The following is a 128,521-nucleotide window of genomic DNA, read 5'->3' on the forward strand; positions in this document are numbered from 1 at the left end:
GATATGACTCCGACATGATATCCAATCATGATTCGAGTTTATATTTTTATAAAATCAAGTAGAGTCTGACACAGTCATTTATTTATTTGGTGGGATGCATTTAATAGGTTTTCTCATGTGATATGACTCCGACATGATATCTCATCATGATTCGAGTTTATTTTTTTTATTTGTTTGTTACACAATGATATACTCACATCCTCGTGTAAGGAATCTTGGCAGCCCACGAAAGAGATGGGAACTCGCTATTAATAATATGAATTGAATCCTAAAAATTTCAAACTTATAAGTAAAGTATAATATTATTAAATTATAATACTATACGGCGAACCATAGTTATACTTTAAAATGTACACAAGTGATGCTATTTATTAGTCACACAAGCGTGCTAATAGGTTCTAAATTTTATAATTTTTCTTTTGTATCAAAGTAACATTATTTTGCTATACGAACATTACAATAGAAACCATTCATTCCTTTTAATTATCTATATGAATTTGACAATTGATAATTTATCCTATGTTACTTGTTATCATAACTGTCAATTTGTTCAACAATCAATATATATAGATGACTTAACGATCTTCAAATTAAATAAAACAATTTCGATTGTGACTTTTGTACTGTAAAATTATGGATGTAAATCGGCTCAAAATAAATCGAGCTCACATCGGGTTTGGTCCGTGTTTGGCTCATCGAAACTTGTCTTGTGAAACAATCAAGCCAAACCTAGTTTGGCTTGATCAAGAAACAAAGCAAGCTTAAACTTTAGCATGTGCGGCTTGTAAAACTCGATAGCACCTCAAATGCTTTTACGAATCAGTTCAAGATAATAAACTTGATTGCTTGAGCTCGACTCGATCATTCAAGCTCGACACTTAATAATATTTTATATATTAAAACAATACATGTACTCAACTCTTGTCCAATATATATTTGGAGGCTTAAGTTCAACTAATTTAATTAACAATATAAAAAAAAAAACTAAAAAGGATATTTTTATTCTTTCTTTAACCATATAAAAAGATTAGTTCGAAGGGTTTTTCTATTGATAGAAATAGTGTAAAAAGGAGTTCAAGTTGCTAAATAAAAACGCATACTGTCAAAGTCTTATTTGCCAAATTATTGATTTCTCTTCATGCTTGTATCTATTTCAAAACTTCTTAAGTTTGATTGACAAATTTAGTTAGATTGTTTTCAAGACATTATGTGTTACGTATTCTTTCGGTTTCGAAAGACCCCTACAGATGTGATAGTTTAGCCTCCCACTGAGTTTCAGCTATCAAAAGGGTAAACCAAAAAGGCTTTTTTTTTTTTTTTTTTTTCCCATAAAGCAATGCGTTTGAAAGTTTTGTGTTGCATTGTTTATCTCTTATATGTTATTTTTCACATGCATGGCTAAGTGCAATTCTTTTCTTTTTTATTTTTTTTTATTTTAATTTTTATTTTAATTTTAATTTTTTACAATCGAACCAACTTGCTATAAGAAATAGCTCGAAACAGTCTGAGCTCTATATCTGGCTCCAAAATTTAAGCTCGCTTAAGCTCGGTTCATTTAAGAAGCAAGCCAAGCTTAGCTCGAGTTTGAAAATATAAAAACAAACAAAGCTTAAGCACAATGATACTTGGTTTGACTCGACTTTACAACCCCGACTCGACTTTACAACCTGTTGGGTCCAAAATATTATTTTGGGCCGAGCTTAGAGTCATGCTTGACCCAGTAGCATTCGTCTAGAATCTTGTTATGGGCCATCCAGTCAAGGTTAGCCGAATCCTGTTGTAAGAAGGATTGGTTTAGATAAAGGTAAGAGATGGCAATTCTAACCGTTAAACCTGATAACCGTGGATAACCGTCCGAATGGATTGGATTTGGATATGAAAATTCGGATATGCTATGGATATGGGGAAAAACTGTGAACTATATTCGGTTATGGTTTTGGATATGGTTATAGGGGTCCCCAATCCGTGTTCGTCCCCGAATCCGACCCGAATATACATATATATATATTTGATATATAATATAATTTAATTCAATTTACCGAACTCTCTCTATACTAATTCATTATGCATGCATCAAACCCTATACTATCTTTATTATGCACCAAACATCATGCATGGGGCATACCAACAACCTCATCAATTCAATACTCTTATTGTTACACTCAACCAAATTAATTCATTGAATCCTTTTATATATCAATTATCAAATATTACAAGTTTATCAGATTCATCTCTCTTCAAGAGTCTCACTGTCAAGAACTTGGTGCATGTTATCATGAACAACTTCAAATATATTGTTAGTTTTTTGTAATTGGATGTTGCTATTTAATGACGGAATTAGTATCTACGAAAATTTATAATGCGTCAATTGGATAATTTTTTTTTTTTTAAGATGGATATAACCGATAACCGATTAAAAATCCGTTACCCGGTGGATATGGTTATGGATAATCCCTTATGGTTAATTTGCGGTTATGGATATGGTTAATTTTCATGATTATGGGGATGAAAATAGTATTTCCGTCCCCAAACCGAACCGTTGACTGTCGAACCCTAGTGCAACAAGGAGTCTTAAAGCTGAAGATGCTTAGAATTAGGGGATGAATCTGGTTCGTTATGGAGGTTTGTTCAAAATCCTATTGGAGCTAGGATTGGCCAAAACCTGATTAGATTGGGTTGAGGAATTCTAATCCGAATACATTTCTAGTTCGACCATGTACACTATAAATAGAGAAGAGACTGCATCATTTAAAGCCCTTTCAAATCAAAACACAAATTGCCCTGCGCAAAGCTTCTCAACAACCTTGAGATTTTATCTTTTTTCCCTTTTTCTTCTTGTCAACACATCTTCATTTTGGATAAACAGCACTATGAAGGCTACTGGCGACATCTTCAGTTTAGATAGATAGCACTGGAGCTGTACAATCAGCTGATCGAGAAGCACCTTCAGTTTGGATAGACAGACTGCTTCAAGGCTGACTGGTTATTATCCAAGTTGTCGACGTACAAAGTCGTTGGTACGAGACAAGATCCAAATGCCCGAACCTGATAATGGGAATTTCTAAGGAGCTATAGGGAACGCAGAAATGTAACAAACACCATGCATTGAGTGGTTCACTCAATCATAGGCTACATCCATTATCGAATGCTATTCTAATAAATGGAAGTGTCACAATTGATTGAATATATAATATTCTAAAAAGACCAAGTATTCTGAGCTGAATGTGAATATTCATGATGCCCGAAATTACTCCTTGATTAGATAGGATCCTGTCCAAGACCATACCTTCCATCCCTTACTTCCGCAAGCCAAGTCAGCGTAAAGAACCCCCGCTCGGCTCAGGTGCATGAGACCAATCAGCGTAACATTCAGAGGCTACAAAAAAGTCAAAGTGTTCAGAATCATCGGCTCAGCCAGCGAGTGTGACTATATTCTTAAATTTTCAAAGACAAAGTTTTTAACTTAAGTTTGTAAAATTTAAGTACTTTTGGAGACGGGCACAATTTCACTGGGAAATTAATCAGAAAATTATTTCCCATGAATTCTTTTGATGACTCCATGCCACGCCCAATATTAGGAGAGTGTTCTCCAAATATTTATTTCAGCTAAATCTCAATTAGATTAGGTTAACTTACTATATTACACAAGGTTACTAATATTTCCTATTGGTTCCAAATCTCACCACTCGGTGCAAGAATTCTAATACTTGTTACAAGAATATTTTTGTAGATAAAAATATAAAAATACATTTCAAATTATGAGTTTCACATTCTGCTACATTATTCTTCTTTGAATAATCATATTGTTCGAATGAAATTCTTTCACGTTGGCTGTCTTATCATGGTCTACCCGAGTTGAGATCTCTTATCCAAACTTCAAGGTTGAAGACAAACTTGTGTGCATATCTTGGCCAAAGGAAAGAATAAAAATTGGTTTGCATATCTTGATCAAATCATCAAATTTTGGAAGTTTCTATGATAGAGATCTGCTTTTCTATCAAGCAAGTCCCACACATATTTTTCACGCATGATATATTTAAGCCCCTTATAATGTTCTTAATGGCAATAATCCAAAAACATCCACGTCGTTCTTTACAGCAACTATCCAAAACAAGGGATTTGCTTTTGTAAATACATTTTTACTTTTCAATAAGCCAATGGCCATTCTATATGGTGAGAATTAACTTTGCTTGAAAATGAACACTATCACGTTGTATTATAAACTATTACCTACAATATAACAATTACATTGCCAGAATATTGTATCACTAAATCATGAGACGTCACATTGAACAAACCTTATACATGTGCCATAAAATTTGCCATCATAAAGAGGGAAAATGATAAGCCTTGATGTTGAGATCAAGATTCTAAAAGACGTTAAGAGCTAGTCGGGCGGTGAAAAGAGGCCTAGCGCCTAGGCGGCTAGGCGGATTTAAGTTAATTTAATATAAAATTTAAATTTATTATATAAATAATATGTTTCTTTTTAAATAATATATATGTAATGTTAGGGTTTTAAATATAAATGGTCTTAAAAGGAAAAGGAATTATAAAACAATACAAAAATATGTAAAAAATAAAAAATGATGATTGATTTGGATGAGAAAAGAAACAAAAGAATTTGATCCAAAAAAATAAAAAGAAATAAAAGAACATAAAATAGTGAGATCAGGAAACGTGGAACCAAACAGAGATGGTGGGACCATAAAGACCTAATTCATCCCTTTAAATTGAAAAAAAAAAAATGGTGGTACCCACCAATCATCTTCTTCCTCGTGACTCTGCAACATAACTTTTCCAGATTCGAAATTTTTCCTGGTTCCGGCGTCTGTAAATATGGCCGACTAGACTCCACCCAACTCTGTCCAACCTCGTGCAGACCTGCATAGCTTCGTCTAGACCCGTCTAATATCGCCCAACATCTATCTAATACTTTCTCCGATTTTGCAACCGATTACGAGTTAATGGCGGCAGTTGGTCTTCGCCCAACGCCTATGCGCCTCTTAAGCCGATTTTTAGAACCCTGGTTGAGATTATGAATCCCATTATATTAAAGAAATAAGGGATCTTGCGTGTGCTTATAATTAATTAGGGCTACTTCTTATTTTGCTAATTAGTTTTATGGTGGAACCTCAACTTTCTTCATGGTATCAGAGCATATTGTCCCATGTGTGAAGCCTAACAGCTATATGTGCAACACGTCACCTGATTTGTCTTGTTCACGTGTTAGATTGGAAAATTCGTCACATGTGAGCAGGTGTATTAAGATTATAAATCTTACATCGAAGAAAAAAGAGATCTTATATGTGCTTATAAGAAATTGGGCTGCTCATCAATTTTCTTCACATGAACATCAACAATCTAGCAAATAATTATATGATTACATCAGCTCAAGATTCTTAGTAAAGCATTTGTAATCATCTTGAAAGTATCATGTCTCCCACAACGAGAAATGGAAGTCATGGATATATATTCAGTGGCGGAGTCAAGATTTTCAAATAATAGGATCATAATATTAACCAAAAGAGCTTGATTGGGCCCTTTCGTCTAGCACTTAGTAGGCACCTACCAATTCCTGCAAACATATGTTGAAGGCTTATGCCAACATATGTTGACAACCATTGTTATTTATAGTGGCTTGTCGAGGATGGATGCACGATACTGTGGAGTAAAGTTAAGGACTGTCAAGGCTTGTCAAGTAACGTATTTCATCGAACACATGATGCGCACAATAGAGTCACACACAAGAAGAAGGAAAAAGAAAACAAATATGATAGAAGAAAAAAGAATAAGTAAGAGGATGAAGTGGTAAGTCTTAGCTCTTTATAGGAGTCAAATACAAAACACAACAAATATACATGGGTTTTTTTTAAGTTGGGTCAAGGGCAAACAATAACCCTATGTTGTCTCTGTTGGAGAGTTGACTTTTTGTAATTAGTTTAGTTACCTTTTTTTGAGTCCTTATAATCAGATTGTAATTAGGTTATTTGATGTTTATTTTTTTCCTTGTAAATCACTCTTGTACATTATATATTTTCCTCCTTGGTGAGAAGAATGATGTCAGAAAATTAAGCCCCAAAGATAAGCTCTCATTAGCATGGTATTAGAGCAGAGATCCTAGGATTTCTGCCCTGCCCGTTCCCTCAAGCAAACTCGACCCTCCCATGAAGAACCTACCACCACTCTACGGTGGAAACAATTTCATCCTAACCAATCCTACCCCTATACTAAACACTACAACCCTAACTGACCCTACCATGAACCCTCATGTTTTGAGTTCTTCCGACATGCCTTCAGAGTCCTCAGGTAACTATGGTTATGCTTTTAATATGAATAATTGTGATACTCAGTCCGATTGGATTATTGACTCCAGTGCCATAGATCATATGACCTATGACCCCACTGATTTATCTTGTAATACTGTTCCACTTCGATGAAACATTACTAATGCTAATGGTGTCACCTCACCGGTAACTAGTGCTTTCACTGTACACCTCACGCCTACCCTTTCTTTGCTGCATACACTACTTGTACCTTCACTAAAGCATAAATTAATGTCTCCTGGCGAAGCTACTCAGCAATTGAATTGTTGTGTACTATTAACATCCACTAATGCATATATATATATATATATATTTATATTTATCCTTATGTGTGACAATCTATTATTCATTACAGCTGCTATCAGCAGAGACCTTTACGGCGAACATAACTAGCAAAGCCCTTGAGCACCATATTACATGAACCTGGTTGCCAAATACACGAAAAAACTCTGAAATGTTGAGGAAGAAACTTCACCTTCATCTACCTCCTCAAATATCCCCACCTCCAACATTACATAAAGAAAGTTCTCTCTTGAAATTTTCTTCCAACGCCATCTCAGGCAATAGCTTCAATGCACCAGTCGCATCACGGGCAACAATTGTATAGTTTTCAGCATTTACCTTCTTGGAATGAACAACGAAGGCCTTAGAGATCTAAATGTCATCAACGATGTTGAAGAGCCTGCTTGAGTTTTGACGAGGTTTATGGCTCGAGTTTTGACGGAGTCGAGGTTCAGCTGTTGCTGCACGACATCTTTGAGTCTCTTCATTGAAGAACACCTTCCATGGCTGCCATTTTTATTACTTGAGAACTAGATTAGTGTGAGGGATTTTTGAGTATATTTTTCTTTGATTACAAAAAACATACACGCTTATGTGGTAGTTTATGATTGATTGAGACAACCAATAGGAACGAAGGACATATGTGCTCTTAAATCTTTAACAGAGATTTAATAAAGAACAAAGAAAATTACATATTGGATTGGTATTGCTAACAGACTTGATTACGAGGTCATGAATGACAGCTTTTTCTACCATAGGAGCCATATTAAAACAAAGGTGTGGTGTCTCACCATATGGGCCAAAAAAAAGAAAAAAGAAAAAAGAAAAAAGAAAAAAGCTATATGCTAAACTTATTACAAGAATGTTTATATTGCAACCCCAAGTCTTGTGAATTCTATTCCCCCCACTAGTCCAATCACTCGTATAACATTTTATTTTGGGACTTTTCTTCGTTGGATTTTTTGGGAGAACAACTACTATGATACAAGTAAACTGCAACTTTTAATGTTTTATGTTGTTATCTTATGTAAATAAAAATTCACATTTTTTTATTTATTATTTACATGAAACGCAATTATTGCGATGCTTCATGTAAGTGAAAGAAGAGGCTCCAAGAAGCAAAAGGGCTCACAATCACATGGAATGCATGGATATCAAGAAAACAAGAAAACAAAACGCATGTGTCTATTGTTTAGTGGATAAGAACAACAATAATTATAACAAGACAAATTAAAGAGACAATAAGTGGATGGCCAACCGGCCAGCACTTGCAAGTCAATAATGCATTTGCCACAATTAAAAGGTGAAACTTAAAACTGTACATTTTTTTCCCGCTAATTATTGAGTATTTAGACTATGATATAATGTTATGAAAGTTATCTATTTAAGCTATATTTTATGAACTATATGATGTGATGATTAATAATTTAATTATTATTTAAGTATAAGTATAAAGTAACGTATTTATTTTCTATTAGTGATACATAACATGATATACAAATGTGATCTAAAAAGTTGATCTACACGGTGTGCCAGCTGCTGCGGAAAACCTATAGATTTTGTTCTCTTTCAGCACTTGTGTTGTGCTCTATCAAAATTAGTGGAAGAAATTAATGGTAAGCACTAGTAAGTTCAAAGGAAGGAACATGGAGACAGGACTTGTGCTCTTGATCCCCATACTGCATCTCCTACTGCTTGTCATGGTAACACTTCATTTCTCTCTCTACTAATTCTTATACTTTAAATTAGAAAAATCTCATGATACTGCAACAATGGCAATCTTACCAATTTGTTATATATTATGCAGTGTCCTCAGGGAATCGAAGGAAGAGACTTTATGGATCGAAGAATTCGTGCTAAGACAGATGGTGATAATGGCCATGAAACTACACATCATGACCATGCTCATCATGCTCATCCATCATCCCACATGCATCACATGGACCATTCCCTCATGATTTTCTTCACCTTGAAGGACCTAAAGCTGGGGAAAACAATGGCCATCTATTTTCCCAAAAGAAACCCTTCAAAATCTCCCCACTTGTTGCCAAGAGTAGAAGCTGAATTATTTCCCTTCTCCTCAAAACAACTCCACCACCTTCTTCAAGTTTTTTCCTTCTCTCAAGACTCTCCCCAAGCCAAAGCCATGGAAGATACTCTTAGACAATGTGAGACTGAACCCATCAAGGGAGAGATCAAGTCATGTGCTACTTCTTTAGAATCCATGCTTGACTTTGCACGCAGCATCTTCGGATTGGATAATACTTTCAGTGTTGTGTCCACTACCCATCTCACAAACTCATCCACCCATTTCCAGAACTACACTATTTTGGAAGAGCCTAAAGAGGTTTTAGCTCCCAAGATGGTGGCATGTCACACCATGCCTTACCCTTATGCGGTTTTCTACTGTCACAGCCAAGAAAGCATGAACAAGGTTTACAAGGTTTCATTAGGTGGTGAGGATGGAGATAGAGTGGATGCTGTTGCTGTTTGCCACTTGGACACCTCTCAGTGGAGCCCTAATCATGCTTCATTTCAAGTCCTTAGGATTAAGCCAGGGTCTTCTCCTGTGTGCCATTTCTTTCCTGCTGATAATCTTGTATGGGTTCCAACCTCCACTTCTGTGTAACATTTAATGCAGCACAGTGTTTGACTATAAAAATAAAGGTCAATGTTCTTCGGAACTTGTTGATTTTTCTAGCTCCCTAAACTACGTACGAACATATTCTCTTACGTTTTATTCCGCTCGTCTGTGTCTGGGCAGTGAAGACTCTCATCCGTGTGGATAGTTCAACAAGTTGATTAATTCACGTCAAGAAAAACCGCAAGATAAATCTTGCAATTACAATTGCAAGATAAGCATGCGAAAAAACAATTGCTTCTCTTATCCTCTCTTTGAAGCTAGTCAAATGGTTCAGTGCCTATGGAAGTATGCATTTTTTTTTTAAAATTGAAAACTGAAGATGGGCAGAGCACTAAAATTCCAGCAGTTCCTGAAGGAATAAAATGATCTATGAGACCTTTCACATGGGAAGATACGTCTACTGTCCACAGTTTTCATAATCACATATGTAAGCATGGTTAATCACATGAAACACCAATAATTGAGAAGATTTAAATATAAATATTAAACTTGATGTAATATATTGATATTTTAATTTCTAAGGTCTTCTTTGATCAGACCATGTAAGTCTGCCTAATGCTTCAAAGGAATGAGAATGATGACTGAAACCTTATGTCCAAAACCCAGTCGGTGCTAGCATGACGACTGCTGTAACTGTACTAGAACAACTTAGTTTTCTACCTTTAATGAAAACAATATTTGAAAACATTCTTCATATTTTCTTGTAAATGTTAAAAGTACAACACCAGCCCAAAGATTAAGGTCCAGCCCATTATGAAAGTCTTGGTGTTCTAGAAGAATCATGCATGGGATTTTACTAGAGAATTCTAGCAAGCAATGTAGGTGGGATGCGTGCACATTAGTAGGCTAGAAAATTCTAGCTATAATATCATATAGGTTTGTTTGCTAGAAAAATATAGAAGAAGTGGGCAGTTGTAGAAAGAAAGATTAGGTTCCATGTAAAGCCCATGTTGGTGGGCAAGGGGAAAGTCAGCAAGCCCACCTATAAATATGGGGGTGGTGTTGTAAACTTGTAATCAAGAAGAAATAAGAGAGCAAACCAAGAGAGAGTTAAGTAAGAGACTGAGAAGCCTTGTAAATGAGTAGTCTTGCGAAGAGTGTGAGTGGTTTAGAGTGTGTATCTAGAAGTGATAGAGTGTCATAACTTCTAAAGTGTGTCATTGAGAGTGTGTGTTGTAATATTTTGTGTGTGTAATTGTTTACTTGTTTTGTCTCTCCAGTTAAAGTTGTGTGCTCTAATTTTTCCTTAACAATTGGTATCAGAGCTACGATCAGAGACCGTCTCTAGTGAAGCTTCCAAGAATCGTGAGTAGTACTTTGCAAGATTGTTAGCTAATCTTGTTTGGCGTATCTACGTTCTGCCAACACGATGAGTGACTTTCAAGTCGTTGGAGGAATTAAGAAGTTGAACAACAAAAATTACAACACGTGGGCGATGTGTATGGAGTCTTACCTACAAGGCTAAGATTTTTGGGAGATTGTCGACGGTAATGAAGTTACGCAGCCGGAAGAAGATGCCAACGGCGCTCTGTGGAAGCGGAAGATCAAGGCAGGGAAGGCCATGTTCGCCCTAAAAACCACAATTGAAGAGGACATGTTAGAGTACATAAGGAAAGCCAAAACACCGAAAGAAGCGTGGGGCACCTTTGCCATACTCTTTTCAAAGAGGAACGATACAAAACTACAGTTTCTCGATAATAAGCTATTATTAGTGGCCCAAAGGGACATGACGATTGCCCAATATTTCCACAAGGTAAAGTATTAGCTGTGAAATTTCTAAATTAGATCCTAGTGCTGACATTGTAGAATGTAGGATAAAAAGAATAATTATCCATAGGTTGAGACCCAAATATTGAGGCTTCGTTGCCATTGTACAAGGATGGCTGACCCAACCATCATTTATTGAGTTTGAGAATTTGCTTGCCAATCAAGAAGCTTTGGAAAAGCAAATGGGAGAGGTCTCGTCAAGAGGTAAGGAGGAAGCACTCTACACCAACAAAAGTAAAGGTAGCTTCAAGCAGCATGCTGGTAATGAATCTAAAAGAATGGTGACAAGGTGAAAGGTCATCAAGGAGGTGGGAGTTCTCGGCCAGAAGGAGCTCCAACGTATCACGACAACCGTGGTCAGTCCCAGAATAATAAAAGGTTTGAGGGTAAATGTTACAATTGTGGAAAGAAGGCCACATGGCAAAGGACCCTCATCTAAAAACGGTTTGACGGATATTAAGATATGTAAAAAGTACAATTGACTATGGTTTGTTGTACAATAAAGGTGAAGACCATAAGTTGGTTGGCTATTGTGACATAGATTTTGCAGGGGATCATGACACCAGGAGATTGACCATTGGGTATGTCTTTAGAATTGGGTATGAAGTAGATTCGTGGTGCAGCAAGAGACAACCAACAGTGTCTTTGTCAACCACAGAAGCAGATTATAAAGCAGCAGCAATGGCAGCATCAAAAGAATGCATGGTTAGTATAGTTGATGAGTGATCTATATCAACCAGTAGATTATGCAGTACCATTGTACTGTGATAACCAATTGGCAATTAGCTTGGCAGAAACTCCAGTCATTCATGTGAGAACTAAGCATGTGGAGGTACACTATCATTTCATTAGAGAGAAGGTCTTGCTAAGATAAGACAGATCAATACAGATGATCAAATTATGGACTTGTTCACAAAAGGTTTGAGTACCGACAAGTTCGAAAAGTTTCGTTGTCAATTCAACGTGGAGAAAAAAATGAGCTGGTGTTGAGGGGGAGTGTTAAAAGTACAACACCAGCCCAAAGATTAAGGTCCAACCCATTATGAAAATCCTGGTGTTTTAGAAGAATCATGCATGGGATTTTGCTAAAGAATTCTAGCAAGCAATGTCACTAGGATGCATGCATATTAGCAAGCTAGAGAATTCTAACTATAATATCATATAGGTTTGTTTGCTAGAAAAATCTAGAAGCTTGTAACAAATGTGTCATAAGTAAAAACCCATGTCGGTGAGCTGTTGTAGAAAGAACTAGAAGATTAATTTCCATGTAAAGCCCATGTCGGTAGGCAAGGGGAAAGTCGGCAAGCCCACCTATAAATATGGGTGTGGTGTTGTAAGCTTGTAATCAAGAAGAAGTAAGAGAGCAAACCAAGAGAGAGCTAAGTAAGAGAGTGAGAAGCCTTGTAAGTGAGTAGTCTTGTTTTAAGTGTGAGTGGTTCTACGTGTGTTTCTAGAAGTGAGATAGTGTCATAGCTTCTAAAGTGTGTCCTTGAGATTGTGTGTTGTAATATTTTGTGTGTGTAATACAAGTAATTTGTTTACTTGTTTTGTCTCTCCAACACTTGTGTTAGAGTTGTGTGCTTTAATTTTTCCTCAACAGTAAATACTTATGACTTTAAAGATATAAATTTACTTTTCACTTCTGCATTCAAGCAGTCACATATATATAACATATATTCAACAAGATTATAATAAATAACTGAAAATGATTCAAACTTATAATACAAAACTCACGAACCAGCCGAAAACAATATAATAGTCTTAGTGACTTAACTCCAAAATGAATGCAAAAGAGAACTAACTAAATTAGAAAACATGAATCTCCCACTAATCCAATGCATCAAAATTGAAAACTAAGCCAACGTTCTTCGCATGCATATGGAATGCTACATTAGGAATAGTTTTATTGAGTGGATCCGCCAACATTGATTTAGTATCAATGTAATCTATTTTGACTTGCTGCTTCTTGACTTCCTTGCGAATCATCTTATACTTAAGATTCAGATGTCTAGTTCTATTAGACATTTTCTTATTCCGAGCATGGAAAATAAACGGCTTTGTTATCGCACCATAAGTGTATAGGCCTAACAATCGATTCGATAACATTCACGCTAGATATGAAGTTCTTCAACCACACATCTTGCTAAGTGGCTTCATACCAAACTACATACTCAGCCTGCATAGTAGATGTATCAACTTCCTGTCTTTTATACTTTTTCAAGACACAACTCCTCCGGCGAGCATGAAAACATAGCTGGAAGTAGACTTGAGAGAATCTGCACACCTCGTAAAATCCGAATCCAAGTAGTCAATCAACTCAAGATTGTTGGTCTTTTTATAACAGAGCTTATAAGTCTTAGGCCCTTTCAGATATCTCATACTTTATTTGCAGCCATCCAATGAGTGAAACCTTAGATTAATATCTAGACAAAACATCAATTGCTTGAGCAATATCAGGTCTAGTGCACACTTGTGTGTACATGAGGCTGCCTATAAGAGAAGCATAATGTCTTCTAGCCATCTCTGCCCTTTCAATTTTAGTTTGGGGGCATTAGAATTTACTTAGCTTGTTTGCCTTTTCCATGGGAATGTCACAACCATTGCAATCCTGCATGTCAAACCTTTTAAGAATTTGTTCAGGTAAGCTTTTTGAGATAAGCCAAGTATTTTATTCTTCCTATCTCTAGTGATTTCTATCCCTAAAACGTAAGATGCCTCCCTTTTGTCTTTCATCTCAAATTTATTAGACAAGAAAAGATTTGTCTCATAGAGTAGGGTAAGATTGGTGCTAACTAGCAATATGTCATCTACATAGAGGACCAAAATTAGAAAATTCCTAACATTGAGTTTTAGATATATGCACTTTTCAAAAGGATTTTCAATGAAACTACAATCTTGGATAACTCAATCAAATTTCAAGTACCATTATCTTGAGGCTTGTTTCAAATCATAAACGGATTTGTTGAGCTTACATGTCAAATTCTCTCTTCTTTCTTGAATGAACCTTTTAGGTTGCTTCATGAAAATCTCTTCATCTAAATCTCCATTCAAGAATACGGTTTTTACATCCATTTGGTGTAGAAACAAGTCAAAGTGAGCTACGAGTGCCATTATGACTCTAAATGAATCTTTGGTACAAGTTGGAGAGAATATCTCATTGTAGTCAATTCCTTCCTTTTGTATAAAACCCTTGACTACTAATCTAGCCTAAGATCACTCTACGTCTCCCTTAGAATCTCTTTTGGTTTAGAATACCCACTTACATACTATAGCCTTGCACCCTTTTGGTAATTGGACCAACTCCTAAACTCCATTTTTACTCATTGATTCGACTTCATGGTTTTCAACCACTCTTCATTTTGTAAACTAGTCATGGCTTCTTTGAATGTAATTGGAACAACCCCTCCCAGTTTAAATTCAGATTCTTGAAGATAACAAGAAAATCATCCGGTATTGCAGGCTTTCTAGTTCTTTAGGATTTTCTTAAATTGGTTTTGGTTGTCGACATTGTTAGTAGGGGCTATAGGCTCATTCGCTTGAATTGATATGTCATGATCATCACGTGTTATTTCTTACTACTCATTTTCTACGTGAGCATTAGTGGGACTTCCTCACTTGCTATCATGGTGGGGACAACAACAATATCCTCTTCTAGAACAACCTTTTGTTGATTAACTTCCTTTTATTCTTCAAAGCTTAAGCTTTCAACCTCTAAATCACCAATAGACTCTTCTGTAAACTTAGCTGTCCTAGATTCAATAATTCTTGTGGTGTGATTTGGATAATAAAACCGATAGCCTTTACTTCTTTTCGAGTATCCAATGAAGAAACAACTAATGGTTCTTGGGTCCAACTTTTTCTCCAATAGATTATAAGCTCTTGCTTCTGTCTTGTAAACCCCAAACTTTTAGATGAAATACACTTGGTTTCTTCTTGTACCACGATTCATATGGAGTGCTTGGAATAGATTTGCTGAGGACTCTATTTAAGATGTAGTTCACTGTCCTTGTAGCCTCACTCCACAAAACATTGGCAACCTTGTGCAGCATATCATACTCCTCACAATATCTTTATGAGATCTATTTCGTCTTTCTAAAACTCCATACTGTTCAGGTGTTCCACGATTAGTATACTGTGCTACAGTGCCATTCTTATCCAAAAATGGTGCAAAAGGTCCAGGACGATGGCCAACTTCATCATACTTGCCATAGTATTCCCCACCTCTATCGGATCTATCAACTTTGATCTTTAAGTCCAATTTGTTTCCACTTCAGCTTTATATATTTTAGGGTGAAGTGCTGATTTAATCCCTAAACTATCACCTCAGTGAAAGTTAAGTCCTTAAATTATTTTTTCGGTAAAATAAGTCCTTAAATTCATTAAAAATTGCTAATTTCATCCCTACTATTATATTCAAAGCTATTTTATCCAATTTTTCATCAACTTAAGTCACTTCACACACTTTAGAGTGTAATACCGTCATTTTCTCGCCTATAAGCCCTTAACATTTCATATAGATTGTGAATCTAATGTCTAATTTACCCTCTGAAGTTAATTTACACTATTTCTTTATGAAAAACTACCAATTCACCCTCCAAAGTTAACTCCATACATTGTTTCTTTATGAAAAAAATATCAATCTACCCTTCAATGTATATCACATACAAGTAACGTAGCTTAAATTGACGGAAAATTGAATATAGTAGCTTTGAATATAATATTAGGGATGTAATTGGTAGATTTTTATAATGCAATGATTGATTTTTCTGAAAAAATAGTTTAGCGATCTAATTTTCACTAAGGTAATAATTCAAAGACTAAATTGGCAGTTCATCCTATATTTTAAAAGCTTCAAACGCAGCAGATTTTTCAGCCAAAAAATACACAAGTGACCATACCTAGAATAATCATCTATGAAGGTGATGAAATACTTAAAACCATCATGTGTTAGTGTAGGAACAGATAACATATGTCAGTGTGAATAAGTTCCAGCAGATTTTGGCTTCTAATTGCATCCTTTTTCTTGGTGTTAACCATTTTTCCCATTATACATTCAACACAAACATCCATGTCTTGATAATCAAGTGGTGGCAAAATTTTAGTTTTTTTAAAGTTGCATTTGTTCCTTTGATATATGTCCTAAACGCTTGCCATAACTTGGATAAAGTTTCATTGGTTGAATCATTCTCTTAATTCTTACGTGTTCATGGAGACAAAAGGAACCTTGCAATTTAGCTTAAACAAACCACTTCCAATAGAATACAACTTATGACTAATATCAAAACCATTTTCATTAAAATTCGGAAAAAGACTTATTCTTAATGAGTTTGCTAATAGAAACCAAATTTCTTCTCATGGAAGGTGTGGAGCCTAAAATAATTCAAAAAATTCTAGAGGTAACATGTGGGCTTTTATTCAAGGAAGACAAGATTGCCCTCAATAAATGGGTAGGCTTCTTAGATGCTCCCACGCGCATCTCACATTCCTGAAGGTCTCAGCAGCTGAATACGACTGCCCACAACTCACTTGCCCTTGGCAATGAATTAAAGATAAGGATTAATTGCCCAAATCCTATCTTTAATACATTCCCATTTGAAGATTGACTCCAATCAAGTAAGTAATCCTAATTTAAATAAAGTAGGGATAATTACACCATTATCTCAAAATATAATTTCCTATTAAATATCTTGGGAATATTTAGAGAATATCTCTCCATTAAACACTATGGCCGGCCCTATCCCTATAAATACCCCATATTCTACCAAATTTTCAGAGCTTTTGCAACCTTAAAAAAGCCTTAAACACTTTACTCTCTCAGAGAAACTAACTTAGGCATCAGAGATCTGTTGACCTAACCCTCCCACCTCGTGGAAGCGTGAGGCTTAGGTCTTTGATCAAAGGTGTTGATTGTTTTGCAGGTGCATTTTCGTCAAGATTGAAGATGGCAGAAATTTGCATCGACAAATTGGTGCTTTCATTGAGAGCTGATTCAAAATACTCGAAAAAAGCTCTCGCATTAGTTTTTTGAATTTTCTATTACGTTGAATTTCTCACACGTCTTATCAATTAATTTTTCCTAGAAAACTTTCTCGATCAATCCTGGAGAAAGGATACAATGGTAGGAAATTCAGAAACTATGACGAATGGAACCCTGTACATGCAAGGATTTGGACCAGAGAATGGAGACGAGGACATAGCCCCACGATGGAGGTCCTCAAGGCTCAATGCGACGGCATAAAGAGCCCCACCACCGTGGAGTCGCGCCACTATCATCACTACCGTGACCTAGTAGCCACGGTAAGGCCATCAAGCCACAGCACCACGAATACCGTTGCTGCCCTTGTAGCGTCGCACCCAACCAAGCCTTAGGTAAGAGGCCCAGGTCTATTTCCAAGCCCATAGGCATGAAGCCCAAAACTTGGCAGCTGCCATAACAGGCCCAGGGTAGGAGGCCCAGCCCATTATGACAGTAAGTTCAAACCCGAGCCCATGATGCAGCAATTGTTACCTAGCTCAATGGGCCCAAGCCTAAGCTACCTAGCCAGTAAGTCATGATGTGGCAGCCTAACGGCCAGAAAGGCTCACGGCCATGCAGGTCTAAGGCGAGCAGACGCCGACCCAACGAATTGGCCCGTGGCCTAATCCATTATGAGGCCACCTCCAGTGATCCAAATTCAAACCACAGGTTCCGCGATCGATTCAAGGTTACTTTCACCCTATTTTTCTGCAAAAATGCTCACTTTGGGCTCAAGTTTTGTACCTGTAGTCCATTATACTTCTACCACACATGGAGGCGCCCATTATCTAGACTCTTCTAATCCAAATAGCAAGCACCATCTACCCCAGCATGTCGCCAATTTGACAAACGCCCTTGTCTAGCAGACCACTTTAGCGAACTAGCTCCTCGAGCGTATCGAGATGAAGGACACCCTAGACGATGTGTCCCGAAGCAGGACAAGGGCAGAAAAACGTGACTCATTCTAACGACATTTCGGTAAAAAATCGCTTAGCCCGTCACTAACTGTGTGTTCAGGTAGTGTGCACTCTCGTTTGGGCCATTGGGCAAACTTCTTCTCTTGCCTAGATGCACAGTGAAGCGTTTATTCCCTACTCCGACGAGCACTCATGATATTCCAGGAGAAGCGTCCATACAAGGCTAGGCCCATAAGTAAATCTTCCTATGAGGTAATGGAATGGGCAGCCGCTTGATGCCCAAAGAAGAGCATGTGAGCAGTCCAGCTCAAGTTCCACTGGCAGCGTCCGCCCAAAGTGACGGTGGGCAACATAAAGCGAACCACGTTTATCGCGACAGTGACACAAATGAGCAAGACATGCCGAAAAGCAACTTGGACCAACAGGTCAACACCAGGGGCAGCAGAAGGCTTCGTTGCCCCCCCAAGTGCAAATCTAGGAGGAAGTACAAAGGCTGGTAGCAGAACAGCAGCGTGGATTCCAACGCATTGACACTGTCGATGATGCCCTCCGTAGAGACGTGGCCAACCTGAGTAGGTCAGCATTTAAAGACGATATTGAGCAAATGGAGTCACCGCGGAAGTTGAACCCGTCACATTTCACTTTGTTTAAAGCAGATGAAGATCTGGACAGATACTTGATGCACTATAGAAGTGCTATGACCCTCTACGCTAACAATGACGCTTTCATGTACAAAATCTTTGCCACTATGCTCCAAGGGAAAGACTGGTTCCACACTCTGCTACCAAGTTTAATCCGGAAGTTCGACGAACTTTCCTTGGTTTTCATAAAGGTTGTCCTGCCACTCAATCAAAAAAAAGTCTGACCACCTTTTCAACATGAAGAATGACCTGAATGAGTCACTCCGCATTTACATCAAGAGATTCAAGGCAGAGAAGGCGAAGATTGTCAGAATCGACGACAACATTGCATACTCAGCTTTCTGAAAGGGGCTCCTAGTAGATCACCTGCTTTTCGGAGAATTGATTATGGGCGAAAACCTGTCCCTGTTAAACTCTTATGCTTTGGCAGAAAAGCACTCACTCTAGGATGAGAAAAAAACCTCCTAGAAGCTGCTTAAGCAGCCGTGCAAAGACGAAGAACTGGCTCAGAAGAAGGCGAGCGATAAACCACTCAATAACAAAAACAAGCTAGGAGACAAGCGTATGGACTAGTCCCCAGCAAAGGGAGGCACAGTGCCCAAGACGTACACCAAGTTCTCAGTCCCAATCAACCAGATCCTTCGCGACCTCAAGGACAAGCCATGGTTATAGCCATCGCCACCCTTAAGGGGTGATACCTCTAAAATGGACCAGACCAAGTACTGTGCATTCCACAGAGGCCTTAGGCACACAACCAATTACTGCACCACATGCAAAATGTACCTTAAGCATCTCATGAAGGAAGGCAAATGTGACCAGTATATCAACGGACCAGTTGCTTGGCCAAGGTGAGAAGCAGATGCCAATGCCAAACCCCCAACCAAGATAATCTGAATCAAAGAAATATTTGTTGACTATGAGAATCTAGGTGCCACCAACAACTCCAAAAAGAGGAAGATCTAGCAAACGAGATTAGTCTATCAAGTTCAAGCCATATATGTTGTACCTGGACCAATTACCAGTTTCACCGAGCAAGACGTTGAGGGAGTAGACTTTCCCCACGACGACAATGCCTTGGTGATTTCTGTATAACTGGCCCACGCCATCGTTGACAGAATTATGGTGCATAACGGCGGCTCAGTCAATATCCTATAACTATCAGTCATCCAAAGGATGGGCCTAGAAAACACCATCCAACACAAAGCAGAGGTTTTGATCAAAGTCAACGGACTCACCTCAACTGCCATTGACACTATCACACTCGATGTAACCAGTCCACCGATGGTCTCATCGCAGACCTTCATGATCGTCAGCGACCATGCTATGTCCAGAAAATTCGATTTCGTATCTCGGGAGAAGCCGTCGAAGAGATCAAAGGCGACCAGGCTATGTTCAGGAGATGCACTGTACAAATTCTGAAGGAATCAAAGAAGAAGTCTTTCGCCTCAGTAGTAACAGTTGAAGTGGAGAAAGATGACTCCACATCCGCCAAATAGCAATTATAGTAGACAGGTTAAGAAGATGGCGTCAAGGTCGACAATGCCTTAGAAGATGAATCAAGATGAAAACCCAAAGAGTATGCCGATGACATCATTGTTGACCTCTACTAGCCGAAAAAGATGGTTAGAATTGGCTCACATCTGAGCCTGGCGGAGAAGGAAGAACTCATGGCTTTCCTTAGGAAAAATCATGACATCTTCGCATGGTCACCCTCTGACATGCCCGGTATTGATCTAACGATAACTTGTCACAAGCTGCAAGTCGATCCCGTTGCCAAACCTGTGATCCAGAAAAGGCGACATTTCGTACCTAAGCGAGTAGTGATTATTGAAGCGGAGATCAACAAGTTACTGGAAGCCGGATTCATTAAGGAAGTGGCGCACTCAGCATGGCTGGCCAACGTCGTGCTAGTAATGAAAAAAAAAAAAGTGCAAATGGAGAGTATGTGTGGATTACACCGACCTCAACAAGGCATGCCTAAAAGATAACTACCCGGTTCCCTGAATCGACCTGCTCGTTGACTCAACATCCGAAAACCAGTTGCTCAGCTTCTTAGACGCGTACTCAAGCTACAATCAGATTGCCATGCACAAGCTTGACAAAGAGAAGACCACATTCATGATCAAGTAAGGCATATACTGTTACAAGGTCATGCTTTTTAGCCTCAAAAATGCATGAGCAGCCTACCAACGACTCGTAAACACGATGTTCAAGAAGCAAATCAGAGTCACCGTGGAAGTTTACGTCGACGAGCTTATGGTGAAGGGCAAATAGCGGTCAGACCACATTTAACTTGGTAAAGACTTTTGCTATCCAACGAGGAATCGAGGCTCATCCAAGGCAGATCAGAGCGATCCTGGACATGAAATCACCCATGGCTCTTAAGGAGATCCAAAGTCTGACCGGACGAGCAGCCGCACTTAATTGGTTCCTTTCGCGATTCATCAACCGATGCAAGCCATTCTTCAAGGCAATAAAAAAGACGTAGAAGGACAAATGTGACGATGAGTGCGAGAAAGCATTTCAGGACCTGAAGCAGTACCTGATATCACCTCCACTATTATCCAAGCTAGAAGCAGCAGAAAACCTGTACATCTATCTAGCAATATCAGAAGTAGCAGTAAGCTCTGCCTTCGTACGAGAAGAGCTGGAGGCCCAGCTACCTATATTCTATACATCCAAAGCTCTCATTGATGCGGAAACTAGATAGCCGAAGATTGAAAAATTAATTTTGGCGCTAGTTGTTGCAGCTTGGAAGCTCAGATCCTACTTTCAAGGGAATCCAACCATCGTCATGACCCAACACCCATTGCAATCAATTTTGCACAGTCCAAACGCTTTTCAATGAGTGATGAAGTGGGCATTGGAACTTGGCCAATACGGCTTAGCATACTAACCCCGCACAGCGACAAAAGCCCAGATGTTGGCGGACTTCATAGCAGAATTCACCCAAGCTTGAAGGATGCAGTAACATAACCTAAAAATGCCTCGGAGGTAACCGAGCACGCCATAGCCGTACTAGCCCCACCTGATGGAGATTGTTGGCGTTTGCAAGTCGATGGATCATTCAACCACCAAAGATCGAGGGTAAGCCTAGTTCTTACTACCTCGGACGGTTCAATGCTTGAGTAGATGATTATTCTAAGCTTCAAGGCATTAAACAACAAAGTAGAGTATGAAACCCTACTAGCATGTATTCGATTGGCAAAAGACCTAGCGGTGAAAAAGCTTGTAATCTATTCCGATTCCCAGCTGATCACCAACTAAACTTCTGGGGAGTACGCAACAAAGCATCCAAGGATGGCCCGATACCTCGAGAAGGTACGAGAACAGCGAGCGACGTTCCAGGTGTACATACTCACTCAGGTTTCGCAAGTAGAAAATGCCAACGTAAACGCACGAGCAAGCCTAGGCTCTGCACTAGACCATCAGTTGAGGCGCTCCATCCCAGTCGAGTACTTGGAAAAGCCAAGCATAGATAAGGAACCAACACTCGAGATGGCGCAGATCTGCACGACACCAGATTGGCAAGATCCTATCATCGACTACATAATCAACGGACCACTCCCTGCAGAACAACTGTAGTCCAGGAAGCTCCAAATGAAGGCAAAAAACTACTATATGTGGAATGGCATGCTCGTTCGAATATCCTTTTTAGGACCACATCTTCCCTGCCTATCGCCTCTCGACGACCTGAAGATTCTTAGCTCAATCCACGAAAGAGTATATGGAAACCACTTTAGAGGCTGTTCGCTGGCACAAAAAGTTTTTAATGCTGGCTATTACTAGCCAACTATGCATCAAGACGCTAAGGAATATGTACAAAGGTGCGACAATTGCCAGCACTTCAAGCCCGTGCCTGCACTACCTGTCAACGAACTCCACCGTAGTCAAACCCTTGGCCATTCATGCAATGGAGGATTGACCTGGTAAGACCAATGCCACCTGCTACAAGGGCAGATGCATGATGATTGTGGCGACTGACTATTTCACAAAATGGGTCGAAGCCGAACCCATGACTACAACCGCCCAGACGGATATAGAGTGCTTCATATGGAAGAACATCATCTACTACTTCGACATCCCACACTTCATTGTCACTGACAATGGTCCCCAGTTTATGGGCAAAGACTTGGCGAAGGTCTTTGAAAAATATGGCATCAAGTAGCACATGTCCACACCTCGATATCTGTAAGGCAACAGGCAGGCCGAGATGTCCAACAAGACTATCCTCAATTGCCTTAAGAAAACCCTTTCAGACAAGAAAGACAAGTGGCCAGATGAGCTCCCCAGTGTTCTATGGACATATTGTACCACCAAGAGACGAGCAACCGGTGAAACTTCATTCTCCCCAGCGTATGGCTCTGAGGCTATCATTCCTCCCAATATCACGATGCCAAGCACCAACACTGTACTACCAAATTTAGAGCAGTACGAAAAGGAGATGACCATAAACTTAGACCTGGTAGAGGAAGAGCACGAGAAGGTTATCACCCGCATTGCGGCTTATTCTTTTCCAGCTACAACAAGAAGGCAAAAATTCGACAGTTCCAGCCAGGAGATTTAGTCCTAAAAAAAGCCTTCATCATCGTCCGACGGGAAGGCTCCAAAAAGATGACTCCTATCTAGGAAGGTCCGTACAAAATTAGCCAAGTAGGCGGCAAGGGCAGTGACACCCTCACCATTATGAGCGACAAAGAAATCAACAAGCAGTGGAATGCCTACAACCTAACAAAGTACTACGTGTGACCTTCCACCATTCCTTAGACCCTGTTCAGGACAAAAAAAGTTCGAAGACTCAAGCAACTTGATGAACAATACCTCACATGCCGAGGATTATCAGTTGTTATGCCGTTACTGCCTATGAGCAAAGTTAATAAAATCCTCTATTTTCAATGAAGATTGAAGTAATTATTCACAAGCCTGGGTTAAATGCATAAACAAACTGACTAACCTTGTGACAAGCAAAAGACGCATGCTGCCTTACAGACATGGCGTAAGCGATCCAGCGTAAAAGGTTAAACTAATCCCTCAACCACCCTTGTGACAAGCAAAAGACGCCCTTTGCCCGTTCAGACATGGCGTGTACTCTCCAATACGAGAGGGTAAACTAATCCGGAATATCCAGACGTGGATGGGTGGTACGATTGCTCAGTTTCTCCTGAATACAATGTCTACCTACGCCAGACGACTCCTAGAAGTGGCCACGATAATCCTTCCCCTGGATTCAATTCCGCGGGATCTCGAGTCTCTAACCGGAAGAGATGCTAAGTGTAGGACCCTGCCCATGAAATAATTCGTGTGACAAGATGGTCCGTCCTCAATGTGCAAATCTTCATGAAATGACTAGGTTTTAAAATGTTGCAAAACTAGTTAAGCAACATGTGTAATCAAAGTTACGACTCGAAAGGATATGGCCTCACGCCTAAAACGCCTCCAAGAGCCAAGAACGATGCTTGAGGTGGTTACGCGAGTTGTTTGCTTCTGTAAGTAAAACGCTAGTCGACGACCCAACAACTGGCAGCCCAAGGCAATCCGTAAGCCAAGATTTACGCCCGCTATAACTATGTGGACTCGCCTACTTACTTAAAAGCAGCGCTTCTGGCCGACTGTTTACGGTTAAGTTTTGCTAAGATAAAGCCGAGGTACAACTATAGCAGCTACACGGACCTCATCTGCTTCCTATGAGAAGCATGAGTCCGGCCAATAGCTCTATAAGTTAAAAACCTCACAACATGCCCCCGGAAGGCCAAGGCTCAAGAAGCCACTTGAAAGCTGGAATACAACCATAATAGCCCCACGAACTTCTTTGCTTTCTAAGCAAAGTACGTGCTCGACCGTTGGCCCTGGGAGGGCTAATGCTCATGAAGCCAACCAAAGCTGAAACTCATAACTATAGTAGCCACATGATATAACTTGCTTCCTATGGAGGCAACGAGTTCGGCCGCCAGCTCTATAAGTTAGAAATCTCACACTTTTTCTTCTTACAGGTAAAGCTCTAGAAGCCCCGAAGCCAAAGGTAAAACCTAAGTGATGACATGGGATCATCTGCTTCATTGAGGCAGCTCACCCCGCCGACCATTATAGGATAGAGTTTTGCAAAAACATAGCGAAATAGAAGGATTGAAGCAAAACAAGGAAAGCTGTTTATTAAATTTTTAGCAAATTGATAAACTGGCTCAAAGGCCAGCAAAGCTCAAATAAAGCAAAACAAAAAGGAAAAGAAGAAAATTCCTAAGTCTAAGCAAAAAGACTACTCATTGGCAGCCTACGCAACCACTTGTTCCTCCATTGCCACGCCTTCAGCAGCCGCACCACTCCCAGCAGCCAAAGCTTCCATCTGCTCATCATCACCCGTCCCTGCCTGGACTGCCTGACCCTCAGCTGCTTCACCAGAGGTAGCCTCAAATGAGAAATCAAGCAGATCAACTGGAGAAATGGAAAAAGTCTCGAAGTCCTTCTTGGAAAACTCATAATCTGATGGTCTCCCTGAAGGTGGCCTACATAGCCAAGCTTGTAGAAATCAACTTGACAAGAAGCAAGCGCCACTTCGTGACCAGCTTTCTCATTCTTCAGCTGCACATTCTCTTTAACAAGCCTAGTGTGAACGCCCTGTAGCTCATCTAGTTTCTTTTTTAGGTTCTCGTTAGCAGACAGCGCACCTTGTAGATCCACTTCCTTGGACTCAAGCTTACTGGCAACCTCCTTGAGATGAGACACTTCAACATGCATGAAGATAAGCTCCTCGTCCTTGGTAAAGCAAGCAGATTGTAGCTCCGAATTGACACACTCAAGGTTCTCGACCATCGGAGAAACACGACTGATTTCCTTCTCTGCAGCTTCCAACATCGCTTGAGTCATACTAAGCCTAGCATTTAAATGGGCGACCTCCTGATAAGCAATCTCCAGATGCAAAGAAGTGGGGGCAAAGACATTAGACCCTTTCAAAACGGCGAGTTCAGATTTGAGATTCTCGATATTTTCAGCAGCCGAGTGAAGCTGAGCCACGAATGCCACTTCGGCCTCCTTAGCACACTTGACAGCATCTTGATGAACTTGTATAGACTCAACTACCAAGATCAAGGTCTTATGCATGGTAGCAATCAGGGAGGACCTTCTTGAATAGGCAGGACATTTCGCAAAAGAGTTTAAGTGGATGACAACTTTCCCAACACTGTCAACAAACTTGGCGCATGCATCGACGTCCTCAAGTAGGTCAACCTTTAGCAGCACACAAACCTCGGGAAACTCTCTAGTGATAGTGTAACCTGCAACGTTAGTACTTATTTAACTTGGTCTCCATTTTCTGAATTGATAGTGGGCAAAGGAGTTTTAGGAAAACAAAAATGAACTGAACTCGAATCGAGCTGACAAAATCGGACAGTAGTCAAACAAAACAAAAAAAAAAAAAAGAAAAAAAAAAAAAAGAAGAAAAAATTGAACCGGACGGAACCGAACCCACTCCTACAGATCATAGTATAGAGAAGAATCAAGATAAGGATTCCAAATTTTTGGAAGGCTTCCAAACTAGATTTGCTTTCTATATTAAGTAAAGATGAGAACCAAAAATTAGATAAAATATGTTCTTTGTTTTACGATTGGGTTTTACTGATGAATGGTTGGATTGTGTATACATCTTCGTCTTCTTCCTAAATTCTTCATCCTTTCGTTCCAGATGGTTTTGGAAACATGACCACAACAACGAAATTTACAGTTCTTTATTAATTCAGAAATTCTTCTGGTCATACAATTTTGGCAAATGTTTTTCATTTAGGAATAGTTTCTGTTTTACAAGCGGAATCTGCAATATTTAAGATAAATTGGTTTGATTAGGTGAAATACACGAATGTAAAAGAGCTCTTAGTCTATACATGTATACATGTATCATAAATTTAGCTGTATACTTAATAAAGCATAAACAGATCAACTCTTTCCGGAGATTTGGGCTTTGGGCTTAGGGCTTTGGTATGTTTAATAATTAGACACCATGTTCTAGGTGATATACGGAGTAAAAGATAGAAGGGTATGTGTCTACAAATATTAGTGAAAATATCGATATGTAAATGTGTAAAAATATTGTTTGATATATTAATATCGGTTGCATTCGATAGAAGTTAATGATGAAATTTGCTAAAAAACATGAACATTTAAAATGAAACTGAAGAGAATGTCACATGTTAGTTTGTTGATATATATTTAACCAATATGTCAATAGTATCGTCGAAATTTGTTGATTTTCATCAAAATTTGACTTCGAATCTTGTGCAGTTTAAACGTCATTCCCTTTTCATATTTTTATCTGATTTTATTGATATTTTCACGGAATATAGACCATAATGAAAATTTCGAGTGGCTAAATATAATGACGAGAATATAAAGAGACAATAACAAGTGGGTAGCCATTGGGCCCAACACCTAAAGTCAATGATGCATTTCCCACAATAAATTAAACATGCTCACCTTTCACCCATTAAATGAGTAAAGACTTTCCAAGTCAATCTTTGTGATCCTTCAGAATTAGCAGATGAAAAGAACGGAAAGGAGTTTTAGTGAGGGAAGAAACATGGGTTCTGGACTTGCTTTCTGGACCGCCTTACTTCTGCTGCTACTGCTTGTTATGGTAATATTTACTTCATTCCCTTAGTCTTTTTTCTCTCTTTAATTTAGTATTGTTGAATTACAAAAGAATTATTAGAAATTAGTTGCAGTTTTCAAATTTTCATGTCTTATTTTCTCTTCCATTTATTTATGCAGTGTGCTCAGGGAATTGAGGGCAGGAAGATGAGTGAAAAACAGTGGGAAACAACACATACGGAGCATGTTCATGCTCATCCATCATCTCACATGGATCACATGGACCCTTCACATATGATTTTCTTCACCTTGAAGGACCTAAAGCTGGGGAAAACGATGGCCATCTATTTTCCAAAAAGAAACCTTTCAAAATCTCCCCCCTTATTGCCAAGAGAAGAAGTCGATTCAATTCCCTTCTCATCAAAACAGCTCCACCACCTTCTTCAATTCTTCTCCTTCTCTCAAGACTCTCCCCAAGCCAAAGCCATGGAAGATACTCTTAGACATTGTGAAACTGCACCCATCAAAGGAGAGATCAAGTCCTGTGCTACTTCCTTAGAATCCATGCTTGATTTCGCACGCGGCGTCTTCGGATTCGACAACCGTTTCAGTGTTGTAGCCACAACCCATCTCACCAATTCAACTACTCTCTTCCAAAACTACACGATTTTGGAAGAGCCTAAAGAGATTTTCGCCACAAAGATGGTAGCTTGTCACACCTTGCCTTACCCTTACGCAGTTTTCTACTGTCACAGCCAAGAAAGCAAGAACAAGGTTTACAAAGTTTTATTGGGTGGTGAGGATGGAGATCGAGTAGATGCTGTTGCTGTTTGCCACATGGACACCTCTCAGTGGAGCCCTAATCATGCTTCATTTCATGTGCTTAAGATTAATCCAGGGTCTTCGCCTGTGTGCCATTTTTTTCCTGCTGATAATCTTGTGTGGGTTCCAACATCCACTCCAATGTAATATTTTAATTTTAATGCAGGAGTCTGTTGGTTTTTTCTCACTAAGTTTATGCTAAAATGTTATGTAATTTGAATAAAGTTAAAAGGTTAAACTTCTTTGGAGTTTGTTGAATTTCCACCAAGTGACATTATTTGTTCATGGATAATGCTAGGAAGATCAAATTTTTTAAATTAAATTTACAAATTTAGTGATGTTGTTGATGATTGGATTATTACATAATCGTTGATTAAGGTGCTTATTTTCTATTGGTAACATATCATTTTGTTTGCAAATTTGAATTAAAATTTTGGTTTCCTATGCATTACTCTTTGTTGATTTCATTCTTCCTGAAAATTCACCAATGTTAGTGAAAACAATCAAAATATATACAGAGAAGAAAAAAAACCATTAATTTACAGTAAATAAGCAATGTTTTAAGAGTTTTTTTTTTTTTTTTACTGTAAAAGGGAATTTTGAACGACTTATTTGTCAACAGTCCAATTTTGTGACACAATGAAATTTCAATAGAAAAAGATCCTAACTGAAAAATGAAACGAAGTAGGGTAGATATGCAAGAGGCTGAAAATTAGTTGTCAAATTAAATAGAGTTTAAATTCCTAACAGGAAAATGAAACGATCTAAGGTAGAAATGCAAGAGGCTGGCTGTCTAATTAATTAGAGTTTAAATACATTTATAAGGAAAATAGAGAAATTCCTGACAGAAAAAATGAAACGAATTAGGGTAGAAATGCAAGAGGCTGAGAATTAGCTGTCTAATTAATTGGCGTTTAAATTCTTAACTGGAAAATGAAACGAATTAAGTTAGAAATGCAAGAGACTGGCTGTCTAATTGGGTTTAAATGCATATGTATCAAGGACACAGTAAACTACTGAAAATAGAAAAATTCCTAACTGGAAAATGAAACGAATTAGGGGTCTTCAATTCTAATTGTGACATCCCACATCGCCCAGGGGAGTGATACTTATATGTATATTCTCATCCCTACCTAGCACGAGGCCTTTTGGGAGCTCACTGGCTTCGGGTTCCGTAGGAACTCCGAAGTTAAGCGAGAAGGGGGCTTGAGCAATCCCATGATGGGTGACCCACTGAGAAGTTGCTCGTGAGTTCCCAAAAACAAAACCGTGAGGGAATGGTAAGCCCAAAGCGGACAATATCGTGCTACGGTGGTGGAGTCGGGCCCGGGAAGTGATCCGCCCCGGGCCGGGATGTGACAAATTGGTATCAGAGCCTAACCCTGGTCGTGGTGTGCCGACGAGGACGTCGGGCCCCTAAGGGGGGTGGATTGTGACATCCCACATCGCCCAGGGGAGTGATACTTATATGTATATTCCCATCCCTACCTAGCACGAGGCCTTTTGGGAGCTCACTGGCTTCGGGTTCCGTAGGAACTCTGAAGTTAAGCGAGAAGGGGGCTTGAGCAATCCCATGATGGGTGACCCACTGGGAAGTTGCTCGTGAGTTCCCAAAAACAAAACCGTGAGGGAATGGTAAGCCCAAAGCGGACAATATCGTGCTACGGTGGTGGAGTCGGGCCCGGGAAGTGATCCGCCCCGGGCCGGGATGTGACACTAGGTCTCTTGTTTTCACTCAGTATTACGGTCTGATGATATTTCTTTTTATTTGTAAGTAAGAGGTCTTAGATTTAAATGTCGTAAATGACGAATTTGATATCAAATTAGATTACCCTTTGTGTGGCTTATCGAACTCTTTCATTTTCTTAATGTAAAATATAGCGTTGTACTAAAAAAAAAAAAAAAAAATTCTAGGTCTCTTGTTGATTTCCTTTTCCACGTAAAGATAAGTACTCTTGGCACAAACAACAATGCGTCTCCTGCAGTTTCAGTCAACAACAATTTGTTATGAAATGTAGTAAAAAACTGAAATATGGCAACCATGCAGAAAATTTTCAATGTTTGAGGCAGTCGCATGGTGAGCAAATGGAAAACATGCATAAGTTTTTCAGCATTTGAGGCTGTGTTCTCGTTAGCAAATGGCAAACATGCAAGAAGTAATTATTTTCCTTCGTCCACTTATATTATACTAAGTATTATATACCCAGTTCTCATACATTCTCATCATTTCCTATTTTGCGCGATCACAGTTAAGCCACGTCAACATTTTATATTGATTTTTTTTATAGAGATAATAAGATAAAAAAAAATAGTAATATAAAATGTAAACATGACTTAACCGTGACCGCACAAATAAAAAAAGATGAAAATTTATGTGGGAACTGGAAGAGCAGAGAAGCCAGTTCCCATAAAAATTTCTCCTTCTAGTGAACTCAGTCAGTCAGTCAGTGCCTTTGGAAGCATGCATTTGAATTAATTTTTTTGGTCTAATTACGAATAATTGAGCACTGACAATGGAGAACATTCAGTCTCAAAGAGCCTCAAATTTTTTATCGAGCGTCCCAACACTACAAAGTTCCAATTGATCCCACCTCTAGTTTCTCTCAAACCCTTCAACTCATCCTTGATTTTATTTTTGAACGGCTCATAATTAAGAGTTAATTTTTGTCTTAAATCACTTTTTAAGGATTTTTCACGTTAAAAATGTTACTTTTACTATCTATGTGTACCATAATTTGTATTATCTCTTCATGTGTTAATGGACTCTACTTTTATTAGAGAGATATTACAAATAGTTGACTAGTTTCACATATAAATTAAAGTTCTCTTGAGAACATTAGTTTCTATTTTTTTTTTTTAACATACGATATTATCTATATTAACGAGAAAGGGAAGGTTAGACTCACAATGGACTAGCAATAATATGGTTCAATTCGTCTTTACTTTCCATTTTAAATTAGAGATATTTGCTAATCACGTCTCCCTTTTGAAGTGAAACTTATCATCAAATTTTTAGGGCATATCACATGTAAAATTTAGAACAAAAAACCTAGTATCAAATAGTTTATAGTTTAGAAGAAAGAAGACCAAATAATTTGATAACGGCGAAAAGATTTTACGATACTAATAATCAAATTAAAACATGACAAATTGATCATATAAAATGTTCTTTCTTTCTTCTCCAGTTGAGCTCTTGAAGTGTTTTGTATAAAAATTACAATCTTGAGGTGCTTTTTCAAATTTTTTTATTCTTCGCCATATCTCCAAAGGGTACTATGAGCTGAATATATATTGTTGAATCATTTTTCGAAAGTTTATAATTTGGAGTACAGTGATTATCTAACATGGTGTCGGTGATACTTATATAGTCTATTATCTGTCATTCATAGGTTCTATATGAGTGATTGGAATTTGTGATAATAATTAAAAAATGTAGAGAAGACATGCCTCTTTTGTTCATGATTCTTTCTACCGTACTTGCTATTTAAACATACATGAATGAACAATATTTCAACAGGGGAGCACAAACGGCTAGCCTTTTTGATAATCTGCCACAAACGGCTAGCCTTTTTGATAAAAAATGGGCAAGTAGGAATGATTACTCTTTGATATTTAATTACAGAAATATCATCTTTTGTGATCGTCGTCGATATTAGAAAATATCATTTAAAGTAATCATTTAGTACTATGATATAGTGATATTCATCTTATCAAAGATAATTTTGAATTATATTATTATTAGCCCATTGTGAAACTTAATCCATCATCTTTTCTTAGTATACATAATATCGTTTGTCAAAAAAAATAAATAAATAAATAAAGGTATATAATAAATAGATCCTTGAAATCTCAGCCCTCTTGATCTGATATTTGGAAAAGCCAAAATTTCCATTAGATGTGACTTCTTCAACCCATGATACTAACAAGCAATAGTTTCTACTGTTAATTATGCATCTTTCACACAGTTACTAGATGCCTTTGGCAAGATGGCTAAAAGCACACAAAATAATTTCAATAATTGTAACCTGAGACATTCAGCACAAATCAAAGGTGATGGAAATTCAACACTACTATGAATATATAGTACAAATGAGAGAGAGAGAGAGAGAGAGAGAGAGAGAGATCTATTTTTATTTCAAACTTGGTCTAATATATAGATCATAGCACAGGAAAACATGTTCCCCATCATCATCCTAAATCTGATTTAGCCATGGTTGACTGTTTGAATGTATGATGCTTTGTTGAAAAAGGGCTTATTTTCTGCAGGTTGATCCTGATGATGATGATGATGAGCACCATGGTATATAATAGCATTAGGCCTCATGTCAAAGTCCCTAACAAAATGTCTGTTTTCTGTCGACGGCACTTGATGATGATGAGCACCATGGTATATAATAGCATTAGGCCTCATGTCAAAGTCCCTAACAAAATGTCTGTTTTCTGTCGACGGCACTTGATGATGATGAGCACCATGGTATATTATAGCATTCGGCCTCATGTCAAAGTCCTTAACAAAATGGCTCTTTTCTTTTGACGGCACTTGATGTTCATGTTCTTGATGGACAAACAGGTCTTTAATGGCTTCTGGCATGGGCTGGTCATTCATCACACTCTTCCAGTAGTCTCCCGAGTCTTTTCTTGCATAGCTGTTCTGGGACATCTATATAAGTTCCATTAACAAAGGATTAATTAGTTGAGAATTAAATCAAAGTTTTATATTAAGTTTAAAATTGATGAACGAATTCGATCGATATGAAACTTGCTTACCAAGAGGATGGAGGACAGAATTAGCAGAAAACAACAGATGGAGAACTTCATCTTGGCCAACTGAAGAGAACACACGCTATATTTTAAAACCTCGGCTCTTACAACTCTGAAACTCTCTGGCCACTTGACCCGTTACCCTTTATAGGCAGCTTACATTAATAGTTTATATTTTGAGAGACAAATGCAATTTGGCCGAACTTGTGACCCTCCAATGAAAAGCAAAACCCTCTTAAGTACTTGTTTCCCTGGCTTTTGGTTTTTTTTTTATTTATTTTTTCTTCGTAAAATGGCTTTTGGGCTTTTCAATCGTGAGCTATGTAACTACGTTTGGTACGCGGAAAGACAGCTTGAGAACAAAAAAAAGTGTTGTATTCGATTAGGACTATAATCACATAAAGTATAAATAGAGATTTACCCGTAATTGTCGTTTACATTTACTCTCTATTCTTCTCACCAAATTTTGTTTTTTCACATTTTCTATTTTGAAAGCATGATCTCTTAGGGGATGCAGGAAGATGAATGATTTAGATCGTTGATATTATGTGCAAAGGTGTACCAATAATGAAGATATAGCTCGAAGTTTATAAAGTCTCTAGAAACTATATAATATCAACTCAAATTTTAGTTAATCGTAAATATCATAATGTCATATCACCGATTCGAACTGTTCATTTTTCTACATCCGTTAAACGATCACTTTTCAAAAATGAAATTCGGGGAGTAGAATAAAATGTAAATAACAACCGACGGTTAAATTTAAATATAAGGTTTATGGATTAGTGTCGGATTTCGGAGTTGACATTTTTACGAAAGTTGTAAAGCTTGTCATTACGAATAATTGTGTGTGTGTGTATATTACATTTTTCACACTTCTACAATAATTATTATTAATTTTATTAATTTTTCAATCTTATAAAAAAACACCATTCATGAGATTTTGATGGTTTTAAAAATCTAAACAACCAAGTAAACATCGTCTAAGCTTAGAGGATGCAATCACGAGTGTTTATATATGATTTCACATTTTTCGGACTTATACATTACTGATTATGAATTTTATTTATTTTGAACTCCCTTAAAAATACTATTCATCAGGGTTTGTATGGTTTTAAAAATTCAAATGACGATGTACTCATCCTCAAAATGTAGAGGAAGCGATCATGAGTGTTTGCATATTTTTTTACATTTTTCACATTTGTAAATTTAGTATTATAATTTTTTTAATGTGTTCGGTATTTTTAAATTACTTGATATTTTTATTTTTAATGTGTTTTATAATTTTTCTATCTCACTCTTTGCCTATAGTATATTATAAAAATAAATAAATAAATAAATTTTAAATTTTAAAATTTTATATAGAATAATAATACAATAATAAACAATATTGTTGTGGCTTATTTTCTTTGACAAGGAAGAGTTGAGGAAGTCGACTCGTCGGCACTGATTATAGGAACACGCTGGTCTCAAGTAAATAAGGAACTTGCATATGGAACTAAGTCTCAGAAAAAACCCAATGGCTATGGTAAAACCCAAGTAGGGACAAAACCTATAGTCTAAGTAAAAATGCATGAGAAAATGCAAAGTCAAATGAAACGTTTACAGAACGTCATCAGGGATATGATCAGCCCAAGGTACCTGCCTTGTCAAAACCTCATTAGGTAGCAAAAACCTAGTGGAAAAAATTCTCATAATCATAGGAAAACAAAGTATGTTAAGATTAAACAAGTATATTTTAAGATACTCCCTCAGAGTTTGACATAATTCCAAAGAGAACTAACAATGTTACAACTCAGAAAGTTTACGCATACCTATTCCTTGAACAAGCTTATTGATGTGAAAATTAACTTGACACACAAATTAAACCCTATTTGTGACAATTGTAGTATATATGCAAGTAGGGATCGTTCTAGACTGGGGATTAACTAGGGATGCTAATCAACGCAAATAAGACTTAAAAACACTAATTTAGACTCCATAGACTCAAAACTAACTTAAATCCCTCAAAACAGCAACAAACAATAAAAAAGACTCAATTCTAGACCAAACAAGTGATTTTGACGAAAATGAAACTTAACTTGACTCAAAAGACTAAAAGAAAACAGATTTTGACTCATATAACAAGACTAAATGAAAGGGGAATTGTTTTTAGAATTTAAAACTTAAAACAGAAACTTTGTATAAAACACTTTGTAAAAACGAATTTGGGTGGATTAAATGGGTGAAAGGTTAGTTAGAGGTCCTTATCCACACATGACATATGCATATAAACCAATTTCTAGTTATTATTCCTTTAGACTATGAATGACAACACCCCAAGTTAATTGCATTGCACAATCAACTATCAGATTTTCCTTATTTCATTGAATTAGATGGAATACGCATCGCAACCAAATTATCTTTCTCAAGCTCCCTATATGAAACGCATGATAGAGATACATATCAAAAGTCATTAAGTTCTATGAAAATTATAAGCATTGACAAGGCATTCATCACTATGAAAAGCATGAGACTTATACCAAGGATTCACGTAACACGATTGTGACTAGCAACCTCCACTACTTGTGAATATAAGTGAATAACTATTACGTGAAACTCCTTTATACTCTAGCATCAAATTCATGCATGCAAATTAAGTGTCGACTCTCAACCAACATAGATAAACAAGTTTTGATAACTTAGATAAACAAATCACATTCAAGACTCAAGAAACAATAACTGGATATAATCAATTCATATAAAACATATAATCATGGCTTCGAATTCACCTCCAACTAAAAAGAAATTAGTTCCACATGTTCATCATAATTGAAAACCAAATTAATATAAACATTGAACTAAAACTAAGGATAGAATACACCTAGAAACACTCCACACTCCAATGGCAGATTTCGAACCCTCCTTGGATGGCAGATTGCACAAGTCTTCTTCTTATTCCTTCCTTGCTTGCGGCACTAGGGCGATGTGGTGTGAATTATGGTGTTTGATGGCTGAATGTATGAATGAATGAATGAATGAATGAATGATATGAATGGTGCGGCATAAGCTTGTATTTATAGGCTAGGTTTTGCACAATTTCTGAAGGAAAAGGATTGCACAATCCTAAGGGAAAAAGGTTGGCAGAAACCAAAGGGGAAAGGGATAGGGAATTTTGCCAGAAATTAGGGCTTCTAGAAACTAGGTATTTTATGGCAGAAATTAAACTTCTAGAAGGGATAAAGGGCAGATTTCTAGAAGAACTTAGGCTAAGGGGTGAGGCACCTTTGTAGGAAAGGGATTTACAACTCCTAAACCTTCAAGGAATGACATATATGTGGCACAATAAAGGATTAGGCTTCTAGAATCTGAGTTATGTGTTTAAATGTATGTCTAATCCTTTCTAAATAGCTAGAATTAAGGCACAAACTGATTTGGATAAGATAAGATAGGATAGGATAAGGTTGGTTAGGATAGGATAAGATAACGTTGGATAATGTTCCTTATTTCTTACTCTTTCCTTATCTTCTTTGTATTTGAACTTCTTTCTCCAGATTTGTAGCCTTTCCTAGCCTCTCTTGACTTCAATTTCGTCCATCCACTTTGCTCCATAGTTAAGTTATCCAATTCATGCCCAAAACTGCTCCAAATGGCTCCAAAATGCACTTTCTTGCTCCTTTTGCCATTAGGACCTAAAAACATACGAAAATAGCTTAAAAGACTATAATAAGTAGTAATTAACTAACTAAATACAAGGAAACAACATAACTAAGTAGCATAAATATGCTCCTATCACTTATGAAACGTCGCCTTCGGTAGTGATTTGGTGAAGAGGTCCGCCAAGTTGTCTTCTGAACAGATTTGCATGACCTTCAATCTTCTGATGCTCTTGTTGCCAGTGTAAGAAGAAGAACTTCGGTACATTGTGCTTGGTGTTGTCTTCTTTGATGTGTCTCTTCTTGAGATGTTGGATGCAAGTTGCATTATCTTCAAAGATTGTCATGGGGACGTCAACGATGTGGTAAAGATATCAGGAGTTTCGAATATGGCCCACAACTGCTCTCAGCCAGAAGCATTCTCAAGTAGCTTCATGTAAGGCAAGTATTTCAGCATGGTTAGACGAAATGGAAAATAAGGTTAGTCTGGTTAACCTCCAAAATATTGCAGTGCCTTAAACAGTAAAGACGTAACCCGTTTGAGAGCGCACATTATGTGGGTCAAATAAGGAACTGGGGTTGACATAACCAACAAGATGAGAATCAACACGAGAACCGAATGGGTTACAACATCACTCGAGGATTTGTAGGGATATAACAAGCTCTAGATCCGTAGTACCTTTAAGGTAACGAAAGATATCTTTAACACTAGTCTAGTGTCTACGTGTTGGTGTATTACTGTATCTTGCCAAAAGATTAACATCGAAGGAGATGTCAAGTCTAGTGCATTGAGCTAAGTACAATAAAGCGCCTATGACATTTAGATAACGAACTTTGGTTTACAAAATCTCTTCTTCATCCTCATTTGGACAAAAGGGATCTTGTTTTGCATTAATGATCGAACGACCATAGAAGTACTCGAAGGCTTCGCTTTATCCTTGTTAAAGCGACACAACACCTTCTGGGTGTAATTCGATTGATGTACTAAGATTCCATCTGAACCATGCTCTATCTCCAGACCAAGACAATATCGAGTCTTTCCTAGATCTTTCATTTCAAATTCTGACTTCAGGTGTGCGACAGTTCTCTTGAGCTCTTCAGGAGTTCCGATGAGGTTTATGTTGTTGACATAAACTGCAACAATCACAAAATCAAAATGTGACTTCTTAATGAGCACACAAGGGCATAGTTTGTTGTTCGTATATCCCCGACTAGTCAAATACACACTCAAACGGTTATACCACATCCTTCCGAATTGCTTCAAATTATAGAGTGAACGTTTCAGCCTAATTGAGAGTGTGTTATGAGGTTTGGAACTATTTGATCCAGTCAACGTGAGTCATTCCGAAACTTTTGGGAAGTTTCATATAAATCCCCATATAGATACGCAGTTACTACGTCCATAGGATACATACTCAGTTTTTCGAAAACTACCAAACTGATAAAGTAGCAAAAAGTAATCACATCCATAACAGGTGAATAAGTTTCGTCATAATCAATCCCAAGGCATTGTGAAAAGCCTTGTGCAACAAGACGAGCTTTGTAACGCACAATTTCGTTCTTCTTATTACACTTCCGCACGAAAAACCCACTTGTAGCCAACGAACTTCACATGTGGAAGAGTCGGAGCTATAGGTCCAAACACCTTACGTTTCGCAAGCAGATCAAGTTTGACTTGGATTGTTTGTTTTTGGTTTGACCAATCAGTTCTACGTTGAAATTCACCAATGGAACAGGATTCAATGTCATTGTATAACATGATCTTAGTAGCTACTGCATATTCTAATGCATCGTCGATTATCATCTCTTTTCTACACCAAACATCATCCAATCTAGCATAATGGACTGAAATCTAGCAATTCTCGGGAGGTGGATTCGTCTCTTCAACGACACTTTCGTAATCTAGAATTTCCTCATGAGTTGGATAATATAAGTAGGCAATGGTTGGATTCACGGTAGGCTTAGTGGCCTGTGTCGTGGGTTTCTTCTTCCGAGGGTGTGAATCTTTTGAACCAAGAGGTTTGCCATGCTTTTGTGTAAGGGCAGAGGATTGGTTAGCTGTTAATGTACGTGGATCGGTCGAATTGGCATCCTGGGCCTCCATGAGGGAAGTCCGTCGTACATTTGGTAAATCCATCTTTGCAGGCACATTTGTAGCTAGAATATATGATCTTGTCACTCTTGCCAAGTCTATGAAAGCATCTGGCATGCTCTGAGATACGCTCTAAAGATCTAATATGCATTGCACTTCAGTTTTAGGCTAAGTGGGGCGGGGATCTAAATGAGACAAAGTGGGAGTCGATCACGATAATTCGCATTGTTCTGCAGGAATGAGGACGTTCTTATCTACCCTTAACGATGGGAATACTATCTCATAGAAGTGACAATTCGCGAAACGAGTGGTAAAATGATCGCTTGTCGAAGGTTCTAAATAATGAATAATTGAAGGAGAATTATATCCTCTATAAATTCCCATCATTCGTTGAGGCCCCATTTTTGTACGTAAGGGCGGCGAAATCAGCACATAGACTGCACAATAAAAAATATATAAATGCGATATCTTGGGTTTGTATCTAGTAACCAACTGAAGGGCACTATAAGATTGGGTCACAACAGGCCTTAGGGAGCTTGGTACGTATGACCAACGATTGAGTAATCATTTGTAAGCTTTTAATGAATGCCTTTGTCTTGTCGTTCTGGTGTGAACATGGGGTACAAGATGTTCAACTTCAACCCTGTTTGACATACAATAATCATCAAAAGTTATAGATGTGAATTCTCCAACATTATCTAATCGAATAAATTTGATCGGATAATTAGGGTGGTGAACCCTGAGCTTGATAACCTAAGCCAACAGTTTGGAGAAGGCATCATTCTTTGTGGACAACAAGTACACGTGTGACCAATTGTGGATGCGTCAACCAATACCATAAAGTACCTAAAAGGGTTCCCAGAGAGGATAAACGGTTCACAAATGTCCCCCTGAATTATAGAAAGTAGAAGAATTCGAGCGAATCTTGTTATAAGAAGGCTTAATGATAAGTTTTCCCATAAAGTAGGTTTGACATGTGATTCCTTGAATCGAACATAAACTTCAAGTTAGTGGATGCCCGTATGAAGATTTGAAGATACGATGCATCGCTGTTCGTCCAGGGTGTCCTAAACGATCATGCCAAAATGTAATTTTGTGTGCAGTCCCTGAGGTAGGGCCGGCCACATAGTGGCTTTCTATAGAGCGTATGGTTATTATATACAGACCACTTGGGACACATTCCATCTTCTCTAGAATAAGCATCTGGCCATATTCGTAGGAAGTGATGCATAGAAATTCAACTCCGTTTTCTACATAGGTTTCAGCTTGATAATTATTTGTCTCGAATGTTTTTGAAGCTCAATAACGTTCTTCTGGATCGTGAAAAATAAAGTGCCTCATCAATGGTTAAGATTGTACCATTAGACAACATTATACGTGTCTTACCGTATCCTTTGATCAGGTTGGATGAGCCTAAGAGGGTTGTCAGAGGTGCATTCTTAGGTACAAAGTTAGTGAAATAGATGCGTTCACGCAAAACAGTGTGCGTGGTTGCACTATTTGCCAGACAACTAACTTTCCCACTAGTCATACCTAGAAATAAAATTAATTTGACTTGGTCACATGCATAAAAGTTCTAAAAAAAATATCCATTCAAAGTTATTTAAGTATTCAAGGATGATAATTAATACACTTTATATCCAAAAATTAAGACAAATCACCAACAATTAATCCAAACATAAAGGAAAATTGTTCAAACTTAAACCAAAAAACAAGGGGGGTTCGCCCACTTTGTGGAATTCAGCCTCAGAGGTATAAAATTCAACTAAAAAAATGGTCTATATCTAAGATTCTAATCTTCCATAGTATAACAACCTCTTGAAAATCAAAAACCTCCATCTTCATACGCTCCAGTTCATCCACTTGCATAAAGTTTGATTCAAACTTCTTACAACGAGAATGATATTCAGCTAGAACCTTCGGGGGAGCACGACAAACACGAGACCGATAGTCTTTTGAACCACAACAGTAGCACATATCCGAATCTATGGTATCAAGTGTGTTGCCCTTATTCTTGAAGTTCAAGGCTTTGGGAGCAAGGTTAAAAAGCTTCTGGGCTCGGTTTTCTCCTTTAGGTGGGCCTTGGCTCTATTGACCTTGACAGGGTGACTTATGGCCGCCCCTACCACGCCTATGTTGGCGTTTTATTCATCAGTTCTCGCTTGATGATCGAATATGATAACTTAGTGAACTTCTGAGCCCTATATTGTTGCTACAGGACAATATTGGTAGCAGAGAATGTCGAATAAGTCTTCTCCAGGAGATCCTATTCGGTCAAGTCCTCGTTATAGAACTTGAGAAGTGATCAGATTCGACAAACTTCATAATTATATTCATTCACTAACTTAAAGTCTTGGAAGCGCAAATGCTACCAGTCATGTCTTACTTCAGGCAAGAATATGTCATTTTGGTGATCGAAATGATTGGCCAAAGAGACCTAAAGTGCTAATGGATCTTCCTCAGTAGGGTACTCGGCATGCAGTGCATCATTAATATGTCTTTGGATGAAGATCATAGAAGGAGCTTTCTCAACTTCGCCAATCGGGTTATCCATCTCCACTTTAATAGTTGTACGTAAATTCTTTACGGTGAGGTGGAGCTTCAAAAATTAGACCCACTTGAGGTAGTTTCTTCTAGAGATTTCTAAACCGGTGAAGTCGAGTTTATTCAAATTCAACATATCCCTATCACAAAATAAATGGACAAGAATGCGGTTAGTGTAATGGAGACAAATCAATCTATTCACATAGGAGTAGAACATTCAGGTTCTAATAGACATTTATTGGTTTAAAGTTACATGAAAAAACTTCAGGGGTTTCATAGGTGATGTTTTAAGAAAAACTTCAGGTTTTAAAACAAGTTATGTTTTGAAAAACTTCAGGCTTCGAAAGAATTATGAACTTCAGGTTCATATGTTCCTGTAGACAAACACAAATATATATACATAAATATGTAACAAAAATAAGCAAATAGGTCTTCAGGGCATATGATTATAATTGAATTAATTATTTGAACTTTGGGCCAAAATTAAAGGTTGGGAGAAAAATTATAAACCCAAAGTACCTAAAAAATATAGGCGATTAAAATTCGAAGCCCAAAATAGTGGGCCAAAGCCCACGGGTGGACTTAGTGAATTAGTGTCATGAGGTCCAAGCCCAAAAATGGGCTGGGATAGGCACGGGTAGCAGGCTAGGGGCTGCAGGCCTAAGGACAGAGGCCTAAAAAAAGGAGTTGATCTGGTGCTATGGGGACATGGATGCATTAGCACAAGGGCTAGGATCTGGTGCAACATAGGGCAGGATAGCGCCACAACCACAGGGGTTGGGATTCGCTGCAATGCGGTGCATGGAGACACCAAAGCCCTCATGGATTGGTGTCATTCGTGGGTTGGGGGTTCAGTTTAACACAATAGGTTGCTGAATTGGACCGAGGCAGCAAAGGCAACTAGCATTCCCAAAAAAGGTGTTGTTCATTGCAGACCAGAGGGTCCGAGGCCTATTAAAGCTTAGGTCGAGAACCCATAACACCTCAACGGCGTTGGGTAAAAACCAGGAAAATCTCCGGCGCCACCGCATACAGCTTCCCTCGGTCGGTTATGGCACGGCAATGCATGGGGGTTTAACTGGAACCCTAATTTTGGACGGAAAACAAAATTTTGACTTCAGGGGTCTAAGAAACCATAAGGATTTGAAGAATCCTTAAAAAATTCAACTATATTTATCGGATTTTTTGAGAAACCCATCGTCACCGACGATGGTTGGGTCCCAAAACATGATTGCAAGTCGTGGTTTCCCAAGAAAGATGACAGTGAGGCTGTGGCCAACTGCAGACGGTGCTGGGTTCTTAGGTTCGATGCCAAAAACGGCGTCGTATTCTCAGATAGAGCACAAGGGTTGGGCTTCAGTGCATCGTGGTTCAAAGGCTCGCATGTACGCTCGACTCTAGCGGCACATACTGCTAGCCTGGCAGGCTGGGCAAGGCAGCTTGATAGCCGCAGCTCGCTAGGGTTTCATAAAAAACAAAACCCTAATAATTTTTTTCAGTTTTAATTCAATTCAAGATTATAATTCAATATAATTCATGCATATTCAACATATAATTCAATGCATGAATATATATTTGATGCAATTCATGGCAATCTCAATTCACATAATTCAACAATTATTAATATAATGCATACACAATTTATGTGGAATCTAAAATTCGAAAAACGTAAAGTTGGATCATGCATTATGGTGAATGTTCATGCTATCAAGGCTACAAAAATATCAAGATAAAAACTGTTGTTTTAGAAGAACTTGATTGTGTGATGATATTGATGAATTGGTTTGATGCAGAAAACTTCTACGTTAGATTCCTAAGCGCAGCAGTAGGAGCGTGCTGTTAACGTGTTATGAGCAGAGAGAGAGAGGCGTGGCAGCAGAGAGAGATGTGTTTGTAGGGTTGTGTAAAAGATGTGTTATTCCCCCTACGCAATGCCTTTATTTATAGTAATAAGGGAGGGTAGAATCATTTTCTTCCAAGGAATACAAGTCCTAATAAGGAAGAATATTTAGTATCAAATCTAATCTAAGATTTACACAATCACACTTTAATACAATGTTTATAACAAATATACATATCCACTATAGCTATTGTATTTTATAGTAAGGTTTTTTTTAGTGGTTTAAAAAATTAAAATCATCAAAATAACTTTTTTCTTATCGTGTCGTAACAGGTTATCTGCGTGTCAGCCTTGTGTAAACCTTTTAAGTATCTGTTATTAACGGGTTTTTATCGTGTGACCTTATAACGACTCGATTAGTTATCGTGTTGACCCGAAACCCGCTATTTTCATGGTTTTTACGTGTCGTGTTAACAGGTCGTGTAAGAAATTGCCAAGTCTAGGTGGGGGAGTGAGCTAAGCCTCACAATGGGTCAGCAATAATGGCGTTCAAATTCTCCTTTGGCGAGAACCAGACCTATTACCTCTCACTTACAAGTGAAGAGGAATACCACTAGACCATAGTACTAAGTGACAAGGGAGAGTAGTGTATCATTTATTTGTACCACCATTTGTACCATCTCTCTAATAGAAGTAGGGTTCACCAACACATATAAGGCCCATCTCTATTAGACACATGGAGTTTTATAAAATACTTTGAAATCTAGAATGAATATACTCGGACTTCTATAGAATTTATAAACTCTTTTAAAATTATTAATTGAATACATTCATTTAAAATCTTGATTGAATACATTTGTAATGTAAACTCTTTTAAAACCATTTAAACCCCTAATTGAATACAACCCTTTAAAAACCTTCAAAAATTCAATTGAATTCTCACCCTAAGATTATTTATGAAAGGGAACTATTATTAACACTCCAAAAATCTCATTCTACACTCCTCACAAGTGTATTTTTCTTTCTAATTATAGAAAGTTTGGAGTGTCAAATGAGATTATTGAAGTGTTAATAACAATTCCCTTTATGAAATACAGTATTTTACATACATCAACAACTGAAAAGAACCTACATACATTCTTTTTTTGGCGAACAAAGAGAATTCATTCAAGGAAGTAAGAGATGCATCGTTACCAACACACAGGTAAGACATCAACCATGAGGGGTTTAAATTGGGCGGTAGGAATGTGTTTTGCAAACGTTAATATTGAAGGAGATTCAAAAGTTCTCTATCACATACCCTTATCGAGAAGCTAATATGGCGACAGATGTGTTTGCTTCTTTAGTTCATAACTACGATCACTTGTATATGGTTTAAAATTTTCCACATGTAATATTGTTACATAATGTGTGATTTGTACGGTTTTGAGGATCCGTTGAGGATCCTCTTAGTAATGCTATTTCAGTTAAGAAAAAGAAAACCCATACAACACAAGAATTTACATGCATTTGTTAGCAATCAACCACTTGATTATAGTTTCTAGGGACATACGAAATAGCAGTTTCACCAAATTGAAATAATCTTCTCCTAAAATCTTCGATATCCATGTGGAGCCAAGTTACATGCATTTGTTAGCTCAATTAATTTGTGAAGTTCAGAATATAAGCATGATATGCATTTTGGTCTATTTTTCATGGCACAAATGAAAACGGAATTCTATTAACCTACATTATTGTTTATTTACAATTGGTGATAGGATATTGTCGTTGTTTAATAGTAAAGACTAAACACTTTTGATCAATAAAAGTGACAACTTTTACCAAATCCTAAATCTACAAACCCCATACTCACCAGCCTCTTATTTCAGTTTGGGGCAGGTGGAAGCTTCTACCCATTTTTCCAGCCTTCCTCCTTCATCTTTCAATGAATTGTTGCATATCTAATTTTTGCCTTAATTTTTCCGTCAATAAGTGCCTCCTTGATGAGGTTATTTGTGAGTCTCTCTTATTGAGTATTTTAATTTTGGGTTGGTGCGTTATCAGCTTATTATGGATCTATTTTGTTGTAATCGGTATCTTCTTTGAAAATGTTGCATCTAATATTCATGTTGATATGGACATAAGTTGTTTCGTTGTCAGTTCCTCTTCAGATTGCGTTTCTCTCGTTGTCAAAAAGTGTTCTCCTATTCGTTATGTACTTTAGGTTTTGTGCCTACAAGTTCTCAGATGCCGAATCGGGAAGTTTTTTTTAACCTTTTCATTATGAAGTTTTTTTGCTTTAGAATGTCATATCAGTACTCTAAGATTAGGTGTGGATAATTTCAAAGACTAGGAAGCGTTCCCTTATTTAATCTCAAGCCTATCTCACCCTCAAATCAACCAGTACGGTGACGACTAATTTATCCAAATTAGTCTTTTACGTTTTTGTTAAAATTATAATAAAACTGATATCTTTTTGTCTTTAAAAACAGAAAGGCAACTTAGCATAGGTTGAGGACTTACCGACACGTATGACGTGGGAAACAAAATCCAGGTGGGTTGATATGTTATATTTGGAGGTGTATGTGATAATTAACAGTGAAAGCACTCATTTCGATTATCTTATTGAGTCATTATGTCAAATTACGTTCCATTCAAGATCAGAGCACGAAATACCTTCCAAGATTACTGCAAATATTATTTAAAATTGTGGGTTGTTAATTGGGTGACATAACAGGTTCTAGATTTTGTATGACAGGGTGTTGGCAGCTAAAAGTCTTATGTCAAATGTCCTCACATGTTGTATAAAATATGAAATAAAACACCATTAACTAGGGTTTGCACCATCCATTTGTTTATCTCCAGTGGCACCCTCGCGGGTAGCTTATAATCTATGTGGTCATGAATCCTAATTTGCTTTGCTATATATAAATATACAACACAACTGTTTTACACAAATGATACTCTGAAGGCTTTTTTTTTTTTTTTTTGTCAAATACTTGAAGGCTTATTAATTATAATTCTTTCGTAATTGGTATTGGCTAAAGTTGAGAGACTTATATTTATTTTTTGAATTTATTGTTACTAAGTGAGGGAAGTTTCGAAACTATAACAATGATTTAAGAGAGGGGAGTATTTCGAACCCAGAAAGCTTAAGATGGAAACCTGACATCTTATTTACTACGATATTAGACACATGCACATGATACTAATATTTGATGCACAAAAAAATATAATACGTTTAAAATTCGATTTCCACGTTTTTATCTTTTGAGAAATTAAAAGTTGTTTGAAAAATAGACTAAAACTTCTAGATGCAAAATTGCACATGCACAAATGATAAACAAAGATTAAAGATAAATTATCAGCACCGTTATTAATTCGTTAAAATATACTAACCAGGTGACTTGTTTATATTGCAATAGTGCATATAATATATTTTGTTAAACATGTTCTAGAAGAATTAAACCGAAAAACAAAAACTAAGCCTATAACACCTAAAATATTCCGAGTAACTTAAAAAGAAAACCCATATGGTAACGTTCCTATATCAGAGACCTTAAATTAATATTTAAAATGTGAACACACTAAGGAGTTACATAATAGGATATATATATATATATATATATATATATATATATATATATATATATATATATATATATGTCACATGCATTTTTCCATTATTATCACTCTTCCTTTGTGTTTTATGTGATGAATTGATCATGCAGGTGCAGCTAGGAGCGTCAAAACAAACAAGAATCTATTTGGCTAACTAGAAAGAAGATGCCATGTAAGCGATTAACTAAAGAAAATAACTAGTAGTCTACAGCCATATTGGTTAATATCCGTCTTAAATTTCAATTTGCTTATTCATTTGCCAAAAGAGTTTTCAACATTAACCTCTGTCACGATGTTTATTTGTTTTTTTATTTTTTTTAATATTTCTCTTGTGTTTTAAAGTACTAAACATTTTAGGCTCAGCTTGGTCTATTAATAACATCACCGTTATAATCTTAATTATTCTTATTATCAAGTGTTGAATTTTATCACAAAAAAGTTATGCGATATTAGTGGTGGATTTGAAAATTGATCCAGGATGAGGAAACTGACATCTCCACCAAAGAGACTCAAACATTCAACTTTCGAATAAGAAGTTGACCTTTAATCCGATATTATCTAAAAAATGATGTGTTTCTTTGAATATTTTTTGTATCATAATAACGAAATACATATATCTCCACTAACAATACATGTCAACTTATCTACGCGCACCATTTCGTTTATTAGATATATTTAGCACAGTCCTGATCAAGATTCTGCAAAATATTCGTAATCATCACAGATTGGATCTATTGTTGTATTCCATGCAGGATTCCCATGTTGATTATCAGCTGACTATTGGAAATTGAGAAAGAAAAAGACACCCCGAAGAGGAAGGGGACAAGCTCAAGGGCGGCTCGATTAGATTTTGAGTGCATGCCCACCAAAATCCAAGGTTGGCTGGCTTCTTTCTGTAAAGTCAACTTGTCATGTGCACCACAATATAAATTTGTACCTGTTCTCTCGATTACTTTTTGTTTCTTTTGGTCCATGGAATGGAGCACATAGTTCTTCTTCTTTTTCTTTGTTTCCTTTACAAAAAAGAAGAAGAATATATATCTGTGGGCTTTCATTTTGTATTCATCCGGAGTATACCATTCTATTTCAGTTACAATTATTTTTCTAGTATGGTAAACCATCAATATAAAAGTGAATTGAAAAGAAAATAGACGATTGTTCATTGTTGATTTATATTAATATGGATCTTTATATATACACATGCATGCATTTCATAGAAATAAACAGCGTTCATGGTCAAGAATTTATATAGGATGGTATGTCTTGTTAGTAGAATCGAGCTTGATCTCTTTAAGTAATCTGAATATCTGTGGTTTTAGAGTTATTGAGTTTAATTTGGGAGAGCTACAGTTTAGTTTGATAAGTAAAAATTTGGGCAACCTTTGTCGTTGTGTAAAAATATCCATGTATTAACAACTAACAACCGTCCATATATACATGAGAGACTACTAATAAAACCAAAAATTGGTGAATACTCTTTACATATTCAAATAATAAATCTCATAATCAATAATCCGAGTTAATAATGTAGTATAATGTACAATGTTAGTATACAAAAGTCAACTTTAGTTTTGTTTTATAAAGAAGTTTGTAGTAGTACTTCGTGGTTTTCTTCCTATATAATATAGGTTACTTTATTAAATTAGATATCACATTATATTTTGCTGAATACACGTTGCAAAAAGACGAACACATTATCGTTGAATTCAAATTCAACAACTGATTAATTAGACTTATTAAATGATTTGTCCTCTGAAACTATCATTTTGTCACTTTTTACTCCATAGAGTTGATTTTGTCTCGCTTTACCCCTAAAATTGCCACTTTTGTCTCATTTAGTCTTAGTTCATCCAATTTTGTAAAATAAACGTTAAATTAAAGAGTAGTGTGGATATTTTATTTTAACACCTCTTTGCCTCCAACTTACCTGATAAAAAATCTCAATTTCATTTTTGATAACTCTAATCCAGATCCCTGTCTGTCTATCTTGTGGATCGCGTGGAGTTGTAGCTGCAACTATTGGGAAAAGCAAGTAATGGGTTGTATTTCAAAATTTAATTCAAGCCACTGATTGAATCTAACGGCTGCAACTATAACTACGCATCAATCCGCAAGAGAGACAGACGGGGTTTGAATTAGAGTTGTGTCAATAATAAACTGTCTATTCTACCCTCTAATTAACGCTTATCCAACGGATGGACGAAAATATGGTGAATTGAGATTGAATGAGATGGAAAATGTCAGCTTTATGGGGACAAAGTGAGATAAAACTAATTTAAGAAGGTAAAAAAATGAGACAAAATGATAATTTCGAAAGGGAAATCAATTAAGGCTTTTTAGCCAAAATGGTCCCTGAGATTTGCATAACCCCTCACTTTGGTCCCTAAGATTTCAAATCAATAGAAGTGGTCCCTGAGATTATCCACCATCCATCATTTTGGTCCTTCCGTTAAAAACTCCGTTAAGTGTCCTGGAGCTCTTGGCCAAAAGTTTGGGCAATTTTCAAAGCTTTGTAACTCAATCGTTTCTTAACCAAATTCGACCCATAATATATCAAAATGAAGATAGGAAAGTGTAGAATAAGATTATACCTATTTGGAAGCCCAATGGTTGCCAGGGATGGTCGGAAAATAGCCTCAAAGTTGACTGGTCTGAGGGAAAACTGGAAAACTCACCGGAAACTGGGCAAACTTTAAACGTTCATAACTTCTTCAATACTCAATGAACTCAAGTGATTCAAAAACAAAAATCATACTTCTCAACGAGATGAAGAGAATGAAAATTTTCGTTTTTAAATCACTTGATTTCGTTGAGTATTGAAGAAGTTATGAACATTTAAAGTTTACCCAGCTTCCGGCGAGTTTTCCAATTTTCCCTCGGACCAGCCAACTTTGAGGCTATTTTCCGACAATCTCCGGCAACCATTGGGCTTCCAAATAGGTATAATCTTATTCTACACTTTCCTATCTTCATTTTAATATATTATGGGTCGAATTTGGTTAAGAAACGATTGAGTTATGAAGCTGTGAAAATTGCCCAAACTTCCGGCCAAGAGCTCTGGAACACTTAACGGAGTTTTTAACGGAATTATCAAAATGATGGATGGTGGACAATCTCAATGACCACTTTTATTGATTTGAAATCTCTGGAACCAAAGTGAGGAGTTATGCAAATTACAAAGATCATTTTGACTAAACAGCCATCAATTAATAAGACAATTAATTAAGTGGCACGCATCACAACAATGATATCAACTTGCATTATAACATTAAGTTATAAAACAAAAACAAAAATAAATTAGTAATGTGATCAATAAAGTAAAATGGGTCTTTTGGAAGGTCATTGCCTATTGGCTATGTTGTTTTCCACGTTCAACTTTTGGTAAAAGAGTGGCGTATTTAGTCAGAGAGCCACATATGAATGTAATCTTACAATTCGCCGGAATGGTCTGACCATATGATGCTAATGTTTATCACTTTCTCAGGAAAATTCTAAGCCATTGAATTTGAAAGGTTCATTTTTGCTATGATGACAAATTTGATGTGAATACTGTTGCTCTGTGGATAATGACTTTGTACAGTTGCGAGAGACTTTTAAAGCTTTTTAAAATAACTGAAAACACTTTTAACGAGAGTGTTTTTAGAATCAATTATCGGTAAAAATACAAGTGAATACTGAAAAACATACTAAGCACTTCAAATGTTTTTTTGGAACCTACAAGCACTTTTACCATAAACAGTTTTAATCATTTAAAAAAAATACTTCCAAATGAGCTTTCAATGAGTATTGGTGTATATTTCGTTGTTTATTAATGCGTAAAAGATTTGTTGAGTGAATTTTATTTTGGTCAAAGTTCAGTGTGAACTGAACCGCATAATTCTTTCATGCACTTTGGTGATTTCACGTTCTCATCTCTACAGTAGATTTAGAAAATAGTTGGTGTTTGAAACTGAGAGAAAGTAGCTATTTAATTATAGGTGAAGTTGTTGAGTGTTCGTACATTGAACTAGGACATGTAGGGTTTAACTTGATATTCTTTTTCTAAAGCAAAAATTACGTAACTGTTGAGATTTTATCTAGCAAAGTATTTTTAATTGAATAACGACAATCTCAAATGCATGCAACTTGACTTTAGAATTCTAACAAGGTGAAGACTAGCTACCATTAGACCAAATTATCAATAGGATTATCTAAAAATTCACACACATAAAACGCAAGAGAAATGAAAGAAAACGAAATGAAAATAGTCATAAAGCCTTATTATCCTATAATTTTAGTAAGTTTATTTTGTGTCAGATAGTAGTTATGAGCAAGCAACTGCCTATTTTATCTCATTTGTATTTGACTTGGAGAAAAACATTTTTAGTTTCATTCATACAAATATCTATTAAAAGCATATATGCTTCAAAGCGTCTGTCTGTAGAGATCGTAAGAATGATAGGAGAATATCGTTCCTTCTCTATCTACCTTCTAAAGAGCAAATTTGCAACGATTTTTCAGTGGACTAATTAAGTGGATGGAATCAATCGATCAAATGAGTGGATTTGTTATGGTACTGTGGAAAGCAATCTATGAACTAAAGTCTGAACATGTGATATGTGGAAAGCATTTTTCCACGTTTGGAATTCATCAAAGTACTAAAAGTAGACTCTATGATCAAAGAAAATCTTCCAGTTCCCTCCAGAAGCTGACTAAAGTTAGTGGGAGTGAAAAAGTATGAGATCATGGAAGAAATTTGTGAAGGACAGCCCCAAAACTGAGTTCTTTCACCACCAAGATAATGACAATTAGGGGCAGAAAAATAGAGACGCCTCTAATAATATATATTAGAGGCAGAATAATGATCGCCTGGCCTGTGAGGGCTCTCAGCCATTTGCCGCTAGTAATTTTATTAAAAGCAGAAACAGTCCCCCCTAATACATGGCAGTTGGAAGAAACAGTCCTTAGTAATTATTTTGGGAAACTAATTTTTTTCTTTTGATTTATATTTACATTCTCCCTTCTTCTCTAAGCTAGACGTGGTTTCGGATCGATAATCAAAACCGAAAAAGGGAGAAAACTGAAAACAAAACAATTATTTGAATTTATCGAATTTGATAAAACCAAAATATTTTTAAGATTTCAGATCGGTTAGGTAAAGACCCAATTTTTTTTAACTCAATTTTGTTGGGCTTCTGAATTTATGATCCTTTTTTAAAGCCCATTTTTTAATCTTTTCAATTTCTTTCGGCCAAGTCACATACAAAATTCAAGAACCTTAATTTTGGGCAATTTTTATGGACTTTTCTACTTTGCTTCAAAATATTAACACAGTTATAATTAGGGGTACTAACTTACTGTACTAGTTACTAGTAGTTAACATTTACCACCAACGTATCACTAGCAAACTACTTACATTACATGCAACTAAAACAAATCGGTCAAATTATTTTTAATTTTTGCTCCTTATTTGTACTACAATCTTCTCCCTCCCTATACGCCCTATACAAATCGGTCAAATTTTTTTTGATGTTTGCCTTCAAGTCAACTATTTTATAATGAATACTTGAGTTCCTCTAAGCTTGTCTCCAACATTTTAAATTAGATAAATTACACTTTACCACCGCAAATTTGAGTTCGATTTCAATTTCTTACAACATTTTTAAAACATTTTAATTTCATACCTCAAGTACTATTTTATTTCAATATAATACATCTGTTACATTTTTCATTCATTGATCCGTTAAGAACTGACGTGGTTGCAACATTTGTGCTACATAGCTAAAAAAAAATAAAAAAAAATAAAAAAAACTAGCTTTCCTTTCCCAACCGTCTTTTACCCCCTTTTTTTTTTTTTTTTTTTTTTTTCCTCCAATACCCAACAAAAAGCTCATATTTTTGGAAATTCTTAGGCATCTCTGATCTGTTGATTCTCTTCTCCCCGTGATACAGAAGCACAGAAGCTTCAGCTTGCTTGATTAGCGATAAAAGGATCCGGGGAAGCAAACAAATCTGGGAAAAGTTCCGATTTTGCCATCGGGTTTCTGGAAGCCCGATCGATCTGCCGTGTTCAGAACTCCGGTGGGTCGTGGAGGTATTGAAAGGGAGAAGATACAGAATGTGGTGGATGATGACTGAGGGAGGGGGCAATGTTTGCGGCTAGGTACTTAAATTTTCTTTTCATTTTTTTTTTTATCTTTTCGAATTAAAGTTTGGTGCTTTTTGTTATTCTTTGTGTATGGATTGGTGATTTGATGGTTTTTGTTTTCTGGGTTGGCATGTGTGGGTGGGGTTGCAGGTGAGAGAAGGGAGAAAGGGGGTAGGGGTGAAGAGGAGAAAGGGCTCAGGGAAGGTGGGGGTGGGGTGGGATGGGGTGGGTTTTTGGATGGGAGGAGAGGTGAAGAGGGTAGAGGAGAGGGAGGTGGTTGAGAGGGGTTGCGGGGGGAGGTCGGGGTGGGTTCTACATTTTTTTTATTTATTTTTTTATTTTTATTTTTTTTGAGAAGATTTAAAAAATAAAAAAAAACGTGGCACACATTTGACAGTCACGTCAGCTCTTAACGGATTAATGGATGAAAAACATAATGGATGTATTATATTGAAATAAAATAGTATTTGAGGTATGAAATTGAAATGTTTTAAAGATGTTGTAAGAAATTAAAATCGATCCCAAATTTGAGATGGTAAATTGTAATTTACCCTTTTAAATTTGTACTCGGGTCTAGTACTCGAGCTATAAAGATTATAGTAACCTTGTCAATGTCACGCCAATATGTTTCAAATTTGAGCTTCATGGAAGTAAGCACATTTCCAAAAGTTTTATTAGAGGAATTAAGAATTTTTCTTCTATCTCCACTTGCAATGCTATCACCGTGCTGAGTACTAAATTTGATGTTGTAGTTAGGGCTGTACTAAGTGTCATGGTGGCATCATAAAACCTTTTCTTCTATCTCGACTTGCAATTCAATCATCCGCCCTCAGAGCACCCACCCGCTTGGTTTTGGTCATCTCCTCATTAACCTCTCCAGAGACCTCTTCTTCAAAGTAAGAGACAAATGTGTCATACTCATAAGCCATCCTAGAAAACACTTCCTTAAATTTCAAAGCATTATTAAGCATTTCATAGGTGGCATTCCATTTTGTGGCAACATCAAAAGTGATATTTGACATCTTATCAACTCTCATCAAGACACAATACTCCCTAAAACCATCCAACCTCGCAGACGATGAGTGAATGAACTTGACACAATTTATTATCCCCTCAATCTCGTGATAAGGATCTGCCATTACATACTTAACTATCAAATTAAGAATGTGACAAGCACACCTCATGTGAAAGTGAGCCCCATCAAGTAAAAGAGTTTCATTCGACTATAGCCTTCTCTTTATATACGCAATGGGGGTGTTATTTGCACTAGCATTGTCAACAGTAATGTTAAATACCTTGTATGTGTCCCATTCATTTATGCACATATCCAGACACCATCCAGTGTCATCACCTTTGTGAGACGTAATTTGGACAAAGTTTAGGATCATCTTAGGCTATCTCTAACCCAAGGGCTAAAACCCCAAAATTTAGCCCTATATTTTCAACATTCACCTATACATATGAGGTAAGCAAATTTTTTCTCCAACGGCAAGGGACCTATATTTCTAATCCCCCCAATTTTATAATTTGTTAAATTTTTGTATTTCGTTGAGTTTTTGCTAATAATTTGAGATTAATTTTGGATAATCTACCTTGTTTTATTTTGACAGACATTTTGATGTAAAGGAATTCGAATTCCATAGAAACAAAACTGTTGAGAAAATTGATTTTTTATGGATTAGTGAACAAATTAGGTGCATTGATAGAGTTTTGAATGAGTTTTCGTGTCAGATCTGATTTTTATTAATAAATAATATTATTTTGGTTGTTGGATTTAAAATTGGGCCATTGGAATTTTTTTTTTTTATTATCGATAAAATTGATTAAATTGAATTTGAGTCATTGGATTTAAAAAGGATGTAGATGAGTGCGCCACACTAGATTAAAACTCAGTAGGCGCGACAACCATTGGATGCAATGGCATGCCAATCTAGGTCATAGAAAGCGTGTTATTGGTCTGCTTGTCCGCAACCAATCTCTCCCCCAAGCTGCTGACTCATGAGAAGCATGCGTGGGCTGGTCTTCACATGGGTTGGCCTCTGCTACTAGCCTCGCGTGGGTTCATATTCCACTTACATGCCTTATCCACGTGGGGTGGGAACATGTAACAATCCGTCCCCAATTATTATGATTTTTATAATTTTAAAAAGTGAATTTACGAAAATGCCCTTCAAGGTAAAGTGTTGACTTTTGTTGATTGCCGTGTCATGTCATGTAAGGTTCATTTTCTTGGCGTATCCTCGTAGTACTCGTCACTACGAACGTGTGGGCGCAAACGGATCGTGATTTGGAGTTATAACGAAGGAGATATTAATGTTTAAAGTCGGGGGCATTTTAGTAAATTGGTTATTTTCTAGAAAGCTCCAGATTTTTGGAGTAAAATCTGGTGGAGCCACGTGTGGCCCAGATTTAAAGAAGAAAAGATGGGCGGTGGAGATAGGCTATAAAGGAGAGAAAGGAGGGGGATGTGAAGCCAACCGGGAAAAGAGAGATGGTGAGTGACCAATGGAGAAAGAAGAAAGAAGGGGAAAGGAGAAGGGTGAGAAGCACAGGATCATGGATCCCTTACCAGTTTTCTATGACCCGACCCGCCGAAATTGTGAAACCCGATGGGTTTCTATGGTTTTCCAACCAATTTTTGACAATTTACGCCGAGTTATCACCTGGGAACTTCTCACCAGCCTTCCCTCTTCAATTTTCCACATAAATTAGACAAGATTTGGTCTTGGTTTCGTGAGAATGGCACCAACGGCACCGTGGTGTTCTTAGTGGCAATTTGCCAAATTTTTAAGCAAAGTCCTTCAATCTCTACCACCATTAAACTCTTCTTGAACCCAGAAACAAAGCCCAATCAACCTTGGAGGCGTCGGAGCTTGTTTAGAGTTGAATCAAGAACACCCATTTCAAGGGTTTCCGACAGATCGAGGTGAATTTCAAGTGTTTTCCAGCCAAATTTGCCTTAGTCACAGGTATGAAAGTTGCTCTATTCACTGAGATCTTCATTTCTGTGAAATTTGAGAATTTTTAGAAATAGTTAAATTTTTCGGCAAGTCGGGGCGGCCGACAGCCACCTGCGGCGGCGCGTGGCGGCGTGTGGGCCGAGACGTCCCCTAACCTTCCTATGCTAAATTTGAATACCCTAGTTCCATTGGTGAAGTCCGATTAACGAATTTTCGTCATTTGAACGTAGTTCCATTAAGGTCCACCGCTTGATTATTATAACAATTGACGATCCAACCGTTGGATCGTCACCAAACTTTGATACGTTATAATACGTAATATTTGAGGATATTAGAAATTTACGAATCGAGAATTCGACGTCCGGATCTTCTCGAATAGGATATGTAAGTTACATGTTCTATTAATAAGAATTCTAAGACATGATTTGATAATTGTTCTAGGTGCTGATCGTTCGTGACGCTTGATGTTTGTACTAGAGAGTTGTAGCGCGGACTCCAGATGAGTGGGCTTTTGGTTTTCTATAGATACATATATATATGTTTCCTAGAAATTGTTTTAAATGGATTTACGTTTTTAAATGCCATGTTAATTGCATTACATTTTAGTATATGCATTAGTATAGATATGCATTTTACTACATGATGTTGCGGACGTCCGGGTAAGCTTCAGGTGAATACATATTGATGTTAGTGATTGCAGTGTGTATGGTTATGTTTAGATGCATTTAGTGCTCGTTATCCCACACCGGGTGTTAGTGCTCCGCCTGAGGCCAAGGCCAGCCTTCACGTGATCATTCACCTCCCACACCGTATGCTCACCTTGGATCCAAGGCAGGTGCCAGCCTGTCGTACGGACCACATTAGGTGGTTCCGACTCGCAGGTGACTTACGATACTTCACACAGCCTTCACGTGATTGTATCACTTGAGCGTATTTATTTACACCCAGCCTGTCGTACAGACCACATTAAGTGGTTCCGACTCGTGTGCATGAATTGGTTAATGAGCTATAGGTTCAGCCGTACAGGTCACGTTAGGTGACTCCGGTTGGCATATCATTTTACATTGATTTATTTCACCTGGCTTACTTATTTTATTGCTGAGATACTTGACATAGCATATACTTGGTTTTCACCACTATCGAGCATGATTTCTATATACATATGTATTATTATTTTCTGGGAAATTATACGGATTTTACGACAAGGGGTTATAATGTTTTCAAAAGTTTTTATTAAAAACTTTATTTTCAGGCCCACTCACCCTTGTTTTTGCATCCTTCCAAGTTTTAGCTGCTGAAAGTCCATATCGACTAGGATTCTTGGCAAATCTCAGTATAGGTGGCTACCTCCGAGGGTATGATCCTTACCCACACTACTGTACTTTACTTATGCTCTGACGTCGCGTGTGAAATGGGTTCATCCTCACTCACAGCGCACTCTTGTCTTTAAGCACTTTTAGGTTTAAATTTATTCGCATTTTCCGCATCACTACACTTTATGGCTTCGTCACCCTCCGGGTGTCGGCCAGCACAGCTCGATTCGAAGTCCTAGTAGACATTCCGGATCGGCGTGTGTCAGAACAACCTTAAATTCCCTCTTAAACCGAAAATCCCAAAATTCCCATCCCTAAAATACACCTATTGGAGAGGTTATGGGCCCAAACTTTGGGCTCTTTTTTTTTTTTGGTTTCCCACCTCATTTGGAGATTGCCTTGTGGAATTATCAATGATTGTCCAAAAAAACCCGGTCATAATTAATATTTTAGATTGATGTCCAAGTATCGGTAATGATTCTCACTCTCAATCCACCAATCAGACTCATGATTTTACATTCTCCTTAAAAAATAGAAATAAAAATAAAAAACAAGTATGAATCGCCGCCGCCACCTTGTGCCTATTAGAAAATTTATACTCTGGATTCAAGTCATATGTCCAATCTATAAAGTCCACTTGATCAATTACCCTAGAAGGTAGATCCACCTTTATATTATAATTCACACACTTCAAATCAAGTCTTTGTTATTGAAAGTCTGGGGGTCTATTGAACTCCTCATCTTCGCTTATGTGAACAGTGGTTACTTCGATTTGGGAGCCTCCTAGATAATAGAACCTAGGCATTTCTTCCAGTGATTCATAATTCTTGTTGTCCCATGTTGCGAAATCCGTTGGTCCTCTCGCTTTGCAAATAGTGCATTCCGCTAACCATACTTTCACCCCACTACCATCAGTTACTTCCAGCTTAGTTGCATTTTGTCACACTAAACTTAGCCCCTTATCGCCATCCACACTAGGTATAGCCATCTTCATCAAAATCATCATGGAAATATTGTTCACTTGATTGGGAAAAGGTGTTTGAGGGAGTTTCTATTTGAGAGATTGTAGGTGGAATTTGGCTTTTATGTTTTCGGATACCGAAGACAGTAGGCGTACTAGATTACTACTAGGTCCTTCCATCCTAACAATGCGCAATAATATATCACAACGATCAATTCAGCATATCAATATCAAAGATTTCAACTGTCAATATATAAGACGTTAAAATAATTTATCACACCCAAAATAAATAGTAGCAAAAAAACCCTAAAATAAATAGGACGTTAAAACCCAAAATAAATAGCAGCAACCATTCCCATTTATATATCTCACACAACTTCAATTAGAGATTCAAATTATAAGCAAGTTAAAACCCTATTAATTCACAATCACAAATTCTAAAATTATGAAAAACATCACCAACCCCAATAATTCACAATTACAAATTAAAACCATAATTCATCTCATACTAGCATTCTAAAATGGGCGAAAATACCTCTATTGTGCGAGGAGGACTCAATGGATAAGGTTCGCCTCAACTGCTCCAAGAAAGCTTCTCCTTTAAAAATAATTAGCCTAGATGATTAAAGTTTTAGAATTAGTAAAACTATATCAGACCAGAATTTAATTTCAAAAATCCCCAAATTGAAAACTAATTTCAAAATTCCCAAATCGAAACACTAAATACAATTCAAAATCTACAAAGCAAAACCCTAATTCCATTTCAGAATCCCCAAATCAAAACCCTAATTCCATTTCAGAATCCCCAAATCAAAACCCTAATTCCTTTTCAAAATCCTTAACTCGAAACGCTAATTTCATTTCAATGCATCATCATCATTAGTTCAGTTAATTTCTTCTTAGGAGATGCATCTTGATCACATGTATCATCGTGATCAGTTTGGTTGGGGTTAAATTTCCAACGAACAAGTAACTATGTACACAAAATGGTTCATCCATCCAAATTGGGTTTCAAGTTTTTTTTTTAAATCTTGGTGTGCTCATATCAACTGCAATGTTGCAAATTGTCCTTTAATGAGACATTATACCCTCCGTTAGGGAGAGAAACAACATTTTTCAAGAAAGTTGTGAATTAGCATTGAACACCCGCTTTTGTCTCATAAGTGACGTATATTAATCTGTTACATGTTGAGATAGATGTATAGGTTCCAAACGTTAAACTCCTCAAAAGTGGAGATACATAAAGTTCAAGCCCAATTTAAATAACTCTTCAGAGGAGGTTACGATCAAATTCTCTAAGTATGTAATTCATCTTAGATATTGTTGACCTTAAAAATTGCAAAACCTAAGTGGCGTGCATACTGAGTAGCTAAAAGCTAACTAGGTTCCTGAGTGTCTTGAATGCTGATGCAGGCGTGCCAACTTGCCGCCGAGCTCTACCGGGCGAGCTATTCTTGATATGGTGATGTCGTAAATTGCATTGTTAACTCCTGAATCGAGCGACTTTGGCCGAGAAGAGAATACTCTTGGCCTTGGGTTCTAAAACATGAAGATAAGGTTATGCAAATCACTGTGAAGTTCTGAATCCTATTCACCAAGTTTAGCAGCCTCAACTATATTGGTAAAATAGGACGCAAAATCAGTCGAAACTGACTCTACAACTCTGGCCCGTCTATCTAGTCGATCACATTTCTAGTTGCTTCTGAAGAACCCTATCTATCTAGTCGATCGTCGGCTACCAACCCAAACTTGTCTATCCATTCAAATTTTATGTTGATGGTTAGTGAAGCAATTAGTTTTCACAAGATGGTGTGAAAGGGTTTCGTGTAGAGCGTGGATTTGTGTATTCAGTTGAAGGTCCCCAAAATTTGCAAGATCATTTGTTTATATAATGCACTCATAAATCATCCTTCCATCGAAACTCTATCACCACCCAGGCCCAGTGCTAGCAGGACGACCATCTGAGGTCTAAAATAATTGGGGGCACCAACATTATTAGGGTGGTATATTTATATATGTTTTCATGCGAATATAAATTTATAAATTTGGTTCAATGACAAAGAAATTTAACTATAATTGGTGGTTTTGTTGTTTGAAATTAATGAGGAGGTCTTGGGTTCAAAACATCATGTGTCCTTATTTACCTTTCTTTTTTTACAAATTTCTTTTCATAAGAGTATAAATATATAAAATTTGGCTAAATGATCAAGAAGTTTAATTAGAATCAATGGTTTTTGTTGTTTAAAATTAACTAGAGGTCCTAAGTTCGAAATGCTAAGTGCATGTTTATTCTTTTCAATTTTTATGAATTTTTGTTTGGTTGTTAATTTATTTTTAATTAGTAGCTAGTAGCTATGTAGGTTGTTATTTTTAAATATTTGTTCCAATTCAAGTCTAATCTTCAACAAAGATTAATGTGTTGACCAAATTTGCAAATCATATGATGTGTCATCAAAAAGTTTAATTTAGTACCCATTTATTACTTATACATATCAATTAAAGACTCAAAAACATCATTATTTTTTTAATCCCATATTTACAAGGTTAGTAAATACGAAAAAACACCTCACGATTTATACAAAAACACTTTAAAAGTTCAGATGAAAAACAAAACTCATATCTATCTACTTGTAACCTCGGAGTTTTTTTGTTTCCTTCTCACGATACAAAATAAATTAGTTTTTCTGTGTTTTTAAATTATTAAGTTTGAAATGTGACAGCCCGTTCCGAAAATTTTAAAACGTACGCGTGAAAAGACGATTTTGCCCCTAGTGTGATTTTTACGTTGTGTGGTTGTTTTGAGTTGGTGTGGCTGGTTGTGGACCACACACACACACTCTCCCATATTTTCCCTCACCCTTTCCCCTATCCCTGCACCTATCCCGTGCCATTTCCCTTCCCATTTTCATATCCCTTGTACGGACACACCCCCAAAACCCATGTAATCTTCACAGATCGAAGAAACAAAGTACATATCCATGCTCGTGAGGTCCGTAGGAGTTCAACCATACCCATTTCAGGTAAGGATACCTTCGTTTTCACGTCGAACTCGGGATACCCGATTTTTGGTACTATTCATGCACACGTAAATTCTTATGTTTTTGGGAATTTCAAGCTTGTAGGAAGCTTGGTGAGGTCCTTAGGAGGCTCGGGGTGGTTCGTTTGAAGGTTTTGGACGTCGGGATCGCGAGTTTCGAGGTTGGCCGGAGTTGGGGGTATTTTCCCGGCGAGATTTCGTGGATTTTAGCACTTGAAAATGGTATGATTTTGTTCCTCTCGTTGTAAGCTTCAATTTGGTACCAATTTTGTGAAATTTGGTTGAAAAATGAAGAAGATAGGACGATTTGAAGTTTTTCCTGATTTTCCGGCGCCGGCGACGATGTCGGAGAAGACGACGGAATATTCCTGACGGCGTTAACTGACGCCGTCAGCGTGCCTGCGCATGGCCGGCGCGTGGGGGCGCGTGCGGCGGTGAAATTTTTTTCTAAAAATATGGGAATGTTCCTGAGGTTGAGTAGATCACGTTGGTGTATTCATACACCCTATTTGAGCATTGTATGAGAAGTTATTTCTTAAGGTTGGTTAAGTGCTTTAAAATTAACGTTTTTATAGTTGTTTCGCATATAGGTAATACCTATCCCGAGGACAAGCGTGGTCACTCAAGGCAGGGGGGTTACGACCCTTCCACGTATCAGTGAGTAGGCTTTTGGTTTTCCGCATATACCTATATACTTATACTTTTCCCAGAAATTGATTTAGAACGTTTATTCGTTTGTATGCCATGCCTATAGTTGCCGTTGGTTTATACATTGTTAATTGTTTATATATATATGTATGTTTGGTGCTGCGGACGTACAGGTAAGTACCAGGTGAGTTGTGATTTATGTTTACATTCAGTAGTGATTTGAGATGCATAGAGAGCTCATAACCTGCACCCCCGGTGTCAGTGCTCCCACCCAGAGTTGGGCACAGTCCTTCACGTGATGTTCACCTCCCGCACCACACACTCAGTTTGGATCCAAGTTAGGTGCACAGTCCTGTCATACAGACCACTTTAGGTGGTTCCGACTCGTAGGTGACCCGCGATTATTCGCCCAGCCTTCACGTGATCGTAGCACTTGAGCGTGTATATATATATATATATATATATATATTACACCAAGGCTTGTCGTACAGACCACTTTAGGTGGTTTCGACTCGTGTGCAGGTCTAGTTAGCAAGATGGAGATTTGAGCTCTAGATTCAGCCGTACAAGTCACGTTAGGTGACTCCGGCTGACAGATTATATGATATTGATGCGTTATTACCTGAGCACTTGCATTTTACTTCGAGGTTTTGGCATAGCATATTCCTGAGCATGACTTATATATATATATATATATATATATATATTCTATTTTCTGGGAAGTATACAGGTTTTATGGCGAGGGGTTAGAACTTATTTATTAAATGGTTTTCGAAAAGCTTTGTTTTTGCCCACTCACACTTTTGTTTTGCACCCCTCCAGGTTCTAGTTGGCTAGCACGTTTGGTGGCTTCCCTGAGGATTTCCCCGGCATATCTGACAGACCACCACCAGTGTAGGACCACCTTCGGGTGTGCTTTTGTTGTGTCGCTTTCACTTGTTCGTTATTACTTTGTGTAAAGCTAGTTTTATTTATCCGTACTACTTATATTATTATTTTATTAGCTTCCGCACTGTGCACATGGTTACGTCATTTCCACGTGACGGCCAGCATGCCCTGATCTCGTTCGGGGTGTGTCATTTTGGTATCAGAGCTTAGGTTTGGCAGTCCCGTACTTTTGTGAGTATTCTAATGGTTTTGGTGTCTTCTGTCAGAATTATGCCGCCTCGTCGGGAACCACGTCGCTCTGCTGAGCCTAGTTTCCCCGATATTGCTCAGCTGGGGGAAGCTATTGCTATAGCTATTCATTCGGCGATCCGCCCTCCCCAGAGGAATCCTCTGGAGACTATGTATAACTTGAAGTTGGATAAGTTCGAAGGCAACAAGGGTGCGCAGCGATGGTTAGAGCATATTGAGAAGACTTTTCGTGTTTTGCATAGTCAGGGGAATCTCCCTGTCGAGAAGTGGGTTGAGACGACATCGTGGTTTTTGGGTAAGGATTCTGCATCCTGGTGGGAGCAGGAACTTCGTCGTTTGACTCCAGCTGAGAAGACTGATTGGGATGTATTTCGAGAGTTGTTCAGGAGAAGGTTTGTGCCTCCTGAGTATATTGACCGTAAGAAGCAGGAATTCACTGAGTTGAGATAGGGGAAGTTGACAGCGAATGAGTACCACCGGAGGTTCACTGATTTGTCTCGCTATCATCCTGAGGTTGCTGGCAATCCGGCGGAGATGCTTCGTCGTTTCCATTTAGACACTAAGAAGAAGTGGCGTTCGATGGCAACCACTACCCACTGTGATACCTACCAGGAGTTTTATGAGATTCTACTGAGAATTGAGGATTCAGAAAATATGCCGAATGAGAGTAAGGAAGAAAAGAAAGATGGTAATCAGAGGAAGGATGATAAGTAAAGGTCAGGCGTCGCTCGGACCTCGTAGGACACAGAACTTCAAGAGGGGTGGCACTAGTTCTAGCTCTTCTAGCGATGGTTTTAGCGCCACTGGTCAGGGACGTGGAGGTAGGTTTGTTGGTGGTGCTAGAGGCCAGAGACAGGGTGATGCCGGTAGAGGTAGGGCCTCAGTTTGCCGCAGGTGTAATAATCGGCATTTTGGTGAGTGTAGGCGAGGCAACAGTGGTTGCTTTACTTGTGGGCAGATGGGGCATCGGGCTGCAAATTGTCCCCAAAGTCAGCAGCAGAAGCCGTAATAGACTTTCTTGCCACCACCTGTACCGATTCAGCAGATTCCGGGTCCGGGTAATTATGGCCAGACAGGTCGAGGTGGTGCCTACTACTATTAGGGCGATGTTGTTCCTTATGCCCCGGGACAGTATCAGCATCCCCAGGACCCATATTCCCAGGGCGGTTATCCTCCGTATTCTGGCGGCTATACGCCGTATCCTCCAGTTCCAACAGGCGGGTCTCAGTGGTTTCAGGGAGGACAGATTCAGCAAGGGGAGATTGCTATGAGTAGTGCGGGGTCTTCGAGGCAGTTTGGTCAGCCCAGTCAGGGGCGTGGCACTTAGAGTCGTGATGGCCAGACGAGCAGAGGTCGAGGTGGACGACAGCAGACCCAGGGGCGTATTCATAATATTTCTCTGCAGGACGCTCAAAACAATCCAGATTTGATCATGGGTACGTTAAATATCCTTGGTTATTTTGCTAGAGTATTAATTAATTGTGGCGCTACACATTCCGTGATTTCTCATACATTTGCTCAAGTGACGCAACCTCGCCCCACACCTCTAGGGTATGATTTAGAGTTCGCTATGCCTAGAGGGGAGAGATGTATTGTAGATCGTGTATACCCAGGATGTCCAGTGATAGTGGAGGATGTTGTTATGCCAGCTGATCTTATCCCGTTAGATATTGTTGACTTTGATGTGATTCTGGGCACGGATTGGTTGCATTTCAATCGTGCCAATATTGATTGTTACGGGAAAATAGTTATGTTCCATCGTCCTGGACTACCTGTGGTTACTTTTGTGGGCAAGCAGAGTGGGGTGAGACATGGCATTATTTCGGCCTTGTGAGCGAAAAGGTTGTTATCTAAAGGTTGCCAGGGGTACTTAGCTCATGTGGTGTTGGATGAGGCTGCTACTAACAGAGTAGAGGATGTGAGGGTAGTCAGACATTTTCCCGATGTTTTCCCTGAGGATTTACCTGGTTTACCGCCAGACCGAAACATAGAGTTCACTATTGAGTTGCTTCCAGGTACTAATCCTATTTCCTTGACTCCTTATTGTATGGCTCCCGCTGAGTTAAGGGAATTGAAAGTTCAGTTGCAAGAATTAGTGGATAAGGGTTTCATTCAGCCTAGTACTTCACCTTGGGGAGCTCCAGTGTTGTTTGTGAGGAAGAAAGACGGAACTTTGAGGCTATGTATTGATTACCGGCAATTGAATCGGGTGACGATTAAAAACCGTTATCCTTTGCCGCGTATTGATGATTTGTTTGATCAGCTTCGAGGTGCTTGTGTATTTTCCAAGATCGACTTGAGGTCTGGATATTATCAGTTGAAGGGCCCCTAAGGATGATGTTCCTAAGACGGCGTTCAGGACTCGTTATGGTCATTACGAGTTTCTGGTTATGCCATTTGGGTTGACGAATGCACCAGCTGCTTTTATGGATTTGATGAACCGGGTGTTCCAGCCATATTTGGATAGGTTTGTTATTGTTTTCATCGACGACATTCTGGTGTATTCTAAATCGAAAGCGGAGCATGTTCGACATCTTACTTTGGTGTTGAAAAGGTTGAGGGAACACCAATTGTATGCTAAGTTTAGCAAGTGTCAGTTTTGGTTAGACCAAATTGCGTTTTTGGGGCACATCATTTCAGCTCAGGGTATTTTGGTGGATCCTCAAAAAGTGGCAGCTCTGGAGAAATGGGAACAACCGCGAACCGTCACTGAGGTGAGGAGTTTCCTTGGTTTAGCAGGATATTATCAACGGTTTGTTAAGGATTTTTCTGTGATTGCTTTACAACTGATGAGATTAACGAGGAAAGACGTTAAATTTGAGTGGGATGATAAGTGTGAGCAGAGTTTCCAGCAGTTGAAGTATTGTCTCACTCATGCACCTGTTTTGGCACTCCCGGATGATAGTGGTGATTTCGAAGTTTATAGTGATGCTTCTTTGAATGGTCTGGGATGTGTGTTGAATGGTCTGGGATGCTTCGCGACAGCTGAAACCCCATGAGTTGAATTACCCTACACATGATTTGGAGTTAGCCGCCATTATTTTTGCGTTGAAATTGTGAAGACACTACCTTTATGGAGAGAAATTTAAGATCTTTATAGATCACAAGAGTCTTCAGTATCTCTTTACGCAAAAAGATCTTAATCTTCGTCAGCGGAGGTGGATGGAGTTGCTCAGTGATTATGACTACACGATCGATTATCACCCTGGTCGTGCAAATATAGTGGCTGATGCACTTAGCAGGAAGTCTCAGGGCCATATCAATGCGTTGTACGCTAGTCGTATTCCTCTTCTGGCAGACTTACGTTCTACGGGAGTGAGGTTGGAAGCAGAAGATCGAGAGATGGCTTTACTTGCTAATTTTCAAGTTAGGCCAATTTTAGTTGATCGGGTGCTTGAAGCTCAGGTAGCTGATAGGGAAACCCAAGAATTAATTCAAGCTCGAGATCGGGGAAGAAGAAGAGACCTCAGAGTTTGTGATTCGGATGGCATGCTAATGCAGGAGGGTAGGATGTTTGTGCCTAATAATTTGGATTTAAAGAAAGCAATTCTCGATGAAGCACATATCTCGGCTTATGTCATACATCCAGGAGCTACTAAAATGTATCATACCATTCGATCGTTTTACTATTGGCCGGGTATGAAGAGGGAGATAGCTGAGTATATGAGTAGGTGTGCTGTTTGTCAGCAAGTTAAGGCGGAAAGGAAGAAGCCGTTTGGGTTGTTGCAGCCGCTTCCCGTTCCAGAGTGGAAATGGGAAAACATTACTATGGATTTTGTGTATAAGCTTCCGCGTACACATAATGGCTTTGACGGCATTTGGGTGATTGTTGATCGGCTTACTAAGTGTGACATCCCACATCGCCCAGGGGAGTGATCCTTAAATGTATATTCCAATCCTTACCTAGCACGAGGCCTTTTGGGAGCTCACTGGCTTCGGGTTCCGTAGGAACTCCGAAGTTAAGCAAGAAGGGGGCTAGAGCAATCCCATGATGGGTGACCCACTGGGAAGTTGCTCGTGAGTTCCCAAAAAAAAAACAAAACCGTGAGGGAATGGTAAGCCCAAAGCGGACAATATCGTGCTACGGTGGTGGAGCGGGCCCGGGAAGTGATCCGCCCCGGGCCGGGATGTGACAATTAGTATCAGAGCCAATCCCTTGTCAGAAATGTGACGACGAGGACGTCGGGCCCCTAAGGGGGGTGGATTGTGACATCCCACATCGCCCAGGGGAGTGATCCTTAAATGTATATTCCAATCCCTACCTAGCACGAGGCCTTTTGGGAGCTCACTGGCTTCGGGTTCCATGGGAACTCCGAAGTTAAGCGAGTAGCGCACGTGAGCAATCCCATGATGGGTGACCCACTGGGAAGTTACTCGTGAGTTCCCAAAAACAAAACCGTGAGGGAATGGTAAGCCCAAAGCGGACAATATCGTGCTACGGTGGTGGAGCGGGCCCGGGAAGTAATCCGCCCCGGGCCGGGATGTGACACTAAGTCAGCACATTTCATTCAAGTGAGGGAGAAGTATTCTTTGGGCCGATTAGCGAAGTTATTCATTTCGAAGATCATGAAGTATCATGGTGTCCCTGTGAGTATTGTCTCAGATCGTGATCCACGATTTACGTCTAAGTTTTGCGTGGCGTTTCAGGAAGCTTTGGGTACGAAACTACTTTATAGTACGGCGTATCATCCTCAGACGGATGAACAGTCAGAGAGAACCATTCGGACTTTGGAGGATATGTTGCGAGCTTCAGTATTACAGTTTGGTGATGCTTGGCACAAGTGGTTGGATTTAATGTAATTTTCCTACAACAACAGCTTTCATTCGAGTATCGGCATGGCACTATTTGAGGCGTTGTATGGCAGATCTTGTCGCACACCGTTGTGCTGGTCGGAGGTCGGAGAAAGAGTTTTGGTGGGTCCGGAGATTGTTGAGGAGACTACTCAAAATGTTCAGGTGATTAAGTCTAACCTGAAGGCAGCCCAGGATAGGCAGAAGAGTTTAGCAGATCGGCATGCTACTGATAGAGTGTATGAGGTTGGCGATTGAGTATTTCTGAAGCTTTCACCATGGAGAGGCGTTGTACGGTTTGGAAAGAAAGGTAAGTTGAGTCCCAGGTACATTGGACCATACATGGTCATTGAGCGAGTTGGCGAGGTAGCTTACAGGTTGGAGTTGCCTCCGAAGTTGGCTAGAGTACATAACGTTTTTCATGTGTCCATACTTCGACATTATGTTGCTGATCCGTCTCATGTGATACCTCCTCAACCCTTGGAAATCAATCCGGATTTAACTTATGATGAGGAACTAGTGACGATACTAGATTGGAAGGAAAAGGTTTTGAGGAACAAGACGGTGAATTTAGTGAAAGTTTTGTGGAGAAATCATTCTGTGGAGGAAGCTACGTGGGAAACTAAAGATCGGATGAGAAATTTGTATCCTCGCTTGTTCTTTGATCACTAGGGGTTGTTGTATGGATGTTTTGAATTTCGGGACAAAATTCTAATAAGGTGGGTAGGTTGTGACAGCCCGTTCCGAAAATTTAAAACGTACGCGTGAAAAGACGATTTTGCCCCTAGTGTGATTTTTACGTTGTGTGGTTGTTTTGAGTTAGTGTGGCTGGTTGTGGACCACACACACACACTCTCCCATATTTTCCCTCACCCTTTCCCCTATCCCTGCACCTGTCTCGTGCCATTTCCCTTCCCATTTTCATATCCCTTGTACGGACACACCCCCAAAACCCATGTAATCTTCACAGATCGAAGAAACAAAGTACATATCCATGCTCGTGAGGTCCGTAGGAGTTTAACCATACCCATTTCAGGTAAGGATACCTTCGTTTTCACGTCGAACTCGGGATACCCGATTTTTGGTACTGTTCATGCACACGTAAATTCTTATGTTTTTGGGAATTTCAAGCTTGTCGGAAGCTTGGTGAGGTCCTTAGGAGGCTCGGGGTGGTTCGTTTGAAGGTTTTGGACGTCGGGATCGCGAGTTTCGAGGTTGGCCGGAGTTGGGGTATTTTCCCTGCGAGATTTCGTGGATTTTAGCACTTGAAAGTGGTATGATTTTGTTCCTCTCGTTGTAAGCTTCAATTTGGTACCAATTTTGTGAAATTTGGTTGAAAAACGAAGAAGATAGGACGATTTGAAGTTTTTCCCGATTTTCCGGCACCGGCAACGGCGCCGGAGCCTCGCCGGAGAAGACAACGGAATATTCCTAACGCCGTTGACGGAATCCGTTAAAGTTAACGGAATATTCCTGACGCGTTAACTGATGCCGTCAGTGTGCCAGGCACGTGCCTGCGTGTGGCCGTGCCTTGGCCGACGCGTGGGGGCGCGTGCGGCGGTGAAAATTTTTTCTAAAAATATGGGGATGTTCCTGAGGTTGAGTAGATCACGTTGGTGTATTCATACACTCCCTTTGAGCATTGTATACGAAGTTATTTCTTAAGGTTGGTTATGTGCTTTAAAATTAACGTTTTTATAGTTGTTTCGCATATAGGTGATACCTATCCCGAGGACGAGCGTCATCACTCAAGGCAGAGGGTTACGACCCTTCCATATATCAGTGAGTGGGCTTTTGGTTTTCCGTATATACCTATATACTTATACTTTTCCCAGAAATTGATTTAGAACGTTTATTCGTTTGTATGCCATGCCTATAGTTGCCGTTGGTTTATGCATTGTTAATTGTTTATATATATATGTATGTTTGGTGCTGCGGACGTACAGGTAAGTGCCAGGTGAGTTGTGATTTCTGTTTACATTCAGTAGTGATTTGAGATGCATAGAGAGCTCATAACCTGCACCCTCAGTGTCAGTGCTCCCGCCCAGAGTTGGGCACAGTCCTTCACGTGATGTTCACCTCTCGTACCACACGCTCAGCTTGGATCCAAGTTAGGTGCACAGTCCTGTCGTACAAACCACTTTAGGTGGTTCTGACTCGTAGGTGACCTGCGATTTTTCACCCAGCCTTCACGTGATCGTAGCACTTGAGCGTGTGTGTGTGTGTGTGTGTGTGTGTATTACACCAAGGCTTGTCGTACAGACCACTTTAGGTGGTTCCGACTCGTGTGCAGGTCTAGTTAGCGAGATGGAGATTTGAGCTCTAGATTCAGCCGTACAAGTCACGTTAGGTGACTCCGGCTGACAGATTATATGATATTGATGCGTTATTACCTGAGCACTTGCATTTTACTTCGAGGTTTTGGCATAGCATATTCCTGAGCATGACTTATATATATATATATATATATATATATATATATATTCTATTTTCTGGGAAGTATACAGGTTTTACGGCGAGGGGTTAGAACTTATTTATTAAATGGTTTTCGAAAAGCTTTGTTTTTGCCCACTCACACTTTTGTTTTGTGCCCCTCCAGGTTCTAGTTGGCTAACACGTTTGGTGGCTTCCCTGAGGATTTCCCCGACATATCTGACAGACCACCACCAGTGTAGGACCACCTTCGGGTGTGCTTTTGTTGTGTCGTTTTCTCCTGGACTGCAATAGGCTTTCATGCTCTGAACTTAGTGTCGCACTTACGCTTGCACTTGTTCGTTATTACTTTGTGTAAAGCTAGTTTTATTTATTCGTACTACTTATATTATTATTTTATTAGCTTCCGTACTGTGCACTTGGTTACGTCACTTCCACGTGACGGCCAGTATGCCCTGATCTCGTTCGGGGTGTGTCAGAAATGATTTTCCAAGTATAATTTTATTGATGTCTTACATGTGAAAATAAATAATTTTCTTATATAAAGTGAGCATATTTTTTTACATCGCCCCGGACCTCAAAAATCTCTAGACCGGCCCTGTCACCACCATATATTATTTCTTCGACTTGAATTAGGTTTCTGAACTCAGACTTCTTACGGGATTAATTCAAATGTCATCCAAAGATTAATCATAAACCGTAAACAGCCCAAACAAGGGTGTATTTCGCTTTAAGGCAAAACCGTTGACCCTCCGGTTTGCACCATGTCTCTTTAAACAACATCCTGAGTTATGTGTAGATATCTTGATAGGCTCATCATCGTTTCGCTATTGTTCATGCACAATACTTTTCCTTGCCTATAGCCAAAACCTCATTTTCCTTAAAAAACCACGTGGCTTTCTAAATAATAGGATGTAGGATAAATTGTCAATTTAGTCCCTTGAATTATTTCGTTACTGTTCATGCACAACACTTCTCCTTGCCTATAGCCAAAACCTCATTTTCCTTAGAAAACCACGTGGCTTTCTAAATAATAGGATATAGGGTGAATTGTTAATTTAGTCCCTTGAATTATTATTTGAGTGAAAATTAGGTCCCTAAAATTATAAAAATTTGCCAATAACATCTCAAATATTAGATTCGAAACTACTATATTCAATTTTTTGTCAACTTAAGTCACATTACTTGGATGTGATACACATTGGGGGGTAGATTGGTAATTTTCCATAAATAAATAGTGTATGAAGTTAACTTTCAAGGATAAATTAGACATCAGGTTCGCAACCTATATGAAAGGTTCAGGGCTCATAGACGAGAAAATGACGGTATTGCACTCTAAAGTGTGTCAAGTGACTTAAGTTGACGAAAAATTGGATTAAATAGCTTGAATATAACAGTATGGATGAAATTAGCAATTTTTAATGAATTTAGGGACTTATTTAACCTAAAAAAATAGTTAAGGAACCTAATTTTCACTGAGGTGATAGTTCAAGGACTAAATCGGCACTTCACCCTAGGATATATAGGGACTAAAAATGATTAAAACATCTTCATCGCTGTTATACGAATAAGAATTGTTGGATCGTGAATTGATGATAATTAATAGTTTTTTTTATTATCATAGCTACTCAATCATCAAAGGCTATTTGGTCACACTTTTCCATTAAATGTCGATAATTGTAAAAGGGTTGGCCAAATTGGAAAGCGGAAAATTCCATTTTTGAGTGCCATTAGAGAAGCTCCAGTGAGGCTTGTAGCCCGATGGACTGCCTATCAAACAAGGCCAAATAGCCCGAGCAAGGAGGTCCAACGTTTGCTGGTGATTGAGCAATGAGAGGCCCGACATGAGTAGACGGCCCAAAAGCCTGAAGGCCACGTGACGCAAGGCTGACATCAAGTGACGTCAACCACATTTTATATCTTTTTTGGGTCAGGCGTGTGCGCTTCAAGTGCGTGTGGGCGCGCATCGGCCAACAAGGTTTCAGACCTAGGGCCTGCGGTGCGTTTCTGAAAATGTTACCGTTGGGGAGGCCACGTGGTTTCCCCACATCCGTTGGATTTCAACGGCAACAATTTATGGACCGTTGGATTTTCAACGGTAAAAAAAATTTAAAAACCTTATTTAATTTCAACCGTTGGATCTGAGATCAACGGTCCACGTTATTCGCCCTTATAAATTAAAAAAAATAATAATTTAAAATTCTGAAATATTATCGTTGTGCCACGTGGCATAATCTAGAGTGTTGGAATTCAAATTTTTTTTAATCCAACGGCAGAGATTAATTATGTGAATAAAAATTAAAAAAAATGTAAAAAATTAATAAAAATCCAAAAAAAAAAAAATTTGATTTTACTTTTCTATAAATACCTTCTCATTATCTTCTACCTTACACCACAATTTCATATTTTCTCAACTACTTTCAACCACATTCCTATCTTTCTCTCAAAGTTTCAATCCAATTTTTCTCCAACAAAATGACTAATGATGTAGGTACAAATTGGACGCTTATTAAAGATGTTGCGTTGTGTACTAGCTAGGTTGAAGTTACTCATGATCCAATTACGGATAATAAGATGCAGTTGCAAGAAATGTGGTGTCTTATTCATACCAATTATCTTGACAAAATTTGACACATCCCTACCCGGAATGTCCACTAGGACTCCAAATCGAGTTGTTCTGACCGCCACCTATACTGAGATTCGCCCAGAATCCTCGTTGATACGAACTTTCAACAGCTAAAACCTGGAGGGGTGAAAAACAGAAGGGTGAGTGTGTTGGAAATGTGCCCTAAAACCAATCATATGATGATACTTTATGGACATTTCACATGTTAAACTAATCTAGTTTAATGTAAAGGGCAAAGATTATTGTTTGAGCCGTCTCATATAAATGTTATATGCTTAAACGATAAGTCCAAGGAATATGTGATTGGAAGAATGTGATCTAAAGAAGTTAGATTCATGAGACCATTCTTTCGTTGACACATCCTAAACGTTCCTGATCATAGGATTGTCAATTGGGCATTGACAGTCCGTTAAGATCAGTACGTGCTATGTCTTCTCTCAGGGAGAGTGACTAGTCTCGAGTCATTGGTGTGTGTGACATCAAGACAAGTACGTAGGTGCTCAATAGAGAATGAGTTCACTGAACACGATCAACGAAAAGTTCTCATATTCATGTCACATGAGAACTCATGGTTGGGATAATGCAAATTAGTCTTTTGACCTGAGGCATCACAGTTGTCTTGTGGTTAGGTCCTTAATCTTTGATTATGTCAAAGTCACTCCATCAGGAGGGTGTCCACGACATCGTTGGGGTTAAGCCACTTAGCCATGGAGACAAGTGAATGCGCAACAAGGGATCTCTAACCTTCAAACTGTTTGAGGGAGAATACTCTATGATATGATTTAGAATCTCTGGCCAGAGTATGAATGAGATTTAGGAATGTGTTCCAAATCACATTCAAGGTAATCATATAAGCACAAGACTCACATTGGATAGTAGACATGAATAAACTATCAAACCAAACAATGTGGTCAAGAGTATTGTATTAGAGAAAGACCGTATTGCATTTGTAATCCTAAAACTGAATAGGTTCTCCACCTCTTCTGATTAGCTTGGGTAACCATGACATGCTGCTAGGCGTCAACCATGGTTTGTGGAAGCCCTAAAAGTGTATTATCACTAACGGGAGAATTGAAAGTAAGTTTCAATTCACAATCGATTTGAAAGAGTTTGAATCGCCCACTGCCTCGCTAAAAGGAACCTAATGGATCGTACACCGTGTAAGGTAGAGATTGAAGATTCAACGGAGATGAGTAAGAATAATTAAATGGTTTAATTATTTATGGCAAGGATTAATTAATATGATTATTAATCAAACGAATAAGTTCGTTAAAAGACCACGGGATAGTTTTGGACCTTAAGGCCCAATAGGCTTCGAACGTCAAGTCCATTGACTTAAGTTGTGTGACAACTTAATGAATAATGATTCACAAAGGCCCAAATAGCCCAATAAATCCCATGTTAAAGAAGGAGTGGTTTTGGACTTATTTACAAGTTTGCCACTCAAATGAATTAAGGAATAAGTATGACTTTATAGCCAAAATTCATTAAGGGTAATTTTTGGGGAAAGGATGAGAATACAAGCTCTCTTTTCTCTCTAAAATTTCAGCCACCTTGGAGGGATCATCTAGCAATCTTACTTCCTCAAGGTCACTCATTTCTTCTCCAATCTTACCTTGGTGTGGAGACTTAGAGGTTCTCAATTTTGGGAACTTGGAGAAACCTTTTCATTCATCCAAATCCATGGATCTAAGATGCAAGGAATGAAGGCCCTCTCTTTGGGTGATTAGCCTTTGCTTATGCAAAGAGGAATCTACAAAGGTATTGATTTCTCAACTCACTTTGTTTTTGAGTTGAGTCTTGGTTCACCTATCTACTAGGCTTTGAAGTTCATGGGTTAAGTTTTGTTTTTGAGTGCATATAAACATGATTCCGCCATTTAATTGTTAATTGCATGTTGTTGATGTTGCTCAAATGAACTTGTTTTTCACAAATTTTCCTTCAAGTGGTATCAAGAGCCTAAGTCTAGTAGTTGGTGAATCCTTTTAGGTTTTGTAGTTCATAGTTTTTGATTTGAATGTTGTAATTGTTACAAGCTTTATTCTTGCTTCTTTGAATGTAAATTTTGTTAGAAAATTTGCCATCTCAAATGTTGTAGATGTAGTTCATATGAGCATGAATTTTGGAGCTAAATTTTGGTGCCATGTTTTTGGGGAAATTCGGCCAAATCCAAAGGGTGGATTTTTGGGTTCTTGTTTGACTTGTTAAAAGTGTTTTAAAGTGACTTTTGGAACCTCTATATACCCTAGTATGGTTGTATGTTATTTCCCTTAAGTTTGAGTGGTTTTGGGATGTTTTTGGGTGAAGAATGTTCATGGAGCTCTTATGGGTTTTTCATGAATGTTCTTCATTGTTCTTGATATGTTCTTGCCAAGAACAAAAGGTTTGGTGTTTTGATTCAAAGTTTTGATTTATTTCATAAAGTTTTTGTTTTGAAATATTTCTTATGTTTAAATATATTAGATATTTATTTTGAAAAATTAAAGAAATTTTAGTGGGTAGGTATGTAATGATTTATTCCATTTCACACACCCCACTTACAAAAACTTTGAAATTTTTTTTATTACTTTGCTTCAAAACCGGCCACCCTACTCAATTAGGGTCCTTGTGGGGCTTTTATGCAATTACATAAAGTTTTGATACTTTTGTGTATTTGTACTTTGACCCAAAAGTTTACGTTTTTACGTAAAGGTCCAAAATCACTAAAAGGACAAATTGTTTTGCTCCTTTAATGAAGTTTTAGCTTTTGTGGAAATTTTTGGGTTCTAGTTGTAATTACATGAAGTAGTGGACTTTTGTGTTTTTACAAAGTGACCCTAAAAGTTTAAGTTTTTGCAAAATAGCCCAAAAGTTGAGGTTAATTGCACTATGGCCCAAACAAGTTGAGGTCATAGCATTTTGGCCCAAATTAGGTAGAGAACAAAATTGTTTTGTCTCTTTAAATGAGAATTGGATTTTCATTTCATTTAGCTCCATTTAAATCAATTCTATGGATACAAAAACCAAATGAAAATGTTGCATTCAAGTTTAATTAGTTAAAGCGTTAATTAATTAAAGAAAGGGTGATTATGAACCTAAGCCTACTATAATTGAGCTATGTGAAAGGCCGTTTCAAATTTGTTTGAACCATGGGAATGTGTAGATTAAATTTTGGTTGTAATTTGATATGATCAATTGTTGTAAAAGAGCATAAGCTCTTCTTTACTTTAAAGTAATTTGATTTGATCAATTGTTGTAAAAGAGTATAAGCTCTTATTTACTTTGAAGTACTCCTTTCTTGTTTTATTCGATATGCATGAAATTGGAGTAGTTGGGTCCAACGCCCAATAAGACAACACGCCTTAATGTGATTAAACGCGTAACTAAAATCCATCACCATCCCTAGACCGAGATTCAACACTAGGCTCGTGTTGAATCGAATCAAAGGTTCATAGTCATCCTAAGGCCCTAAGGCAATTATATAGTCCATCAATGAATGCAAATCTTATGTTAGTAGTACCATATAGTCTTGCTTTAAAAACCGTTTTAAAAGCATAGTGGGAGTATTATATACTACTAAATCAATCATATGGACCAATAGTTGTAATAGGACCAAAATGTTTTAATTGGATTAAAATGTATATTTATGTGATGAGACCTAAAACCCTCAACCAAACCATTATTAAGTTGATAAGCGAGAGATGCTTTGAATATCTCTTCGTGGCCTTCCACCGTGGTAGGCTCCAATCGTTTGTGACTTGTACACCGGCTTCACCCTATCATGGGGGAGTACAAAGTGCATGCTTACATTCAGGAGGAGTCTATACGTATATGATGAGGTGAGTGTAGGCAACGAGGATGGCCAACATCATATCATTGTGAGGCTATTCTTGAACCCCTTCATGAACTAAGCATGGTGGGAATAACTTAACTAAGTGCAATGGCGCCGATATCATATCATTGTGAGGCAACATTCTCTAGAGGCCAAATAAGATGGGTACTTGCAAGAGATGCAAATGAGTAAGAGTACTCTCTCATTATTATTAATGCTAGCCAACATCGTATCATCGTGAGGTGGGCTTGGTAATAGTGAGCCTCCCATACCCTACTAAGAGTTTCCTCCAAAAACTCTCGAATTCCGATGAGGGATATGGAATTTGCTAAAAATAGTGGGTGGTGCTATTTTGATTTAAAGACCCGGATCAAATAGCTTAAAATCAATCAATTTATATTCGTTATGTATTTGTTTACCAATATATTTGCAAACGCTATCCAAAACTTGACAAAGAAAAACCGAACGCTTTAGTTTCCGAACTTGGTACCACAATCCCATAGATTGTCTTGAATGGATTGTAAAAGTGCCTAAGTAGTCTCATCCTCACAATCTTCCTATTGATAATGTATCAATGGAAGAACATGTTAGATAAGTCTACCATGAAGAGGACAATGCAAACTCTAGTGCTTGTCTCTTTGTTACACGAACAAGGAACTTGAGAAGTAAGCACAAGGGCATGGACACTTTATGTGCCATGATTCTCCATTTACAAATTGTTGTATGAAGAAATGAGAGTTGCTTTGAACAACTCTTGAAAGTTTGTAATTATGTTGAGAACATAATGGTTGGTTGACAAAAATAGTACATCAACATGGACTTATGATGATTTTGAATCATTGAGTGTTGAAGTGTTAAACCACTTAATGAGACGGAAATTAGGCAAGGACTTCACCTTTGTGTCCCTATTCTAATGGTTCACTAAGTTTATGATAAACTATATAGTGAACAATAACCGCACGCTCTCCAAATCGTTTGATGTGTATAACACATTTGAAATAAGTTTCAAGAGAGATAGTGGGAGTTTAGGGACCATGACTATTGTAGTCAAAGGAGAAGTCAAATGAAGAAGGCAAAATAACTCCAAGGGAACAAACTTTCTTTATGAAAGGATGGACATTGGAAGGGGTATTTGCAAGAAATGTCTTGCAAGTGTCAAGAACACACCTTTCGAAGGTGTTGTAATATGTTCTTGAAATAGTTCAAAACAGTTGGTTCTTCTACTTGAATACATGATTCTATATTAGCAACTATGTTTTACAATTGTTGTAAAAGTGTGCTAATAAAAAGTAGAAGATTAATGAGAGAAGAGAAAGTACTTCACATTCGGAAAGTGAATAAAATATAGATCTCTGCGAAAGCGGATTGTACTTACTTCCTCATATGAACTACCAAAGAAATTGGAAAACACTAAAGATTGTCTTTACATTCCAATTTTAAGGAACTTAAATCCGTCACTATAGTAGAGATGGATAAATGTTTTGTTTGACAAAACATTGTTCTTTATTAATCAATAATTAGATTATTGTAATTTAATTGGTTGTCTCTATAGTAGAGATGATGTGGTAGTTTAACTGTTTAGAATACGATGATGCTTAAAACCCAAAAGGTTGCAAGGTAGTGACTAATCCCAACTGAGTTGTGATACCTCTAAAACATAAGTTACGAGTTGGTCATAGATGGATGCTTTGGATCGTTAGATCCGGATCCAATACCTTCTTGTTAAAATTGTATAGAGGCGAAATGTTCGAATCTTTATTCTTTTGGAAAGAAGAAAGAATCACAAAGTTGTTGAGGTTAATTCACTTAGATATTAGTGGCACTTGTCCACAACATAATACTACTCATGCTGTATGACATTCACCGAAGATCACTCTCGGTTGGACTATAGTTTATTTTGAATAAACACAAGTCCGAATACTTTGCAAAAGGTTTCAAAGAATTCAAGAAATGTAAGTAGATGAGTAAGACGTCTAAAGTATTTACCTCCTTAGATTTGATCCAAGGAAAGATAACACTTTAGATGAGTTTCCTTGAAAGATATCAAGGAAAATAGCATCATAAGATAATGAATTTCTCCATTAGGAGAAGAACGAACTTGAATAAAATTTAGTTCGTTGGATGTTATCTATTACCCATATATAGGATATATATACTTCTAAAACAATATGATTGTCAATTAGAAGATCTTCCAAAATTTTCATAACTCCATAAGATGTAGTTGGAAAGAAAGACAAATCTTAAACATGTTAAGATTTGGGGTTGTGTGCTAATAAGAAATATTTGTTTGATATGATCAACAAATATAACAACCTAGTTCCTACACCACAAGCTCCCAGGTAGTCGAGAAGGATTTATAAATCGTCTCAAGACATATAAGTTGTAGAGATCCATCCATCATGAATCTCAGCAAGTTAGTGGGAGCTATAAGCATCTTATGAGAAAAAGGATCAAATCGTTTGATTTCCCATAAAGATGTAAATGAATCTTTTGTTTACTAGGTTTACAAAAGATTAGTGGGAGTTAATCATATTCCTAAATTTGAATATATATATACATGATATATATTAATTTTGAAAATGAAAGGAATTCTTCATCGTTAAAGTTATGACTTTAAACATTCTATAATGATAGAATGTATATGGGAGATAAAGTCTATGGGATGGAAATCTATAAAGATATATTTCAAGATATAATTGGATTATATCAATCCCTAAAATAGACAAGATATGCTAGGAAGTTTCTCATATGATGATAAACTTCAATTAGAATGACAATTCTAGTGAGACTAGGAAGTTGTTCTTATCAAAGGGAATGTACCCTTTGACTCCCAAAGAAATAATGCGTAAATAGAATCCTTTATGCGTACGCAGAAAGGTGATTTATGTATTTCATATTGTATGAAAACATTGATATAAGTTGTACCTAGAACGGTACAAGATGATATCAGTGCAAGCCCAGGATCAGAACCATGGCAACTGTCAAGTGAATCATTAGGTATTTAAGAAATACTAAGGATGGATTCCTCAAGAATGAGGAAGAATTAGAGTAACGTAATGGAAGCGTAAATGTATTAGATTATGAATCTAATCCATCATAGAATATCTCTTCATTATGAATGAAGTGATAATGAGATATCTCTTTATTATGACTAAAGAGATATTTGGGTGGAAACGTTAAAAGTAATGACTTTAATGTGTTCCATCATGTATGCAAAATATATTGCCATATAGAAGCTTACAATATTGTTGTTTGGATGGGAAAGTTCATTTATGAACTCTCCATTCGGTTCCAACCAGAAAGTGTATGACACTAATGGGGCGATAGCTCAAGCCAGGGAATCAAGGTCTCATCAAGGTCCGAACTCAAATGAGAGACTGAACCACATGATTAAGAATCATGTATAATGGTGACGTCGTTATTCTCAAGGTTGCTTCTATGGATAACATATAGATATCCATTGTCTAGGCCTACTACTCAGCCATTTATGAAATGACTACAGAAGAGGTATCATCACTGATGACTAAGCTGATTGGCTCTAGTGCAAGTGGGAGATTGTTGGAAATGTGCCCTAAAACCAATCATATGATGATACTTTATGGACATTTCACATGTTAAACTAATCTAGTTTAATGTAAAGGGCAAAGATTATTGTTTGAGCCGTCTCATATAAATGTTATATGCTTAAACGATAAGTCCAAGGAATATGTGATTGGAAGAATGTGATCTAAAGAAGTTAGATTCATGAGACCATTCTTTCGTTGACACATCCTAAACGTTCCTGATCATAGGATTGTCAATTGGGCATTGACAGTCCGTTAAGATCAGTACGTGCTATGTCTTCTCTCAGGGAGAGTGACTAGTCTCGAGTCATTGGTGTGTGTGACATCAAGACAAGTACGTAGGTGCTCAATAGAGAATGAGTTCACTGAACACGATCAACGAAAAGTTCTCATATTCATGTCACATGAGAACTCATGGTTGGGATAATGCAAATTAGTCTTTTGACCTGAGGCATCACAGTTGTCTTGTGGTTAGGTCCTTAATCTTTGATTATGTCAAAGTCACTCCATCAGGAGGGTGTCCACGACATCGTTGGGGTTAAGCCACTTAGCCATGGAGACAAGTGAATGCGCAACAAGGGATCTCTAACCTTCAAACTGTTTGAGGGAGAATACTCTATGATATGATTTAGAATCTCTGGCCAGAGTATGAATGAGATTTAGGAATGTGTTCCAAATCACATTCAAGGTAATCATATAAGCACAAGACTCACATTGGATAGTAGACATGAATAAACTATCAAACCAAACAATGTGGTCAAGAGTATTGTATTAGAGAAAGACCGTATTGCATTTGTAATCCTAAAACTGAATAGGTTCTCCACCTCTTCTGATTAGCTTGGGTAACCATGACATGCTGCTAGGCGTCAACCATGGTTTGTGGAAGCCCTAAAAGTGTATTATCACTAACGGGAGAATTGAAAGTAAGTTTCAATTCACAATCGATTTGAAAGAGTTTGAATCGCCCACTGCCTCGCTAAAAGGAACCTAATGGATCGTACACCGTGTAAGGTAGAGATTGAAGATTCAACGGAGATGAGTAAGAATAATTAAATGGTTTAATTATTTATGGCAAGGATTAATTAATATGATTATTAATCAAACGAATAAGTTCGTTAAAAGACCACGGGATAGTTTTGGACCTTAAGGCCCAATAGGCTTCGAACGTCAAGTCCATTGACTTAAGTTGTGTGACAACTTAATGAATAATGATTCACAAAGGCCCAAATAGCCCAATAAATCCCATGTTAAAGAAGGAGTGGTTTTGGACTTATTTACAAGTTTGCCACTCAAATGAATTAAGGAATAAGTATGACTTTATAGCCAAAATTCATTAAGGGTAATTTTTGGGGAAAGGATGAGAATACAAGCTCTCTTTTCTCTCTAAAATTTCAGCCACCTTGGAGGGATCATCTAGCAATCTTACTTCCTCAAGGTCACTCATTTCTTCTCCAATCTTACCTTGGTGTGGAGACTTAGAGGTTCTCAATTTTGGGAACTTGGAGAAACCTTTTCATTCATCCAAATCCATGGATCTAAGATGCAAGGAATGAAGGCCCTCTCTTTGGGTGATTAGCCTTTGCTTATGCAAAGAGGAATCTACAAAGGTATTGATTTCTCAACTCACTTTGTTTTTGAGTTGAGTCTTGGTTCACCTATCTACTAGGCTTTGAAGTTCATGGGTTAAGTTTTGTTTTTGAGTGCATATAAACATGATTCCGCCATTTAATTGTTAATTGCATGTTGTTGATGTTGCTCAAATGAACTTGTTTTTCACAAATTTTCCTTCAGAGTGGGCAAAAACAAAACGTTTGAAAACACATTTCTCTTTTCTGAACATAATAACCTCTCACTGTAAAACCCCGTATAAGTTTCCAGAAAATAGTAATACATACGTATGTAGAAATCATGCTCAAGAGTAATGAAAACCGAGTATATGCCATGTTAAGTATCTCAGCAATGAAATAAGTAAGTTAGGTGAAATAAATCAATATAAATGATCTGTTAACCGGAGTCATCTAATGTAACCTGTACGGCTGAACCTATAGCTCATCAAATATGCTTGCACACAAGTCGGAACCACCTATTGTGGTTTGTACGACAAAGCTGGGTGTAAATAAATACGCTCAAGTGCTACGATCACGTGAAAGCTGTACGAATAATCGCAAGTCACCTACGAGTCGAAACCACCTAATGTGGTATGTATGACAAGGCTATGCACCAAACTTGGATCCAAGGTGAGCGTGCAATGCGAGAGGTGAACATCACGTGAAGGACTATGCCCTAGCCATGGGCAAGAGCACTAACATCGGGGTGCAGGATAATGAGCTCTACATGCCTCTACGTATAACCATAACCAATGTAACCACTAGCATCATACAGTACTCACCTGAAACTTACCTAGCCTCCGCAACGTCATACAATAGTATGCATATACATACCAATGTATATAATAAAATGAAATGCAAGCATGACATGGCATTCAAAGCATAAATCATTTAAGAAAAACGTTTTGGTAACCATAACACATAAATACATATATATATATATATATATATATATATATATATATATAAAGCAAATGCCCACTCACCTGGAGTCCGCGCTACAACTCCCTAGCACAAGCATCGAGGTGTCATGAACGATCGGTGCCTAGAACAATTATTAAACCACATCTCATAATCCTTCTCAATAAAACACATAACTTACATAAAACACATCCCCAAGGATGCTCAGAATGATTTGAGATCCGTTAACCAAAAGTCAACCATCGGTCAAAGATCGATGGTAGGGTCCACAACCCTACGTAACTTGATCCGGAAGATCTGCACCTTGGATTTCTGATCTGTAACTTCCCAAGATCCAGATTAAGCTTCTAGAATAACATACTAAAGTTTCATTACGATCCCACGGTTAGATCTCCGCCAATTACAATTTCAAGTGGCGGTTAGCGTTTTATTTTATGAATTTACAAATCCAATTCAGGAAGATCCGTACGTCGGATCTCCGATCCGTAAGTTCTTATGATCCTCAAATATTATGTACTATAATGTATTAAAGTTTGGTGATGATCCAACGGTTGGATCATCGATTACTATTATAATCAAGTGACGGACCTTAATGGAACTTCGCCGGATTCTGCAGATTTTGCAGATTTCCGAGGCAATCTTTAGAAATGGATTTTAAGATCCCACATCACCAGGGGGTGAGGATCATGTAAGCCTTATATGTATATTCTCATCTCCACCTAGCACGAGGCATTTTGGGAGCTCACTGGTTTCGTATTCCATCGAAACTTCGAAGTTAAGCGAGTTCGTGCGAGAGCGATCCCAGGATGGGTGACCCACTGGGACATTCTCATGTGAGTTCCCAAAAACAAAACCGTGAGGGCGTGGTCAGGGCCCAAAGTGGACAATATCGTGCTACGATAGAGTTGAGCCTAGGATGTGGTGGGGGCCTGGGCCGGGATGTGACAAAATTGGTGGGAAAAGAACCAAAGAATCAATGTCCAGTTGTTGGAAAATACTTAGCCAATCGTTTAGTATGTGGAGAGACGCCTTGGCACAAGCTAGTAGTAATCTTCGAAGTGGGGAAATTTAGCGGATCAAGTAACAATATATTATTTATTTGTTTGTACTATACCTAAATTTACATTAGCTACTTTGATTATAATTATTTCTTCTCCCGCATTCTGTAGACACTTCAAGCACAATCTTGGTATAATGCCAAATCCAAAAACCAAAGGCAATCATTCACCCAGTGGGAATGTTGGAATATTGTCAAAGATTGTCCTAAATTCAGAGTTGTGCCTGTCGGTCCAGAAGTTGTCATGAACAACACCCCTCTACACTCTACACCCGATCATTCCTCGCATGTTCATGAAGATGACACAGAACAAGTGCCAGAAACTCCCCACCCTGAACAAGCATTGGGGTCGACCCGTTATCCGATTAGGCCTCAAGGTAAGAAGGCTTCAAAGAGAAAAGGGAGTGCTTCCAAGAATGATTATGCAAAGTGTATGGAAGAACTTGCTCGCCAAGGTGAATTGACTTTGGTATAGGAAATGGCTAAATTTGAGGCTGATAAGGCTAGAGAAAAGGCAAACGATGCAATTGTTGAGAGAGAATTTCAAGCTAATGAGAGAGAAAGAGAGCTACTTAGGCAAGAAAGGGAAGAGATTAGAGAAGAAAGAAGGGCTCAACGAGATCTTGACATTATGAACACGCCTTTAGAAGGGAGTCTCCGAATTCTAAATATTTTTGGAATTCAGAGAAAGCGGATGTGGTGCGAACGAGGCGTGCAAGAAAAGCGAGAGCAAGAGGAGATGGTCCTAACACCACAAGAGAAGATTATCCTAGCACCACAAATTGGTTAGGTGATGAGTTTCCATTCACGTGCCCATAATTTTCCCATCACTTTCTTTGTAATCGGAGCCCATAATTTTCCAATTACTTTGGGTTGAAATTTCTTATTTATTGAATAGAGTACTTTATTTAAACTAAGAGTATATTTATTTAATTTGGTAATTTATTTAAACTAAGACAATCTTTATTCAAAGGACATAAACACACCAAATAAAATTACATAAACATACCAAATAAAAAAAAAACTCACTAAATGAACTTAAAAAACACCCCAAATAAAAAAAAACACACAAAATGAACTTAAGTATCTTAAGCTTGTTTCAATTCCCACTGGTGCTCTATCAAGTCAATTTGCCAGGCATTGTGTATATATGGCCTTTGAAGTACAATATATCGTTGAATGAGCCTTTCATTGTAACGTCCATCATTTTCTAATGGCTCGTGTTACACAGGTTCTTCGGTAGCGTCATGAGCATAATATATTTGTGTTCTAGAATTGTTCATCGTGTCTGGCTCATATTCATCAATAGCATCATAATTGTACTCATCTTCCACAATCATGTTGTGAAGAATGGTGCACGTCATCATGATGGATCGAAGCGACTCTAAATCAAACATTCTGGCAGCACCCTTGACAATCGCCCATCGAGCTTGGAGGATACCAAAACAACGCTCCACATCCTTCCTGCACCCCTTTTGACAACTTGCAAAGTCTTTTTCCTTTGCACTTCACAAACATGACACTATTTTGACAAACGATGACCACCTTGGGTAAATGGCATCTGCTAAGTAGTATAGCCCATCATACTTATGTCCATTAACCTAGTACGTGACTTTTGGTGCATTTCCTTGCAGGACATCATTGAACACTGGGGATTAGGCAAGGACATTGAGGTCATTTTGAGCTCCTAGAACCCCAAAAAAGGCATGCCAAATCCATGTATCAAAAGATGCCACCACTTGCAAAATGATACTTTTTGCTCCTTTTCTATCCCCATAAACACCTTGCCATGCACTTAGACAGTTTTTCCAGGTCTAGTGCATACAATTGATGATTCCAATCATCCCAGGAAAATCTTGCATCTCACCCTTCTTCAGAAGCCTTTGCAAGTCCATCTCAGTATGTCTCCGGAGGTACTCTGTGGTGTAGATAGATTCAATTGCTCTGCAAAACCTCATCAGGGACTCAAGAATGGTTGATGTCCCCATCCTTGCTATCTCATCCACTTAGTCTACAGATGCTCCATATGCAAGCATCCGCAAGGTAGCAGTAATTTTTTGCTCAAGAATGAGACCCATAACACCAAAAACATCATTCTTTTGCACAAAGTAAGAATCATGTTTGCAAACAGCAATCATGATTTTGTTGAACAAATGTCGTTCCATTCTAAAATGACGTCTAAAGTACGTATTAGGGAATGCACTGTTATGGACAAAATAATCGTCCAAGAGATCTGCACCTCGTCGTTGCCTGCTTCTATCAAGGTTTGTGGTATGGCTGGGCCTGCAGATCTAAGCCACAACTTGGGTGACTCGACGAGAATGTAAGGCTATTGCCATTCTTGCTTCGTCATCTCTCCTTGTACGCTCCTCATCTTCTTCCATCTCATTTTGGGTCACCTGGAAATTGAACATTCCTTCTGATTGGTTAAACGATTCTTCCTCTTATTGATTGATTTCCCACATCATACTTGAAGATGAAGACATTGTAAGAAGGAACTAGAAACAATGAATAATGATACAGATTTTGATTTTGGTGAAGAAGGAAGCAGAAGCTATGAATAATGATAAAGATCTTGAGAAAATTGGTGTGAGATTTCTGAGGATGGATGGTGGATTATATGGAGAATTCAAAAAAAGATATGTGGCATGCCATCATTCTTTAAAAATCTGATCGAAATCTATCCTCAAAGATTGTAAACAGATTATGACACATGGCGCGACGTTATTGGTTAAAAATCTTATCGAAAATCTATCCTCAACGATTCTGAAAAGGTAACGACACGGGGCACGACGACATTGGATAAAAATCTTATCGAAATCCATCACCAATAATTGTTTTTTCGGATAATGACACGTGGCGCAACGAGAACGATTAAAAATCTTATCCGAAATTACAAATAAAATTATTTTGTATTATTTTAATAAAAAAAAATACTAATATTTTATTGCCTATTGGCAAGGCTATTCAGTGTAGGGGTGGAGATGCAAAAGGCAGTTACTGTCCATTGGGAAGATTAAATAGTGAATAGCCCTAGGGGGCCTTAGCAATGGTGGAGTTGCTCTTAAGAAACGTTAGTGAACCTATAATTTGAACCTCAAAGGTTATTCTTGGGTGTTTATAATGAAGTGAAATAAAATCACTAAATATGGCATAAGGCTTCGTAGTATGTTCTCCAATTGTAAATATAGCCACATATAAGTACAGTTTCTTTTAAAACGTGAGACTTATGACTTGTGTTCAAAGTATCTCGAAACAATTTCTTAAAGTAAGAAAATGCCATGAAGTAGTTTATTAAAGATTTCAAGGAAGGAGCATGAGGCTAAAAGTATGTACTTGATCTCAAGGCATTGTATTCTAGATATGTTTGGTATAAATTGCCTCTTTGAGTACTCTTATTAATTTGAACTGAATTTATATTGTTGCGATATAATCTTGAAAGAACAACATAATGACAAGCTTTACAATTTTGTGAAAAGATCAACTCCAAAGTTCGACACCATAATTCATAAATCTTAGATTTATATTTAACCGTCGATTGTTGTTTATGCTCTATTCTTCTCACCAAATTTCGTTTTTCAAATTTTCTTTTTTTAAAACATAATCTTTTAGCGGCTGCAGAAAAATGAACAGTTCGGATCGTTGATATCACATTTCGGTGTTTATGATTAACTGAAATATGAGTTGATATATAGTTTCTAGAGACTTTATAAAATCTAGGCAATATTTTCATTAACGGTAAAAATTTGAACGTGATATCAATGATCCGAACGTTCATCTTTATGCATCCACTGAACGATCATGTTTTCAAAAAAGAAAATTTGAAAAAAGAAACTCGATGAGAAGAATGGAGCGTAAACGTAAACAACAATCAACGTTTACTTTAAATTTATGGTTATGGGATTTTGGTGGCGAACTTTGGAATTACCTCTTCACATAAGTTGTAGCCCTTGTCATTATGAGCATTTGTATATTATTATTTTTTTTTTTACACTTCGATATTAATTAAAAAAAACTATTAAAAAACTTACTACAACAATAGCATAGGATTTAATCTTACATAACTTAGATTAAATCCTTATCGTTGGATTCTTTGATCTCACTTACATTTTTAGTATTACATTTTCATTTTATTGTTTATTGATTTGAAATATATTTTTGTTAAAGGATAACAGGTCGGGTTGTATTACCCATTAATATTAATGTGTCGGGTTCGAGTCGGATCATAATAACGGGTGTTACACGACACTACCCGTTAAGATATCGAATAAGTCACAAAAATCACATGAACATAGAAACTACGACACAAATGTCAGATCTACCTATAGCCTTCATATACAACAAAAAAGAATAGAGTGAGTGATCAGCAGCCATATTAGGTCTCCATTTATTTATTTATTTTCCTCTTTTCGTTTTATGTAATTATTTTCAAATAGGATCCAGTTGTCCACTTGTTTAATAGGATTCACTGAGACAGTTTATTTCTTGAGTTTCTGGACTATTTGAGTATGTACTCGTTTATTAACCATTTTATATACACTACCGTACGTGCATGGTAATTTATAACAATGTAGTTATGGAACCAAAGAAGAAGCAGATCCTTGTCATATTCATATCCACAATCTCAGCCTCACATGGATCACCGTGAAGCATCCAAGCAGGGATTTTTCACGTTCAAGGATTTACACCAACTTCTGGTAGTATGAATGGTTGAGCATTCGTGCTACAATCTCTTTAAACTATCGGATCAACGAGAAATGTTTGGTTTGAACATGAGATCTCTTCTTTATATTCCTCGTAAAATGACTCTGCTTCGAATAATACATCATCGATATTTGACCATTTTGGAATGCCTCCAGCTTTCTCTAATTCGATTGCATCTTTACAACCCGTAAACAGCAGATTTTGAACTCCATTGATAAAATAATAACCACAAACTGTATTTTTACAAACCTCACGAGGATCTCCATCCCTAGAATACAATGATTTCGATTTCATGCCGTTTCAAGAGTCATCTCAACACTATAAAGTGGAGACCCCTCGGGAAATAAATTGCAGCTGTAAGACGATGAAATTTACCATTACACAGGCAATCATGTACACATGTTAAACAAGCTCCAAACATCTCACTTTTTACTTCTCGATGCCCTGCTGCAGAAACTGTATCAAGTCGTACCCAGCGGTGGTCCATTTGTTGTAGGCATCCGTGCATACATGGATCATAAAATTGGCCGCCTCACGCTCACTCATCTCTGGATGAAATCTCTTACGAAGATTTCCAATAGGATCGCCCCGGCTGAAGCAAGGTAGCCCACTGTCTAGCATTAGTGATACCGTGTTGATAATCCCATCCATGTATCGGCGGGCAGCAAGGTAACCCTTAACGCACAAGCTGTGGATAGATTATGTAGAACATAACACAAGTTTAAACGTGTAGCCAAAGAAGAATGAACATAAAAAGAGTATCCAGAAACATAGTGAGGCAAAAGAAAACAAGAAGGACAAACCCCTTCATACCTCACAAATTGGTTCCAGGTATCGCTTTTCATAACCCTAGAAGGGTCTAATAATTGTGTCATCTCGTGGCTGAGCTTAAAGTGTGCACTTTCAAAACGCATGTTTCCACCTGGTGAGGTTTCCAAAATGAAACCAAAATCAATATGAACAAGCCTTCCCACGCTGCATTGTCAGGCATGTCGACATCAGTTTTAGATCAGTCCTTACTTTCACAAATTGTGCATCTTTTATATTTCAAGTATCGCATTTGTAATTGGCTAATAATTCAGATTAATGGTTTGAAGATCAGGTTTTGAGTTTGGTATGCTGTTTTCATATGTGCGGGGTGCCTCGTATCGTATGCATACAAAGTCTCAGTCCTTACAAACACAAAATTTGACAAAAATAACAAATAAGAAAATAAGTAAAAGACTGGTTTGAAGATTGTACCTGTCAAACAGAAGATTCCCATTGTGTCGATCCTTTGGTTGAAGTAAAAGGCTGGCAACTGCATAACCAGCACTGCTAATGATGAAGTTTTCACGCGCAGCTTCAAAGCTGGCAGACCCAACAGGTCCGTAATCCTGTTGAAAAATCTCATACAAACCACCATCAGTAGTTTCACCCATCTGACTTCTGCTCCGCGTATTAGGTACAACCTGCAATAAAAAATATATTGAGAGAAAAAACCAAATGTGCATGTACTACTATGATCGGCCATTTAGCTCAAGGGAAGAAGCTTGGGGAGACCATATCACTCAAGTTAATACACCCCTTGGAATGGCGGTTCCAACATCAGATTACTCCTTCAAATCTTCGATACTAATCAATGCAATGGCATTCATAATTCACAGTAGAGCTGAAGATATGAATGCCTAATAAATCAAAATTCAATATCAATTGGCTAAGTGATACAATCGATGTTGGAGTCTACTTTTGGTTGGCTTGAGTCTTAGAATGTCTATAACTTGTGCTACTCCAGCATAGACACAGAACCTTGATGACAGTAGTTGTAGGCAATTAATCTAAAACCCGTGCTTAAAATATACTGAATAGATCCCAGCTTCAGAAACTTTTATGCCAAAGCACAAAAACCAAGGGATTTCTTTCCACCAAGTAGATTACAAAAAGACAAGAAAAATGTTGCAGCCATTCAATTCCCTCAAACAACCATTGGGCGTAGCCTTGTGGCAGGAAAAGAGTTGATCCCCGATTTCTCTTCTGGCAGCAAAAATATTCTAGTTTTACAAACTAGTTGGAGGACAATTTAAAATAGAAAAAGCGGCTCCACTATTTTTTTCTTCATGTTCTAGGGGCAGATAAAAACAAAAAAAATATGTGGAGAAGATTATTAGAAACCAATGCTGACATTGGGTAACAGCTAGCTTCAAGGAAAAACTTACATTTTTTACACTTCTTTCTCCAAATACTGGAGTATTGAACCATACGCCAAGGCATTAGAAGACAGAAGTCAAATGTAGCCAGAAGCTTGTTAGATGTGAATAACCGTGTGTTCATTCAGGCGACACTTTATCATCCACATTGTATTTCTCTTTTATCAATAAAACCTGTGTTTCTCGTATAAAAAAGTAGTCTGAAGCTTGGCTAGTCCACCCTATGTAAGGTATTGACTAGAAAGTCCAAATAATGAAAATGGAAAATGAACTGGATTGTAAAATCTAAAGCTTCGCATGGAATCGGATAAATTAAAGAATAAAATCTCAGCAAAATAACACGCATGCAGGACCCAGGACCCCCAAAAGTAGTTGACGGAGATTCAAACCTCAATAATGCCTCTCTCTGGGCCAGTTGGGAGTACACCATACGGAAACAAATAAAGATTAATTCCAACTGCTTCAAATATGTCTCTCAATAGGGAAATCACTTGAAGAGCAAGAACATCCTGGCGGCAATCATCTCCAACCTTCAAGAAAGGGAGCTTTTTTAAGCCATGAAATAAGAAAAAACTTGAACATTACTAATAATTCAAATTGTTGTACGAATAAACAAGAGGTCACAATTTTAAAATCAGGAATCTGATTGTCTGCATAATGTAACTTCTTTATCCATCATAACCCATCGTACAAACAAAACAATATAATAGATAAGCATGGTTTTGCAAAAGTAAAGGTTGAAGAAAGGCTTGCTGGGCAGGTTGAGTGATCATCATTAAGGGGTAATAACAATGGATTTTTCTGTGGAAAATAGAAGCCTTTCAACTTTACATGGGTCTAATCTATTTGAGATTTAAGTGGATAAGCTTACCTTGAACATACAAGCTTGTGGTTTTACATCACTGCGGTCCCCAACCCGATCGACAACATTAAATGTTATCATTATAGGAACTTTTGCTGCAGATTGCAAGGGTATGCCACTATCTACCTGAATGCCCCTTACAAGCTTAGTAGGAGCAATTGGCAAATAGAGATCCTCTCCCTCAACTTCAATTTTCTCCAACTCTCTGTTTAAGCATATTGCCTATTAGATACAACGGCATACACATAGACACACATATATATGCACGCATGTGCTTATGTGTGCATTCACAAAAGATGAGCTCATCCAAAGATCATTTTTATAGAAAAATCCACACATTACAAGCATACCTCCGGATACCAGCTCGGCGTTCTTCCTTTGGAAGCGGAAAGAGTACACCAGAAATAGATGTAACCTTGTCAAAGAAATCAAATTCTCTTTGAAAAATATCAAGTGCCTTGGGACTGAAACCATCAATGATATGCTGTCTAACAAGAGGCAACAACTCTTGAAACGAACTATTCTGAAATGGAAACATCAATAAGTACAAGTTATTCAACAACAAAAGGTGAAGAAACCCAGACCATGTGTACTCATGTGAATATTCAATTTACCCAAGACCTTTTACTAAAGTTTGCGCCGTTGATACAGAACGATGCAAACATATCTTAGCTTGTACTATTCTATACATATAAGATTAAATATACATGCTTAATGGAACTACAATTTTTCTGGTGACACACAATGGTTTTTGGACTCTGCAGTTTTGGATTTTTATTTAATTTTAAAACATCAAACTGGTATACAAACTTCTTGTGCCACAACTACGCATATTGAACCTTCCAACTAGATTACAAGTCCAGTGAAAAAGTTTAATCTAAGTCATGTTGTGATTTTCTACAAAAACGCAAGGAATTGGTTCCCTGAAAATTCATACTACCCAGCTTCATTGAATCAGAATGCAGGGATGACCTATTATAGAATAATGCACTATCTATCACCAATCACCATAAAATTCACTTATTAACTCATAAACCACATTTAACACATGGTCACCAACAGTTTTGCACTCAAGAGTACAATAGAAAGCTATTACAGAAAATGATGCAAACCTATAACTGAATATTTTCCACTCCAATAAGACATAAAGTGCCATTGTAAACATTTTGTGTAACTCCTAGGCAGATATATAGTATATGACAGCAGACTAGGTAGCGGATAACCCCGTTTCTGTGCATCTCTTAATTTCTACTTCTTTCAAATATGACTTTATGATATCATTTATACTTCTTCAGCACAATTCCAACCAACGGAATCAAAAATTTATGTATCAGTTATCAACTTTCCAACATGAACCAAATTCCATGGTATCACAAAAAAAACTTAAATATGCCCAAAAGTTTGGTTGCCAATTGACAGCACGAGCACGTAATGAAAACACAAGGCCATTCTCAGATTGCAGGAATACCTTCACAGGAACAGCATCTTTTTTTTCCGGTTCTGGAACAAACATCTCACCCTGCCATTAATAAACACACAATCAAATTCTCTTAGCATTTCAAGTTCTGTGGATTTTTCTCTTCATTCTTTGAGCTGGAATTTTGATTTCAGAAGAAATTTGAATGAGTTGGAGATAGAAGAGGCGGCTAGGTTATTACAGAAGGTGGAAAATGTTTGTTTGATTCAATCAAGAGCGGATAACGGAAGGTGGAAGCTAGACTTATCAGGATTGTTCACTTGCAAATCCTATAGCTCTTTTTGAGCAACAATGGAACTGTGCAACATTTTCCACCCTTTTCTCAGATTTGGAAATCAAAAGCTCCTCCGAAGGTCAAAGTTCTTGTGTAGTTAGTGGCTACTGGGAAGGTCAACACTTATGATCAAGTTCAAAGGCGAAGGCCTTTTATTTGTATTTCTCCCCATTGGTGCAGTTTGTGTAAATCTGAGGAGAGTGTTAATCATATTTTTCTCCATTGTTCTCACTCAATATAGTTGTGGTGGAAATTGGTTCAGGAAGTTAGAGTTAGTTGGGTCATTCCAAAGGGTTGTTTCGAGCTTCTAAGCACCAATTTTGAGGCTTTAGGAAAGGGGAGGAAAGCTAAAGCTTTGTGGGGCTGTTTGGTGTTGGCAGTTTTTTGGAACATTTGGTTGGAGCATAAAAGAAGAGTTTTTGAGGATTATAATGGAGTGGGGGTAGCAGAACTATGGGGTAGAGAAAGATACTGGGCATCAGTTTCGAATGAGTTCAAGGATTATTCTCTTTTTCATATAGTGTGGGATATGTTAGCAGCCGTAAAATGATTATGGTTGAGGTTATTTTACTTGTAATCAGATCTGTTTGAGAGGTCTTAGCTAGCTTTACTACATGGTGGATTTCTTATCCACTATTTTGTAATTCTTGTTTTTATTTTATAAAGTGTTATCGTTTCTTCTCAAAAAAATAAAAAAAATCTCTGAAAAAGATATGCATGTGGACTTTCGTGTATGTGTGTGCATTTGTGTGTGTATAAGAGAAAGAGAGACGGAGAAGGGGAGAAAGTAGATTAGTTTCACAGAATCGGGCCTCACCTGTAAGTGCCAGATTAAAATATGGGCAAATATTTCACTTCTTTGAGCTGCTCTAAGCAGATATCCTTCTACTAACCTCTGCAAAACAAATTACGTAGAGATCAAATATATAATGACTTACAATGAATTGGGATGTCCTATTGGGTCAGTCATTTCGGGGCAAGGGGATCATTTATGATGAATTGAGATACCAATTTATGATATTAAGGATCTTGTCTTGACTGGACATATTCATTTCACCCATTAGAAACTCCTCAAAATTGCAGTAGTAGTAGTAGTAGTAGTAGTAGTAGTAGTAGTATTATAAAGAGAACAGAAATCTAAACATAAAACAAGAAAGCACAGTTTTTGGTTTTCTGATACATGCAATAACCACATTAAATGTTTCATAACTGTGACATCTTTAGTTGTCTACTTAAAATAACCCAAACGTAAATGGAAAAGGCACAATCATGGGTAGTAAGTTCACCCAATATGAATAGAAAACCATACATCTTATCTTCAGGTCAATAAAAAAGAATCCTACAATTGGCTGCTTTAGTAGGAGTACATGGTATGAGACTAAGAAGTCGAGGATTCTAAAAAATTGATTGGGCATTTGACAAGAATGAAGAATGGGATACAATCAAGCAAAACTGAGATTTAGCTATGCAAATAAACTTTTCAATTGCATCCCTAATACAAAACTAAATGAAAAAGAAATGTAGATAGAGGAATAAATTGAAAACTTCTATTAACTCACCTCATCATCATACCGCATAGCCTGCACCAGCTGTGGCATGAAGAAAGTTACTCGTTCAGGAGGATAAGACTCCAGAACCCTAAGAACATATGCCATGACACGAGGATGGCCCTTATATGCAGGAGTAAGGAACTCAAGAGCTTGTGTAATTGAGCAAGCAGCCCAGTGTGGCAATTGTTGCAAGAGTGCCGAATTTTCATCAACTGCCTTTGGGGTAACAAAATATGGCAATGCTTCTGGAATGGAGTGGATATCAACGATATGTGACTGCAAAGAAACCCCAGTTCAAGCAAGATGTAATAACGTACAAACATCCCAGGAGCAACAAATGGGAATAAGATTGGTATCAGTAAAGAAATTATAACAAAGGCAAAATTACTGTAACTGAGAATGACCCACCCTCTAATTATAATTCAAAATACACAAATTTTTTGGACTTAGTAGATAATAATGTTTCCAACTAAAAGGGTGCTTTGGCTCATTTTTAACAAGCCCGACCGGCATGATGGGGACATGCAAACATGGGGACACCCCTGCCTAAGAGGCAATTTGTACACTATAGTGTGTATGTGTTTGTGTGCGCACGTGTGCGTGTGGATGTACATAGTGTTTTAAAAAACTAGCCTCGGGGCGCGGTTAGGCGCCCTTGGAGGCGGGGTTGCTGGGTTTTCGCCTCTGTTTTGTGATGGTAGGCGTAAGGCGGCGTCGGGGCGCACCTAGGCGGCTGAGGCACGCCCAGGCTTTCAGTTGGGCCTTTTTTCCCTTCCAATTCCAGGTCTATTTCTGTCGTTCCTCTGTTTCTGCCATTCCTCTGTGTGCCGTTCTAGTTTCAAGGAAGAAGAAAGATAGAAAGTTTCTCTCTCCAAATCCTAGTGGCAAAGTCTAACAATAACTCTTTTTTATTTACTTTGTTTTTTTATTAATTATTGCCCGTTCAGATTCTGCCACCTAGCATTTTGATTAACCAAGATTTATTTCTCTTCAAATTTCGTATAACTACTCCACTCAGCCATTATTTCCCTTAAATTCCCTATAATAATTTCTCCACTCAATCTTTATTTCATTTTAAATTCCCTATAATAGCTCCACTTAGCCTTTATTTCCTTTTGAATTGCCTATAATTGCGACATTCTGCCTTTATTTCCTTTCAAACTCCCTATAATTGTGGCCACTCAATCTTATTTCTCTAGAAGTTCACTATAATTGCTTACAATAAAATATAAAATTACAACATTTAAGACTCTATGACGTAATTTCCAAGTACAACTACACTTAGTAATGAAGAATAAGATATTATCTTTGGCTTAGTTATAATTATATTTGTTTTACAAAGTTTTATGCCATATATATATATATAATTATATATGCAACATATATTAGGTTATTTAGGTCCCGTGAGGCAAAGCCTCACGCCTCATGCCTAGGCGGGGCTATTCATGGAATGCCTAATGTATATCAGTTACATGTATTCATAAACATATATAAGGCAACAGATAAGCACAGCAACGTTTCTCACGCTTACAGAAGTACTCCTTCCTCATACCACTTAAGAAAACATTACACCAAATAGCAACAGATTAGTAATGCTTAAAACAAATTAAAAAGTGACCAACAGTTACCTAATACCCAGGAAGAATGCAGTAAGGTCAGTCAGAATTTAAAAAACAACAAATTGTTCTGTTAATAAGCAGTATTTTCTTGACCACTTATGGCCTCTGCCAATCTGAACAGACGATGCACAATGTCTCATAAATTAAATTTTCCACACGTCAAGTATTTAAGACTCGTAAATAACTATACTAGCTCAACTAATATGCAACATCCACAATTTACCATTCCTACTCTCCGGACTACTGACACATACCTGAACCAACTGGGTAACTTCAGCCCTTAAGAATGTGTTTGTTGGGAACCGTGATGCCAGGGATAAAGCAATTCGAGGATCTACAGCAAAAGCAGTCCTAGCATGCTCAATCCATTTATCCGAACTAATTTTTTGCCGTGAAGAGGCACTCTCCCTGAGAATAATAGGAAATGCAAAAGCAGTAAGTTACCTTTTACATAGAACCATGGGTATTAAGAAAAGGTTCTGAGTACTTTCCAATGTGATGAATAATGTACCAACAAAATATTACTTTGTATTAGTTGGTTGCGACCAAACTTCAAGCCTGTCAGCCTCATGCTGGCATAGCATCAAAAGTAGCTGCTTACGTTTTTCTCTTCCCACAGCATAGTTCTCCATTTGACCCCAGACAGGATGATATTGATCGTTCTGCAATTATTAAGTGACTTTATGGATATATTGCAGAAAAACCTTACAGAACCCAGTAATAGGGCAAAAATAAATTAAGAATGCATTAGACATCCTTGCGCTGAAAACATAGTCATCTTACCGTATCAACCAAAGTGGTCCCATTTTCTCGTCCTTTCCCCTTTGAATCAGAATAGACTGCTGCATCTACTCGCTCATTTGAAAGGTAGTGGACAAATAAAGAGATGGATTGAGCTTCACTCTGAGAAAAATTCATATAGCTAGTATCATACCATTCAGGCTCATATGCAAACCAACCCAAAGAGGTCCTGTAACATGGATCAAGAGAAAGTTTCAACCAAATGGGAAAATGGAAACATATTCAAGTTGAACAAGAATTAATTAAAAGAACACCTACTGACTTGGAGAAGTATGCATACACGGGACATACAGTTTCAACCTATTATTGAAACAGCCTTAATATGATAAATTTCATATCAATATTGGCAAGAGATAATACACCAAATGCTAAAGTAATCAAATTACCAATTCCATAAAAAAGCGCATTTCGCACCCTCTTGCAACCAAATACCTTTTTCTTTTTCTCTTTTATTTTTCTTTGGAGAAAGGGACAACTTTATTGCTAACAACGATAAAACTACAAAGAGTACCCATATTATTGACAGAAGTCGCAGTCATGTACTATCTGCAATGGAGTGGGTACGGACCAACAAGCTAAAAAACAAATACAAACTCCTACATCAACTTTCCAAATACTTTGGCATATTTGGCAGCCAATCCAGATAAAGGGGTAAACAGAACCTTAATTAATGTTTTGACCAAAAAATAAAAAAAGAACCTTCATTAAAAGAAACCTAATAATTTCCAAGACAAAGATCCACTCTGTTAGTTGCATACCAATGTGTTAGGTTGAAATAAGGATCCTAGTATTTGATCTACTGTATCTCAGCTTGTTTAACAGCAAACTCTAACATACAGCTACTCTGTTCGCAATTATTTCCCATGATTTGTGGAGTAAATACGTTCCAATTCCATCTTGTAGAGTTTCCCTTCCCAAGGATCCAAGATAGAATACTGACTATAAAATCATGTATTTGTATACATTGCATATTCCTGTAATTTTCAGATAATTACAAACTTCGGAAAATTAAGACAAGTTGAACCAATATGGTAGCATCAACAAATCATTTTTAATCTCAGGGTAGTTATTTATGGGAAACAAATTTTATAACATTAAAATTATATAAAGAGTGAACAAGAAGGCCACAACTTGGAAAGCAGAAGTGAAAGAAAAATCATAGAACCCAGTGTTCTGAAACCACTAGACATAAACACAGAACACACATCCTAGAGGTATAACAGCGTAATGCATTGATGCATATACAATTTAGTTATTGAATTGTATAGAATGCAATCGATGGTACACACGGTTGCTTTGAACTCTAATGAGAGAGAAAGCTGAATAAATAAACATCGCTAGGCCAAATGAATATCAATGAAATAGGCATTCATATACACGAAGGCAAGGAATTGTGATACAGGTACGTACTACCACGAAAAATGATTTCACGCCCCTGTTATCCCCATGCACTCCCCTGTTTATTTATGGCCTTTGGATTGCATAAATCAAATGCTAATTAAGTGCAGAAATAAGCCGGAGTACAAAACGATTTAAGGGTTGTGCGGAAATCATTTCCTTACTACCACATGCAAGTCAAGGTGCCCTAACATGATCAATAGACTGTAAATAAATATAATAATTATGAACAAATTCACAGCAAAAGACTTAAATGCAGTAACCTATATATCCGATCTTCCAGCAACTGAAGCCCTGTTTTAAAGTTCTGCAAATTTCGCTGGGATTGGCACGAGCAGAACTTGAGTCCAAGAAGCATGACAGTAAAAAAGGTACCAGTAGCAGCAGGATGGCGCGAAAAATTCCAGGGAATCTTTGTTATCCCTTGCAACATTCGTCCAAGAAGCAAGAGCTGCTCAACACTGTTGTGTCGAACTACCTATACAGCCAAAGAGAATACATAGGTGAGCACACATAAACCAGGTTAAGAGCCACAAGCCACAGTATATAACTAAACAAGGACCATTTTTTAAACGGTAACTTTTTCCATTGAGGATAATTTCTCCAATTGGAACACCATACATAAAACAAAATAAACAAAAATGATGTAGGACAAGATAGGGGTCAATAAAGTAGCTAAAATCAGAGAAAAGAAAATGGTGGACGATAGGCAAGAGACGGTGCTAGAAAGGAGATTCAAGTTCAAACATCAATTATTTTAGGATAAAATATGGAGGCGCATCGTTGGAATTTTCAGGTTGGCTAAATAGGTTTCAGGAGAGTTTAGAGTTTTGGGTAAGTTTGTCTTCCCTTGTCCCATTAAAAACCAAATAAAAAAAGACAACAATTACACATAAACCATAGTTAGAAATAGTCATCTTGCAAGCCTTTTATAGAATCATTGAAGTAGTTAGAAAACAGAAATTTATGATTCCCACATTCAAGTTCAAGCAGATTACCAAATACAAACTTATTAGGCAAATCTTTACTGGTTAGTAGTCAATATTTTTTATTTTTTATTGAGAAGAAACGATAACAATTTATTCGTGCATGAAATCAGTACAATCCTCACCTCAAAGCGATCCATGAGAAATCCAAGCCATAATCTATGAGCCATTATTTGCTCAACAGGATCAATGTCTGGCTGCGGTTCTGGCTCTCCAGGTGAAAGGTGAGGCCTTAATTTTGCTGCAGGCCCAGAATGTTTCACATCAAATGCAAAGATACCGCGTCTTGTATCAATGGTCCACAACCATGCATCAACAAGCTCCGCAAGGACTAGAGATCCCAGTTCCGGCGCAGCAGAAACTAACCAAGTCCAAACAAAAACGCCAGTTTCCATTGCGTCGGGCGTGGAAATGTAAGCTGGACACCAACAGAGAAGACGAAGAAGTTGTGAGAAGCCCTCTACATTTGATTTTGAATTAGAGCCCTGGAATAGAAAAAGAAAAAACCAAATCAGATAATCAAACATAATAGCTTAAGAATTGAGCAAGGAAAAAAAAAAAAAGGACATGTTTACCAGATTTGACAGCAGTAATGCAGTTGCCTGAGAACAAATCTGGCGAAACTGAGACTTGTCCACTTCCACACCTTTCTCTGCAGAATTAACAAATTGCTGTAGTAAATGCACAAACTTTGTGAGTAAGATTCCATTAAATGAATCGTCCTCAGCTTGTGTCTGTTGACGAGCTCCTGAGATCAACCTTTGAAGGCCCGCACCGATACCAAATCCAGTCGGTGTTGTACCAGATTGAAATCCACCAATGCTGTTATACAAGCTTCTCATGCCAGCAATTTCTCCAGCATGGTTGCACTTAACTGTTGCACTAACGATGCCGGTACTGAGCACCTCCAAATTGAAGGCTTCTAATAATTTCAAGTTTGCTCCTGATGCTGCAGCTGCAGCGGCCATGACTGCAGGAATATTAGCCGTTTGTATTCCATTCCAGCAATCAATTTTACCTGTGCCGATCCGTATTTCTGATAAAAGAGATACCACATCAGTTGTATGCTGCGATCTTTGCCACGTGTTTGCTTTACAAAGCTTTTCCTGCAGTTGCAAACAAAAGAAAAGAACAATAAGACAAAAAAGACATAAAAAAGAGGCTAAGATGTTTGATAAACCAAAATAATGTGCAGGAATTAAAACACTCAACATATACACGTCCGCTTGAGAAGCTTTTAGTGTTTAGCATTTAATTCTAAGCAACTCAAAGACAAATTAATACACTTGAATGACCCATATTACAGCACTTGCGAATTCTGATAAAAAAAAAAAACATAATTCTTCACACCCAAAACATTGATCATTGACAAAGAGACTCAAAGAAAACCAATAAAGGACCCCAAAGTAACAGACTGAAAATATGTGTAAATTGCGCTAATGAAAAAAGAAATTTCAATCATGCAGTGCTTGATACTTAGAAAGTCTTATATATATCACAATTCGAACTTGGCTCCAACATCACAAATACTCCAAACTTTGCAATGCACGGCAGTATATAATATGGAGAAGGCCCTGATACATCCAGGATCAGTCTCGACTTGTGTTGATTACTCCAAATTCCTATCCAGTTCACTTTACAGCAAGTTTGACTTTTGGATATGACAAATATGGCACATGGAGCCACAAATACATATCAGGACATGAGAGGTAATGTTGTGCAATTCAATTATAATACAAAAAAGGCCTGAGAGTATAATAAATAATATCATTATATCTGGATCTTACTACTTGGAGATATGTCATCACATGGTGTCATATCATCGTACATATTCATAAACATGGCCCTCAACCTAATAATTTAACTAAAAGAAATCTCATGTTGCTCAGCTACCAGCCTCAGTGTACATATCTTATACACCTCCACCTAAACATTGACCAATTAAACTTCTTGGGTTGGATTTTAATTTGTTGTTTATTCACCAAATATAAAAGAAAATGAAATAAAAATGAATTAAGATTTCAAAAGTTTAATCATCACTCATCAAACAGGTTTGAATATACTTATTTCAGAATAAAAAACAACAGAAGTACAACGCAGTGGCCTAGAAGTCCAACACTATAAGTTTCAAATTGAGCATATTCAGCGCTTGTTTTCGGTTATAAGATGTGAGTATGTATGATTCAGTGATAAGTCTTCAGTACTTTATTTTAGTTTCAACAAACAGCACCTAAAAATGTGTATATACATTAACTGAACTTACAACTAAAACATGTACAAGTTGTATATTAACACAATTAAAAAAGGTATAACATCTTAAAAGCATAATACTCTAAAGGGTAAAAGATTTCTTGTAATAAGTAAGACCATAAGGTCATGATAACTGATATTGGGAGTCTGCAAATAAAAATACTCCGGAATATCATACTTTAAGATCCATTGATGTAAGTTAATGTCAGAAAAGACAAAAAAAAATGACTACCCAAAATCCAGAACCTTAAAGAAAAACCAATTGTCGTCAAGAGGAGGTTCTCGCTGTTTAAAATTATATTATTTACCACTATTGGACAGGCATACCACATGAATGCTCATAGATTAGATAATAAGAATGAACTTATACTGTACATAAATAGAAAGTATAGTAATCAACCTGGAGAAGACCCTGGCTAGAGCAAGGAGCATGTGAAAGTGATTTAACGATCCACTCTCGAACAATCTTTTGGTACAAAGAACGAACTGTCAGCACCCAAGCAGGATCATTGACAACAGTAGTAGGCGAATCATTATAAATTGAAAATAGCAGGGAATCAACACAAGAGGAATTCCACAAGACCTGCATCCATGTAGTTATGTTTCAACTTTACTAGGCAAGATTGATGACAATGAGAACTGGGAAATAATAGATATTAGAGTAACTTTACTGGTATAATCTTACCTGTGGAAACCTATCTTTAAGCTGACTCAGCAAGTTCACAGAAACTTCCCGGATATGTTCCTCTCTCTGTGACATGCTTTTTATCAGAAAGCAAGCATGGGTAGAAAGTGTTGATTCCCTAACCTCAGCTTCATTGCCTGTTTCAGATATTCGATCTTCCTGAAAAGCAATAAGAGCAGCAGACATGAGCACAAATGCACACACAAAAAAGAGCACAGATTAAGTCAAGCCGATATAAAGGGGAAAAAGCATTATTTTAGAAGCTTTATGAAAGAACAAAACCATACCAGCCACGTCACTGCTGTTTCAAAAGCCCTATGCACGGTTGCCGTCAAGCATTGGAAGACAGCGGGCACAAGATTTGGAGTTTTTAGGTATTCAAAAACACAACTGAATGCACTTCTAGAAGAAGCTGAACTAGTGACACCATTGAGGATGCCACCATTGCTGCTGAATCGTATGATTTCCAAGAATGCTACCGCAAGAAGATAGGTAGCTTTCACACCTGCAAAGCAGTACTTTAATTTTTGTGAAAAGAGTAACTATTAACAAAATCCAAGGAGCCTATTTTTTCTAATACAAAAATCAAAGATCAAAATTGTAGACAGTTAACGAATACAGAGAATACACTTTACATTAGCAGTAAATAAGCACTAAGGAGTAAGAAATATAATAACCTGATATAGTGTTCATTGCTGCAACCTCAACTCGCCCTCCTAGAGCAGTAGAAAGAGCAGCTCTTTGGGCTAGAGCAACTTTCTCATTCCCACTCCCTTGACGACTGCCAGGATTTTGAAGAGCATTAAGTTCCAATTCATCTTCAAGCCATTTCACTGAGCTAACAACCTGAAAGAGACATTATCATGTAAAATTTCTCAAACAATCAGTTTCAAGCACATAAATATTTTCACTCATCCTGAGTTGAATAGAAGTTGAGTTCAATAACTCAGTGCGAAGGAAACTAGTAAAGACTAGAGGTAAGCAGCCCCAGCAGACACAGATTCACATGGAGTTATAGCTGTTTAAACATCCTAACGTATTTTTGACAGCAGAAATGAGATAAGATGCAAGAAGGAAGTATTTATTTGGTTGAGGTGAATTCCCCGGTACATTGAAGAGAGAATGTGTTGATTAGGAGTTAATACGTTGTATATACATTTAGAGATACAGAGATGTTGATTAAGAGCTAAAAGGATATTGTTGTGTGTGTGTGTGTGTCCCTCAAACAAAATCTTCAAAGATTTTATTGCAAAAAAATTATCCTTGCGAAGATCATCCTTGTAGGAACTGTCTAGTTTTTAGATCTTCCTGCAAAGACCATCCTCGCAAAAAATCACTAAAGCCTAAAACCATTTAAACACTCAAATAAATGGTTTTCATTTTGGCGTTTTCTTGCAATACCGTGTTCGTCTATTTTCTTCGCTACAATTTGATGTTTAATGATTTCCAACATGTCCAACTTTTTGTAAGGATGATCTCTGAACAATGGATTTAATAATATATAGTTCAGATCATTGATATAAAACGCGGATCGGTTCCCACAAGGTGTCCCTCAAATAAAGTTATTTGAGAAACTTCGCAATAGAAGGGGAATATATTTGCCTCGGTTGTGTTGTGTGTGGTTGGAACCATTCAAAAGAGTGATTTATGCATAGAGCATAAGGCATAAACAACATGAAGAGAAATGAGTCACTATTTTACATTGTGTAGCATACTTCTTGGGTTTTGTAACTCCAGAATAGTAATTTGAAAAAGAAAAACTAAAATTTGGGAACATATCCTTGCAAAACTCCAAATCAAAGCAAGAAGAAAGGAAAAAATTGAAGTAACTATGTTTCCTCACAAACCAGATTGCATTCCCCCCAAACTAAGTGTCCACGTTAAAGAGACAACAGGGGAACATTCAATTTTAAATACATACACAGTACCAGCATCATCGACAAATAAGTTCCTGTTTACAACAGAATCAGACAACTAAGAAGCAATGCAGTGCATGTGTAACAGAGAAAGAGAGATTACTTTTGTACTATCATCCCAACAACAGAAAAAGGAAGGATCGATGGCACCATATTTTGGGACACCAGTTTGAACACAAATTTTAGACCATTAGATTGACCCACAATCGATGGTTAAGATTTAGTCCGAAAGCTAATTACTTATTACAAATTTCCCTTCACAAGAAATTATTATTACCTTTTTTAATTATATACAAAACAACAATTAAATGCACAGTAATCAATTGAGCCTTGTACACTGTGCCAGTTTCAGTGTTCAATCAAATAAAGAAAAACTCTCAACGGCTCCCCATCCTCTTTCGTTCACCATTGCAGGCCAAGGATTCATGCATTTTTCTGCAACCAACACAGAAAGCGTATGCTCTCCTCCACGCAGGCACTCTGTCCTATTAGATTTTCAATTTGATCCGGGATTTTTCCTTTTCTTCACATATGGTGAAACAAAACCAATAATTTCTTTCATTTAAAAAAAAATTTGATTATCTCCACAATCCAATAGATTCATTACTTCTTTGTTTCAGTTGTAATTTGTGTAAACTAATAGGGTTCCACTCTTTCAACATGAGTATCACGTTTTGAAACCCATACATGGTGTGCAGATCTTTTCAGTCTACTAAGACACAAAAACTGCAGAAAAAATTGCAACAAGAAGATGAAAACAAACCAGCAGCTAATGCTGCAGTAAACCAAAATATAAGAATACAAAAGGACCCAAAGAGGAAAAAAAAAGCCTCCAAGAAATCACGAAGAGCTAGCAGGAATCTGGGTTTTTTTTCAAACTCATGTGTGTTACAACATTGATTGGTCAGTGTGCTGTAATGGTCTGGGTGGAGAAATGGAGAAAGACTGTATTGTTTAAAGTCTTAATCCTTAATGCTCACTTAGATTGGTCAGTGTGCAATTAATTATTAATTGGTAATAATAATATTATTTTTTTGATAAAATTGATTGAAGAAAGTAATAACAATCAATTAGGTGCCAGATTAACTCCTAACCGTTGCTTGTGGGCTAATCTAATGGTTTAAAAATTTGTGTCTAAACTTGTGTCTAAAATATGGTGCCATAGATCCTTCCCCACATAAAAATTAAATAAATATAACATGTGACACTACAGATAGCAAGCCCATAGTCATTTTTACAGCACAAATCAAAAGAGAATGCAAAAATACTTCATTAAAATCTTACAAGTGGAGGTGTTCCTTGAGCAATTTGCTGGACAGCTGAAGACCACTGTGCACTCCACATGTATGGGCCACCCACAGCTTGAAGTGGAATAGTACCCATGCTTCCTACACTATTGAGTGACATGGAAAGTGGCTTTGCAGGTTGCTGAGCATTCTGTATGGGAGGTGCTAAGCCAAAAAGAGCAACATAGAACCACAGGTTGCGAAATAACTTTAAAAGTGAAGGCTCCACATCTACTGTAGGATCAAAATCAGAACATATCTCAGCTACAGCAGGAAGTAGTGGTCCCAAAAAATCTCCCCCACTCCTGCAATAGTTAGATATTAGAAAAAAATTTGAAACACAGGCAATGAGAAATGGAAATATTTTGAAAAAGTACAAGAAAACCAAAACCTGTGAGGTGCACAAGTTGTCATGAATTAAATGAGAATTATATGGAAAACACTACGGCATGCAATCAGCAGATATATTATTTGAAAGGAACTCTACCTTCCGCTTTTGGATTCAGCAGTGAGGCCTACATCTGAGCATAAAGACAGTAGACGGTGACGATAGTCTGAACGTAATTTAGCATTTGTAAGATCACTAGCAATCAGAAGAAATCCTGCAGGAAGAGTCTAGATTGTGATTGAACCAGTGAGAATCGGTTTATAGTATCAATCAAGCAATCAACAGTATCATGTGTAGCTTTGCTTTAGTATACAGACCTCAAGGCGCTCTGTTGTGGCTTCTGGTAGCACAGTTTTGCTTTCAGCAGATCCTAAACTTGAAAGTTTACTTAAGTAACTCCTTGTCATTAGAACAACAGTCTCCCGGTAGGACTTCTCAAAACCTAAACTTGCCATGCGTGATACAGCATCAAGGAGCTGTTGTACGGTATGGTAAGGAAGTGAGAAACCAAATATTTAAGCACTATCTTACATTTTTGCTGGATAATATTAAATTTAATCAAAGTCACTTGATAAAAATGTTTAAAGAAAAATCTATATCATAAAATACATGCCATAAAGACACAGATACCATACCTGGAGTCGCAATAAACTAGGACTCGAAGCATCGCCCTCTTCTAAGCTTTCAATAAATAGAGGTAATATCATGTCCACAACTTCAGACTTCTTCACAGCAACATTCAGATCGGCTAGCAAGCGTATAACATTAAGCTGCACAACAGGAAGTGCCTCTTTGTTTTTATCAACCTGAAATTAGCAAGATAATATAAGAATTAGATTAAGTCGAGATAGATAAACAGAAAAAAAAAATTGAAGATATTCATTACTTATATGGCATCACAGTTTGGTAGATAAGAAATGGCTTAGTGTGCCACTCTTTTGAATAGAACCGAAAACTTTGCATTAAGCAAAATTCTTTCTTGCAGGAAGTACATACAAGAAAGGAAGAAACAATAAATTTTGTTGAAAAGTATGTAGTACAAGCATAATCACAAACACAAAAGCATGTGTAAATCTAGCATGTAGAGAATCTAGAAATATAAATTAAAAGAAAGACAAAACAATACAGTCAGATGCAAGTAACTGTTCATATATGCATTACACGTGTAAATCTATTAATTAGTATCTTGTATTCAACAACAAACCTGTTCCTCATAGTCATTTCGTTCACGAATACTTGTCGCTAATCCCATTATGAATGTGTCAACCGGCGCACGCTCCTTAGTCCAACAAGATTCGATTATCTCACAACTCGTCTTCATCACACTCTCAAACATTGGTGCCTGGCTGGTTGCCCAAGTATCAGCCTGAAAAATCACATTGTAGAAAAGCAAAAGTAAATAAAGTAAAATTCCGTTCCACACTTCAGAATGATATCTAAAATTTAGCACCACTTAAAATATGTACCTGTGCGCATACAGTTAACACAACAGGTTTGAGGCGGATGAGCAAAATACGTAATGCCTGGCCCCCACGCTTGACAGCAATTTGAGCAAGCCCAGATAGCAAAGAAGCAAAGAGCTCTTCACAAACTCTCATTTTCCGCCACACGGAGAGTAAACAGGCTTCAGAAGCATCCATCAACAATGCCAGACTCTCATGTGCCAACTTCTTTGCTGATTTCACGTCAGTATCATAGCAAGCCAGGCAACTAAGAGTCAACTTGGCAGCAGCTTGATAAACTGACAGTTTCGTATTGATTCTTGCTTTCAAAAGTGCCCCATGTTCAGTCCAATCCCGCTTTCTAATCTGCCCACATGTAACAAATGACAAAAACAACAAACTCAATTCTAGGCTTTCAAATGAACAGCACTCTAAACCAGTAACTTTTCAAATAAACAATAAGACCTTACCTTCAGAAACACTGACGTAGACTGTAGCTGCCTCTTTGCGATTAATCTGACCCGATCCAAAAGCGCAGAATCGATACTGACTTTATCCAAAATATGAGCTACCAATTTGAAAGCAATCTCTTGCTTCTCCAAATTCTCAACAGACTCTTCCTCAAATGAAGAAACTTGCTGCCTAAGCATCACAGCTCCGCCTCCCTCACCAAGACCGAAATTCACACCCAGTTGATCAACACCACTCTTCCACACAATGCTGCTCCCATTCATCATCACCGACCCCCTTGACGATATACTACCCGATGAACCCGACACATTGCTCGCCTCATTTCTGGGGCTGGAGCTCTCATTCGCTTGGTAATGGTTTCCATTCATTGGCGAGCTCTGCGCAGACGAGGTCTCTGAGTTGGCCCCAATTCGTCTTGGCGTAATCGGGGACTGAACCACCGGTCCCGAAGCCGCAAACTGGTCAATAAGCATTGTAATCAACTTCTCCGCATCCGAAGGCAAAATTGGAAGGAAATGTTCTGATAGGGCCATGAGGAAAGCCCGACAAATACCTAAATCTTCACCGCCACTGGTAATTGCCAAAACTACGACCTCACCAGTGAACCCAGCAATCTCTGTAGCAAAATCGGGAGACAATTCGGTAGCTTTACACACGCACCCCAAAAAATCCGAGAAGAAAGAAGCAATCGAGTCGTTTCCAAACGATTGGGGCCAAAAGGACCGATTGAACGACGCGGGAACCGAGCGTAGGAACTCGAGAACCACCGATTTCGGGCGGAGATCAGCAGAATCGGGGCATTTGGAGATGAAGCGCGCGACGGCGAGGACAGCATTGAGCTGAATCCGCGAAACCCTAGGTGATCCGCCCAGAAAAAACTCGGGAGGCGGACACCGGCCACAAATCCACGAAAGCTTCTCGGTGAATTGCGCCGGGTGGTCCGCAATCAGGTCGCAGAGCTCCATCAACGCCTCCATTGCGAACGAATCCGATAACAAAAACCAAAATCCGAAGAAACTCAAACTCGGTGTCGATTTCGATTCCGCTTGAACAATGCGAAAAGCTCCTCAGGTTTCCCGCCTTGGAGCTGGATTGTAAGGTTCCATGGGCGTACAATGCAGGAGAGTGAAAGAGGAAATTAGGGTTTTTTGGCAGAAGAAAACAACATTTTTGTTGCAGTCGTCTTTGTCTTTGTCAACGTCTCCGGAAATGTCCACTTTTTTTGGCAATTGTGCTTCCCCGTTTTTGTTTTCTGTTTTTTTTCTGTAAATTCAAATCCTTTATTTTTCTTCAGATTATGTTTTTTGTTTCTTTTGGGGCTCGTCTCTCTCAAAATTTCTCTCCGTCGTCACCAAAACTTAGGTCATCTGAACAGTATACGATTATATTTGCTTTCATCTCTAACAAAAAAACAAAGGGTTACACGGCTCGTTTTAATCTTATCATAAAAAATTATCTCCAACCGAGGATCATAGAACCAAACTTAATTTATTATTTAAATTTAAAAATTACAACAACTTAAATTTAAAAACAATAATAACTTAAATTTAAAAACTACAACTTATATTTAAAAACTACAACTTAAATTTAAAAACGACAAATTAAATTTAAAAACAACATTAACTTAAATTTAAAAACTACAACAACTTAAATTTAATATCCATAATCAACATCATCTTCATCATCCGCCATTGTAGGAGTATAGTCAAAGGTAAACAACTGTCGTCAAGTCATAATTTCTTTTCTTTTTTTTCTTATCAAAATAGGTCTTACTCATTGGAGTGTAATTCGAAGTGTTCATTTTCATATTATTATCATCCATCTTTTGTTGTATTTGTTTGGCCCGTTCTTCATGTCTACGATTCCTTTCTTCCACCTCAAGGGCAGTTTGCTCCGCCATTAATCGCAATGAGGCCGCCACTTCCTGTTGAGCGGCGTAATCATCATTTGCCTTGTCCTTTTCCTTCAACCTTCGTGTCTTGTTTCGTCCCATAGCCCTAGGTATGGAACCTTCACCCGAGGACAAATTTTCTACCTTTCTTTGTTGAATCATAGGAGATCCATCTTCATTCATATCTACAGCTACGGGTGCAGTTTCGAACACCAGAGTAGGACCTACTCTATGTTGAGGTGGATCTTCAAATAACACCCACCCTTTACAAATCTCCCAACAACTGTGAAACTGAAAGGGTTTCGAGCTGCCCTCCATATACAATTTCTCTACTTGGCGTACCTAAAAAATATAATAACAAAAATTAAAGGAATTAATTTATGAAATTAAATGTAATATAAGTAAATGTATTTACAAAAATTAAAGGAAAGTAATTCGTGAAATTAAATGTAATATAATTAAATATTTAAAATAAATTGTGAAAACACTTATTTCATCGTAGTAGTTAACGCCGCTTCCATGTCTACTTGCGGTTACTAACAATGATTGATGTTATTTGTTCAAACTTGGGTGAAGATGTTTCTTCCATCTTGAAGAACAACTCACGTGGTTTTGAACATTCAGTGGAGTGGTGTCTTCATAGAACCCTAAGTATTTTTTAGACACACGAGTCCAAACACCTTCACTTGTTTGAGAACTCCCCCTCACACTATCTTTCGACATCCATCTATAAGCCCTGCAAAAAGTTTCATCTTCTTTTCGGGTCCAAGCCCTACCTTTCATTGCAGACGAGGCCATTTGAAAATTATTGAAATAATTGAAGGAAATTTTTGAAAGAGGTAAGAAAATATGAGAATTGAAATGGTGTAGGAATGAAAAATTTGTGAGGAATGCTGAATGAATGGTTTAGGTATTTATAGAAAAAAAATTAGAATTTTTAAGAATTTAAAATATAAAAAAAAAAGGCCCAAAAAACCAAAAAACCAAAAAAAAATAAAAATAAAAATCTGAATCCAATGGTAGCTGGCATCAGTTAGCCGTTGGATTCAAAAATTTGTTCAAGAATTCCTGTCGGATATAACCAACAGGATTAATAACAATGCTGTCAATTATATTCGATAGCAATTCTTAAATTCCTGGCCCAGCCCAGGGCTGGCTGGCTAGCCTTTTGGCCTTTTCAGATTCTGTGGGGCCCACGAGCCCTCTGGCCTAACCATCTGTTGGAGACGGTTTTCGGGCTATTTTTGGCCTTCTAGACCCTTCGGTTAGGGATGGCCTTACGGTTGCTAGTTAGTAGTTGCTACACGAGTGAGTTGAGTTGGTGAGTTACAACTAGGCACATGATGTGGACTCTTGCTAATTTTTCCTTTATCAAACGATAAGAACATCTCCAAATGAGATATTAAAAAGTTTGTGTAAGTAATAATTGTGGAGCAAAAAATAATCGAGAAAAATATAGAGGCGACACGTGGATTCTTGGGTGAAAAAGACAAAATTACGCTCGGTAACTCCTACGGGTAAGCAGCAGACAATCATGACTCAATCAAGGTCAAAAGTGATCAAAATATGTATTTATTTAAAACCTATTTCATCCATCTTCATCAAATCCTACCTACAAGGTAACCTCAAAAATATTTATTCAAAATAGGATTAATTACCTAAATTAATTGATTAATTTCCTAATTAATTAATTAATTATCTAATTAATTTCCTAATTGATTGCAATATATTATTTTGACATAATATCTTACAATTACACCAAAAAACCAGCATATGTGGCCAGTTCCCATCTCCCCAAAGGGGGTCGGCCACACCTTTATAAATACCACCTCATTTCTCCAAAAACCTAAGTCCATTCTCCTCCCAAAATTCTCTAAACACTTTCTCTCTCAAGTTCTAACTTTGGCATCGGAGGTTCTTCGGCCAAAGCCCCTCATTCATCATGGGCGTGTAAAGCTCTTAGCCTTGACCTTGTGTGTTAATTGTTTTGCAGGTGCATTTTCATCCAAGAAGAAGAAGGCGGAAATTTGCATCCAGAAATTGGTGCTTTCATTGAGATTTTGATTCACACACTCAAAGAAGACTTTCACATCCAAGGTTTTCCATTTTTTGTTCATTCGTAGATTTTTCGTACATTCTTATTCCTACAATTTTTTATAAAAATTCTTCGAATAAATGTAAAAGAAAAGTTCAATGACAAGAAATTCGGAAACCACGATGAACGGAACTTCCTATGTTCAAGTATTTGGACCACGGTGATCCACAAGTCTCAACACGACAACGAGTTGAGTAGCATGACCACCACGGGGCACCACCGTAGCAACCACCAAGATGGCCACCACGGCAACAACCATTGTGGCCACCCACGGTGAGCAGGCCACCTTGCAGCAATAGGCCCAAGCCCGTGCCACAAGGCAGCCAACCCATATTGAGTAGGCCATGACCTAAAAGGAGCAAGCCTTGAAGGTAGCCCAGATTGTTGCCACTTCAGCAGCCCAGGCTCAGACGCCAGTAACAGAAGCCTAGCATGCCCAAGCCTACACCGCACAACAGTCGACCCAAGTCGCGCCGAGGATGAAGCAGGCCCAGCCCACACTAGCTACCCGACCCGATCCAACGATCCAACCCACTCATGCGGCCCAATTCGAGATCCAACCCACTTCCGTGGCCCAACCCACTCCTGTGGTGTCCCAAGCAACCCAGACCAGTCCAAGACCGGTTCAACCGTCTCGGCTTTAAATTTGTAGGCCGATGATTGAACCAGGGCCATTTTCATCCTATTTTTCGGCGGATTTGGCATTTCCCAACTCAAATTTCGCGCCCGAAGTGTACCACACTTTCACTACTCAAGGAAACGCATTATGTCCAAGCTCTTCCAACCCGAATGACGAACAACACTTATCTCAACAAGTCATAGAGTTGACAAATGCCCTCACACAGCAAACAACCTTGGTGAATCAGCTCTTGCAGCATACCGAGATGCAAAGTGCCCCAAACGAGGTGTCCCAAAGTAGGACAAAGGCAGACGATGAACCTCTCTAGTAGCGTCCTGACAAGCAACCACTCAACCAACCACGAACTGAGCGTTCAGGCAATGTACACTCTTGACTAGGCCCCTGAGATAACGTATACTCTCGTCTTAGCGGGCGGATGAGCGTGCACTCTCAGTTAGGCCCATGGACGAGCATGGGGTCACACTCCGATAATCAATATGAGCAACCTTCCAGGCAAAATGTTCATTTGCGGTTAGGCCCGCAAGGAGCATCTTCCACCTTACATCGGAGTAGGCAGCACGACGAATGAAGAGAAACAGTCACTCAATCCGGCTCAAGTTCAACCAGTATCTTACGAGAAATTCGCTCACCTGCTAAGAACGTACCACATGCACCGCAGCTGCGACATAGACGACTTGAACACATAGAATAGTAGCCTAGACCAGCAGGTCAAGACCGGGATAGTTGAAAGCTCCGCCACCCCCAACAAAAGCAAATTCAGGAAGAAGTAGAGAGGCTCTTGACCGAACAATTGCCCGATTTCTAGGGCAATAAAGTTACTGACGAAGTGCTCCGATGAAACATAACCATTTTAAGCAGGTCGCCTTTCATTGACAAGATTGAGCAGACGAGACTATCCCACATAAATTGTCGAATACAAAGATTACTTCTGTTTCGACAAAGGTAGCAATTCAGCCTAATGGTGCGCCGGGGGTAGACGAGTATCAAAAGGGCACACCAGCCCAACTACCAAGAACTGGAGGCATGCCTTGTTCTCAACACTCCAGACGATTCAATACTGAGGCAGCACATCACCAGTAGCTGAGCATTACAGACCTAGTGGTCCAATTATTGCACACAACCTGGCCTAAGCCAGCCCCAACTTTGCGCTCATAGCCATGCTTATCTGCTCCACGGCTCCCAGCAACCCTAAATTTATCAGCATGGCTCCTAATTGTGCCTACCTACTCCACGGCTCCCGGCAGCTTAAATTTATCACCATGGCTCCTAATTATGCCTACCTGCTCCACGTCTCCCATCAGCCGTGATCTATCACCATGGCTCCTAACCGTGCTGATCTTGCACCACGGCTCCCAACCTTGCAGATCTCGCCCTGTGGCTCCTAATCGCGCCGACCAAGTGAAGGGAAATCTATGAGATTCATGTGGGATTTCTAGTGACTAGCATGCATATACAATTCAAAATTTATATACGAAAGCAACAGAAGCATGTCATACATTTTATCAAAGCTATAGTCATGCAAATCCCCTTCAAGATGCATAGGTTTATATAAGATGCATCAAAACAAAATTTATAAGAAGAACAAACTAGAGGTTTCGTTTTATACCTCTTGATCTAGATCTTAGACCAAGGATGGACCACCTCCAAGATCTTTGCTCCTCAAACTCCTTGAGCCTAGCCTCCCTCCTTGCTTCCTCCACTTTGTATAGTAAGTGCTCCTAGGTTCTCTTCAAGTTTCCAAAGATATGAAAACCTCTAAAGATCCTCACCCACTTTGTAATGAGAAAGATGAAGGAATAACCAAAAGGGTGTATAGATGATTAGTTAAATCACCCCCTTGGTGGCCGGCCCTTTGTGTTCAAGAGAGAGAGCTTTTCTTTTTCTCTTTTGTTGTTTTAGAACACATCAAAACCCTAATCAATCTTTCACTATAATGTTGCTTTTATTACATAAAGAAACAAGTCAACAATTGACCTTCTCTCTCCCTCTCTTTGGCCGGCCATATGTGTTTTGTTTTTGGGCTTTGGGCTTTTAATTATTTCAAGTCATCCAATGCTTGAATAAAAGCCCAATGGGTTTTGGCCCAATGGGCCTAATTAAACCCGAACGTTTCTATAAGCCCAAAACGATCTTTATCGCTTTTATGATTTCTTTAGACTTTCTAAATTAATCAAAACACTTAATTAATCCAATTAATTATTTCCTTCATCCATTAGTTACTCACTACAAGAGTGTATTGGTGAACAATCTTTTAGGTTCTAATTAGCAAGGCAGTGAGGTGATTGGCACCAATCCAATTGATTATCCAATCACTTAGTGAATTAAAACTTACTTTTAATTCACCTTCCTTTTGATGACTACATTTAATCATCTAGAAGAACTCACAAGCCATGAGTGACATCTAACCATATATCATGGCTACCCAAGCTAATGTAGAAGTTATTCGGAGAACCTATTCAGTTGGAATTACAATGTAATTCGATCTTTCTCTAAAACAATACTCTCAATCACATTACTAGGGTATGGATTTATAATGTCAAACCCCTAATGTGATTATTCCTTCTTATATGATTCATTTGAGACGTATAGGAACGCTTTCCTTTATTACGCTCGATACTTCGGCCGAAGATTCCCGAATCATATCTTAGAGTATTCATCCTCTCTTATCGAGGATTAGAGATTCCTTGTTGCGCATTCACTTGCCTTCATGGCTAAGTGGCTTAACCCCAACGATGCCTTGGACACTCGCGAACGGAATGACTTTAACATAATCAAAGATTAAGTACTTAACCACAAGACAACGACGATGCCTCAGGTCAAAGGATTACTTACATTATTCCAACCATTAGAGTTACTTGCTTGACATGTGAGTAGACCTCCATGCAAGTACTCTCGTTCGATTGTGTTCAGTGAACTCATTCCCTTAATGAGCACCTACATACTTGTCTTAGTGTCGCTACACGAATGGGATGAGACTTTCCATCCTTCCAATTGAAGCGGACATAGTATGTACCGGTCTATGGATTGTCAGTATCCCTCCGACAATCCTATGACCAGGAACCTTTTTGGACATGATGGTTATGAGAAGAAGGTCTTTGTAATCTAACATCATTAGGTTACTTCTTCCATCGATCCATTGTCCATGGATTCACTATTTAGGACATATTTTGTTTATTGAGATAGTCCTAATTAGTATCTTTGCCTTCCGATGTATAAGAGTCATATATACATCAATTCATTGTCCTGAAAGGTTTCTTCCAAAGATTGACTTTCAGGGCATATTTCCAACAATCTCCCACTTGCACTAAAGTCAATCACTAGTGTATCTTATACATGCTAGTTGAGTGAGCTTATGCTCGTAGGTTAACTTGGTTATGTATTAGTCACCTTTTAATTTAAAAGGGATTTACTTATCAAATGTTTCTAAAACATTTTGATGATGTCTCTTTCTTGTGTTCGAATACTTTGATGAGACCTTGATTCCATGGCTTGAGCTATCGCCCCATTACGTCGTAGTATCCTACTCACGACCTTATGGTTTGGATTCAATCATTGGTTCTAAAAGAACCCCTTCCTTTCAAAACACCTTTTGAAGCAGTTTCTAAAACAATATATCGACATATATTTTGTTTGTATACTTTATACAAACTTTGCTCCAACCTTGAGACCATTGTAGTACGATACTAACAATACATTTATATGATTAGTACTTCATCCATTATGAAGTTCCATTTGTTAAAATGGGTTATTTTCACTTTGGTTCGTAACCTAAGTGAATGCACGCTTCCAGAGTCCCACTCTGATGTTCCTTTCTTAAAGGCAATAATACTCTATCAGTTGCTTTGGTTCTGATCCTGGGATATAGTAATATTTTAAAGTGATAACCCATGGTTTTTCACTTTTGGATATCTACTCACAAGTCCATACATGTGTCCCTTTTGTGATTTTATGACACATTCATTATAAGGGATATGAAAATGATTTTCTATCATATAGGAAAATGCTTTCTTAAATCTTTATTTTATGATTTGAACCATGAGGTGACGAATTTGGATTGTCTTGTTGTTAAACTATATGTTGTGACTCATTTTTGAAACTATTCCCTTTTGTTTCATCAACTTGTCCATATGCTTTGTTATTGGCTTGTTCTCATAAAACAGAATGATGGACAACTTCCAACATATAACCATTTTATGCTAGGTTGACGAAACCAACATTCAAAGACTATTCTTTAGAATGTTACACAACATAGAATTTAACGTTTTGAAGAGCTTGAGTCTTTTAACAATTAAAATTACAAACTCTTAATAATAGTCAAATACTATTATTATTTAGACAACTATAAACCAATCATATTCATGTTTATATCCATTTTTACACCTCCCACTATTTCTCATGACTTTAATGAGAAATAATTTCATACATTTAAAAATGTATAAATGTGGAATATACGGGTAGAGGACATTGTGTAGTAGCTTTAAAACCTTTCAAGCTCATTTGTTTCAACCTTCATTAAGTTGATGCCTTGTTATTAAGTGATTAAAATCTTTAAACTTTTTATAGATTTAGACACTTCTTTCTTGGTTTTAATCACTAACACACTTAACATTTTAAAACAATTTTAAGAATGCCCAATTAGTTGTTCAAAACTACTAATTGAATCAAGAGTGACCTTGATTATTGTGGTTTAAGTGATAACCATATAAGAAACGTTTTTCTTATTACTTATATCATTTATAATGTGATATAAATCTTGTATCTCAACTAGGATACATCAAGACAATATTCAATTCATAACACTACTTTAAGGAAATAATATATTAGAAGGCATTCTTCACATTACATTAATATGATAATTCAAACATTCATAATGTTTAATACAAAAGACATTAGCTCTATACTTTTAGAGACTAATTAAAATACCTTCATACATTTAGGCAATATTAGTGATCATCCATCATATGAAGCCACATAATAAGTTCTTAACAAAATAAGAGAGTTTTAAAGACAATCTTTAAATGCCTAACAAACTTCCGAAGTAGTAAGCAAAAACATAGTGATCGAACCCTTCTCCACTTTTCCTTTGCTTGTTGCTCTTCTACTTGGCTTCTCCATCTATATACAATTATACAAGTGATTAGCCTTTTATATCAAATATAAATATTTAGAAGATCTAACATTTAGAATTGAAGATAAGAACATAAACCATACCTTTTGGTTTGTCCTTAAGAGTTGCAAGGTAAAACCTGCAATTCCTCCTCCAATGCCCCTCCTTTCCACAGTGGTGGCAATTCCCCTTGGGCTCCATTGCCTTTTTCTTTTTCTTCACTCCTCCTTTCGGCTTAGGAGTGGGAGACTTTATCTCCTTCCCCTTTCCTTTGCCATACGGCTTAGGATTGGAAGAGGATGGCTTGTTGTAGGCTCCTGCAACAGTCCCTACAACGTTCTCCTTCATAGTCTTCTCAGCAGTTACTAACATATTTAGTAACTCAGAGAGAGTATGATCCATCTTATTCATGTTGTAGTTCATTACGAACTGCGAAAATGAATCAGGAAGAGAAGCCAATATAAAGTCCTGGGCCAATTCCCCGTCAAGTGGAGTACCTAGGTTCTCCAGTTGTTCTATGAATCCTATCATCTTCAGTACATGTTGATGCACTGGAGCCCCTTTGACCATCTTGGTCTTCACAAGTTCACAAACAGTGTTAAAGCGACGGTTGCGCGTCCCTTCACCATATAACTCCGTAAGATGGAGTATTATGGAAAATGCACTGTCCATGCCCTCGTGCTGTCTCTGTAGCTCCTCATTCATGGAAGCCAACAGATAGCACTTGGCTTGTGTGTCATCCTCAATGTGCTTGTCAAACTTAGCACGTTCATCCTCAGTGGCCGAAGGGCCAAGAGGTATGTGAGGTGGAGCTTTGTCTAGTACGTAAACAATCTTCTCCAATGTTAGGAGAATCTTGACATTACGATACCAAGTTGGGAAATTATGCCCCTCTAGGCAATGTTTGTCGAGTATTTTCGCGAACGTGCTTCCAACCATATCTAAATACATAAACAATAAAATAAATTAGTTTGATTGTTGATTAAGTCACACGATTCGGGTCTTTAAACCGAATGACACCACCCACCATTTTTGGCAAATTCCATATCCCTCAAGATGGAATCCGGGAGATTTCAAAGAAAGCTCCTAGCAGGTTATAGGAGGCTCACTATTACCAAGCCCACCTCACGATGATACGATGTCGGCTAGCAAAAATAATAATGAGAGGGTATACTTACCCATTCACAACAACCTCTTGTGATTACCTATCTTATTGGCCTCTAGAGAATAATGCCTCACGATGATACGATGTTGGCACCATTTCTTCTTAGTTAAGTTCTTACCCACCATGCCGGTTTAGATAGGGGTCCAAGTATAACCTCACGATGATACGATGTTGGTTACACTCGTTGCCTATTTTCACCACATCAAATGTCTTTAAATAGATTCCTCCTGAGTATAAGCATGCACTTTGCACTCCCCCATGATAGGGTGAAGGCGGTGTACAAGTCATAAACGATTGGAGCCTACCATGGTAGAAGGCCACGGAAAAAGTGTTCAAAGCACTCTTACGCTTTCAACTTAATATTGTATTTGATTGAGGGATTTTAAGGTCTCATCAATTTTATTTATTTAAACACATTCAAATAAATTGTGTCCTATTATAACTACTAGTCCAAAGTTTAATGAAATTAGTAGCATATGATATCCCCACTATTCGTTTTCATAAAACAAATCAATATCAAAACATTTTTCAAAATATTGGAGATATATATAACTACTAATTGAAATCATTATTGTTTAGTAGCGTATGATACTCCCACTATTTGTTTTGAGAAAAACAAATCAATATCAAAAACGAATTTTTCAAATATTGGAAGTAACTACTACTACTACGGTTTTTGCAATCCTTTGAAATTGGACTTTATAGTTATCTTAGGCTCTTGGATGACCATGGACTTATTGGGTTATTTCAACAACGAGCCAACATTGTTGAATAAGATCTCGGGGAGGTTGTGTCATTTTAATTACATGCTTTTCAATCCAATTAAAACATTTTCATTGAGCCATTAGAAATGAAAGACAATCATTCATTGCTTATTAGGGCGTTGGACCCATTTAATCTTGAATCTCATGTCAAAACCCTCTTTTAGTTATGTCTCCTTACCAATAGTTAAAGAAACTCTAGTCTAGCACTAGAGGGAATCAACTAACTAAAAGAGATTAAGAAGTAATAAGAATTACAAACCGATTTGTACAAATTCCTACAAATTACACATACTAAGAGGGAGAGATAGATTAATGTCGAAACGTGACAAGGTCCAATTGAAACAGTAATTAAAACACATTCCCAAGGTTCAAACAATTTGATTTTAGCGCCTTATCTCATAGCTCAATTATCGTTTAAGGCATAAGTCCGTAGTCACCCATTTTCTAACTACTTAATCATATTAAATAATCAAATGGAATGCAACATATAAACAATTAGATTTAGTGCATATGGGCATAATATTATGTTGAGTTCAAACAATTAAAATCAAACATTTTAACTTTAACAAATAGTAAGGGCCTAAATGCAAATATGAAAAAGTTAGGGGTCAAACCATAAATACTAAAAGTAATACCAAACTTTTCATGATTACAAAAGGACCCTCAAGTGGGAAAACCACTTGAGTTGGCCGGCCAAATGAAGGGGGAAGTGGGTAGGTCTCACCCACCTTGCATTATTTCAACATAAAGAAGAAGAAAAATATATCTTGTTTGCCACTTAGTTTTGCTTTAAGGACTTTAGGGAAAAGGGTGATGGAAATATATATCTAGACAAGTCTAGGTATTAATTTAAATTTTGGTGTAGGCTATGGATGGTATGTACATCATCCATAACCACAAAACAATGCATGTAAAACCATTTTCACCAAAAACCAAACCATGAACACCAAGAACAAAACCATGAACATATTTTTCAAGATTTGTATGTTCTTGGTGATTTTTTCAAACCCAAAAAACAAAAGTGACAAGATCACTACTTTCTAGCTTCAAAGTGTGTGTGTGAGGTTCAAAACAAAACACAAACACTATCAAAAAAATCCCCATTTAGCCGAACCCCCTTTAAGGAATAAAACCCCAAAATTTTTGTTTCTAAACCCTCTTTTCATTCATGCATCCAAAACATTTTTGCATACATATCTTTCTCAACTATTGATACACCTTTTTCAACATTTGAAAAGACAAAAGATAAACATATTTTGAATGAAAAACAATTTAAACTCAAACTTCATTCATGCATCAAAAACACTTTTCTTGCATATCCTTTTCAACTTTTGATTTACAATTTTTCAACACTTTGAAAAAAACAAAAGATAAACATATTTTGAATGAAGCAATAATATGACATACATAAAATTAAAACCCATATGCATAAAATCTAAAAGGACACATCATACATAAACCTTTGGCTCTGATACCACTTGAAGGGAAATCTTTGAGATTCATGTGGGATTTCTAGTGACTAGCATGCATATACAATTCAAAATTTATATACGAAAGCAACGGAAGCATGTCATACATTTTATCAAAGCTATAGTCATGCAAATCCCCTTCAAGATGCATAGGTTTATATAAGATGCATCAAAACAAAATTTATAAGAAGAACAAACTAGAGGTTTAGTTTTATACCTCTTGATCTAGATCTTAGACCAAGGATGGACCACTTCCAAGATCTTTGCTCCTCAAACTCCTTGAGCCTAGCCTCCCTCCTTGCTTCCTCCACTTTGTATAGTAAGTGCTCCTAGGTTCTCTTCAAGTTTCCAAAGATATGAAAACCTCTAAAGATCCTCACCCACTTTGTAATGAGAAAGATGAAGGAATAACCAAAAGGGTGTATAGATGATTAGTTAAATCACCCCCTTGGTGGCCGGCCCTTTATGTTCAAGAGAGAGAGCTTTTCTTTTTCTCTTTTGTTGTTTTAGAACACATCAAAACCCTAATCAATCTTTCACTATAATGTTGCTTTTATTACATAAAGAAACAAGTCAACAATTGACCTTCTCTCTCCCTCTCTTTGGCCGGCCATATGTGTTTTGTTTTTGGGCTTTGGGCTTTTAATTATTTCAAGTCATCCAATGCTTGAATAAAAGCCCAATGGGTTTTGGCCCAATGGGCCTAATTAAACCCGAACGTTTCTATAAGCCCAAAACGATCTTTATCGCTTTTATGATTTCTTTAGACTTTCTAAATTAATCAAAACACTTAATTAATCCAATTAATTATTTCCTTCATCCATTAGTTACTCACTACAAGAGTGTATTGGTGAACAATCTTTTAGGTTCTAATTAGCAAGGCAGTGAGGTGATTGGCACCAATCCAATTGATTATCCAATCACTTAGTGAATTAAAACTTACTTTTAATTCACCTTCCTTTTGATGACTACATTTAATCATCTAGAAGAACTCACAAGCCATGAGTGACATCTAACCATATATCATGGCTACCCAAGCTAATGTAGAAGTTATTCGGAGAACCTATTCAGTTGGAATTACAATGTAATTCGATCTTTCTCTAAAACAATACTCTCAATCACATTACTAGGGTATGGATTTATAATGTCAAACCCCTAATGTGATTATTCCTTCTTATATGATTCATTTGAGACGTATAGGAACGCTTTCCTTTATTACGCTCGATACTTCGGCCGAAGATTCCCGAATCATATCTTAGAGTATTCATCCTCTCTTATCGAGGATTAGAGATTCCTTGTTGCGCATTCACTTGCCTTCATGGCTAAGTGGCTTAACCCCAACGATGCCTTGGACACTCGCGAACGGAATGACTTTAACATAATCAAAGATTAAGTACTTAACCACAAGACAACGACGATGCCTCAGGTCAAAGGATTACTTACATTATTCCAACCATTAGAGTTACTTGCTTGACATGTGAGTAGACCTCCATGCAAGTACTCTCGTTCGATTGTGTTCAGTGAACTCATTCCCTTAATGAGCACCTACATACTTGTCTTAGTGTCGCTACACGAATGGGATGAGACTTTCCATCCTTCCAATTGAAGCGGACATAGTATGTACCGGTCTATGGATTGTCAGTATCCCTCCGACAATCCTATGACCAGGAACCTTTTTGGACATGATGGTTATGAGAAGAAGGTCTCTGTAATCTAACATCATTAGGTTACTTCTTCCATCGATCCATTGTCCATGGATTCACTATTTAGGACATATTTTGTTTATTGAGATAGTCCTAATTAGTATCTTTGCCTTCCGATGTATAAGAGTCATATATACATCAATTCATTGTCCTGAAAGGTTTCTTCCAAAGATTGACTTTCAGGGCATATTTCCAACACCAAGCCCATGGCACTCCAAACTTCAAAGCATTCAATGATGGAGCAGAAGATAAGGCTTTATTAGCAGCCCTTGCTAGTGAAAGACTTAGCGGTGAAGAAGCTTGCAATTCATTCAAATTCTCAACTAATCACCAACCAACCCTGCCTAGCAGCCTAGGCGCTAGGCGCTAACCCGCCACCTGACTAGCGCCTGGCGTTTTTTAGAACCTTGCTCTAGAGGCCTTGGGTGTTCCCGAGGCTTCTTTCTCTCCTAATTAATGTTTCGTTTCTCAAAAAAAAAAAAAAAAAAAAAAAGACTAGACATCCAATGAAATCATGTAAAAAGATTATAACGTCTACCGTTAAGAAAACCTAACTATAGTTGAATTTGAATAGTTTTTTTTTTATTTCAAATTTAAGTAGTATTCTAACTCTATCTCAATAAATTTCAGTCTACATTCAAACTCAATTTTACTATTTCAACATTTTATTTCACTCGAGTTTCTCTCTTTTCTAATATTAGACTTTTTTCCCTAATGACAGAGAATGAGAAAGCTATGACGCAGTGTAGAATATGCATTATTACATTTTTAACCTATTTTTATTATCAGTTATCTATTAACTTTGTGTATGAAGTGAAAGTATTTTTTGGCATTTTGAATGTTCACCTGTTCATCATTCTCACTTTATATGGATAGATTAACTTTGTGTATGAAGTGAGGGTATTTTGTGGCATTTTGAATGTTTCATCTTTTTATCCTTCTTACGTTTCACCTTGTTATCCTTTTGAATGTTTCACCTTTTTATCCTTCTTATGTTTCACCTTCTTATCTTTCTCATTCCTCCACGTTTTGCTTTGGCAGTTCACCAATATTATAATCATATCTATTCTTTTCTTCTTTATAGTATCTGTCCATTTGTTCGTTTCGTCTCCAAATTAGTCTCAATTCTAGTTACAAACGTCCAGTGAAGAAGCGAAAAACTTATCCATCTTCTGCCACACTCACATGGAAAAGATTTGAGTGCTCAATTGGCGAAGAAGTATACGGTCAGATTGGTGTATATGTTTTTTTTTTTTTTTGTCTCTAATATTGGCTATCCTTTATGAAATTTTAAGGTAACTGTATTACGTTTGTTGTTCTATCGATGTATGGTAAGATGATGACGTTTGGTTTGGGTTCTTCATGTTTAGTCGTTCCCCTTGGTGCATAGAATCTCCTTTCATTTTGTTCAACCTTCATATTTTTGTCTCTTTAATTTGAAACATGTTAAATACATTTTGCATATTGCAATTTTCTTAAAGTTTGATCTCAACGTGGCACAAAAACCATCTTCTTGCATACACTTGGAGCTAACATTTGACTGGTGTGTACATGAAAATTGATTGTCAAGCTATGTATTATTGTACAACGAAAGGTTCAAATGTATAAATTAGTTTAATTTTTTTCTCAATCATAAAATTACAAGCTAAGAATTATGCATAAATTTATAATTTATGTACTCAAGAATATACCTAGTGCATAAATTATTTAATTTCATCATCACAAATATGTAATTACAAATTCAGTCGTTGTTCATATTGTTCTCCGTTTAACTCTTTTTATTTTTTTTAATGAAAACTTGATATATCTTATCTTTTACATATTGGGCTTTTGTGTGAAGGAATCCAAACCAATTTAATTTACTATTCGATTTTTTGGGTTTCAATATGGTTAAGGATTACACATCAAAATTGTTTCTCCATGGTTGCTGCTGAAGACATGAAAGTTCCTAATGGTCTAATCAAAATGTTTTTTTGGTTTTATTCCCTTATTTTTTTTATTTCAGCATTGTTTATGGTGAGCACTCAATTCAGTTTACAAACCTGTAGAGTTCCAGATGTCTACAATTGGAGTAGACTATTTCTTTACTTGCTTGACAATTGCTATTTTTTAGTTCTAAAGAATCGATACTTAATATGACTATGTCATAGATCTACACCACTTAATTTGAAAGAAATAAGAATGGAGATCCTTATGACTACATTGAGTATGTGTATGACATATACTCAAGGAAATTGTATAATACCATTTGACCCGAAATTGTGAAACCTTCAAAGCTAATTGGTAGCTTAAGGTGACTACAATCAAAGAGATTGGTTGACTTGGAAGAACTCATCTTTGACGTAGTCTTTGTTTCAATCAATTTGAAGACTGTTTGCTACAACTAAATCGTGATTTAATGTTTGGACATAATATGGGTTTCCGAAACCATTATCAAGGTAGTCTTGGTAATATATATCTAAGACTAGGAATCACAATTGTGTAAGTTGTAGAGATCCGTCCATCATGAATCTCAGCAAGCTAGTAGGAACTATAAGTGTCTTATGAAAAAAGTTCAAATCGTTTGATTTCTCGTAAAGATGTAAATGAATCTTTCGTTTACTAGGTTTACAAAAGATTAGTGGGAGTTAATCATTTTTCTAAATTTGAACATATATATGATATATGAATTTTGAAAATGAAAGGAATTCTTCTTCGATAAAGTTATGACTTTAAACGTTCTATAATGATAGAATGTACACGGAAGAATTAGTCTATATACTAATCTATAATGATAGATTTTGAAATATAATTGGATTATCTCAATCCCTATTGATAGACGATAGATGTAGGAAGTTTCTCAAATGATAAACTTTAAATGGAATGACAATTCCTGTCAGACTGGGAAGTTGTTCTTCTAAAAGGGAATGTACCATTTGACTCCCAAAGAAACATAATGCGTAAATAGAATCCTTTATGCATATGCAGAACGTTGATATGAGTTGTACCGAGATCGGTACAAGACGATATCAGTGCAAGCCCAGGATCAGAACCATGGCAACTGTCAAGTGAATCCTTACGTATTTAATAAATACTAAAGGATAGATTCCTTAAGAATGAGGAAGAATTAGAGTAACGAATGGAAGTGTAAACGTATTAGATTATGAATCTAATATTGTATCTATCATTAGATATCTCTTCATTATGGCAGAAAAGGTAATTGGATATCTCTTTATTATGACCAAAGAGATATTTAGGAGGAAACACTAAAAGTAATGACTCTACTGTGCTCCATCATGCATGCAAAATATATCGTCATATAGAAGCTTACAACAATGTTGTTTGGATGGGAAAGTTCATTTATGAACTCTCCATTTGGTTCCAACCAGAAAGTGTCACTAGTGTACCCACACTACGATACTAATGGGGCGATAGCTCAAGCCAGAGAATCAATGTCTCATCAAGATCCGAACACAATTGAGAAACTGAACCACGTGATTGAGAATCATGTACAATGGTGATGTCGTTAATCTCAAGGTTGCTTCTATGGATGACATATAGATATCCACTATCTAGGCCTATTACTCAGCTAATTTTGAAATGAATTCAGAAGAGGTACTATCACTGATGACAAGCTGATTGGCTCTCGTGCAAGTGAGAGATTGTTGGAAATGTGCCTAAAGCCAATCTTATGATGATATTTTACAAACTTTTCACATGTTAAACTACTATAGTTTAATATAAGGGCAAAGATTATTGTTTAAAGTCGTCTCATATACATATTATATGCTTGAATAATAAGTCTAAGGAATATGTAATTAAGAGAATGTGATCTAAAGAAGTTAGATTCATGAGACCATTCTCTTTCGTATACATATCCTAAATGTTCCTGACCATATGATTGTCAATTGGGTATTAACGGTCCATTAAGATCAGCACATGCTATGTCTTCTCTCAAGAAGAGTGATTGGTCTCGAGTCAATGGTGTGACTGATACCAAGACAAGTATGTAGGTGCTCAATAGAGAATGAGTCCACTGAACACGATCAACAAGGAGTTCTCATACTCATGTCACATGAGAACTCAAGGTCGAGATAATGCAAAGTAGTCCTTTGACATAAGGCATCATAGTTAGGTCCTTGATCTTTGACTATGTCAAAGGCACTCTATCAGAGGGTGTCCACAACATAGTTGGGGTTAAGCCACTTAATTATACAAGCAAGTGAATGCATAAACAAGGGGGTATCTAACCTTTAAACCGTTGAAGGAAAATACTCTATGATATGATTAAGAATATATGGCCAGAGTATGAATGAGATTTAAGAAGTCGTTCCAAATCACATTCAAGGTAATCATATAAGTAAGAGGATCACATTGGATAGTAGGCATGAATAAACTATCAAACCAAACAATGTGGTCAAGAGTATTGTATTAGAGAAAGACCATATTGCATTTGCAGTCCCAAATTGAATAGGTTCTCCAACCTCTTCTGATTAGCTTGGATAACCATAACATAATGATAGGTGTCACTCATGACTTGTGAAAGTCTTGAAGATGTATAATTACTAAAGGGAGAATTGAAAGTAAATTTCAATTCATAATCGATTAGTAATAGTTCTTCTATTCGCACATTGCCTCGCTAAAAGGAACCTAATGGATTGCACACCATGTAAGGTAATGATTGAATGATATAACAAAGATGAATAAGGACAATTAAATAGTTTAATTGTATATGGCAAGGATTAATTAAAAAGTTAATTAATGAAGAACGAAAGGTTCGTTTTAGGCCTTAAGTTAGTTTCGGGTTACGGGACTCAAAAGGGTTTTGGTTCACAAGGCACATAAGGTTTAAGTTGCGTGACAACTAAAACAAAATGGGCAATTAACTCACTAACAATAGGGAGGCGGGCCTTGCTTAGAGAGGGAGTGGTTTTGAACTTATTACAAGTTTGCCACTCCATTGAAGGGAGGTATAAAAGTATTTTTCTATCTTTTTCTTCATTTAGGGTTTATGAGAGAACACAAGCTCTCTCTTTCTCTCTAGAGAGGCCGACCACCATGGGAGACATTGCTAGCATTTTGTCTTCCATGGTCACTCATCTTCTTCCTTCACCATCCTTGGTGTCGGAACTTAATTAGAGGTCTCTAACTTTGGAGACTTTTGGAGAATCCATTCACCCATCATTCTCCAAGAAATCATGGAGGAATGAAGCAAGAAATGAAGGCCCTCTCTCTTGGATGATTAGCCTTTCCTCATGCAAAGAGGATTCATCAAAGGTATACTATTTCTCAACTCACTTTGTTTTTGAGTTGAATCTTGGTTCACCACAACTACTAGGCTTTGAATTTCATGGTTTAAGTTTTGTTTTAAAGTGCATAGAAACATGCTTTTGACATTTAATCGTTAAATGCATGCATTATGTTGCTTAATGAACTTAGTTTTTCACAATTTTTCCTTCAGAAGAATTCTTGGTGTTCTCTGATTTTTTTAATACATTCTTTGTAGGTCATAATGAATTTTTGGTATTTTAAATTTGTTTTCTTAAGTTTTAGAATGAAAACTATTTACTACTGTATCAAATAGATCTTACTAAATTTTTATTTGATTGTACTTTGGAGAGAGTTGTCAATTGACATACAAAAGCAAGAAGAAAAGTAAGAGCCTCACTAACCTTCATGACCACTTCAAAGTTTAAAGTACTATGTGATCAACTAATCATTCTAATTTTCTTTTCTAATATGTTGTTCTATTATTGCAACACTTAAAAACCTCTCACACATTCCAAACTCAAGCGAAATAAGAAATAAGTAAAACAATCTGCTATATAAGTGAATCAAGGGTTTGTAAGTCACATGATTAAAGAAAGGTCTTTTGCACTTGCAGAAGTAGGTGAATAAAGACTAGTTATTTTTAATTTGCTAAATAAAAAAATGTGGACATGGTCTAATGCACCAAAACA

At 37.6% G+C, this 128,521-nt stretch overlaps 5 protein-coding genes and 1 pseudogene across 8 annotated transcripts; 3 read left to right on the forward strand and 3 right to left on the reverse strand.

Annotated features, from left to right (window-relative positions):
- The first annotated feature begins 7,986 nt into the window (after nt 1–7,986).
- LOC137727898 (BURP domain protein USPL1) lies at nt 7,987–9,302 on the forward strand. The gene is made up of 2 exons (XM_068466762.2): nt 7,987–8,311; nt 8,416–9,302. Exons 1-2 carry the CDS (start codon nt 8,222–8,224, stop codon nt 9,235–9,237), a joined length of 912 nt encoding a protein of 303 aa, XP_068322863.2. The 5' UTR covers nt 7,987–8,221; the 3' UTR covers nt 9,238–9,302.
- A 17,753-nt stretch (nt 9,303–27,055) lies between these two features.
- On the forward strand, nt 27,056–28,247 carry LOC137730201 (BURP domain protein USPL1). 2 transcript variants are annotated; one of them, XM_068469271.2, is made up of 2 exons: nt 27,056–27,213; nt 27,348–28,247. In XM_068469271.2, the coding sequence occupies exons 1-2, from the start codon at nt 27,118–27,120 to the stop codon at nt 28,134–28,136; spliced, it is 885 nt and encodes a 294-aa protein (XP_068325372.2). In that variant the 5' UTR covers nt 27,056–27,117; the 3' UTR covers nt 28,137–28,247. The 2 variants fall into 2 exon arrangements, with proteins under 2 accessions (XP_068325372.2, XP_088533961.1); XM_088677835.1 differs by having other exon boundaries at nt 27,068–27,213; nt 27,357–28,247.
- Nucleotides 28,248–32,022: 3,775 nt separating this feature from the next.
- LOC148693447 (uncharacterized) lies at nt 32,023–32,944 on the reverse strand. Its single transcript, XM_088677836.1, has 2 exons — nt 32,757–32,944; nt 32,023–32,649 (listed from the first exon to the last, which is right to left on the reverse strand). Exons 1-2 carry the CDS (start codon nt 32,805–32,807, stop codon nt 32,194–32,196), a joined length of 507 nt encoding a protein of 168 aa, XP_088533962.1. The 5' UTR covers nt 32,808–32,944; the 3' UTR covers nt 32,023–32,193.
- A 22,149-nt stretch (nt 32,945–55,093) lies between these two features.
- Nucleotides 55,094–84,272, forward strand: LOC148693448 (uncharacterized; annotated as a pseudogene).
- A 4,084-nt stretch (nt 84,273–88,356) lies between these two features.
- LOC137727396 (phosphatidylinositol 4-kinase alpha 1) lies at nt 88,357–109,079 on the reverse strand. Of its 3 annotated transcripts, none has more exons than XR_015952774.1 (27): nt 107,748–109,079; nt 107,302–107,643; nt 107,040–107,201; nt 106,471–106,641; nt 106,153–106,311; nt 105,935–106,062; nt 105,446–105,752; nt 102,923–103,091; nt 102,533–102,750; nt 102,246–102,404; nt 101,961–102,143; nt 99,886–100,416; nt 99,436–99,795; nt 98,588–98,802; nt 96,909–97,095; nt 96,651–96,787; nt 96,380–96,533; nt 94,516–94,782; nt 93,774–93,851; nt 92,674–92,724; nt 91,556–91,728; nt 91,215–91,410; nt 90,733–90,873; nt 90,353–90,517; nt 89,400–89,608; nt 88,971–89,132; nt 88,357–88,845 (listed from the first exon to the last, which is right to left on the reverse strand). XR_015952774.1 is itself a non-coding variant. In XM_068466265.2 (26 exons), exons 1-26 carry the CDS (start codon nt 108,723–108,725, stop codon nt 88,587–88,589), a joined length of 6,096 nt encoding a protein of 2,031 aa, XP_068322366.2. In that variant the 5' UTR covers nt 108,726–109,079; the 3' UTR covers nt 88,357–88,586. The 3 variants fall into 3 exon arrangements, 1 of the variants encoding a protein (XP_068322366.2); XR_015952775.1 differs by having other exon boundaries at nt 90,353–90,543; XM_068466265.2 differs by lacking the exon at nt 90,353–90,517.
- An 8,393-nt stretch (nt 109,080–117,472) lies between these two features.
- LOC148693449 (uncharacterized) lies at nt 117,473–118,420 on the reverse strand. Its single transcript, XM_088678017.1, has 2 exons — nt 117,586–118,420; nt 117,473–117,489 (listed from the first exon to the last, which is right to left on the reverse strand). The coding sequence occupies exons 1-2, from the start codon at nt 118,418–118,420 to the stop codon at nt 117,473–117,475; spliced, it is 852 nt and encodes a 283-aa protein (XP_088534143.1).
- Between the last annotated feature and the right edge of the window lie 10,101 nt (nt 118,421–128,521).

Source organism: Pyrus communis, chromosome 10 (assembly GCF_041283825.1).
Source record: "Pyrus communis isolate YQ-2024b chromosome 10, ASM4128382v1, whole genome shotgun sequence".
Taxonomy (NCBI): Eukaryota; Viridiplantae; Streptophyta; class Magnoliopsida; order Rosales; family Rosaceae; genus Pyrus; species Pyrus communis.

Coding starts and splice junctions, on each gene's coding strand:
- LOC137730201 (XM_068469271.2), top strand. CDS start 27,118: ATGAAAAGAACGGAAAGGAGTTTTAGTGAGGGAAGAAACATGGGTTCT. Junction 27,214..27,347: donor TGCTGCTACTGCTTGTTATG/GTAATATTTACT, acceptor TTATTTATGCAG/TGTGCTCAGGGAATTGAGGG.
- LOC148693449 (XM_088678017.1), bottom strand. CDS start 118,420: ATGGTTGGAAGCACGTTCGCGAAAATACTCGACAAACATTGCCTAGAG.
- LOC148693447 (XM_088677836.1), bottom strand. CDS start 32,807: ATGAAGTTCTCCATCTGTTGTTTTCTGCTAATTCTGTCCTCCATCCTC. Junction 32,650..32,756: donor TTCTGTCCTCCATCCTCTTG/GTAAGCAAGTTT, acceptor GAACTTATATAG/ATGTCCCAGAACAGCTATGC.
- LOC137727898 (XM_068466762.2), top strand. CDS start 8,222: ATGGTAAGCACTAGTAAGTTCAAAGGAAGGAACATGGAGACAGGACTT. Junction 8,312..8,415: donor ATCTCCTACTGCTTGTCATG/GTAACACTTCAT, acceptor TATATTATGCAG/TGTCCTCAGGGAATCGAAGG.
- LOC137727396 (XM_068466265.2), bottom strand. CDS start 108,725: ATGGAGGCGTTGATGGAGCTCTGCGACCTGATTGCGGACCACCCGGCG. Junction 106,642..107,039: donor GAAATGACTATGAGGAACAG/GTTTGTTGTTGA, acceptor TGCTAATTTCAG/GTTGATAAAAACAAAGAGGC. Junction 96,788..96,908: donor GGACCACTTTGGTTGATACG/GTAAGATGACTA, acceptor TAATAATTGCAG/AACGATCAATATCATCCTGT.